Source organism: Phascolarctos cinereus, unplaced genomic scaffold (assembly GCF_003287225.1).
Source record: "Phascolarctos cinereus isolate Bilbo 61053 unplaced genomic scaffold, phaCin_HiC Scaffold_726;HRSCAF=1367, whole genome shotgun sequence".
NCBI lineage: Eukaryota > Metazoa > Chordata > Mammalia > Diprotodontia > Phascolarctidae > Phascolarctos > Phascolarctos cinereus.
In genome coordinates this window covers 161,446,579-161,590,757 of record NW_027556098.1, presented here as the reverse complement: position 1 = coordinate 161,590,757, position 144,179 = coordinate 161,446,579, and the positions used below count along the sequence as shown (strand labels likewise).

General features: G+C 37.0%; 1 long non-coding RNA gene and 1 pseudogene across 2 annotated transcripts; one reads left to right on the top strand and one right to left on the bottom strand.

Annotated features, from left to right (window-relative positions):
• Positions 1-24,158: 24,158 nt before the first annotated feature.
• On the bottom strand, positions 24,159-25,854 carry LOC110207144 (ADP-ribose pyrophosphatase, mitochondrial pseudogene; annotated as a pseudogene).
• Positions 25,855-26,175: 321 nt separating this feature from the next.
• On the top strand, positions 26,176-109,734 carry LOC144454535 (uncharacterized). Of its 2 annotated transcripts, none has more exons than XR_013483014.1 (4): positions 26,176-26,887; positions 84,723-84,828; positions 98,352-98,456; positions 108,159-109,734. It is a non-coding gene; the product is annotated as an uncharacterized LOC144454535 (long non-coding RNA). The 2 variants fall into 2 exon arrangements; XR_013483015.1 differs by having other exon boundaries at positions 26,177-26,887; positions 108,162-109,734.
• Positions 109,735-144,179: the final 34,445 nt, after the last annotated feature.

Here is a 144,179-nt window from a genome sequence, read left to right as displayed (position 1 = left end):
AATGGTTGAATCAGGTCACAACTCCACCAACGATGCATTAATGTCTCATTTTTCCCACATCCACTCCAACATTTCTCATTTTCCTTTTCTGTCCTATTAGCCAATCTCATAGGTATGAGGTAGTACATCAGAATTGTTTTAATTTGCATTTCTCCAAATAATAGTGAGAACATTTTTTTCATATGGCTATAGATAGCATTGATTATCTGAAAACTGTTCATTTTTTTTTTTATCATTTATCAATTGGGGAATGGCTCTTACTTTTATAAATTTGATTCAGTTCTCTTTATGTTAGAGAAATGAGGCCTTTAGCAAAGAAACTTGCTTCAAAACTTTTTTCATAGTTACTATTGCTAACTGTATTTCAAACCTCCATCCTATTCCCAACCCCCTGTTAATTCTATTTGCTCTCTCCTTTCAGCCTGTCCCTCCCCCAAAGTGTTTTGCTCCCGAATACCCCCTCCCCCAATCTGCCCTTCCATCACATCCCCTTCTCTTATGCCCTTCCCCTCCTGCTTTCTTGTAGGGTAAGATAGATTTCTATACCCAATTGACTGTGTATGTTATTCTTTCTTTAAGCTAATTCTGATGAAAGTAAGGTTCACTCACTCCCCTTCATCCACCCCCTCTTCCCTTCCACTGTAAAAACTTTTTCCTGACTGTTTTATGTGAGATAATTAATCTTATTCTATCTCTACCTTTCCCTTTTCCCCAGTACATTTCTCTTTCTCACTCTTTAATTTTATTTTTTTAGATATCATCCCTTCATATTCAATTCACACCTGTGCCCTCTGTCTATATAGACTCCTTCTAACTGCTCTAATAATCAGAAAGTTCTTACGAGTTACAAGTATTATGTTCCCATATAGGAATGTAAACAGTTTAACCTCATTAAGTCCCTTGAGTTCTGTCTCTTGCTTGCCTTTTCATGCATCTCTTGAGCCTTGTATTTGAAAGCCAAACTTTCTAGTCATCTCTGATCTTTTTCATCAAGAATGCTTGAAAGTCCTCTGTCTCACTGAATTTCTAGTTTTCCTCTGAAGGATTATATTCAGTTTTGCTGGGAATATGATTCTTGGTTGTAATCCTGGCTCCTTTGCCCTCTGGAATATCAGATTCCAAGCCTTCCTATTCTTTAACATAGAACCTGCTAAATCTTGTGTTATCCTGACTGTGCCTCCATGATACTTGAATTGTTTCTTTCTGGCTGCTTGCAATATTCTCTCCTAATTTTCTATGGTCAGAATTTTTTTCTGTTGTTTGCTCATTTCCCAGCCTATTTCTTGACTTTTAATTCTTTGTTAAAGTAGGGTTCCCTTTCCAGGGTAGAAGGCACACTGTCCCAAGCTTCAGGGGTTTTGTGCAGCTATTTTCAGAGATACTTCTAGGGACATGCAAATTTTCAGTTCCTCCAAGGTGGTATGATCTAAGAAGAGATGTGTTTACTACTCTCTTGGCCCATGCTCTGGTCTGTGAGTGACCACAAGCATTCTTCCTACCTTGGAACTCTGAGTAGGATCCCTGCTCTACTGTGTCCAGCTGCAAGCTGTGATGTGCTAGTCCTCCTTCTCGCCCTGAGACTGCCACCCAGGACTGAGATGCAGATCATCTGTGGGCTCAGAGCTCCAGAAGCAGTAGCTGCTGGACTGCTCCATTCTCACCCAGGTGTGACAGACCTTTCCTGCTGAACTTCTAAGTTGTCTTTGGCTGGAAAAATATTTCACCTCATTCTTTTGTGGGTTCTGCTGCTCCAGGAATTATTTCATGGCATTATTTAAAGGTGTTCAGAGAGCTTTTAGGAAGAGCTCTGGTGAGTTGCTGTCTTTTCTCCAATATCTTGGCTCTGCCCCTCAGAAATAATTTTTATAAAGTGCTTTGCAAACCTTAAAGTACTATATAAATGCAAGATTTTATTAGTGTTACAGGGAGTTCTCTATCATAATTTGAAATAATAATTATAAAAATTAATATCAGCATAAGTTTAATATTTTATTGGCTATAGAAAGCTTTATACAAGGTGTCCCAAAAGTCTTGGTGCAGTTTTAAATGACTTAAAACTGCACCAAGACTTTTGGGACACCTTGTATAAAGATCTCAATAGCCATAAAAGGCTTAAAGAAACCTTAGTGTAGATATGAGTTTTCATAATTATTATTTTAAGCTATGAAAGCTTAAAATTACACTAAGATTTTAGGATACTTTGCATAGAAGAGCTCCCTTGATCTTCGGACCTCTAAGAATAATCTACACCGAATATAACCCTTGTTATACACCTTGTTATGCACATGTCGTCCTTGCCCTCACTCAAAGAATCATAAAAACAGATTCTAAGGGGCAAAAGGGATTTCTGAGGGGATTTAGACCAACCTGTACATAAATAAACAGGAATCCCCTCCACTACAAACTCAAAAAGTGATCTTTGTGTGAGGTCATACAAAGAAGTCTTTGTGTCATGACATCTCTGCTGAGGAGAAGCCTGTGAAATCTGAGGGAGCCTATTCCACATTAGATAGTTCTGGTTTTCAGGAAAGTTTTCTTCTCATCAAGCCTAAATCTGCAACTTTGCAGCTTCCACCTCTGTATCCTAGTTCTGCTCCTGGGGCAAGTCATCTCTTCTTTACATGAGAGTCCATTGAAAACTTGAAGACAGCACACCTCCCCTCCAGGCTAACCACTCTTACCTCTCTCAACTGATCTTAGAGCATGATGTCAAGGCTCTTCCTTTTGTTAGTGGGCTCACTTTGGGATGCTCCCCCTTTATATTCCTTAAAAATGCATTAAATATCCATCCATAGACTCATTTGCTATTTTCCCCCTCATCCCTAATGCTTGATTTACACTGTACTTCTAGTCATAAAATAAAAGCTACCAATTACATTCTCCTTTCAGGCTAAAAATTTCTGTTCTCTTTGTCATTAATTTCATCTGCTTGGTCAGCGTGATTACTCTTCTCTCCTCACACATTATGTGAAGGCTCTAGGGTGTAGTGTGTGAGAAAACACCCAAAGATGGAATGATCAGGATGAAAATGGTGAATAGAAAGGGATAGAAGTGAGCTAAATTCTGATATTCTGAAATTCCCAGCTTAAACCATAGCTGGGGGCATGAGACAAAGAGGAATTTCTGTGAGAAGGGAGGAAGGGATGAAATAAGCCTTTATTATTTGCCTACTATTTGCCAGGATTATTACAGCCACTATGCTAAGTGCTTTACAAGTACTATCTCATTTGATCCTTGCAACAACCCTGGGAAACAGATGCAATTATTATTCCCATTTTAAATTTAAGGAAACTGAAGCTAAGAGAGGTAAAGTGATTTGCCCAGGATCATACAGCTAGTGTCTATGGCTGGATTTGAATTCAGGTCTTCTAACTCTAGTGCCAGCATAATACATATTGTTTTAACTTAGCTAACTTGAAAAAGCCTCGGTATTTTTTTAAACCTACTTTTTATTTTTTAATTTTTAGTTTTCAACATTCACTTTTATAAGATTGAGCTATAAATTTTTTCTCCCTCCCTCCCTTCCCCTCTCCCCAAGACAGCATGTAATCTTATACAGGCTATACATGTACAATCATATTAAACATATTTCCACATTGGTCATATTGTAAAGAAGAATCAGAACCAAAGGGAAAAACCACAGGAAAGAAAAAAAAAGAGAGAAATTAGTATGCTTCAATCCGCATTCAGACTCCATCATTCTTTCTCTGGATAGCATTTTTCATTTTCAGTCTTTTGGAATTGCCTTAGATCATCATGTTGCTAAAAAGAGCTAAGTCTATCAGAGTTGGTCATAGCACAATGTTGCTGTTACTGTGTTGAGTTCTCTGGTTCTGCTCACTTCACTCAGTATTAGTTGAAAAACCCTTGATATTGAAGCTGGTTGATATAAAGTCAAAATTTCAGTTCTGAACCAAGGGTTACCAGTGCAAATATGATTCTATGTAATTCTGGTTCAAATGAATTGAATTCAACTGACATTTATAAAGCACTCACTTTGTGCAAAGCACTGTTCTAGGCACTGGAGCACAAACAAATTTTAAATAAACTACTAATCCTGCCCTCACTAAGCTCACAATCTATTGAGAGGTACAATAAATACACAGATTATTATAACTGCAGGAATAGTTTGATTTCCACCTTGAGAAATAACTCAAAGTACATGCTCTGATGGACAACACTGCCATTTTCTTACATACAAAAAAAGGCTCATTATGCTGAAAATAAGGACTGTGGGAGAGATCTGGCTTATTTTTTTGCTGCTTAATATCTCTCTTAGTAATATCTTCTTTTTTTTTTCTTCTCATCATCCATGTCTTGCTCTGTTGCTACCCATATAATTCCTACAACTATAAAATTATATGTAGCTATAGCCCATCTTCCTCCTTCACCAAACTGTGCTCAATATATTTTATAGCTGTGTTTTTCCCCTGATACTTCCTGGATCCTCTTCAAATTTTTACTCCCATGCCCTGTTTTATTTTTCCCTTAAATTGGCTTCCTATGGTTATTACTTACTTTTCAATTCTCCCTTTAATTTAAAAAAAAAATTTGAACATTGCCAAAAGTCTCGCTCACACATCTCCCCAAAAGGGTATCAATTGAGGGATCAAGAGACCATTAGGAATTCTTCCCCATTGGGATGAGGGGTAATTGTAAAAATTTGGGTCTAAATTGTTTGACCTGTTTGACTTTTAAAATGACAAGCCCTTAGGAAGAAGAACAAAAAATTCTGCATGTTTATTGAAAGTATTTCACAGAATCTAGGACACTGTAGGTTCTGAATTGTCCCAGCAATGGTTTCTTTTTTTGTGCTCAAAAAAGGATGGGTAAGTATTTATGAAGCTAATGCTGAAAGGCAGTATAAATCCTTAAATCCTCCTCAACTTAAGACTTTTGAGAAAACAGCTTAGTGAGGACTTACAATCTCATTTCTGAAATACAGCTCCATTGTCCCAACTGTATTACCTTTACCCTATGTGAAATTTTAGTATTAAGCCCTACCCTTATTTGTAATGTTTAATGTCACAATATAAAGTTTTACTTAAAAGCTGCTGCCCTGAGGCAATTAAGGTTGTGCTTTCTGCTTTAAAATTCTAGTCATTACAACAAACACACAAAAATAAATTCTCCCTACCCAAACCATCATAAAATCTTTGAAAAGTTGTATTGAACCTATAGGTTTTGAGTTTTTTCTCAGTAATTGAAGCTGCCTATATAACTTTCTGAAGATCTTTTCTTGGCAAAGAAATGTTCCTGAAGAAGGGAATCGTCCAACTATAGCAGACCTTTAGGACAGAGCAAGGTTGTGTTAAAATGAAAATAGCCAATGGTCACCCACCTTGCACCCTAAGGAAAGATTCATAAAAGATGTACTGCACAGTGGTACACCAGGATGGAGATGGGAATATAATAAATATTATTAAAGTCACAGTGGAATGTTATGAAAAGTCATACGAAACTGAAACCTCCCTAAAGGTATATGTAGTTAGAGAATGAGATATGAGAAACTGAAGGAGTACAGACCATTCAGATGATGCTGTTATGTGATTACCTTTCTTTCTAACCTTCACTCCAACACCACCAGAATTCTGATGCTAGTCATATTTCTTCATGTTGAAATATGCCCACTCAAGGGGATCAGCATCAAACACAGCTATCATCAGATAACTTGTATTTCTTCAACCCATTATTAATTTTTAGGTAGGATGTGATTTCTCCCCCACAAGTCTAGCAAGTTTTTGATGAAACCTGTGAAGAAACCTAAAGGGTGAAGAAAAGGATTGAAAGTAGTATTATGAAATAATAACGTAACTAAAAGTTTTCCTCCTAAGGAGTGCCAATTATTGAGTTAAGAATGGATGACTAGGGCCATTTCTATATGGTGGCCATTGGACTTTATCACCAGATGTAACTGAATCAATGATTTTTACTCTCTCCATGATTCTTAGCCATTGATGAATCAACCATGTAGAAATCAATACTAATTATTAAGAAAATGGAATTGGTAAGATTAGCTGTGTTTATTAATTTTGTATCCACAGATGTTGTGTGAACCAAGGTCATTCTCTCCCTAACAAGACTGTAAACTCCTTGGGGGCAGGAACCATTTTTGTTTTGTTTTGTTTTAATCATCCAGGGAGACTTTCATAGAAAATATTAGGTGTTCATTATATTCCTGATGAATTGAATATTATCACAACATGTGGCTATCTCCCAATAATGGAGTCATTCCTAGGCTATCGAATGCAAAACATGCCATTTTAAAACAAGGCAAACTTTTGTAATATGATCAGTATGACATTTCATAATACCAGTTCTTTTTAACATTGATTTACTCAACAAACATTTGGTAAGGGCATATCACATGTAATGCACTATACCCAATGTGCTAGGCACTAGATTATACAAGATGGGTAATAGTTGGATTGGCTTTGCTTATAGCTCCATAGCTAGAATAGCTGGGTGGCACATAAGAGAGAATGACTGTCCTGGAGTCAAGAAGACTCATATTTGTGGGTTCAAATTTGGCTTCAGATATTTACTAGCTGTATGACCCTGGACAAGTCCTTTAACTCTGTTTGCCTCAGTTTCCTCATTTGTAAAATGAGCTGGAGAAGGAAATGGCAAATCACTTCAGTATCTCTGCCAAGAAACCCCCAAATGGAGTCAAAAGTCAGACATGACTAAAATAAAAAAACCCAAAACATTAGCTCCACATTTTAAACATTAATATACAATGGCGAACTATTTCATTTTAGTGCTGTCAATGAATCCACATGGCATAGACCCAGACAGAGCCTCAATTATTCCATGGAAAATTTTGTAAGTTGGTTTTAGTATAATTGATTAATTTGTTCATTCACTAATTCAATAATTACTAAGTACTTCCTATATGAAAGGCCCAAATTGAAACATGATCCATGCCCACAAGAAAATGTAGAACTTAATATGGTTGGCACTGCTACCGCTGTATATTGGTACTATCTGAACAACTTAAAAAATGGGACTCTAGCTCAAAGGTCCTTACCTTCTTCAAGAAGTCCTCAAAACAAGAGAGTGCAGCAAGATGGAAGATGGTAATGATGTAGGAATAAATTCTCAAGGTCATGCTGTCCAAACTTTATTTCTTTTTATTTGTTGACTGATTTTTAAATTTATTTTTGTGGTATAAGTGACCAATCCTTGGTAAAATTGGAGAAGACTGAGGGAACAAAGATCTGAACAGGATAAAACCTCCTTTCTTCCCCCATATAAACATCTTGCTCAGGAATTACTTTGCTTTAGAAAGGTATGCACTGTTTAATTCTGATGCTGTTGAAATTAACCACCCTAAACATGTACCAGTTTGGTTAGGTGAAAAAAAAAATCAACTCAAACTGGGTCATTTATTGCATTGATCTGTTCAGTTTGAGTCTGTACTCGTAGGAAAGAATGATTTCAGATGATTGCATTATTTAAGAAGTGGGTAGAGTTTACTGAAATTGCACACTTTTAACAGTGAGAGAGCCTATATAAGTGCATGATATGCAGAAATGCTGCCAACATCCCACACTCAGTTGGACACCTCCACTGATATTTCCAGTACACTGAATAGAAAAGCTGCAATCACAGTTGTGTTTCGCCAAGAGCAACGGAACTGTTGTTTTAAATCTCTGAAACTAAAAACAAATTAAGTAAAATGATTACCTTCTTCCCTAGCCTGTCAAGAGTTCTGAAGTGTTCCTTTCAAATGACACTCAGGGGCATCTTCTCCCACCCCTCCTCAAAAGAAAATCTACATTATAGTGAAATGCTAATGAAGGTAATCAGTTTGCTTCTCACTCCAATCTCTCTCTGTCTCTCTTTTTTTAAAATCTAAGCTCATACCCCTAGAAGCAGCTTTCATTTTCTTAGTTTTTATTATTTTATACAATCATTTATTCCTCTTTGCTTTGTGGGGACATGGAGAGAGCCTGAGGAAAGGTTTATATTTCCTTCAAAGTTTTTTTCTTTCTTTCTTTCTTTCAGACTTTGGCTCCATCTCTAAGACAAATGAGTTTGAGGGCACCTAGCCCCAAACACTACGACTACTAGTGGCATGGTCCCTAAAGGATTATAACTTCCTTTTGAAAGAAAGTGAGCCATGCAGATCCTGAGAGAATTGCAGGTGTTACAGTCCTAGAAAGTAAGTAGGGAGATATTTTGAAGGTCAAGCAGACTCAGTTATATCAGATTCAAAATCAGGTATAGTAATAAGCCCGAGTAAACTCCTCAGTTTGGCTATTCAGGCTCTCACCCTTATTTCACACTGTACTCATACATTTTGAATGTTCTACAAGAAAGATTGCCTGGATGCTTTACCACGAAAGGAGCTGACCCTGGGCACTCAAAGGCTATGCTAGTAGACCTCTTAAGCTTTTGCAGGTTCTGTCTGCTAAGAAGACTTCAAGTATGGGCCTTGGTACAGTCTATGTTAAAAATAGCTTAAAACAGTGTCTTATCACTGGAAAGTTGGCCGCTAAATGGTGAATATTTTGGCCTCAGAAACCTGTGAAATAGATAAAAATCCATAACATCTTTCATCCCTCCCCAGACCCCTTAGAATTCTAGAGAAACAATGGCGATAAAAAGAGGGAAAGAGTTCTAAGCATCACACATTTCTTAAGACTATCAGCACACACTGACTTAACTGTTAATACTCGGTGTGTGTGACCTTTACCTAATGAACAATGAGTTGATGACACAATACTGAAAGAACTAAACCATATGTATATTATCATCCTTGTTTTACCTGAAGCCAGAAGACAAAAGAGCTAAAAGTAAAGCCAGCTTACAGAATCTTAGGAAAATAAAGAAATCAGTATCTCTAATTTATTTGCTATGTATCTTATTTGTATAGAATTATTTGATGTTGTCATCCCCCCCCCTCCCTTGAGAATAGGGACTGGAGTTTTTTGCCCTTTTTTTTGTATCTGAAGGGGTTAGTACAATGCTAATTGATAAATGCTCCTTGACTTGATTGTGGCAGCCAGGTAGCTTAGTGGATAGAATGTGGGGCCTGGAGTCAGAAAGACTCATCTTCCTGAGTTCAAATGTGGCCTCAGACACTTAATAGCCGTGTGATCGATCCTGGGCAAGACACTTAACCCTGTTTGCCCCAGTTTCCTCATATGTAAAATGAGCTGGACAAAATAGCAAACCACTCCAGTATCTTTGCCAAGAAAACCCTAAATTGGGTCACAAAGAGTTGGCCATGACTAAAAACTGACTGAACAACAAAAGTAAAAAGAACATTTCAGTGGTACTTAGGCTGCCTTGAAAGAATACAAGCTGAGTATAAATGAAACACTAAGAAGAAAATTTCGAGTTTTTTTTTTAAGTCTTACAAAATTTCAGCATATTCATAACTAAATTCCCCACAGGGCACAACTGAGGGGTGGAACACGACTACCCCAAAAAAACCCCAAACAAACCATGATGTCTGATGGTACATGCAACATTACACCTTAGTAGTTTTCTATTTAAAAGAGTGCATATTTCGTGAACCAAACATTTTTAATGTGAGTTTTGTTACCACTTGAGGTCATCATTTTCATGGCTGTGGTAACTGCATGTATCGTTCTTTTGATTCTAATATATTCACTCTGTGCTTCTTCATACAAATCTTTCCCAATTTTAAAAATAATAAAAGGTTTTTCATGTTTGTCATCTCTTAAGACACAGTATCATTACCCTGTATTCATTCATATACCGAAATTTAAGACACTTCTCAACTTTAAGGCAGAGTTTATTTCCAACTTTTTTTTGAAGGGGGTGGGAGGGCAATGCTACAAATTGTGCCTATTGCAATTAATCTTTCTGGTATAGATAGGTCTTTTTGTTAGTAATAATTTGGGGGGGGGAATTAAACCCAAATATTAAATTGGCCATTAGGTCAACAAGATATGAACAATCATATAACTTTTCTTAAATAACTCCAAATTGTTGTCCAAAATAGATGGATGAGCTCACAACTCAAATAGCATTGAATTAGTGTTCCTATTTTCCTATATTCTCACCAGTGTTGTAGTTTTCCATCTTTTACCATCTTTCCTAATTCGGTGGCTGAGTTGCTTTTTTAATTATTTTAATTTGCATTCCTTTGACTATTTGCAAATTGAGCAATTTTAAAGTGGTTGCTAATAGTTATGTTACTTAATTTCAGTGCTGTTTATTCACGTAACTATTGAGGGGATGGCCTCTAATCTTTTTTTTTTTGGTTTTTTTGTTTGTTTGTTTGGTTGCTTGGTTTTTTTTTAGGCAATTGGGATTAAGTGACTTGCCCAGGGTCACACAGCTAGTAAGTGTCATGTGTTTGGTCTGAGGCCAAATCTGAACTCACGTCCTCCTGACTTCAGGGCCGGTGCTCTGTCCACTGCGCAACCTAGCTGCCCCAGATGGCCTCTAATCTTAAAAATTTATGTCAATTCTCTAGAGATTTTAGAGTTAGACTTTTAACAGAGATGTTTCATGAGATAGTTTTCCCAGTCCATACCCATTCTTATTTTGCCTGCCTTGTTTATATTCATGCAAATGCTTTGTATTATTAAATTATCAAATTAGCCTATTTTATCTTGTATTACCTATGTGACATCTGGTTACAGATACATAACTGTATCTACAGTTATGAGAGATAAAACCTTCTGCTCTTCTGTAACTTTTTAATGGTATGATTTTAGGTTTGTTAACTTAAGCATGAGGAATTTATTACAATACGTAGCATAAGATACTGGTATAATGGTATCTTGCATTAATGATTTCTCCAGAAGTTCTTGTCGAATTGGCACTTCCCTAGTACTTTGTGTTATTTATTTATCTAAGGCTCAACTGATGTATATTTCTTTCTAAATATTATTCGTCTAATCTAATCAACTATAACTTTTACTTTTGTCCAATACTCTATTGTTTGGATAATTACTGCTTTATAATTTAATATCTGGTAATACCAAATGCCCTCCATTCCTACTTTTATTCTCTTCCATAGATATTTTTGATGTCTTATTCCTCCCTATATATTTTATTATTGCTTTGCTTAATCTTTTAAATCATTCCTTTGGCTATTTTATTGGTATAGTGTTACCTTTGTAGATTAATTTGTATAGAATCATCATGTTTAGATTTTCTATTATTTCTTTGGAAACTAGTTGTATATTGGTAAATCTTCTGTTTATGTATCTTGGTAGGTTAACTCCCAAATGTTTAATGCACTGTTATTATTTTAAATGGCATTTCATTTTCTAGCTTTTGTTTTTTGTTAATAATATAGTGAAATGCTATTAATTGTGTGAGTTTATTTTGAAACCTGTTACTTTGCTGAAACAGTGGATTACCATAATTTAAAAAATTTTTTAGGGTTTTAAAAAATAAATCATATCATCTACAAATGGGGACCATTTGGTCTCCTATTTACCATTAAGTATTCCTTTAATTTCTTCTTTTCGTTTATTTTTTAGTTAGCATTTCTGGCACAATGTCACATAGGTCAGTATTCACCCTGATCTTATTGGGAAAGTTTCAAACTTTTCTTTTCTTCTCATTTTGAATAATGTTAGCTCTTAGTTTTAGATATGTTTCTGAGCACATTACAAAAAAATCATTTCCTATGATTTAACGTATTTTAAATAAATGGGAGATGTATTTTGCCAAAAACATTTTTGCACCTATTAATAAAATAATGTGTTTTTAAAAATAATTAATATGATTTAGTGTGCTAATTATTTTCCTAATGTTAGACCATTTTTGAATCCTTGGTACAAATGTAACTTGATCATAGTCAATAATTTTTTGGCTATGTCACCATAATCATTTTGTTTTAATATTATTTGATTTTTTGCATTAATATTCATCAATGATTTGAAGCTATAGTTTCTTTTCTCTACAGTAACCCTCATTGGTTTAAGTATTAGAACTTAACTTGTCCCACAAATGTAATTTGGTAGGATGTTTTCTTCTTCAATATTGAGAATAATTTTTGTAGCATAGATTAATATTGAACTTTAAATATTTAAACTTGTATGGATCAGTGTGGGTTTTTTTTTAATTTTGTAGTTTTTTTGGATATATTACATTTTTGTAGATGATCATGCATTTCCTCTAAATTCTTGGTTTTGCTGTAACATAATTGTATATAATAGGTTCTCATAATTATTTATATTTTATCTTGTGAATCTACATTATTAGTTATTATTATGGTAATTTGATTTTTCTTTCTTTTTTTTTTCCCTTCCTTTCTGGTTATCAGCTTAGGCAATGGTTTACATATTGATGTTAGCCTTTTCAAAGAACCAGATTTTAGTTTTATCATATCTAGTCTTTTTTTGTTTGTTTTCCATTTTATCTATTTCCCTTTTTTTTTTTTTTGCAATTGGGATTAAGTGACTTGCCCAGGGTCACATCGCCAGTAAGTGTCAAGAGGGAGGTGCATTTGAACTCAGGTCCTCCTGACTTCAGGGCTGGTGCTCTATCCACTGCACCACCTAGCTGTCCCTTCCCTGCTAATTTTTTAAGATTTCTTCTTTTACTTACTTGGAGTCTGTTAATATGTTGATTCACTAGATTTTTAAATTGCCATCTCAGTTTCTTAATGCTCTCTTTTCCCACTTTGTTTATGTATGTTTTCACAAATATAATAAAAAAAATTTTTCTGCTGTGTTGCCTCATTGTTTATCATTCCCTTTCCTACAGGTGCTAATTGTTTCTATGATCTTTGACCTACTCGTATTTTTAGTTGTCATTATTATATCCCCTATAGGTTTGTATCTTTTGTTTATGTCCATTGTATTATTATTGCTTTATTGAGTTACGGTATGTAAAGAATGTATTTAATAGTTCTTTCTTCTTAAAAGTATTTATTATTTCTTAGTGTTATAGTACATGGCTTAGTGTCTTTTTTAAAGGTGCGATACGATGTTGAGAAATATGTATTTCTTAACGTTCTAATTCAGAAGATGCTATGTTTTTCAAACTTCTCAGGCAGTTAGTTCAGTTCCATATTTTTATTTTAATTTCTCTTTTTGTTAGATTTATCTAACTTTGAGAAAAAGGTTTCCTGCAATTATTGTGTTATGCAATCTATTCTTACTGATAATAATAATGGGACCACTACATTTAGACTTTTCCATAGCAGTAACATATACTACATAAGGAAATGTCAATACCACTTAAAAGAGGTTAAGAAGTGGCTAGATCTGATCATTCATAGAAGAAATCTGAACTGAAGGAGCAATAATTTTCAAGACTGTCAGGGATAAATTTTCATTCTGTGTCAAGTATGGGAAGATTCTAAAATAGCAGAAAATATCATAGATCAAAATAGTGTCAATAAAACATGACCAAGACATTAGCAAGTATAACCTATATGCCTCATCTCTACAAAATAGACGGTCTTCCTGATGATGAAGCACGAGAAGGGTGATTAGTAGTCTTTTGTGATTTATATTCCATAGCATCTAATATCTTCAGAGTCACACAATTGACTGTTGATTCCAAAAAAGTATTTAACTCAGAAAACATGTGCCCTCCCATACATACATTAAGATCACACAAGACTCTATGACAGATGGAATCATACAGATAATTCTGTTCAATGATCCCCTAAAGGACAAATATCAAGCAAGGTGTCAAACATGGAGACAGGCACAACAAAAGTCAACAAGGATTTTCTGTGAAAAGTTCAAGTATAGGAAGAAATCCTTACTGATGCCATGTTCTATCTGTCCATGGACACTGCAACAAGATGTGTCAAGTGGCACAGAAAGCAGAACACTGGTTTTGGAGTCAGGAAGACCTGAGTTCAAATATGATCACATATACTTACTAGCTACGTAAGCCTAGGCAAGTCACTTAATTTCTGTTTGCCTCAGTTTCCTCAACTGAAAAATGGGAATAACAGTACCTATCTCACAGTTGTTGTGAGGATAAAATGACATTTGTGAGTGCTTAGCAGTGTCAGGCACACAATAAGCACTATATGAATTCTATACAATTTATTCCCTTTCCTTTCCCTTCCCTCTGGTCCCACAATTTCGTCAATGAGAACCAGTCATTCAAAAGATGTTGGCCTATCCATCCACATCATAAAAACAAATGTATGAAGGCATGAAGAATTAAAATTGCTCATATTATTACAGGGATTGCATTAAGTTATAATATCTGTGTGTTTATCTCTAACATAGCTAGATATTGCCAAAAAACAATGAGCTGATTAGAGAATTGGGTAGGGAAAATAAACAGAATTATCACATTTAAGAAATCATACAGTGCAGCATCTTCAAACATTCTCAAGCTTCTCTCTGATGCATATGCTTATCTTTTTAACATCAATATTCTCTGGGTATTTTTGTATATCTACAAATAATGGAACACCAAGCTTTCAAGCTTTCAAAATTTCAGGTACAGTGAAAGGCAATGGTCTATATAAGTAGAAAACAGCATTTCACAAAAGATATGTTTGAACTACACTAGGAGTCCCCTTTAAGAAATCAGATTTCTGGGGCAGCTAGGTGGTGCAGTGGATAGAGCTCCAGCCTTGGAGTCAGGAGGACCTGAGTTCAATTCTGGCTTTAGACACATGACACTTATGAGCTGTGTGACCCTGGGCAAGTCACTTAATGCCAATTGCCTCACCAAAAAGGCAAAAAGAAAAAAATCAGATTTCAGAGTCAGAAGAGACCTAAAAGGCCATGTAGACCAACTTGTATCTGAAGAATCCTTTCTGCAACATATTCAACAGATAGTGATCTGACTTTTGCTTGAAAATCTCAAGTGAGGGAGAGACTACTATCTCACAAGGTAGCCTTTTGGGAGGCTCTAATTACTAAGAATTTTTTTTTCTTTAACATAAGTCTAAACTAGTTTCTCTAACTTCTGCTAGGTCTGCCCTCTGGAGCTAAGTAGAACAAATGTGATACCACTTTCATGCCACCCATTCAAAGACATGAAGACGACAATATCTTTTCTATTTTTGTTGCAACCTCACAATATTGTCTCTCTTGTAAATGGCCTAGCGTCCTCTCCAATACCACCTATGTTTTATTGGTGTGCCAGGGTGAGACTAGCTTCTCAAAAGTCTATGCCAGTGGAGCAGACAAAAGAACACTGCCTATTATTCAACTGGAAGAAATCAGGAAAGGTTTTGGGAAGAAGTTTAATTGACCCTGTGGTCTACTGTGCTCTGTTCTGTTCTATTAGTATTATTATTTTCATCTTAGACCTTGAAGCTGTATATCAAGGATAAAAATAGCTACTTGACATTCAAGTTTGGTTTGGAATGTATTTTAATTGTCTTAGTTTAAAGCTAAAGGGTTTCTTTTTTCTTTCTCTTTTTGTTTTGTTATTTTAGAGAGTTTGATGCATTCTTTAGGATTATTTCCTTGTAAGGAAATCTGAGGTCAAATATTTTGCAAGAGTCACAGCTTTACCTTCATAAATAGGGCAATAAGAAAATGCTATGTGATCTGTAAAAATTAAATCTATAGTTATTCAAGAATATCTTTTTTTGTAAGAGGAAGTACATTTCTAAAGTGTGGTAGTATTAAGTGTGCTAGATTTGAGTCAGAGGACTTGGATTCAAATTCTAGCTCTGCTTGCTATCTAAGTAAAGTCTCAGTGTCCTCAATGTCCTCAGTGTCCTAGGTGTCAGTATAAAATGAGGGGGTTGGACTAGATGACCTCTGAAGTTTCTTCTGGCTCTAAGGTCTGATGTTTCTTAAAACACTGAATAATGAGGAAGCTATCTTCTAGTATATAAATAGCATTTTCCTGACCAGATGTTCACCATTTATACCAGGAATAGAGCTAAGCTTAAATGAGTTATCATATCAAGAATGATTTAGGTAAAAGAAAAAAAAGCCTTTCCGCATTTATTAAGTGCTTTCTATATACCAAGAAGCTATGGAAATACAAAAGCAAGCTAATCTCTTCCCTCAGGAATATATGAAATCTAATGGGGGGGGTAGAACAACACAGAGAAAAGAATGATGGACAAAGAAGGGTGTCTTGGTCTGTGAAATTATAAGAATGGTGGTGGGCAAGTCACTTAACCCTAATTGCCTCATGAAAAAAGAATAGTGAATGAAAGAGTGGGACAACTGACTGACATGTCTTTTCAGAAGCAGGTGGTCGCTGGTTGTCATTTGTTCTCAAAGAGAACCAAAATGACATTATGCTAGAGTCAGTTACAGTGTGTCCAACTGTGGCTGATCAGACCAATTTGAGCTCGGAATGCTCTACTGCAGGTCGGGCACATGTAATCCATGTGACTATCTGGGGTGGATTTGTGTATCTTGCATTTCTTTTGAGCTATTGCAGTTCTGCTTTGTCCTGCCACTTGACTGTGATGAATCTGGAGGAGACAGTGAGGTCAATAACTTCATGCAACTGTGTCTTACTTAAATCCAATTTACACATGAATTAAGACATCACCACAGATTTCAGATCTGGCATACTATCCACTGTGCCACCTAGCTGGGATGGAATACTATTATGCCACAAGAAATGACATGCAGGATGGCTTCAGAAAAACCTGGGAAGACATATGAACTCATACAATAAGTAAAATGAGCAGAACCAGGAGATTATACACAGTAACAGCAATATTGTAAGGATGATCAACTGTGAAAGACTTAGCTACTCTGATGAAGACAATGATACAAGACAATTTGAAAGGACCCATGATAAAAAAAAATGTTATCCACCTCCATAGAGAGAACTGAATGAACTCTGCAGATTGAAGCATACTTCTTAAAACTCTATTTATCTTGTTTTGTTTTTTTTAAATTTTGCCTGTGTTTTCTTTTGCAACATGGCTAATATAGAAATATGTTTTGCATGACTTCACATTTTTAATCAATATCAAATTGCTTGCCTTCTCAAGGCAGGGGTGGGGTGAGAAGGAAGGATAGAACCTAAATTAAAATGATTGTTAATTTTTTTACATGTAATTGGGAAATATTTAATGAAATAAAAATACATTAAAAAAAATTTTCCAAGTACATTTTAATCTAGTTCCAGCCCCACTCACTGTACACTTGACATCTCTGCACAGCACCACCAAGTTCTTCTATTCTTAAACTTTCACTGGCTCAATACCTCCTGAATAAAATTTAAACTCATGACTTTGGCCTTCAAGGTCTTTGACAATCCGGTTCTAACCCAGCTGTCCAGCTTTACATCATCTTCTCCTTCACATATTCTATTTTTGAGTCACTTTGGTTGATTTCCTATCATTTTCTGTTCTTGTCCTTTCCTCTTCTGCCTGAGTTTTTTTATGTCACTCTGCAGGTTTTAGGATAGATTCCCCATCCCCTCACACCCACGCCCACTTCTCATTCTTCAGCCTCCAAGCCTCTATGTAAAAATTCTCTCTCCTTCCTCAAATTTGTCACAGTATGCTGGCTCTCCTTTGCCTCTACCACATTCTACATCATATATTTGTGTACATGTTGAGTATAATATGCTGCTTGATTCATGGATTCTGTCATTTTCTCTTCTTTGTATCCTGAATGCTTAGGTACAGTACCTTGTAGGGCCTTAATAATTATTAAATTCAGTTGAATTGAATTAATGAGGCAATATGTTCCACAACTAGAAATATAAGAAGTAAGATATTTTGCCCTGTTCAAAGGCAAGACATTCTTTTCTTTTGATAAAAATATATCCCATATGAGGTCCTTTTTTACTCCATTTTAGGGCAATCTTTTATTTTCCATTGTTGTTGTTGTTTCTTCTGCTTATGTACACCCTCCTTAAGGACCTACATTCTTTTAAATATTTTCCTCAGGCCTATTTGAAAACCATGTAATTTTTCAAACATGTGATTAAATTTACCTTACACAAATGAAACATTGAATTTAGAAACAGAAATGCTGCCTGAACTTCCCAGATAATCTTCTTTAGGGGAGGTATGATCTTGGGTAGCTAATGAAGCATACTATTTGAGAGAGATCTCTGTTTCTGCTGCTACTATAAGTTATTTTCATACTGTTATCATAGAATATCACATTAGGCATATGAATTTAAGGGAAAATGCATAGGAAACCATTCCTTTTTCCCCTTATGCTCAAGTACCTAACCAAATGAAAACTAAGAGAATAATCAAGATAGAAAGAATAAGAAGTAAAAGGAAGACTGAAATAGGTTCAATATATATATTTTTATTTTTTTATATCTTGTCTAGGGCATCATTCATACCCTACAATAGAGACCTGGGTATAATCTTTTGTTTCCAGAAAATGCTGCCTTAAAGGAAAGAGGGGATAACTGTTATATATACATATACATATATATATGTGTATATATATATATGTGTGTATATATACATATATAAATAATATAGTCTAAATATCTATATCTATCTATATATACATATCTATCTATCTATCTATCTATATATCTATCTATCTATCTATCTATCTATATATATAACAGTCTAAATATCTATATCTACCTATCTATCTATCTATCTATACACACATACACACACACCTTTTTTTAAACAGTATATTCCACAATCATTGTCAGGGGAATTTATCTTTTAGAATCAAATGAGGTAGAAAAACTATTCAATTTGTCCTTTCTTACACTGGTTGGTAGGATTAAGGTGTAGCTTTACTTACTGTCTTTACCCAAACTGATTTTCATTAAACATTCCCTATTAAATTCTAGTAAAACTATCTCAGATGAAATCATTGTCAGATACTTTTCCAATCTTCTGGTTTCTACAAGTAACAGCATATGTTGCCTGGTATCTTGCTATAAGAAATTACTAAAAGAATTTTATCTGAACAGGTTATTTCCTCTCCTCCCCTGCCCCCAAACTTTTTAAATATCTAGTGGATGATGAGGGATTACCTAGGGTATGTAGTTGCATATTTCTGCTTGTAAAGCTGTTGAGGCAAAACTTGATGGGAAGTGGAATAACGTGATTTATTGTAAACCTAAGCAGACAAGGACAGGAGAAAAAGTCATTTTTGCTAATGATATGTATGACATGATAGATATCTGATGTGGAATCTCAAATTTGCTCACTAGATTTCTCAGATCACTACTCATTAAAACTGACCATTCCAAAGAAGAGAGACATAACTCATTGTGTTGCATTCTCGTTCAAATAACCAGTGATAGAGGAAAATTAAGGGGGAAATCAAAGGGAGGGGGGCAGGGAAGAACTGTGAAAATTATCTGCTTATCAAACGATCTCTCACTGAGTGAGAAAGGAAGCTTAAAGAGGAGCTTAACTGATGCCCTAGCTTAATTCCAGCCTGTGCAATGTGATAGTTCTGAAGCTTAGGGTACTAAAACATTAAGCATGTTCAGAGAGAAAAATATACACAAATAATCATATGTGCACACCGTTATTTATAATTAACTCATTGCAAGAGAGCTGTCTCAGGACAAGAGGGATTTTCCTTGAACTTTCCCTGGACTTCATTTTGATGCTCAGCATCTCCTTCAAATCTTGTATATAAGAAGCCATGCCATTACTGAATATCTTCTTTTGAATGCTTAAAAAAAGCATGTAACTGAATTGTTGTCATACAACTAACACATTTAGTGTATATGGCAAATGGAAAAAATGATTATTGACAATTATACATGAGGCTACATATTTTAGAATCCTATCACAGGTAAGCTGGAAGAAGCACTGCATGTCCTCTAGTCCAGCCCCTCTCATTTTATAGATCACTGCAGGAAGATGCATCTGTGGAGAGCAAGAGCAAAAGGGATACTAATTAAGATGGAAAGTCTGAAGTTGTTTATTTTTCATTCCTAACATTTATTGACTGTAGGACAGAGACAATCTAAGATTAGAAATCGAAAACCCCTAGAACCACAGAATTGGATCAAGAATCCTCTCTATGACATCCCTGCCAAGTGATCACCCAGCCTCAGCTTTCATTTCTAGTGAAGGGAAACCACTACCCTCCAAAGCAGCACATTCCAACTCTGAATGGCTTCAAATTTTCCCATTAATTGAGCCTAAATCTATGTCTCTCCAACTTCAATTAAGTTATTCAGTTTTGCTATATGGAACTAAGCAGAGTGAGTGTATTCTCCTCTCTGCATGATGCTTCTTGAAATATTTTGAAAACAATTGCCCTCAACTAAGGCTTCATTTTTCCTGCTAAACATTCCCAGTTTCTTCAACTGATATTCATATTCCATTTCTCCAAAATTAAAACTATTCAAAAGTACATTATACTGTTATGGAAAGTAGGAAATTACCCTTCATTAAAGGTCTTTAATGAAGATTGGTGAAATGCTTGTTGGGGAGACAGCATTCTTGATCGGGTATAATTTGGACTAGATGTTCTTTTGACTCTGATATTCTGTTGTATGTAATATTTACATCTCTTGGCACCCAATAGGTACCTTTCTCCTCTTCTTTGGTCAAAAAACAATGGATGGCAGAAACAGAAAAGCTATATCCCCAGAACTTAGTAGAGTATCTGGCATATAATAGGTGCATATAATATGTAAAGGCTTACTGATTGACTGATTTGACTATTGGCACTGCAGCATGCTACAATCCACTGCACTAAAAAAAAAAAGTCAAGAAAACAGCACAAACCTGGCACAAAGGCTATGATATACAGTAGTGAATAACATGGTTTATTATAAACCTAAGCATACAAAGGTAAGTGGGAAAATAAATAAAAAAAAGGAACTTTAGGAATAGATTTTGTTGTTCATTTGTTCCAGTTGTGTTCAAATCTTTGAGACCCCAATTTGGGGTTTTCCTGGCAAAGATACTAGAGTGGTGTGCAATCTCCTTCTCCAACTCATTTTATACATGAGACACTGAGGCAAACAGTGTTAAGTAATAGATACTCAGGTAATGGACTACTGAGGTGAATTCTCAAACATGCTCAGCACATTTCTTAGATCACAGAATCAAGTTAGAATGGACCTCAGAGGTCCATACCCAACAGAAAACCCAAAGAGAAGTTAATCAGGCCTTTGCCTGAAGGCCTCCAGTGAGAGGAGGAATCTACTACCTCTCAAAACAAGAAGTTCCATTTTGTACAACCCCGTTAGTAAGTTAGTATAGTCCTGGACTTTCCTTATAGGAAGTCAAAATATGCCTCTGTACTGAAACTCTGTTAAAAGCTCAATAACTAATAAATCATTGGCTAATTGATCATTTCATCTTCTAAAACGTAGAGGAGTCAATTAGGGAGACTGATATTCTGGACTTAATCCTCACCAACACCAAGGATGAACTTATTTCTGGGTTATAAATAATGTGAACATTTAGAAAGTAGTGACTACTCCATCTTACAATTTCTGACAGGGAAGGCAAGAAAAGCTAGGAACAGAGTGACATGGCAACCAGACTTTTGGATAGCAGGTTTCAAAGAGTTCAGAAAAAGGTTAAATAGGATTTCATGGCCTAAAATTCTATAGGGGAAATCATCCCAGTAGGAAGCTTTCAAGAATAAAATTCTGAAGACATTAAAAGGAATTACTCTGATAAAAAGTAAAGAGGGAAAGAGTCCAGTGTGGATGCACAAGTAATTCACTAATCCAACATCTATATCAAGATATATAGAAGACAGAAGCATGAGGAGATAATTGGAGGAAAAATAGCATTTGTAAGTATAGTATTTGAAATGCTGAAGCTCAGAGTAAGTAGCAGACAATGGAGAAAGCTAAGGACAAGAAAAGGCATGATTGGGAGTGGTATTTTTTTTTTGTTATTTTTTGTTTTTGTTCTACTATTACTATGGATAAGAGAATCAAGGAAGAGATTTGGGGTATAGAGAGGTGAGATTGCTTAGTTCTTTTATTGCTTCTGTTTTCTATATCAAGAAAGACTTGCAGAATGGAAAGGCTGATAGGAAGCTGAAAGCCAAGATGAATAAGAAGATAGTAAAAGAGCACCTATTTGCCTTTGATGAGTTCAAGTTAGTGGCCCAGATAAGTTATATCTCAGTACTGAAAGTGGTGGATTTAACTGCTGAGCCACTGTCAGTGATCTTTGAAAACTTACAGAAGATGGAAAAGGTGCCACAGGACCAGAAAAGAGTAACTATAACCCCAATTTTTAAAAAAGGGAAGAGAATAGAGTCTGAAAACTAGCACCCAGTGAGCGTGACTTAAATTCCTGGCAACAGTAAAAAATGTATTACTAAGGAAATCTTTAACATATTTATCTGTATCTATATCTATAGATATAGATTTATAGAAAAAGATATCTATATATATCTCTCTATATCTAAAGATACATACGAAAAAAGAAATGGTGAACATAAAGATCAAGCATGTTTTCAACAAGATAATAACAAACTAATTTCATTTCCTCTCAAGATATGGTAACTTGACTGCAAGATTAAGGAAACTGTGTAGACATAGTAGACCTAACGGCTAGATAGAATACTAGGCCTGGAGTCAGGAAGACCTGAATTCAAATTCAGCCTTGAGTCAGGCCTGGAGTCAGGAAGACCTGAAGAACAAAAATTAAATTAATTGATTTCTCCATGTTAAGTAAAAATATCACCACACAGAATTACACATTTAAGAAAAATTTCCAAATTTTAGAAACAAATAACTAAATGTTAAAATGCATTGCAACATATATAGAGTACAAAATTTGACTTTTTTGTTTGTTTGTTTAGTTTATCTCTCTCTCTTCCAATTCAATACCCAGGCTCTGGTCTCGCCTCGTTTCATATATACACTTGAAGAACTAGTTAAGCAGCTTACCTATGCCCCAAAATCAGCATTAGCCCTTTGACATTTCATCATTCGTTACCTACCAAAGTGTCCCTGATTCACCTTCACTAGGAATACTGAGCTACAGTGTATTGCTGCAACCATCCCCTTGCAGCCAGAACAGATTCATATTTTTTAATCTCAAATGGGCTTAATCTTTTTAGTCTTTCAGTGTTAGTTAACTCAATCCCTGGAGTACCTTGTTCCAACCTGCCTACCTCCCCAAACCCTACAAATCACCTTCAGTTTCCTCAGAATACCCACTCCTTTGCTTCCAATTTGGTCCACTCATTTTGAGCAACCTTATTTCCCCTACTCTACTTCTCTACCTTTTTACTTATCCTAACTTACTTCCCATGTGACCAAAAGCAAGTCACTCCAATGGTGTTTATCTATAAAATACATCTCTAAATCTATGATCCTAAAATACAAAATCAGGGTAACATAGATTTCATTGATTATAAGGAACTCCTGAGAGAAAACTGTCTTTAGCAAAGCAATCAACATATGCTCTGTAACAAGTCTGAGAGTTGCCTGAGACGGTTCAGTAAATGTTTGAATCCAGGTCCTCTTGATATGGGTAACTCTACCCACTAACCCCACACTTCCTCTATGAGGCAAATAATAATGCTTGCTTTTTTAATAATTTACATCACCACAATCTTTTATGGATTTAGCAGATGGGAGGGAGTTACCAGTGTGTAACTGCTGTTCATCCAGTACAGCTAGAACAATAGATGCAAGCAGGAGTGACAATAAAGATAATAACTAACTTTTGTAGTGCTTTAGTGTTTTGAAAGTGCTTTCACATCTATTAAACTTCATGAGATCCTGATAACAGCCTAATGAAGTAGGTAAAGGAAGTATTATCCCCTTTTATAGATGAGGGAACTAAGGACCAGAAAGTCTGTCTAGTCCAGGGCTACAAGATGGCAAAACTGGGACTCAAACCCAGGTCCTAACTGAGGCCAGGTATGTGAAAGGTATCTCAGAATTTATTTACTCTAACCCCATACCCAAATCATAAATTCCTTATATAACATAAGCCTCCCCCTTAAAACTCACTTAGCCCCCAAAATACAGTATCCTCAAGCAAGCACATCACATTTTTTTTCATTTCTAGACAAGTCTTTATTGGTGATTTTCTAAAATGGAAACACTTGAGTACTAATTCAATGACTGGATTTTTTTTTCATACAGTTGATTGCTTTAAAGTTAAAAATAAGGCTTCAGTTCTTAAAAGCAGTTTTAACACGACTATGCAAAACTAATTTTGAAACAGGTAAAACAAAAATCAGGCTTCATTAGACCATTGCTAATGTTATGGCTCCTTCTGGTGCACATGTTGTGGCATGAAATTAGCAATACTACAAAATTCAGGTGGAGAAAAATTAAGCAGAACAAATTGTCATGAGAGAATTAACTAAGAAAAAAGCAAAGAAACTTGTTGATTAGGCATTTATTTTGGCCTACAAGTAATAAAAGAGCAAGAGTTATTTACTTTGGACTAAGGCAATATAAAAATAACATGTACAAAATGCTATTTATATCTATCTTCTTATGGCTAAAAAGCTTTTCTTCTCTTTCCCATTTCACTCTTTTTTTAAAAAATACCAACCTCTGACTAAAGGGCAAATACAATTAGTTAGGATGTGACTTGTCCTTTTATTTTCCCACTACCTCATGACCCACTACTTCCCCTCCAAGACAGATATTCCCTATAACAAGGTTTTTTTTGCTGTTGTTGTTGTTGCTTGTTTTGTTTTTAAAGAGGGAGGAAAACACAGGAAAACCAACCAGTACAACAAAAAATTGTGTCACATGCAGTGATCCACTTCTGTAAGGAATCAGAGGTGTCTTCTAGTGTATCTTCTTTGGGGCCAAACTTGGGATCTTTTAAAATGAATGTTCTGAGCTCTTTCCCTGGACCCATAACTGTTTATTTGAAGACCTTAAGTATACTTGGAGTTTCCTAAGCTATCATCCAAAGGTAGCCAGGGCCTCTCAGTCCTCATTCCAGTGAGCTCCTCGATTCTGAGCCACAAGTTCAATGAACTGGGAGTGACTGGCATAAAGTTTGAGTTTATTATTGATTTCCACCCATTTAACCTTCCCAGCATCATCTCCTGCTTCCAGAGTCAGTCTATCCATTGTCTCACCTGTTTCATCATGGTAGTTCACAGCTTCTGTCTCCATCCATGCATTATCAGTGTTTCGAGGGTCATCGACATATCCCTTATAAACCACTAAATGCTCCTGGCTGAAGAGTCTGTGCAACTGTTCCTCCAGGTCTTTCTTTTCGGCCTTGGACTTCTCCAAGGAATTCATTGCTTCTTCACCAAACTCTCGTTTCAAGGTAGCGCTGATTTTCTCTCCTGGATCCACCATGCCCCCTGGGATCGCCCACTCTCCACAGTCTTTCCGTTTGATGGCTACAAACTGTAGGACGTTTTTTCCAGAAACAGGGTGGGACACCTTATTTCCATAGTTGTCCCTTTTCCATCTAGTAACGATGGGGTCTGCTGCGTGGTTTGGGCCCCAACGCCCTAAAAGTCCCCGGCCCACGAGCCCCGTCCGCCCTGCAGGATTTCTAGGCCGTCCGTTTTCAATCTCATAGGGGCCGCTCTGGCTTTTCCGGTTAACACGTCCATCCCTCTCGTTGAACTTGGGAGAAAAACCCCTTTCGCCGATCTGGGGATCTGCCCACGAAGCTCCAGCCAGGACGGCGGCCGCCGTGTACTCCACGGGCTTATACTCCGGCCACTCGACGTGCCAGGCCACTTTGTCGTCGGGAACATGACATCGCTCGACCGAGGATCCCGGGTACGGCGACGAGCGGGCCTTGCGGTGGAGGTTGCCGCCAGCACGCGTGGCGTACGACATGACGACAGCCGAAGTGAGGCAGGCTCGCAGGAAGTCTCGCGAGGCCGCCAGCGCGCTCACTTGACTTAGCAGAGAAGCCCCGAGGGCCAAGGTCACGGCCGGCGCGGGGGTTCGGGAGCCTCTACCAGCGGCTCCGCTGGTTGCCTGGAAGAGGCTTCCACAAGCTAGGCCGCTCCCAGCGCTGGCGCAGGTTCTGCGGCTCCTCCGATCCGACAGGGGGCGGTTGGACTGGTCACTCGCCCGCTCCTACACGAAGCGCTACTTCGCTTTTCGTTAATCTCGGTCACCCCCACAGCGCGGTAGCGGACAGGTTAGCCTACCTCCAGGGCAAAGGCGGCCTGACGGTCTCACGGGAAGCGGGACTAGGTCTTCAGGCTGCCTTGGCGCGAGACCCAGGAAGCGCAGGAGCCTAGGCCCCGCCTTCCGACTCGGGCCCCGCCTCTTTCGCACCCCAGCCAGGGCCACGCACCCGGACCAGTTCCCAGTTCACACAGATCCCGCCCCTTCAGCCACCAACCCCACCCCCCCGACCCCGCCTGCCCCGGGCTTGGGGGCCATAGAGCACTCTGACCCTGCCCCCTTCTCGAACAACGCGCCCTGACAGTTAACATTTACGGACCCCGCCCCTGCCTCACTCCTAGACGCGGCGAGCACCCGCTCCCTCCCTCAGCCCAGGCCTCGCGCCGTACCCGTGGCTCCCCCCCACCCCGAAACCCCTCACCTCTGATCCGTTCTGACTAGGTCACACTCACAGACCCCTCCCCGCCCCTCACCTAGCGCCTGGACCAGGGCCAACACCCCGCCCCAGCCCCCCACCCGGTCCCTCACCCTGACCGACCCCTCCCACACCCTCCCATCCCTGGCCTGGGGCCCACACCCAGTCAAACTCTCAGGCCCCGCTCCTCCTCGTCGGGCACTTCCGGGAGATCTCCACATTCCTACTGGAGCTGGACCCCAGGCCCTGTCTGCGGCCCCGCGCCCAACCCGGGCTCTTTTTCCCTCCCTACAGGGCCCTCCTGCCTCGAGCTCCTCCCCTTCCTTAGCGTGACCCCATTGCATTTTTTAAATATTTTGGTAAGGAAAGTCACCTCCGGGTCACTTCCCATACCCCCATCCCCCAGCTGGACGTAAGTGTGGCCTGGCCCCTTCCAGTTGAGGTACTGGAGCTTCCTTTGAAATGCGGAGTTCTCTAGGAGGAAGGAAACCAGGAAGTGCTGCTCTAGTGCTTTACCAGTGTTACTTCCCTTGGTCTTCCCAACAACCTTAGGAGGTAGGTGGTATTGTGACCCTCATTTCACAGCTGAAGAAACTTAATACCTGTTCAGGGTCACGCAGCTAAGGCCGCATTTGAACTCAGGTTTACCCTGACTCTAGATCCAGGACTCTGTTCACTGCCTCACCTTGCTGCCTTTCTGACTTGGAGTGGGAAGGCTTGGGTTCAGATCCTACCTTAGACACATTATTAACTGATTTTCTGGGCCCTAGCTCTTCATAGGTAAAAATGAGAACGTTGGATTATTAGATGGCCTCTGAGGGCTCTTCTAACTTGTAAATTCTATGGGGTTTAAAGGGAAAAAAAAAAGATGGCTCGATGCACTGGGCCACCACCACTACGAAGAAAATGTACCCAGGTAAAAGACAGAATGCCCCAAATGTGATCTTTGAAGAGTGTCAAGACAGTAAGGTACGTAAAAAGAGTGCAGAACTTAGAGTCAGAAGACCTCTGTTCAAATCCTGATTCTTGCACTTATGGGAATTTGGGCAAGTCATTAAACCTCTCAGGCCATCAGTTTCTTCATCAGCAAAATGAGGCAAGGTGACCTTGAAGGCCTCTATTGTTTCGTAATATGTGATCCTAAAACTACAAAGTGACAGAAACACAATCTCTGAATAAATAAGCAATTTTAGAATGTTGTTGTAAATGCGTTGTTGATACTTCAGTTCTTCCCTTCAAGCCTGAAGAACTCAACAGGCTCACAAAATCTTAAACAGAAAAGGAACTTAGTACAGAATGAGGTTATTAAGGACTTCAACCCCATGTAGGAATCTCCTTTATAATGTATTTACCAAGTGTCTGAACACTTTCAGGAAGACAAGTAGCTACTATATAAAGTAGCAAATTCCATTATTTGGACACTTTAATTTAAGACATTTCTAAGTCTGAGAAGAGCAAGTTGTCAGGAATTACCCTTCTCTCTCTCTCTCTCTCTCTCTCTCTCTCTCTCTCTCTCTCTCTCTCTCTCTCTCTTCTCTTTCTGTTCTCTCTCTCCCCTCCCTCTCTCCTCCCCCTCTCTCTCCCTCCCCCTCTCTCTCCCTCCCCCTCCCCCTCTCTCTCCCTCCCCCTCTCTCCCCCTCCTCTCCCTCCCCTATCTCCCTCCCCCTCTCTCCTCCCTCCCCCTCTCTCCCCCTCTCTCTCCCTCCCCCTCTTTCTCCCTCTCCCTCCCCCTCTCTCTCCCTCCTGTGTTTGGAACCTCCTTCATCCAGGAAACTGCTGGCACGTGGAGCTGTCTTTGTTCAGGTGCACAGCGTTCTATTACTACTTAATACCCTAGGTAGAATAGAATTGCTACTACTAACTCTAGTGCTCCCACAAGCCTCTTCTCTTTCCTTCTCCATTACTAAATTCCTAGGTAAGTGAGGAACCAATAATAATAATAGCATTTATATAGCACTTTAAGGTTCTTAAAGTTTATATGTATTATTTCATCTTCACAATCAACTTGTGAAATTGGTGCTATTATTATTCCCATTTTACAGATTAGGAAACTGAGGCAGAGAGGTTCAGTGACTTGCTTAGGGAAACAGCTAAGAAAGTATCTGAAACAGGACTCAAACTCAGGTCTTCCTGGGTCCAAGTCCACCTCCTGCTGATTAACAATATTGTCAGATACCAAGACTAATGAAACACTTCTTCTAGCTACACCATTAGACAAAGGAGAAGGAGACTACAGACTGGACTCTTCTCAAGGATTGGATTTAGAGGCTTCCTTCCCCCTGAACCTGTAGTTACTTGTGGAGGCACTAGTTAGTCCTCCCTGCTTCATTGAACCCTCTGAGATAAGCAACATTTCAGTTCCCAACAATTATCAATTGTCCAGAATTTAGTTCTCTACCCAAATGAGATAATATAAGTAAGGTGTTTTGCAAACCTTAAAGCACTAGTTATGTCAAACTCAAATAGAAGATGCTGTGGAAGGAGGGACTAATCTGTGGGTAAAAATGCCTGCATTTTGCCTATTAACTTAGTTTTAAAATGTAATTTTTTTGTTATTAAGTTGTTTCAGTCATGTCTGACCCCATTTGCAATTTTCTTGGCAGAGATAATGGAGTGGTTTGCCTTTTCCTTCTCCAGCTCATTTTACAGATGAGGAACTGAGGCAAACAGGGATGGGAGACTTGTCCAAAATCACACAGCTAAGTGTTTGAGGCCACATACTAATCTGCTTTGCCACCTAGCTGTCCAAATTTTTATTATATTTTTATTTATTTTGTTAAATATTTCCCAATTACAATTTGATCTGGTTCGGACACCTTTGGGAGTATTGCTAGGTATTATTGTTATAATCCAGGACTAGTACATAAGACAGCAGGCCTCCTACCCTCAGGAACTCATTTAGAAACCCAAAGTCAGATACCAGATCTGTCTAGCAGCCAAGTGAACACTTTTTTTTTCCTTCTATGCAGGATACTGTTTAAGTGTACATTATCTCCCTTATTTTTGTCTGAGATAAAGAAATCAAAACTGATTATTAATTAAATCAGACCCCTGGGGACCTAAGGAGCAGATGTTTAGGCATCTGAACCTATCTCCTTACTGGCTCAAACCCTACAATTTGAAAAAATATTCTTTCCTGGTATTTGAGAGAATACAATCTGCTGCTACTCACTGTCAGGAACCTGGAAGGCAGAAGCCTCACTCCATGAGTACAACCTATGGCTAGAAAAATCCTAGTGCTATCTCCCCTAATTTCTATGAATCTGAGTTATAATCTTTACCTTCTCATATTATCAGTCCCCCTCAGCAGATCCTACCCACTCCAGTCCTACTTTCTCTCCATTCCCTCCCCTTTGAGATGGCATCTGGAATCCAGTTCAAATATTAACAAATACTCTTTCATCCTAGACTTCATTTTAAAATTCCCTTTACCTCAAGCACTCGTGGGATCCTCCAGAGATACTCTACTACATTGTTTGCCAACCTGTCCAATACTGGATGTTCCTTGTCTTGTGCCCTGTTGATACATGTAGCCCTGAGAAGAAATGAGTATACTCCTTGCACCTCACAGGCATGTTTCTTTACCAGTGTAACTCAGCAAGCTTTGATGTTTTGAGATTCATTCCTCTATCACATGAGTAAGCTTTACTCTTTCGAGATTCATCACTCTTATTACCTAGTGCAAATCTCAGCCACTGTCACCTACAAATATCCAGGTCATACACAGTCAGTTTCTTAAGTAATTCATTACTTAGCATCTTGTCCTCTTATTTACTCCTACCCTTCTCTTATACTCGGGTTTCTTAGGATATACATTGATGTCCTCTTCAACACTCTGGCCTCCCAATTTATCAACTTCTTCAGTTCCCATGACCTACATTTTCACTTCCTCCAAATCACTCACCCTCATACATAATTGTTTTACCTCCATGATTTGGGGTAACTCTGATTCCTCTCTGTAATCATTACAGTCTGTCTTTTGATCTCTCCCTTTGCCTCACTCCTTTTGAACTACTTTTTGTCTCACTGTAACCTGTAGTCACTTTACTCCATGTTCTCAGTTTGCTTCTGCTGTGTTACCTCTTTACACAGTCTTGATGCTATGGTTGACCAGTTCAACTACACAGTGTCCAATGCCCCTCTGTCCTATTGCAATTTATGCCTAGCTAAACCCTAGTCATGGGTTACCAGGTCAGCTAGCTGCATTCTTCATTTTTTCTGGCTTGCTCCTGAATGCTAATGGAGAAAGTCATCATACTTTCTGTATGTCCATTACAAGTTTATCTTATCTAATCTCAACTTGACCCCCACTGCTATATGGTCATCATTTTCTGTTTCCTTGGTTTACTCTTTTAAAAAAAATAGAATTTTTTTTACAATTTTTATTTATTTACTTTTAATTTGTGAAATAAATCAAGCATTTTTATAACATAGAATTTTAAAAAGATGATTGTACATGAAACTGCAAATCTATTATGTAAAACTTGTTCCTGTTAAATATATAATAAAGTTATCGTGTTACTTTTTTCTTTTCCTTTTTTCTCCCCCCATGACTACCATTAGCCACAAATATGTGTGTGTGTGTGTGTGTATATATATATATACACACACACACACACACATATATATGTAAAATCATTCTATACATAACTTCTAGTTCTTTCTTTGGATGCAGATAATGTCTTCATAGTTCCTTTGTAGTTAATTTGGGCATTTATAATAGTCAAAATGACTTAGTTGCTCAAAGTTGTTCTTAAAACAGTATTGGTGTTATTGCATACAATGTTGTCTTGGTTCTGATCATTTGGTTCTTCATTGTTTTGTTCAAGTCCATCCATGTTTTTTCTAAAATTAACAAATTTAATGATCTTATATATTATAAGGCAGTAATTATCAAAACTATGGTAGATCAGTGGAACAGAGTAGACATACAATTTATAGCAGCAAATAAATATAGTAACCTTGTATTTGACAAGTGCAGACGTTTAAGTTTTTGGAATGAGAATTCACTATTTGGTAAAAATTGTTAAGAAAACTAGAAAGCAGCCTGGCAGAAATTGGGCATAGATCAATATCTTACCCCATTTAACAAGATAAGGTCAAAATGGATACATGACCTAGATATAAAGAGAGATACTACAAGAAAATTTGAAGAATGTGAATTGTATTACCTATCAAGTTTATGAGTAGATGAACAATTCATGAATAAAGAAGAGAGAGAAAGCAGTGTGAGATGTAAAATGGATAATTTCACTTACATTAGAAAGTTTTTGTACAAATAAAATGTTGCCAAGTTCAGAAGTTAAGCAGAAAATTGGGGACAAATTTTATAGACAGTTTTTCAGATATAGGTCTCATTCTTAAATACATAAAGAACTTTGTAAAATCTATAAGATTATGAGTTACCCCCAGGTGATAAAATGGTCAAAAGACATGAGCAGGCAATTTTCCAATGAAGAAATCAAAACAATTTATGGTCATATAAAAATGCTCTAAGTCATTATTGACTAGAGAAGTGCATATCAAAACAAGCTTGAGATATCATTTTACACCTATCAGATTGGCCGTACCACTCCTTCCAGATACTGCCCTCTGTCTCTTTACCCTTTCACAGTCAGACTCTTAGTAAAAAAAAATAATAATTGCTTTTGTCCATTCTTTTTATTATTTACTTTCTTAACTTATAGCACTTACCTCACAGCATAATTGTGAGGATAAATGAGATAATAAATGTAAAGCACTTTGCAAGTTTTAAAATGCTATTTAAATGCTAGCTATTATTTTAGAATCTGACTTCTAGAATTATATTAAGACCAATGAGTGTGGAGTTCTATCTAAGCCTAGTGTCCTTCTATCATTTCAGAATAGAAATGTGCCTTAAAGCCTGAAGGCTTAACAGTAGACAACAAAGGAATAGGGAAAGATTAATAGGAAATGTGTCACAGAAAAACTTGCAGAGAAACAAGGAAAAAAGGAAAAATGATGAAATAATCAAGAAAATAGCCTTAAATCATGAATAATGATATTCTAAAAGAGACTCCAAAACTTACAATTAAAAAGGGAGTATTATAATATATAATCTGAGATCTACCTGTATTCACTTACTATAAAACTTTAATGATTAGAACCTCTATTATGACCAAGAAGAAAATATTTAAAATTTAAAGAAGAAATAGACCTGGAAATTAGGACAGGCATTTGTATTCTTAAAGCTGAAGTAGAAAAAAGAATATATGATTAGTGAATTATTTAACGCAAATAACAGGCGAGCTTACTAAAAGAATAATACTAAAATGAGAACAATAGATTTAAGATTTGAAAATATAGTGATAGAAAAAAAATTAACAGAATCAAATCAAAAGACAAAATTATAAGGACACACAGTTTCTCTGCAATTCAAAAGAAACTGATCTTGAAGATAGAATGACCAAAGATATTGAAACATCACAGGTCTTTTGGGAAAAAACCAAATATTGTAGGAAAGCATGCAAGAAAATTGTCCAAAAATACCGGAAACAGTATAAAGGATAGCACAGCAAAACTAATAGGATGCAAATTGAAAGAACCCCAAGTTTAATTCACCAAGGAATATCATAGTCAATCTTTAGAACTTCACTATTAAACATCAAATATTATATACATCTGGGTGAAGCCCTTCATATACTAAAGGAAGCTAGTCCAAATCCCCCAAGATACCTCATTTGTGAGAAATCAAAGGTAAATAATATTCTGTGAAATACAAAGGATGTGGTTTGCACTCCAAAATGACAGGGCAAAAAAATGAGCTTAATCATGAGTAAAAAAAAAATTGAGCTTACAACAAGAGAGGGAAATTTGAGTCATTTCTTCAAAATAAGTCAGAAGCGAGCAAGGACTAGATGTACAAATTTTCCAGCATGGGAAAGAAAAATTAAAAAAGAAACAAGTATAGAAAGCAAGAAAAGATAAGGAGTTTAGTCACTACTTACATGCTTCTTGACCCAGATAGGTTATAAACTCATTTTATTTGAGGACTATTGAGAGTTTAAAGGGAAGAGTTATTTATGGAAAAACTTGAAAGGGATATCAAAGGGAAAAAAAGAACAGAAGAGAAATAAATTTTTTTTTTTTTTGGTCTAAAACCCACATTCCTACAAATGTTACGTGAAATAATATTTGGAGGTTACTGAGAGGAAAGTATTTCCAATGAAGAATTGAAGCAAGAAGGGATTGTGGGAGGCCAGCATTTAGAGTCATATCCTGTCTTTCAAGGACATTAGAGGGCAGGGCTCTATACAAAGAGAGGAACAGAAATCAGGTTCTCCTGGAGAAGGGAGCAAGCTCTATGCATATTCCTTAACAGCTAGGGTGGTGTGTGTGTGTGGAGGGGGTGGGATAGGAGGGGACATTGTACATATGTGATAGGGGGAGCGGGTATTTTGGAGAAGTCTCTTCTCCAGGAAGAAGTGCAGAAGTGCTTATTTGGACAGCATCTTACCCCAGGGTAGGAGGAATCTATTTTCCAGATTCTTTTTTTAGGAAAGAGAAGAGAGGGAGCTAGATCTAGAGGTAGAGCGTGATGCAATGAATAAGATAGTGGATTTGGACACAGAACATCTAGATTCAAATCCCACTTCAAACTTAATAGCTTTAAGACCCTGGGCGAACCACTTAAACTTGATATCTTTATGTGTAAAATGAAGGGGTTGGACTAGATGGCCTCTAAGGTTTCTTTCAGCTCTAAATTTGTTATTTTGTTATGATGTTCTGGCCCTGGAATAGACAGGTGGTGAGTAGAAGGATTCCATTTGGCCTAGGTCCCCTGACTCTAAACAGAGCTTTTTGACTTCATCACTTTGCCTCCTTCTTGTAGTGATATTTCTAGGGATGGATTCCTCAGAAGAAGCCCTTTCAAATAGCGTGATGGGGAAGGGGAGTCTTAAGGAAGCCCAGTATCTCATTCTTACTTCATTTAGCCAGATGAAAGAGTGAAACTTTTGTCTTTCAGAAGTCCCATTTTATAGGACTTTTACATGAGTCTAGAAGGACATCTAGCCAAAGCCTAATCTCTCTAAGAAGAGATTCAATTTTAGAGTGTTCTACAAAGGGAAAGGAACTAGAAAGGAGATGCATTAAATGAATATTTCTTAGGAAGAAGGCACAACAAATGAATCATCCAAACCAAGAAAGTCAATTATGGGGAAAGGAGCAGGGCAGATTCTTATCTAATATGTTAAAGAGTAAGAAAAGAAGAAAAAAAATAACAAAAGTAAATCTAAGGAATTTGATTTTTGACAAGGTAATTCTGGAGAGGGGTTCTATGCAAGTAGGTAAGTATAAGGCTAGTGAATCTTAGTAGCTATGAGACCCTGGGCCAGTCATTTAACTGCTCTCAGCCTTGGTTTCCTCTTCAACTGTAAAACTGGAATAATAATAGCACCTACCTCTCAGATTTGTCAAGAGGATAGAATGAGATAACATATATAAGGTACTTTGCAAATTTTAAATTGCTATATAAATGCTGGCAAATAATAATTATAGCCTTACATTTTAATGTACTATACTTATCAGTATCATGAAAGAGAATGGCAAAATGAACAAAAAAATCAATCTGTTGCATACAAATTTAGAACTTCTTGCTCTCCCCTTCCCCCTTGGAATATTATCAGTTGTCATTCCAGTCAGTTGAGGGTCATAGACCTTTGGGGTGGTCCTGCTTCTGGACATGCATGATGAAGCAGCCCTTCTCTCTCTCCACCCACACCCCACAGTATACACACATTTCAGAGTATGTGCAAATATTCTCTGCTTCCTGTCAGCTCTGATGATTCAAGGATTTGTATGGTTTGGTGATGAAAAGTTTTAATTGGCTAACAAGTCAAAACTCTGTGTATAATGTTAAAGGAGCTGTCCGCACACCTCAGGCCTCTCTATTTTCTGCCAGCAAGGATGCCATAATGAATTCTGAGTTGTCTTGAGGATGGGGTGGGTTGGGAGTGGTGTGCACTTCCTGTAAGTGAGCTTATGTTCTCCTAGGCAAGCTTTGCTACTCTTGCTTTTCAAATCTTGTATTTACTTATGTTCTCACATGTATAGTCCTCTAGTTGAGCAATTATCAAACTTTTTGCTCTTATGACCCATTAATACTCTTAAAATAATTGAGGACCCTTCCCCCCCCACGAGCTTTTGCTTATGTCAATATTATACTAGACAATCTGTCAATATTATACTAGAATTAAAATGTTATAGTATTATTATAAAAATAGTTTCACCTTAAGGACCACATGAAAAAGGGACCCTCTGCAAGGGGACCCCCAAGAGTCTCTAGACCACACTTTAGGAACTGATACCAATAGAATATAAGATCTTTGATAGTAAGATTTTTTTTTCTTTTTTGTCTCCACATTCTCAGTTTCAACTACAGCATCTTAATTAAAGGTTTATTGTATTTAATTGGATTGTACTTGCATAATATTAAGAAGTTTACTTCACAGATTCCTCTTCTTCATTCTTCTTTCTACTTAACCCTGTTCCCCTACTCTTGAGGGGGAGAGTATGGAGAATTGGGAATTGAAGGTAGAATTACATTAACATGAGTCCCACAAGCCAATCTGGCTTCAAAGTGATCTTTCCGGATGCTTTATGTTCATTGAGAGCTTTAGCTTTCCCCAAATGCACATAAGCCAAAGATTTTGTGTGTTAGTTCTTTGATTTGGTAGTTTTCATTCAAATTGTACATTAAAAATGAATATCCATCTTAAAACAATTGGTATGATTAATCATCTATTGAATTTTTCATCTCCTAAAAGGCAGTGTTTTATGTAATATACTTACATCGTTAAGATACTTCTAATTCAGAGAGACACATTTATTGTTAAGTCAGGAATCATTTTAAAAAGCCCTGCACTCCTACTTTCTTATTTTACACATGTATATGGGGTTTTTCACTTCATTGATTCTATCTGGATCACTTTTTGAAACATACATTTCAATTATAAATAGATTCCCAAAGATTTTAGTGTGGAAATACAATTGATACTTTATTTTTTTCCAAATGAATACATGAATAAGGGTAGAATGTGTAGCAAGATGAAAGACTGAAAACCAGTTGAGCAAAGTTAAAGGCAAGATCAGAACATATTGGGCTGCTTGGTGGCTCAATGAATAGAGTGCTAGGCCTAGAGTCAGGAAGACTCATTTTCCTGAGTTCACATCTGGCCTCAGACACTAACTGTGTGACCCTGGGCAAGTCACTTAACCCTATTTGCCTCAGTTCCTCATCTGTAAAACGAGCTGGAGAAGGAAATGGCAAACCATTCCAGTGTCTTTGCCAAGAAAACCCCAAGTGGGATCACAAAGAGCAAGGCGTACTGAAATGACTGAACAACAACAAATCAGTACATACTAATCTGGGGTGGGGAACCTGTGGCCTAGGTCCTCAAGTGTGGCACTTTGACTGAATCTAAACTTCACAGAAAAAAAATCCCCTCAATAAAAGGATTTGTTCTGTAAAATTTGGACTCAGTCAAAAGGCTGCACCCAAGGACCTAGAAGGCCACATGTGGCCTGGAGGCCACAGGTTCTCCACCCCTGTAATCTATTACTCCTACTTTTCTTTGAAAATCTGAAAGAAATGCAAAGATTTCCTAAACATAAATGTTTAAGGTGAATCTATTTCTTTATGTATCCCCAAGTCACTTTTAAAGCTACATTTTCTTCCCTTATTTCAATCTGATCAGACAAATATATCCAAGGTATGTTTTTCTTCTCCATTTCACTTGCCTACATTACTTATAATGAAATGGAATGAAAAAAATACAGTTCACCCATAAAAGCTTATAATTCAAAATAAAAATGCTATCCCATGGCTATATACATACATATACATACATACATACATACACATATATATGTATATATATGTATGTATACACACACACACACACACACACACACACACACACATATATATGAAATACTAAAAACAACTTTTACATTATTGTACAAACAAAACAAACAAACAACTCCATCAAGTCAAGGATTTTTTTTGTTATCCTGAAGTCCTGCCATACCAATTGAAGACTGCATTTTTTTACTTTTCATAATGTTGACTGTAATATAATTGTCTCTCACAGTCACAAATGTCCCAAACCCCATGTCATTAAATTGACCTGGTTTCTCATTCTGCCTTTGGTGCAAAATACTTGTGTTACTTTGAGGCAAGTAGCTTCATTTTCCTGAGCCTCAGTTTCTGTATCTGTAAAATGAAGGGATTAGAGTAGGTGGACTCTATGGTTCATTCCAGTTCTAGACCTGAGATCCCATAGTAATATCTTTGGTTTAATTTAATTTTCTGTCATAGGTATATATATCACAAAGGTATGGATAAATCTATCAGAGAATAACAAGATCCTCATATTGGGAGAGACCACAAAGGTTATCTAGTGCAACCTGTACCTACCTGACTAGGTATCCACTCTCTAACATTCCCAACTCATAGACAAACATTCTCACCTTTAGGACCTTACATAAAGATGAACACACTATCTTCAAATGTTCCCCTTTTACTTCTGGAAGGCTCTAAATTTGAGACGTTTTTCTTATACTGAGCTAAAGCCTAAGCTACCACCTTGCATCCATTGTTACTAATTCTGTTCTTACCAGGCTGTGACCTTCCTCATGCCTATTACTGCCTCTCCATCATACTATTATACCTATATTAAACATTGCATATTATTGCATATACAAATATCACAAGTTTTCCAGCCCACAAAAAGTTCAGATTTTTTATCTCATGAAAGTTCAGATATTTTTTCTCATGTTGTGTAGTGATGCCTACCTCATGTCATACTTGTACGGTTGATTCCATGACCGTGAGTGTAAAACATTTGTCTCTATTAAAATTGATGTTATCAGAGTCAGCCCATCATCCTAATCTTCTAGGAATCCTTTTGGATCCTGACTTGGTAATTCAATATGTTAGCTCTTCATCCCAACTTTGCATTGTCTGAAAACTTTATAAATGAATAAATAACCATAATTATACTTTTTCAGGGATGAAGTTCCTCTAGATAATAATGTTAGTAAGATAATATTTTAAATGGTGAGATCCCATGTTACAATTGTATTAGAAAGCTGCATAGCTCAGGTCTGAATTGAGTGTAACCATGTACATTAGCCAAAGCTGATGGCTAACAGGTTTTTGTGTTTTGTTTTTTTTTTTTAATTTCCCAATGATAAGACTTTGATCTGTAATAAGAGGGAAGTGTTTTGCTGTGAAAATCTAAATTGCCTAGTTCAGCTTCCTGGGAAAAGAGTAGGGAGGGGGTGGGGAGAAAACTTTCTGTAAAAAACTGCTTAAGGGTTCAGTTTAGGGGGGAAAAGTGATGTTGAATTTCCTCCTATATATATTAGAAAGAAAATCTGGATTTATTAACACCATTTTCTCAAACAGTAATTGACTGCTGGCACCATTTCCTAAGGCTCTCATTGGATTTAATTGGCTTCACTTATTCATTACATACAGTATTTTTTTAAATGATGGCAGTGAACACGAGTATCAAACTGCCAACTTTAATTCCCTTCTTCGGACGCATTCACCTCATCTTCTGTCTACTAGGACTAGTGGGGTATCTGTGGATGAAGAATTACAATTAATTTGGACCTCCATCTTTTAAATTCCCTGTTTTATTAAAACAATAGCCATGAAAATAGAATCGAGCCTTTTACTATTTTTTCCCCTTTGTATTTCCAATTGATTCTGACTGACCTGTAGCATCATATCTGAAATTTAAGTTGTCCCTAAAGCTTTTTTTGCATGTATGTCATGTTGTTTTCAAAACTACTTAACAGCTCCATCTGTTTGGCAATCTTCGTTTTTGAACATCATAACAGAAAAATTTCAGGAACAGCAAAAGGTCATTTGGGCCTTCGAGCTTTCTTCTCTGTGTCTTGGAGAATTCCCTCTGTTTGTTGTGTGCTTTTTAGTCTCTTAAGCATTGCATGTTAACTAGCATCTAACAGAAGAATTTAATTAGGTGCATTAGAAACTCTAGAACATAAGCAGTTCTTTCTACACAATTGAGTGAGTCTGTATAAATTCACAAGGGCTTATGTTTTCCTTAATTGCATTTTTTTTTTACTCTGGGCTATATTTTTAGCTCTAATATTAATCAGATCAGTATAATGGGAAGATTTGCTGGGCAAGGCGTCAGGAATCCTATGTGTTGTTCAGAGCTCTGCCACTAATTATCTGTGTGAATTTGAGCATGTCATTTAACCTTCTGGGCCTCAGTTTCCTCATCTGTAAGAGAAGTTGATAACTGACATTTATATAGTTTGAACTTTCAAATTTTAAAGTTTGAAAAAAAATAAACACATATTGCTTTATTTTAGTCTTATAGCAGTCCCTTTAGGGAAGTACTGCAGATATTATCTTCATTCACAGAAAAAGAAACTAAGGTCAAGAGAAAATTTTTACTAGATGACCTCTAAGGGCTTTTTCCTGCCCTTCCCATATGATTATCAGTTTTATCTGTAGAAATTCTTGGGTTTCTGTCCTATATTTTCCTGTTTGCTTGATGATGATTTATTCTGCTGGCAATCAGGCCACCCAGCATTAAAATGCTCCAACTTGTCATAGCCATTTATGCTTTTGAGCTTTCTCCTACTATTTATTTATATCAAAGCCCCTCCCCACCCATATCGGGCCTGTGAAACAAGTAGTGATCTGGAGGTTTCTGTGACTCCAATGACATTAAGGAAAATGAACAACATTTCAAGAAATCAGAGCTGCTAATGCCTCTATTTGGTTCCCCAAGGGAATTCTTCAGGGAAAGAGTAACTGGGGAATATTGTTGCATAACATCATTTTGGCTTCATTGATTAATAACCCTCATTTCACTAGAGACTTTCCCATAGATGAGATTGTCTTTCTGGATATTGCCACCTATGTGCTGCTGGGTTTTTTTTGTTTGTTTGTTTTTATCAATGCTAAGCCATGGCTAACATATATAGAAAGCCTCTCCCCTCCTTGCCTGTTTCTCAAGGGTTTCATTTGACTTTTCCAGAATTTCACATATAGCATTCTTATGCATGCTCATTAGATGACATATTGACTGCTCAGTTAAAATGTGCTTTCTAGGCGTCTGATTCATTGACAGTTGTTATTGGGTCTGAAATAAAATGACAAAGCCCCTAACATGACTACTTTTAAAAATTCTCTTTTAGGTCTGTAGTCACTACTCAGGGACACCCAAATTAGGTACTTTGTATTCTTTCTCTGCAAGCCAAGCCTTTAGGTGATTAAGCCGGAACTGCTGTGGATGGGATCTGAATGATAATCTCAGAAAGAAACTGATCATCATACAAAATTTTTTAACCTAATCTTTAGAGGAAGCATCCAATGGGCCAGGTATATAATATACATTCAAGAAATAACATTGAAATGATTTATTATCACAGAATGCTAAAGACAGACTGTGCCATGGGGTCAGATTAGTCCAATCTTCTCAGTTTAAGAATGAGGAAACTGAGTTCCAGAGGGGGGGGGATGCTTGCTCAGGGTAACAAGGCATGGTCATGAGTCACAGTGAGTGACCTCCAGACCACTGCTTGTTCCTTAGGTCTGGTATAGGGCCTAATATAAACATGTTATATAAATATAAATATGATATATAAATATATTATATAAGTAGTAGGAGAAAGCTCAAAAACACAAGGGCCCATGACAGGTAGGGGCATTTTAATGCTGGGTGGCCTGATTGCTAACAGAATAAATCATCATCAAGCAAATAGGAAAATATAGGACTGAAACTCAAGAATTTCTACACCATGAACTATATAATCATATGGGAAGGTGGGAAAGAGCCCTTAGAGGTCATCTAGTAAAAGTCTTCCTTGGCCTAGGTTTCTTTATCTGTGAATGAAGATAACATCTGCAGTACTTCTCTCAAGGGGCTGCTGTGAGACTCAGCTGGGCTTGGAAGTGTCAAATATTTGAGTAAAATTAGCACTCATAGTATTGTATTAGGTGTTTTAGTATACCTTCTATTTCATGTTTATAATGTTAGATAATTTTAGGATCACTTAGGAAGAACTGTATTAGCTCAAAATAGCAAATGATGTGTATGTAATGGGAGTTGTGTGTGTATGTGTATATATCTTTTTGAATATGTATGTGTCTCTGTGTACCAGCAAAATATTAGTGATATAACTCATTCTAATACCTACAGTCCAAACCTCAAAGTACATTTTCCCACAGAAAATGGTAGGTTCCTAGTCTACTTTGCAAAAGCCTGTTTAATCTGTGATATAACAACTGTCATAACTGAGAGGTAGTATGGACTATTGGATAGATGTTGTTCAGGCCTTGGTGTCAGGAAGACCTGTGTTCAAGTCCTTGGACACATATTGGCTATTTGACTACAACTGCTCAGTTCCCCAGGCCATACTACGAGACTCTAAATTACAGACAAGTTGATTTTTATCAGAGGAGGGAGTTTTCACATTGGTCAGACTTGTCATTAATGTGTTTGACAAACTCCAAAAGCTACTGCCATAACATTAGTGCTATCCATAGTTTTGGGTTCATGAAGTCATATGATGCAAGAACATGGTGAAGAAAGGGGAAAGGAGCTTTCTCCTCCTTCTCTGGTCACATGGCAAATCCTAGGCTAATTTGGAAATAAGTGAAGAAGGTAAGCTCCTTGAGGGCAGGAACTGTTTTATTTCTGGCTTTGTATCCCTTGTGCCTAGCATGGTACCTAGCCCTTAATAAATGCTTATTGGTTTTTGATTGATAGCATCTTTGATATGTTTTGACAAGCTTTTCTTTGCTTAGTTTCTACCTCTTAATAGTTATTTCCTTATTCCCTGGGTACTCATGCTCTAACAATGCTTAGATTCCCCACTGCAGCACCTAATTCAGATCAGCCCTCCCCTCCAAAGCTTCTGTTCTCCAAAATTATCACTCTCTTCCAATCAAAAATTCAGTTTCCTTAGGTGAGAGATTCTCAGCTAGATGTTAGGAAGAAATTAATTTAACAAAACATGAGAATGACTAAAGAATCCAGTTGAACAAACATTTATTAAATGTATTGATAAATAACAGTTCATATTTAGATGACTCCTAAAAGTTAACAAAGCACTTTTCTTATAAAAACCCTGTGAGACATGTATAGCACTAGTGTCACCCCTATTTTCAAAGTATAGAATTTATGGATAGAAGGAACCTTAGAGGCCATCTGGTCCTATTTCCTCATCTCAAAGCTTAGAAAACAGAGACCCAGATTAAATTACCCATGGTCACACAGGTAAGAAGAAACAAAGGCACCTGATTAACAGGACCAGGTCTTCTGACTCCAAATTCAATGGTTTTTTTTCATTCTGTCACAAAAAAATCACAGTCAGAGAGATTGCCTCTTGATATAGTTAAAAAGCAAGTTAGAATTTAATTTTAGACTCGAACATAAGCCACCTGGCTTCAGGTCCAGTGCTCTTCCTGCAAACTGTTTCTCTGGGACTCAGAGCCCTATGGAAGAGAGAATTTGATTTTTAAAGAGGATACTTGCTAATTCATATGAATCTCTGATTGGAAAAATTCAAGCACTGTCACAAGGCAAGGCTTGAAAAATCAGGCAATGTATATGGAAGGTGGCAGAAGAAGGTAGTAAGTATTTTGAAACAGGGCAGCTACCTTGTAGGCTCAGGAATCTACCTTCAGTGTCCGTTTCCCTAAAGTGTTCCTGTTCATTCATAGCTTCTCTCCTTCTGTATTCTTTAATAGCTCTAAAAAACACAGCATTCCCCCCTCCTTCATCCTCCCCAACCTTCAGCATATGTACACATGAATAGAATGGTTCTCCTGTCAGTCGCTGTGGAGAATTAGTAGAGGAGGGGATAAGGACAACAGTGGAGCTGTCCATTCATTTATATATGGGATTATCTGTATATAAAAATTCAGATTTGCTACCAGGAGGTAGTTATTTGCTTTGCAAAAAGATTCTTTATAAAATAATTCTCTGTAGGACTCCTTTTAAAGACAATGTTTATGAACACAATCCCATTGTGTATTTAAAATCTGATTATATGTTTGCTTTGCCATTTTTCAAGGACTTGTGTGTTGCATAAAATAAGGTCTAGTTGTATCACGATTCTGGAAAGAAGGAAGAAGCTAAGCTGATGGTTGTAGTGATGCTAAATTACAAAAATGGGAATAGAATTCTATTCCCTAAGTACAATTCTATATTACCAGTGTCTGCTCCCCTGGGTCATACTATCCACACACATGCAATGATTCTTTCTTATGGATATTATTAATTATACTTCTACCAAAAGTGACCTTTTTTGACAGGTGGCCTTGAAAAGCAGGTTCCTGCTTGTGTTCTCTGGTAACCACACATTTTAGCTGAATCTGCCTCAAGACTGTGTGTGTGAAGACTCACTTTACAGTGTGCCTCTTATGAGAGGCAGTATAGTTTGAGGAAGAAGCACAGAGCCTGTATTCTCACACCTGGAGTCAGTAGAGACCTGGACTTGAATACTGCCTCAGACATTCCTAGCAGGTTTCTAATTACCAAGTCATTTAACCTTTCTAATTCTCAATTTTCTTATCTTTAAAATTGGGATGTTAAAGTCTACAGTATAGAACTACTCCATAAGGTCCTTATGATACTCAAAAGATATAATGGATATAAAGTACTTTGCAAAACTTAAAGACCTATGTAAATGCCCATTATTGTTATTCAGAAGAATGGTCATGCACTATCCTTAATACAATATTGTACACTGGAAACCTTAAATAGCATTGTACAACACCCTCCCATGAGAGAGAATGTGGTTTAAGCTGTCATTTTTTTCCCTACACTACTCTTGGCTGTTTGATTGTGCTACCAGCCTCACACCAATGTGTCAAGGCTCAAGTCTCTCTCCTAGGTGACTTGACTAGACAAGGGGCCAGGCTATGGCATCTTAAAGTACTCAATGCATATCTTGTTATTTGATTGATGACTCCTTTAATTAATTCTATCAAGTGGCTATATTTTTTAATGTGCTAACTTGACTTCTGTAACCTGCAGTACCTATGACATCTTTCCTCATACATCTACAGTCAAGTGCCCAGAAAACTTACCCAAGGTTCAAGGTACTTTGTGGGTCTTACACCACCCAAAAGCATAGCACACAAGCCTCCTGCCTTTTACTAGTTAGTCAGAGGGCCTACAGTTCAAAGTAGAGGTATTTAATGAATTAGCATAGCAAGTTAGGTAGCAACAGAATATTTCCCTCACAACCTGGGATACATACCACAGTGTATATATCTCATGATAAGAAAAGCAGGAGAGCATAGGTATCAGGCATGGGGGCACACAGGTGGGGAACATGTGTGGTCAGAGTATACTCATGAAAGGGCATCTGCATAGGAAATGCTTTTGGTCAGGGCCCCACAGATTGGACAGGTAATTCATACCTGTTACCCTGCAGGGGCTGTTAATGTTCTTTGGGGTATGGAAGTATATAGAAAGCATCAGAGAAGATACAACCAGTGCTTTTTCTGTTCAGACTTTTCCCTGGATGTTCAAGCTTCACTGTTGGACAGTTGATGAGTAAGCCTGATCTTCTAAAGTACTTGCCACCGACAAATAGGCCCTTTTATCTCTGAGGTAGAATTAAACATTGAAGTAAAGCTCTTTAGGAGAGTGCAAGATGTAGTAATGACTGCCAGAGTCAATATGTGGTGCTTAAAATGGAATGTAACAGGAACACAAACATTGCAAGCCCTGTAATTAAAAGAATATTACCCAGCGGCCTACTAAGGAGGTGAGGTAACTTTCAAAGCACTTTTCTGCAACTAATTTGCCAGGAAGGCTTTTAAGGAATGATAATTATTAGTTTTGGTATGCCAGTTGTAAAAGATAGTAGCCTGGCTAAGCTGATAACATACCAAAGTCCAGCTACATTTTTCTTAACTTGAAATTTAAGACAGTGTAGGCCCCTCATTATTGTAAAGTCTGCAATGCAAGATCTTGCTATTTTATTTTCAAGTCAGGTTCATAATTACCATAATAACCTTATATCCCTGTAATCTGTAAATATTTGTTTAAATTGATAATTGGAAAATAAAGGTAATCAATAAGCTATTAATCTGCATATGTAATTGTCCATTTCTAAGTGGAGGGAATATAACATTGCATTTAACCTGAGATTGTAGTTGGCACATTCAAGTTGTCAGAGAGAGAGAGAGAGAGGCCACTTCAAAAGAAATTATGCTGCCTGTCAAGATGTATTTGTTATCATTTTTTCTCCAAGGTAATTATGCGATGAAATTACGTGTGAAAAGAGAAAATTTTCAGCTACTACCTTGGATAAAGGTTGGGAAAAGGTTATATTTAGCATAACTATATTTCTAGCACATTGTGCCCTACAGGCAGCATAGTCTAATTTTTCCCTCCTCCCTCATTCCAGAGAAGTTGCTAAACCTTACTTCTTTCATGCTATTAATTCTCTTTTCTACCCATATTGCCCTCCCCTTCCCTGGCCAGGTGTGAGGGAAAATCATACCTATGTGTAATACCTCCTACTTGAATACTCCTTGATGAGTCAACTTTTAAACAAATCACTTCTACACAGCCTCATATATTTATTGCTCAAAATGACCACAAAGTAGGATGCAGTAGCAAGTTTTTTGGTTTGACATAGACTAGGGAGTGGTGTCTATGTGTCATCAGAATCTTGTCCAAGGTAGGACTCTGAAGAGTGATAATCATCTATACCCTTTTAAGGAGAACATATGTATCATAGCTAGCTTCTTGGGAAGTTATGTAAGAGTATGTATGGTTATAGAAGTCATATGACCACAGAACTGAAAGCTTACCTTGAGCTCTATCCATCTTGCAGATGAGGAAATTGAAGGCTGAAAAGATAATGTGACTTATCCAAGGCCACAAAACTAATTATTGAAAAAAATGGAACTAGAAATAATATCTCTCTGGTTTCAAGTCCAGTGATTTTCCATTTACATTCTTTAAAGTCACTGTAAATTAATTTATTACATCATTAAGTTCTAAGTCAGATTTTCTGTTTAGAAAATACTGTTAGACTGTATTCTAGTAGAGTTCATGGACTCTCATGATGAATTCTTCCACATAGTTCTGAGAACCCTTTTATTCCATCTCTTAGCACTGTTATATGAAAACCTTTTCTGTAGCTCTTGGTACTTAGGTCTGTCTTCCTCTATCTCACTCTCCCATCAATGTTCCATTTACTTTCATGTCTCAATAGCAAATAGCCTCTCTTCCCCCTCCTGCCTTACTCAAATGATATCACTTACATTCATTCTCTCTCACTTTCATTTTTTATTTTAACTTCCTAGATGTATTAAGTATTTTAGGATACAGCTTTTTATGAAAAATGTCATACAAAATAAAGTTGTATTGTATTACATTCCGTAAGTTATGATTAAGCTCTGCTGGAATGAGCAAAGCGAAAGGAGTGATTAAGTAGACTAGACATACAATTTTATTTTTCTTTTTGATCCAATATACCCAGCTGCCAAATGGTCCTTTAAAAAAAAAAAGAGGCTAATTTCTTTACATGCTCCTTCTAATGCCCAGCCAGTCTTGACTAACTTAAATCAAGGTACGGGTTGCCTCGTATGTGTCAGGGCTATAGAAGAATTTTACCCATTCTAAGTGGGCTGTTGCTCATTGTTAATTACAAAATTTGAAGGTGCTTAATTTTTCCCCTCTATCTTATGTCACCTGTTCAAATGAGGAAACACTGAAACAAAACGAACCCCAAACCCCTACAGTGTTTCCTCTGAGGCAAAGCTAGGAGAATAGTGGTGAAAGCAGCTAGGAGGCACCATCAATTTAATGAAGTCAAGCTTCCTGAGAGCCCTTTTAAAAATGCAATTTAGAGTAAATGGAGTCATGAGTTAGAGTGCAGAGCCAGCTATTTTAACATAGTGACCCACTATCTACTCAGTCCTTAGAATTTTGTACCATGAAACCTTAGACATTTGAATATTAAAATATACGTTAATGAACAAAACAAGCTTCTAAAACATAAGAACCACTGGATATCTGTTTAAAATGTTTAGAAAGAAATAGGAAAAAAATAAAAAAATATGAAAGTTAAAAATAATAAGTCTTAGGAAAAGGTATGAAAGAATATTAATTCAACAAATATTTATTAAAGGTCTACTGTGTGCAAATAAGTGAACTAGGCACTTGAATCGATATAAAGTTTGAACGAGACACTATTTACTACCTACATGGAAATTATGGACTAGGAGGCAATTGGTATATACAAAGATGACTGTAAAACATTACAAAATAGAAAGGTGGGAAAGAGTACTAGGTTCAGAAACAGGGGACCTATTTTGAATCTTGACGCTGTTACATAAAACCTGTGTGACCTTGGGCAAGTCATTTAACCAGTTTTGCTTTCTGAGCTGTAAAATCATAAGGTTGGACTATATGACATCTAAGAGCCTCTAGAGATCTAAATCTAGAGTCCTATGAACTAGATTAAAGAGATATATGTGGTACTTGGGCATCTCCTGCCACTCCAGTCTGCAGGCTGGGCCACTAACGAGCTGTTAACCCAACTTCAATATATAGTACAGGTGAGTATCCCCTAAAACCATTATTTACAAGCCCACGTGTGAGTTTACTCTTAATAGTTAACCCAGGCATACAATTAGTTTAAAATAATTATTTAATAAAATGAGAAAGATAGATGGTACATTTATTAAAAACACACATATGGGAATACACGATCAGAATGCATATGTGGAAGGGCAACTCCTTTAATGCTACAGGATTTTCTAATAATATCATCATGCTAAGCCTTCTCCCTGTGGGGCTCATAGTCTACAGGGCTTAAATTGGTTGAACATTTATCCACTGGATAGATGCCCAGCTATTTCTACCTACTTCTGATTCAGTTGATGTCTTTGACAATGTCTTCTTCAAGGGAAAAGTAGGTGCTACCATATTCTTTCAAGTTCAATTTCATTTTTTTTCCAGCTATAATCCTAGTCTATGACTAGAAAAATAAAAATAAAAACTAAAACTACCCTCAGGCTTTCTTGTCTTATTCTCTCTGGATCTTGGCTCTGAAAGCTTTTATTTCCCCAGAAAGAAATTCTTAACCCCAAATGTTAACCTTTTTAGAAAATGAGGAAGGTCTTCCCAGCTAACTGATTCCCTCAGAATTAGTTTTTAATTTAGACTGCTCTTCTTCATCCAGAGGCTTGAGTCCCTCTGTCAGAGACTTCACCCTAGCTTAGAGCAAACATTCTATGTTACTGTCCAAATTTAATTTCTAAAGGCTAGACTCTTGTCAGAGATTCTGGGCTGGGCTTGACTCTGGCCATTCTCCTGGTAGTTTAGATTTTATATTGGAGCAAAAGGAAGCACTTGTAAGTCATTCAACAGTTACCAAAAGATTTACTTCAATTCAATAAAAATGAATTAATCATATACTATGTGCCAAGACAGCTAGGTGGAACAACAGATAGAGTGCCGGGCCTGGAGTCAAAAAGACTCATCTGCCTTAGTTCAAATCTGGCTTCAGACACATCACTGGTAAAGTGACCCTGAGCAAGTCACTTAATCCTGTTTGCCTCAGTTTCCTCATGTGTAAAATAAACTGGAGAAGGAAATGGCAAACCACTCCAGTGTCTTTGCCAAGACAACCCCAAAGGGGTCACAAAGAGTCAGGCACCACTGAAGAATGACTGAATAATAATATGTGCCAGATACTATGCTAGTGATACAAATAAGACAAAAAAAAAACCCAAAACAAAAAACAGTCCCTACCCTCAAGGAGCTTACGGTTTAATGGGTAATAAAATATACAAAAAGAAGTTGTAAAGGGAGAGGTGGGGCCTAGGAGAAGGTATCTGGCACAGAGATATGAAGATGGTGGCCTTGAATACAAGAGTGCCACTGGTGGGAAATGATTGGAACGTTAGCCCTTTTTCAGTGGGAGTTTTAGGAGGAGACTTTTTGCCCTGTCCTTCAGCTCTCCAATCACAAAGGCACAGGCTATTGAGGGAACTGATGAGGCATGAATACCAAAAGTTGATGAAGTAAGGTTTTCTGATAATGAGCTTTTCCTGGGAGCATAATAATGATGGAGTCAAATCCAAGGAGTTTAACATGTGGCAAATGAAGAGTACTTACCCATCATAGGAGAAGGATAGTCAACAAGGATAAGCATTGAAATTCAGCTGAGAGATGCTTCCTTGCCTGAGTTGTCTCATTTTCCACCAGCCAAGCATCATAGAATGTCTGGAGCACTCGCTGGGTGCTATCTACTCAAGTGACCCCCAGCCTGATCCTTTAGTTTCCTGAGCTCACCAAGTCTCAACTATGGTCTCAATACCATTTAAGGAGAAATTAGCCTGACCTGCATGGGGATAGGATATTTTTCCTATCATATCAGGTAATGGTTATTTGCCTATCAAATAACTCCAAGATTCAGTAATCCTTAGCCTTAGCAAGCTAAGCAGAAGAAAAGTGTTTTTTTTTTCTTCTACCTGCCTAAGTCCATTCTTGGCCTTTTGTACCTATACAGGGCAAGTAAAGTCTCAGAGGGGCTTTATAGTACTCACATATTTTTAAAAAGGGAGATTTAAAAATATTTCTCTGTGTGCATTTGTCTCTGTTCATACTTAAAAGTTACTTTGATATTTCTTCATGGCACAGAAGTGACCCTGGGTTCTGGAAGGGTATGCCACCAGATACAAACTCTTTCAGCTCCTTATAAGCTGAGTAGGCTTGAAGTCACAGGAATGGTGACAGAACATGGTATCACAATTAAGTTTAGAGTCTTATTGCTAGGTTACTCACCTGGTTATGAGTATTCAGTCATGGTAACCTGTTAAGTCACAGAAGTGTTCCAATCAATAGTGGTAGAGAGCATTTCCCCTGATATAATTATGAATCCTTAGTGGAATAGGTATATATTTATTTATTGCATAATGGATGGAAAGCCAACCTTGAAGTCAGAGAGACCTGGCATCAAGTTCTACTTCTGACTTATACCCTGGCAAGACAACTTAACCTCTCAATGTCCCAGCCAACTATAAGTTGCCTATAAGTTGCTAATCTTAAAACTTAATCGGGGAGGAGTTCCCAACATCAATAAAAATCCCACATCGGAGCTTAAAAAATATTTATAGGTGGAGTAATTGGTATTGGCATGAATAGGTATTTTTAGTTAGCCCTTGTTTCATGTCTTTTGTTGGAACATAGTGATTACTGGTTGCAGGTTGCTTTGCTTAGGATGACCATGTGAAAGATTAACTTTCAGTCTGAGCATGGGTAGTGAGTATAATCAGAAAAATAAGACCATACGTTATTAGGACCACAGATAATGAAAGCTGTGAGAAAGTAACAGAGTGTGCCAATGTCTCAGTAATGTGATAAAATTAACAAATGGAGACAGACAGTAGAATATGAAATGAACAAACCCATAAAGGCTTCTTTCCAACAGCTGTTTTTAGCTGACCTACAGAGAGTAAGTGTGGGTGGCTGGCATGTGCACAAGCTCAGAGGGGTAAAAAATTCTTTAAGACAAAGAAGTGAACAAAAAAAATTCTTCCGTATGGTTACCTTCTTTTCATTTCCCCTAGTGTAGTTCTATTACCTCTCTCTTTTCTCTTTGGATAAACACAGTTCAGCAGAAAGCATGTTAAGCTCTTTATCCCACTGGAAATCTCTGGACAGAACATTCAGATAACATATGGTCTTCCTTGCACATTACACTGACAAAATGCATGTTAAAAAATTCATAAGCTGTTGTGAAGCAAGATACCAAACAATTGGCACCCTAGTGTCCATCCTCTTTGTAAATGTTTAGGTTAGGATTTACTGTTTGAGCTTGGATAGCTGTAAGGAGTTTAAGGCTTAAACATGGCCTAATGGTCAGCCTGTAAGTAGATTTTGTTTTGTTTGTTTGTTTTATTCTCTTTTAGGGTTTGCTTCAGTTTTTGTTCCCCCTCCCTGTCAAGAAGAGGAGAAAATTAATAGGATTGTAGTTGTAATCAAAACACGCTTCCTTTTTCTTATTCTCCAATCTGGCCCAACCCTTCTGCTAAGGACTGGGCTTATGTTATAGATGATGAGTTTGCTGTTCTTAGCCTAATTCATAGTGGATGTTTGCCCACATCACAAATTGCCTGGCACAATTTAATAATGTTGGCAGCCTCAACACCTGTGAGGCTGCAGAGACCAGAACAGCAGGGATATTTGCAAGTTGAGATTTTGCTACATTGGGGAAGCCATGAGAGTGATTGTACTTGCCAGTATTTTTTTAAAAAATCCCTTTGTTTCTTAGGCATTTAAATCATCCTCAATACACAAGCAACTGAACAGATTTTTTTTTTTATCCTGAAAATCAAAGGTGTGTCCTGCAACTAAAAGAACTTCAGAGTGCTCCTCTGGTTTTGCCTCAACTGTTTCTTTCATGTAGGTCTACAACATAAGCAAGATGGCCAAATGAATTAACAGAAGAAAAATTCACACTTGGAAAAAGTGCTAGGAAAAAGTCTAGTGAGGAGGGAGTCTTCCTAATCTCTAGTCATAGGAACTAAGGTTCTAGGACAAAAGGAGCTTGGGAATAAATTTTAAATCAATGGAAAAGTCTTAAACTTAGGAATTACTTTAAATGATCTCCTTACCTCTATGAGGATATTGAAGTGCCTCAGGAGAAAAAATACAAGTCTGCTCATCCATGACCCAACTATCACATCTTGGTTTCCCTGGCTTCCTCCAAGACTCAGCTCAAATCCTACCTTCTGCAGGAAGACTTTGCTGGTTCCCTCTCTTTCACCTCCCTGCTATTGCATTCCCTTTAAGATGACCTTCCAATTACTCTGTGTATATGTATGTGTGTGACATATATGTATGTATATTTATATATGTATATATGTGTATATATACATATATATGTATATTCTACATTTATTTTGACTGCTGTCTCCCTCATTAGAATGTAAGGTCCTTGATGGCAGAGATCATGTTTTTTGCATTTCTTTGTGTCCCCTGTGCTTAGCACAGTGCCTGGCACGTGGTAAGTGCTTAATAAAATGCTCGTTGATTTACTGATTGCCACTGCCTTCTGGGGCTAATTTTTATATTTCATTTTAACTCAGCTCCTTTAGCTATCATAAGAGTCGATATTTACAAAAGGACTTAGATATTGAGGCCTTCTCTTGGCTTGTGCTGGGAAACACACACATGCATAGGAAGGCTTATAAAATTCAGCTGGTACAGCTCTTGTTCAGAAGATAGCATAGAGAGAATGAAGGCTAGAACTATACCTTTCAGGCAGTCCATAAACCAGCATGGTCATAATGACTAGAATGTTGAAAGTCTGAAAAAGCTGGGTTAAATTCCACCTCTGATAGTTACCAGTTGTGTGATCGAAACAAATCACTGCACCTTTACATGCCTCAAGCAACTCTAGGACTATTCTTCTAAGCTATACATAGACTGGTGGAGAGGAGAGTTCCCCATACTGATAAAATCATAGAGCCTTTGAGTTCCTACAAAAGAGCATCCCTTTAGCACTGGATTGGTCTTTACAGGTGTAGTCCAGCTGTATCAGAGTATACTGTATTCAGATGAGAATACTGAAGATGAGAAAAGTTAACTGACTTTTTCAAGGTCATACTGTAAAAAGCAGAGCTGGAATGGGAACCCAGGTCCCCTGATTCAAAATCCATCACTCTTTTATACATTTTTAGGTGAAATGGGGTTTTGACAGTGACCTGATTTATTTGTTGACCACAGTGGGTCATGCTGACTTGGCTATCCAGCATCAGATAAATCAGATGATTGCCAGTGCCCCAGGTCACTTTATTCTATATCTGCACAGTCTAGCTGGTTTCTATTACTGCTATTTTAATTCAAAAGCAGGAGAAAGCTGTTGAGTATTGGAAAGTGACCCTGGCACAAGCAAACACACACCACTGTACCCATTAACTTTAGCAAATGAGGACAGAAAATAGATGACTCTGAAAACCAAACTTTTCAACATACCATATGAATGATGCAGATTCCTTAGGGGTGATTTTTTTTTAAGTCAACAATCTGTTCATTTTGGTTGCCAAAAAGTGCTTGAATTTTAAATATGGATATGCCTATTGTGACTATGAAGGTTGACAATCATATTCTGAAATTCCAACTAGGAGAAGCTGGGGAGCAAGGGTGAGTTATAGAACTTTCAGAAGAACTCCAAATGTGTGCTAATCTTATCACCAAAAACATTTTTATTGGGGAGTGATGAATATTCATTCCCTTGCTATCACCTTCCCCAGTGACACTCCTCTAGGCTTTATGTAAGAGCACCTGTGATTCAAAATTTAGAAATGTCAGGAGACATGTAGTAGAAATAGAATGCATGGTGAATAATGGCCGATGTTTTCCTGCTGATTAGTCATATACTGTTGACTATGAAAAATACAATGCATTGGTTATGCAGTACAATGAAAATATATATAAACCCTTGCCGGGGGGATATGACACGAATATATGCAAGGGCAGTTAGGTGGAGCAGTGGATAGAATGCTGGGCCTGTTGTCTGGAAAGACTTATCTTCCTGAGTTCAAATCTGGCCTCAGATACTTACTAGCTTCATGACCCTGGACAAGTCACTTAACCCTATTTTTCTCATTTCCTTATCTGTAAAATGAATTGGAGAAGGAAATGGCAAACCAATATTTTTTCCAAGAAAACCAAATGGGGTCACCAATAGTCAGGTGTGACTGAAACAACTGAACAACAAAAGATGAAAGAAATGTTTAGGGGCAGCTAGGTGGCGCAGTAGATAGAGCACTGGCACTGAAGTCAGGAGTACCTGAGTTCAAATCCGGCCTCAGACCAAAACCCTTGACACTCACTAGCTGTGTGATCCTGGGCAAGTCACTTAACCCTAATTGCCTAAAAATAAAAAAAAAAAAGAAAAAAATGAAAAAGAAAGAAATGTTTACCTGGAGGAGGTGGAAAAGGAAAAATCCTCCCACTTTATGTGAGAAGGAAGTACTGTGGACTTCCTTAGAGACACACATCAAAGGCTAGAAAAGAGGCAGGTTTAAAGAGATTGGAGTGGGGCAAGAAAGGGGTGGGGAGTAGACAAACTCTTCTATTTTCTGGAAATCCTCCGGGAGAGTGTGGTGTGGAATTAGTTTCTTGGAAAAAGGACTATGACTATAGTTACCAGGTGTGAAAATAACCTAAATTTTTAAGACCTGATTGATCATTATCAACCTTGACTGTCTGTAAATTGTCAGAAATAGAAAGAATGTGGGAAAGGAAGGGAATAAGCATTTCCAAATATTATCTCATTTGATCCCCTCAACAGCCCTGGGAAGTAGGTGCTATCATTATGCCCATTTTACAGTTGAGCAAACTAAAGCAAACAGAGGTAAAGTGACTTGCCCAGGGTCACACAGCTAGTAAGTATCTGAGGCTGAACTTGAACTCAGATATTCCTGACTCCAGGCCTAGTCACTATACTACCTAGCTGCCTCTGATTCTTTTTCTCCTTCTCCTGTTCTTCTTCCTCTCTTCTTCTCTCTGTCTCTGTCTCTCTTCTCCATTTTTTTTATCTCTTAAAAATAATTTTGATGTCTTTTTTATAGCACCTAAATTCTTTCCTATCTTTTCCCCTTCCTCCTGTTTCTGCAAAGCAGAAGGAAGTGTCTTCTCATATTTTAAAGACTCTCTGCTGAGAGGCTCCACCTTCCCACTAGACCTTCAAACCTTCCTCCCAGGTAGAGAACTAGGATATCTGTGTTAAAATGTAAATTTTTAAAAAATATTTAAAGGAACCCTTCTACTTATAATCTAGTACTGTGAGTCCCTGAATGGCTATATTTTAAAGGGAAAATATCTCAGAGAGGACACTGTCACCGAGGAGTCTCAGGGTGACACCCGGGAGTGAATTTGTCCTAAAGTCCCAAAAGATATATTTTTTTAAAAAGTGAAGAGATGAGGGGTAGGGGGAGGAGCTATAGAGATGAAAGAGAAGGGGAAGAGGAAGGGTACAGGAGAATAAAATGGTCTAAAACAGGGAAAACGGAAAGAAAAGATGTGTTAGGAAAAGCTGGGGCACCAAGGAACTTGTTTAGGAAGATGATCCAAAGGTTATTATGAATCTAAGCTGGGGCATTTTATGGGGTATTCCAATAGAAACTGATGTTTGTAATTCAGATACAAGCAGAGAAGCTAAATGTAATGGTTTGGTTTGGATCCAAATGGTGGGTAGGGGAAGGAAGGAGATTAGATTACCTAAAAGAACAGGGTTCAGTAGTACCTGGAGTATAAGAAAGAACAATGAATGGAATTGAAATAAAAAACAACAAACAACAAAACCTAGGTTCAAATACTTCCATTTATTGAGTGGCCTTGGCAAGTCACTTAATTCTTCTCTTAGAGCCTTTCTTCATCTACAATCAATCAATAAACATTTATCATGTGCTTACGATGTATATGCCAGGCACTGTGCTGAGTGCTGGGGATTTAAAAAGAAGCAAAAGACAAGTTGATGCTCTCAAAGAGCTTACAATCTAATGAGAGAAACAACATGCAAACAAATATATTCAAAACAAGCTACAGGCAGGATAAATAGGAAATGAAAGGGTACTAGAATTAAGAGGGGTTGAGGAAGGCTTCCTGTAGAAGGTGGGATTTTAGTTGGGGCTTAAAGGAAGCTAGGGAAGTGAGTAATGGGAATGGAGGAGTGAGGAGCTTAAACAATATCTGACCCCCTTGAGCTCTAACATTCTGAGATTCTGTGAGCCTAGTGGACTAGTTCTCAGATTAAAGAGGGGGCAGTTGCCAGTGTTTCTAGAATGGATTATTTAGGCCTTTTTTTTTTCCAAGTTCCGTGAATATGCTTCAGTTTCCCTTAGATTGCAGTCATCTATATTAGTTGAAGAGAAGATCCTGTGCTGGACTGTAGGTCAAAAGATATGGAAAAGATGGAGCCTTGAGATGAAAGAATCACTGGGCATAGGCAGGATCCCAGCAGCCAAAACTTAGAGATGGAACCTTCAAGGTGGATCTCATGCTGATTTTTTAAACAAAAATACAGTGCCCTAAAATGAGCTTCTTTGTCTTTAAATTTGTTGTATTTATGGTTCCTTAGTTGTTAGGGATAATTTAAATGTTTTGGTTTTAAAAGCCTGTTAGTGGTTTAAAACCACACAAGGGCATAAAGCCCTCCCTTCCTACAAGGCTTAGTTTCACTGTGTTCTGCTATCGGAGGCCTTTGCTAATTCCCTGAGCCATTAGTGCTCTCAACTCTCTTACAATTGTCACATAGATTCTTATGTGTTTACATATTGTATTCTCCTATTCCAAACCAAAAAGAATGTAAGCTCCTAGAGGGCAGAATTATTTTTCATTTCATCTTTGTATCTCCACTGACTCATACAATATCTTATATATAGTAGGTATTTAATATGTGTTCATTGTTTTGGATTGTTAGTAATGCTAAATAGTAGGTAACCCCCAATAATTTGACTATCAAATGTCTTATGACATAGCAGTGACACAGATATGCATTACATTTACAACTTGAACTTGAAAAGAAGATAATCATCAAAATGAATAGTTTATATCCTTGTGACAAAGCCTGGGCATTCAGTTCAATTCAACAAAACATGTTAAGCTCTAGCTATCTGCTGGATACTAGTGGAACTACCATAAGGTATTAAAGATGGAAAGACATAAAAAGGCAACAGTTCCAAGCTTCAAATAGATTTGATCCAGTTGGGGGATGTAACATGCAAAGAGATGAATAAACATAAATTATATATGAATAAATATAAAGATATACCAAATTTCAAGAGGGAAGGAGCACTAACCACTGGGAGGGTCAGGAGAGGTCTCATTCTATGCTTTTGAAGGAAGCTAGGAATTCTACAGAGTATGGATGAGGAAGGAGATAATGAAGAAATGGGAAGGACACCTATGCAAAGCAGAGGAATGAAATGAAATATCAACAGTTTCCACTCTACAGTGCCTAAACCAGGAGTCTGCTGGAGCCAGCTCATACTGGCTCCTGAAAACTGATTGTTAAATTTTTAGTATGAGTATTTATATCTTGGAAATCAGAAAATGGGGGCCTGATTTATTGTTTTGTTTATTTTTAGATTGATGAAAGTGATGAAGAAAATGTTAATAATGCAGATTAGACTTTAAAAAATGTGTCCTCTGTACATTTTTTTTTCTTTTGGAGAGTCAGTTGTTAAACATTTATCAGAATCAATACTCTCTGGTTTATTTCTCACTGTATAGGACAGATTTCTTCCTTCAAATAACAAATCCCTTGAATCCAACTTGGGAGGATGATTTTAGCCTGCTTCCAAATGGTCATCTCAGTTGTTCTAGCTGATAAGATAGGGCATGTCCAGTTTGCCCTGCATAGACATTGCTTTTTAATCTTTGCAGGAACTCTCACCTTTTTGAACATAGATTTCTACTTTCTGTGGGAGAAAAGCACAAGTACTCATTCTTTTAAGGCATTTTAAAAGAATTGGTAGGTTATGATCAAAAGTGAAAGATATATTTTTGGAATGTTATAGGAAGAAATTCATGTAATACAAAGCAGTATTCTTGATGCTTTACAGCATCTAGGCACAGGGACCTCATAGTCAGAGCTTAATATTGTAGACTTATAATTTACTGTTTATTAATGAACACCAAATCTATATCTCTAGTGTCAATCTCTTCCCTGAACCCTGCACCTACATCTATAGCTGTCTGCTAGACATAACCAGTTGTTTGTCCTTCTGGCCCTTTAAACTCAACATTTTCAAAACTGAATTTATCACCTTCCCTCCAAAAAACATTTCTTTTCTTAACTTAGCCATTCCTGTCACTGGCACTACCATTTTCCCAGTCATCCAGGCTTGAAATATCAGCATCACTCTTGACTCTTCTCTTAACTCCATCTTTATGTATAAACAGTTGCCCAGCCTTATCTATTCTACTCCTACAGTACCTTTTATAAACACCCCCTTTTCTGCTGCTATCATTCTCTTTAACCCTGACCTGGATTCATGTAATGAATAGTCTTGTAATTGATTTTTCTGCCCCTAGTTTCTCCCCTCTCTAATCTCTTTCCTCCTTGACAAAGTAGTTTTAAAAATATTCAGAGCTGATCACATTATTCCCTTGTTCAAAAACATTAGGTAGCTCCTCCCTTGCCTACCAAATGGAACATAAACCCTTTATCCTGGCATCCAAGGCCCTTCAGGATCAGGCACTAACACCTTTTTTGATACTCCTATTTGTATACTTGACACTTGAACCAAAATGTACCATTCATTGTCGACTGAGCTGGTCCTGTTTTTTCTCACTTTCATGCCTTTGTGAATTCTGTCACCTCGTATCTGAATTAGACTCTCTGGTTGACATCCTCTCCCTCTTTTAATACTCAACTTAGATGCCACCTCTAAGGGACTTTCTCTGATAACTCCCAATAAAAATAATTTCCTCCCTCTTTAATCTCTCAAGATATTTGACTTCTCTAGTTTTCATAGCTATAATATAAAATAAATGTTTATGTGTGTATGTATCTCAACCCTTAATAGATTATAAGGTAATTAAAGGTAGGGATTGTATTGTTTTTCCATGTACAATGGGTTTGTCTATGCAAGATGTGTTATCTACATGTATAGACATGGCTTATGAGCAGCATGGCTAAACAGCTGTGAAATCTGGCCCATGCCTCTCTGAAGGAAACTGTGATTTCTCCCTTAAGGAGACCAGGAAAAGGGCTGCTCCTTACCTCACCTTTTCCCAAGAGATTTATTGGGATGGAATTCTATCTGATCACTCAAATATTGGTATTCTATGGATACAAGTCTGCTTCAGAAGGAAAGGTACTTCGCTGGGTTCTCTGGGGTGTATGGAGTGTTTAGGGAGGAATAGTACCTCTGATGTGAGGGCTTGCTGAGCCCTTTTCAGGGCTGCTCATCCACCTTTGGTATCTACCTGTCACCCAACTCTTACCTGGGCTCCAAAAAGCTGTAGCATGCCCAGCAGCCATACTCCAGTAAACCATCTCTGCAGATGGGCTAAACCAGGTTGAGGGTAACCAATAGGCCCCAAACCCAAGCATGTGAAGACTTGTCCTGGCAGAATGGATTGATGAGAACAATTTGTTCCAGTGGCCTTGAAGGTGGCTGAAGCAGGCACTGTGAAGTGCTTAGAGCTTCCTCAGATGTTTGAGACACCAAGGTCATCCACTGCATCCTGGACCATCACCAATCATCTTGATATTTTTTCTTGCCACTGGACTTTGATGACTCTGGAAGAGAGAGAGGCTGACAACTTTTTGCAACACTGCCTCACTTAAATCCATTTTACTGTATTGGTTTGCCATTTTCTTCTCCAGCTCATTTTACAGATGAAGAAACTTAGACAAGTGGGGTTAAGTGACTTGCCCAGGGTCACACAGCTAGTAGGGGTCTTAGGGCATATTTGAACTTAGGTCTTTCACTTCAGGCCCAATTCTATCCACTGTGTCACCTAGCTGCTTAAATCCATTTACAAGCAGGTCAAGACATAACCCTCATGATGTCCTTGGTTCTCTTCAAAAATGAAAGATGAACAACCACAACAAACCTTTAGCTCACTAGCTTAGCTCTTTCCCATTAAATATGGGTTACATAAAAGACCATTACAAATATTAGTGAGTAAACCCATTTATCGAAGCAGAACAGGAAACAGAAATTGTGCAAGTTCCATAGATTAGAATATATAAGAAAACTCATCTCCACTCAAACCATCTCAGCTCAATTTCATCCGAGGAGGTCCATTTTAGCAGTCTTTAGGGAGACAAACTGGAAATCAGTGACATGTTGAGGCACTTGCTTTTCCTATTACTTCTGTCTGTTACTTCTTTCTCCATTTGTCTCCCCCAAAGACAAAATAGAAAGAATAACAGAAGGCATGCCTTGACTTTATTTTTCTTCTGGACTTTGCCCTCCTACCTGGACCAATCTTATTTACTTGTTCTCTATCTTTATGAACTCTGATCTTCTGAGAGGTAGCTAGGCTAGAGCTTTGGACCTAGATTCAGGAAGATATGAGCTCATATCCAGCCTCAGATACTTAGTAACTGTGTGATGCTGAGCAGGTGACAACCTCTGCCTCAGTTTCTTCAACTACAAAATGGGAATAAGAATAGTACCTATCTCCTAGGATTGTTGCGATATAATATAGATGCTTAATAAATGCTTATTTTCTTCCTGCCTTCTTATATACTTACTATCTAAATCTATAGTCTGAACCCCTTAAACTCCTCTGGATTTAGTCAGGATTCCTCGTATTTGTTTCTCCTAGGCCACTGGGTTTTATTGTACTCCAGCTCTCAGTACAACTATATTTATTGACTATTTACAATGTGTTATAACAGAATATAATAGGCAAGATCTCATAATGTATAGATAGCTTGCCTAAGCCAAGAAGACCTTGGTTCAGATCTTTCCTTTGACACATATTGACTGTGGGATCCTAAGCACTTAACATCACAAAGCTTTAGGCAACTATACATGGCAGAGAAGGCACTGATTTGCATTAGTTAAAGGAGTTTCCTCATCAAGGAATTTCTTATACTTATGAAATCACAGGTTTCATCCCTGTATCTGCATAGAAAAATCTATATAACATTATGCTGTCAAGTGGCTCATTTTATAATTGTCCCAACATAGCTGTCTCAAAGGAGCTACAATATTCCTTGATTTGAAGATGGTAGTAATGCCTCAGTATGCCTGAGAATCCAGTGTGTGACACAAAGTCCTTCCCATGCTGATACTGAAAAAGAGTCATTTGACCTCTAGTCTTAGTAATCATTCATGGAGTCTGCTGTTGTTTGCATCTCTTGCTCTGAAGCTCAAATCTTTCCTCAAATCAGAACCATTTGTTGGACATTAGGTTGATTTGTCTGTTGCTGTGGTTTCCTAGAGAGAATCAATTTAAAATTGTGCTTCATTATGTTAGAACAGTTGTTCAGCTCTTATTTCTTATGATGGCCCCATTCCCAACTCATCATACATCGTGTTTTCTTTCTCTGCATATTTTCCAGCCCTGTGGAACTGGGTAGTGGAAAACATGATCACAGTGGCAGCTTATCTATTGGGACAGGAATAATATCTATCAAGCTAACCCCCCCCAAAAAAAAAAAGTATTGTTCAGTTGTTTCAGTCACGTTGAACTCTTTATGACTCCATTTGGGGTTTTCTTGGCAAAGATACTGGGGTGTTTGTCATTTCCTCCTACGGTTCATTTTACAGATGAGGAATTGAGGCAAACCATGTTAAATGATTTGCCTAGGGTCACACAGCTAGTATCTGAGGCCAGATTTGAACTCAAGGAGATGAGTCTTCCTGACTTCATGTCTGACACTCTATCCACTGAGCCACCTAGCTGCTAATACTAATTCTAAATACTAATTTTAGTGTTAATTAATGCTAATTAATTAGTAAATTAGTAATCAATACTAATTAATTAGTATTTACTAATACTAATATTAAAAAGTACTAATACTAATATTAAATATTAATACTAATATTAAAAAGTATTAGTGTTCCTTAAAAGACAACAAAGCTGTCCCCAGGACCTGATTGACCACGTCTTTCTTGGAACAGTTTCCTACTCACTTAAGATCATAAAAATCTCACCCATGTGGATCCAGGGCACTTCCAATTTGATGAATATCTAAAGACCATAGGAGTTACCATATCCTGCCTTGGTGATCATATGCTTTTCCATGTGGATATGAGTGGGCTGTGTCTATAGAGCTAAGTGCCACTGTATACTTACTCCATATCGTTTATAGGTTAGGGCTAGGTAAACCTCCTTTTGTTGACTATTCAATGATTTGTGTAAGTGCCTTATTTTACCCCTAAGTCAAATCTGAACTAACAGGATACCAGCATCAAACCTACTCCTAACGTCCATGTTCCAAGATTATTGCTAGTGACAGTCTTGCCATTTCACATTATTTTTACATGACACATGCTCCTTGGTATGACTTTTATAGTAGGTCATCATCTTGAAGTCATCTAGAAGGCTAGACAAAATCATGACTCTGTGGCAGATCAGTTTGTTTCTCATCTTTATTCTGAAGGACATGGCTGAATTTTTTTAGCTTTCTACTTAATTTTTTTTTTATAATTTTTACTGTGGTACTTTGGTCTACCTAAATAATAGAATTTTAGAAGCCAGGATAATGCAATCTTTATGGGGAGGGTTTGTTTTTTTCCTTTTTTTTTTTTTAAACTCAGCAATGGTATGCCTAAACCACAGAATTCAGGGATAATTTTCAGTCCTACATGGCCAAAGAAAATTTGTGACTAGAGTCATAGATGATATGTGCTATAAAGAAACAATTTTAGATGAGAAGGGAGGAATAGCATTCATACATGAAGTTTAGACTGTCTTCTGAGAGATTTTCTATACTCTATTACATTGGCATTCCAGAAAGAGATCACTCTTTGATCAATTCAACTGAGATATTTTAGGACTAAAAGAAATTTAGGTACTTAAGGGAGAAAGTAAAGTGAGGTACAAAAGTACCATCTACAATGAAGTACAAAAGTACCATGGCTAATTTTTTATAGAAGTAAAAATGTTCTTTTCTCATCCTGCCATTATACAACCTTCTTGGTTTTACAACACAATCCAAAGGAGAATCAGTTCTAAATCAGGAACACATGGGCCTGTCTGGTAGCTGGAACTATGAGTCATTGAAATGCAGTGGTCAGTGGCTAAGCACAGTCATCTCGAGAACATTTAAGTATGAGATTTGAAAGAGAACAATAAACAGATGGGAAATGGAAAGATTCCACAGAAATTTCCCCAGAGATGGCAGCAGAGCCGCTACGTATGAACTCTAACATCTCATTCCCCAATGCACTGCATGAATATGTAGAAAGTTAACTGAAGAAAACAAAGATGAAAAGAACAGCTGGACTAGGAGAAATGTATACAAAGGAGTTATTGTTGGAGGAGGCATAATTTGAGGGTGTTGAGAGTTCAATTTTCTTTTCTTTATTTTTTGGTGAGGCAGTTGGGGTTAAGTGACTTGCCCAGGGTCACACAGCTAGTGAGTATGTGTTTAAGGCCAGATTTGAACTCAGATCCTCCTGACTCCAGGGCCAGTGTTCTATCCACTGCACTACCTAGCTGCCCCAAGAGTTCAATTTTCAAGATACCATAAAAAGAGAAGGAAGAAAGGTAACCAGAATTTATTGTCGACTATGTGTTAGTCAGTGGGCTAAGCACTTCGTTAATATCTAATTTAATCTTCTTAATAACCCTGAGAAATAGGTGATGCTGTTATTATCTACATTTTATAGTTGAGGAAACTGAGTCATGCATAGGTTAAGTGCCTTACCCAGAGTCACACAGCTAGTAAGTGTCTGAGGCTGGGAGGTCTTCCTGATTCCAGGCCCAGTGCTCCACTATGACACTGCCTCTACCCATTTTACAATCCTATACAGATCTGACTCAGTAAAGCCAGACCCTATCTCAGTTTTATCACTCTCTGTTCTTCACCAAATACTAGCAATGTATTAGTCATTGCACAACAAAACACAACATAAAAGTGTTTCTTCATATGTTAAATAGGAGTAATTATATTCTGCACAGGAATTTGGTGAAGATTAATGAGGTAGTGCCCATAAAACACTCATTTGAACACCTCAGAAGAAAATTTAAATACAAATTATAATGATGATTTTTATTACAAAATTAGGGAACTTTCAGGCAAGGGAGTTATGATGTCATTTTTTTTTCTTCTCACCATTTATCATTTTGTGTGTGTGTGTGTGTGTGTGTGTGTGTGTGTGTGTGTGTGTGTGTGAAAATAATGTAGTATTATTTTTAACCTTACTCCTAGCTTTTAGGCCTTCTTTTTATTCTCCTTCCCTTGACTGTCTGCAGCCCTCTGTATTAACCATTCTCCTTGGCCCTTTCTTTCAAACACTTCTTGTCTTTGTCATTCTGTGTCTTCCTGCTCATCTTCTGTCTATTCCAACCAGTAAGACAAAACATTTTCCTTTTCCCATTATCCCACATTTTATTTATGTCTAATTTATATTCAGAGCTTTATGGAGCAAGGACCCTTACTTTGTATTTTGTGCTTTGAAATGTCCAATCTCTGTTTATGATGCATAATAAATAATAACATTTACTGAGACACATGAACTTCTACTTGCTACATTTTTTAAATTAACCAAACAAACAAACAAACAAAAACACCAAACACATTTGATGCTGAAAATCACACATTTGAAACTGTTCACTTATCAGTTCAAGACTATTTTTCTATATCATAAGGACAACAGTTTTGATATGATAATCAAGAAGCAGTCACTTGTATATTACGGTGTCACCAAACACATTAATTTTTTATTCTAGAAAAATCTATTACATCCTAAAAATTGTTCTTCAAATATATTTACAACATATTCATATGAATTTTTTGCAAACTTTATATTATCAGACAGAGGTTGATGAGATGAGAAATGTGTTTTACAAATACAATGAATTTAGAAGATAAGAAGAATTATAATTTGAATGGGGATGGGGATTGGACCTTTTATTTCATTGGTAATAGGAACTGTTAGATGAGTAAACTGCTTTATGAAAGTAGGACAGCAACTTCTGTGCAATTTTAGAGACTTGTCCAGAGCACTGACAAGTTAAATGACTTGCCCAGGATCGCACAGCCAGTATGTATTGGAGGCTAGACATACATAATTTGAATACTACTTTCAAAACAAGGGAGGGGTGAGAAAAATTGATTATTTACTATAGGAAACAAATTCCTGATGTGTTACCAGCGTAATATTAGCACCATAAAAGACTATCTATTCCTATCTCACTCTTCTTCATCTAGACAACAGAGAAGTACAAAAAAGACACAAAATATGCCTCCTCTTTTCAAATTGAAAGTTAAAAAAATTGAGCTGTAATAGAAATCATGAAGACTCCATAGAATATTTCCTAGAGCTGTCAGCTCTCCCAGATGGTTATTAATACTCAGAATATGCCACAAGACCTTCATCATTACTGCTTAGTATGATCTGCATCTTGGAAACAGGCCTATTATGCAAGTGATGATTTCCCAGTTTCACTGGGAAGTAACCATACAAAATGATTAGTTTCAACTAGTTATATTTCTATTAGTTAAAACTGAAGAAATTCCTAAAGCCAAGAGAGGTGAGGAAGGATCAGTGAGTGCCTCAAGAGAATAAATGACTTAGACTTCTAGTATTAAAGTGTTAAGGTAACTTCCTTTAGATGAAAAGAGTTAGAAACATGTAGGTCCTTCTAGTAATGCTCAGTGGGCCATTCTGATGAAAAGAGTCATTGAATATTATATTCATTACTTTCACCCTACATGTATCATTTAATACTAATGTCAGTCCCCCACTCAGTGTAATTCCGTGGCTGCCTCCCTATTACCTCCAGGAGCAAATACAGCATTTTTGTTTGGCTTTTAAAGCCTTTCATAACCTGGCCCTTTCCTGCCTCTCCATTCTTCTTCCACTTTACTCTCTTCCACATATTCTGTGACCCAGCAACACTGCCCTTCTTATTGTTCCTCACACACTACACTCCATCTTCAGGCCCCATGTCTTCTCATGGACTATCATGTCTAGAATGTCTTTCTTCTTCCTCCTCCTCTCTGTCTGCTGGCTTCTTTAACCACTCTCAAGTCTCAGCTCAAATCTTACCTTTTGTCAAAACTTTCCCCCTACACCACTCAGTGCTTGTGCATTCACTCTGAAACTGCCTCTAGTTTTTCCAGCATTTATCTTGTATATACAAAATTGTTTGCATGTTGTCTCCTACATGAGAATGTGAGCCCCTCAAAGGCAGTGGCTAGATTTTTGTTTTGTTTTGCTTTGCTTTGCTTTTGGTTTTGTGTTATTTTTGCTTTTCTTTGTATCCTCTATACTTACCACAGTCTCTGGCATATAGTAAGTGCTTAATAAATGCTTTCGTATTGACTGACTCAGCAAAAAGCAAGGTCACTTTGTTTTACAGCATAATTTCTACCATGAGCAATAATTAGAATATGAATACTCAGTTAACGGATATGTGTTGAGTATCTACAAAAGTCAGCGTGATAGATACTGTGAGGGATATAAAGAAAAGAAAAACACAGTCTCAAATATAAAAATGCTTACAACATAGTGGGAGAGGTGACTAAATACGATAAAAAAAAACCAATAAGTTTCCAGGGCTGTTTTGAAGAGAAGACCTTGCACACACCAGGTATAATACAATGTGAGTTATTATCAAAAATTAAATATCAATACAAGAATAACCCAATACTAAAGTATTTGAAGGAGGGAAAGGATATAAAGGACATAGAAAAAAAATCTGAGACCTTATCTTGGACCCAAAAAGATTACTGAAAGAACATCAGTAACTACAAACCTATATACCTACTCTTTGATTTAAGCAAAATCTTTAGGGGACTCATATGTATGCAACTTGAAGGCATTCTCAATAAAGGTATTAGTAGGGAACAATCAGGATTTCACAAGAAATAGTCAACAAAGGGCTTTATCTTTACAAATTCACAATTTAACAAAAGATGCAGAGAACATAAGATCCCATTGTGCCTATCGTTGATTAATTCCAAAAAATTACTGATGTATAGCCCTCTTTCTTTTTCTTTTTCTTTTTTTTTTTTTAAATAGGGCTTACGTGACTTGCCCAGGGTCACACAGCTAGAAAGTGTTATGTGTCTGAGGCTGGATTTGAACTCAGATCCTCTTGACCGGTTCTCTATCCACTGTGCCACCTAGTTGCACCTATAGTCTTCTTTCAATCAGATGTCTTCCATCCATGCTTCAAGATTTTTCGGAATTCCTTGCAAGATATATCAACAGAAATAAGGCTGTTCAGTGGTCCCTTAATAACAAACATTACTCAAGACATAAAATTCGGAGATATATGTTTGCTAAAGGTACTTGCTAGTACAGAGTGCAGGCCAAGGGCAGATTTCCTGAGGATATTCAGTTTCACTGGATCCTCCTCCTTGTGGATGAAACACAAATTGCGTCAAGGCCTAGGATTTTGCATAGCCTCCTGTAAGAAATCTATAATTACTCCCAAAGAACTTGGCCTATACATCCATATAGAAAAGGTCAATTGGATGAAAAATATTGTCCATATTTCAACATCCATTTCATTTAGGTGAACACACTAGAGAGTTTGTTCAACAGCATGCATATTTCGAATAGATGGTATAAATAAACTAGTAAATTCAGAGTTGAAAAGGAAGTAGAGAGTGGGCTTGATTACTTTTAGGAAATTATTAAGTTCTTTTACTGACTTTAAGCTTCCTGTGAGAGCAAAGGCCCATTCTTTCAATATTAACATTTTATCAGTACTGTTATGTGGCAGCCACAAGTGGAACAAAACTGCATCCAAAGAACTAAAGATGAATGTCATAGAGAGAACAATGAAGAGGAATGTGGTTGGTGTGAATAGATGCAACACATGACCAGTGAGGAATTCTGATGATCAGAAGTAAGGAATGTCATTAAGGAATTATGTGACAGGAAGAGGAGATAAGAGATGAACTAGTCATATGGCAATAGCTACCGATAGTAGATAGGTACAGCAAGAGTCCCACTATTACCTTCATGATGACGAGAGACATCAAGGATGTTCTCCAGCACATTGTGTGGACTCTCTGTGGCAAAAAAGGATAAGAATTGCATAGGATGGTCAGGCATAGAACTCCTGGAGAAATGAAATTACAGATCCATTTGAGTTGAGTTGATAATAACAATAAAATATAATATATGATTGGTTGACAAGTAAGTGGAATAGACTGCAACTGCATTTAGATCATTGTGAGACTTCTGTGGATTGTAGTGGGATGGAAAGTCTTAATGAAGTATGGGAGGTACGCACCACTCTATTTCTATAGTCTATGTTAACTGACTGCTTCTCACTGAATATTTAGGTAACCCTGTATTATCAGAGAAGCCTTCACAAGAAGGTAGCTGGCACATTTCTAGGCTTTTAACTGCCTCTCCCTTGTATTTGCTATTTTCCAGTCAAACTAGACTTTTCATCCATCCTAAAAATGTTTGAACTTTTTTTTGCCTCTGCATCTTTGTTCATGCTTCTCTGTACCTAGAATGTCCTCACCCTCTTTTTCCACCTGCTAACAAGCTACCAATTTTTAAAGTTCATTTTAAATGCTACTTTTCCATGAAGCACCTCCCTTGATTCCCCTAGCTAGAAGTGTTTTCTCTCTCATCTAATATCATGGTATTTTAGTGTCCTTTGATGCACTAAGATTCATAGTCTATAAAATATTTCCACATATAAGATTATCTTTCTTTAGTTTAAGCTTTTGAGGGCACCTTCATTCTTCTAGTTACCAGAGTTCCCAACCTCATAGTCATCTTTGACTCCATACCCTATATCATCCCAAATATCTAATCAGTTGTCAAATCTTATTGATTCTAACTCCATAGCATCTTTCATATCTGTCACCTACTCTCTATTTACATGGTTACTATGTTAGTTCAAGCCTCCATCAACTCTTGGTTGAACTATTACAATAGCCTCTAATAGAGTTCACTTCTTAAACTCTGTCCCCTCTTTAATCTATCCTCCGCATAGTTATGAAGCTGATACTTCTAAAGTACCAATTTCGCTCCCTGCTTAATAAACTCCAGTGGCTCCTAGGATCATATGCAATCTCCCCTGTTTGGCATTTTAAAGCCCTACACAACATGTATCCAACCAACTTTTCCAGTCTTAAAATGTTCTTCTCTTTCATGTACCATAAGATCCAGCCTATACAGGCCTTCTTGGTTTTTTTTTTTTCTTTCACAAGAGATTCTCTCATTTCTGCCTGTCTTGGGACTGTCCTGATTAGTGAAAACTCACTATATCTAGCTGGCCATCTACCTGTCATAGTGCCATTCCTCCTTTCCCTCAGCCAAATTTTCACCCCTCAATTTGGTAACAGTAATTAATTTAAGACTGCCATTGTTCAGGGGCAGCTAGTTGTCGAAGTGTATAGAGCTGTGCAGTCAGGAGGACCTGAGTTCAAATCTGGACTCAGACACAGGATACTCACTAGCTGTGTGACCCTGGGCAAGTCATTTAACCCAAATTGCCTCACAAAAAAAAAAAAGACTGCCATTGTTTCTGGAAAGAGGTGAGTGTCAATTGATTGCTGTATAGCACCACTGATCATCCCTGTGATGTCACCTTTGGAAACTACTTCCATGAATTTAAGTTCTTGTTTGTATTTGTATCATCAACATTTAGTCCAATGTCTGGCACATAATAAGTGTTAAAATAAATGGTCATTTATTCATTCATTTTGGAGTATAAAAAAACCAAAGTGAATTAAAAGGCTGAAGGTTGTGATTAGTCAGGTCTATTATTTGCAGACCACTTACCAAAGAAATGGTTGGTGAGGTATCTAAATACATGAAGATCAAATTGTACCAGGTTCTTAGAGATTGATCAATTACTCTCGCAACCTTTTAAGAAAGTAGAAAGTAGTGGAACTGATCCCCAAATAAGTGGGTCAATAGCTACCTGTATAAGTAGAATTATTGCATTTATTGTTATATTATTAATTGTAATTATTATGTTCTTACTTGTATCAGGGAAGGAACATTATTGGGAATAGGCGTATTGTACTACCAAGTGATGATTCCATTCTCTTGATAGCACAGGCAGAACAGAGGGGCTCCATAATGTTACTCTATTCCCTTTGGACACAGGTGACACAACTCTGTTCAGGAGCAAACTATTTTATTAACCCAGGTGAATGAATACAAGATTTACATAAAGGGAGTGATGCAAAACTGCTGACCAGTGGGGATCTGTCCAGTTTAGTTGTGCTGTGTTGCCATGATACGGAACTCTAAGCTCAGTGTTTGTACAACTAGATGAATTCTGAAATACCGGACATCCAGCACTATAGAATAAATAACTAACAGCAACTGTTAGTAATCAGAAACTATCTATTGCTTCTTATAATGCCTATAGCTATGTTTCTGGGAAAGTGCTATTCTCCTGTGTCCTTGTGATAGGCTCAGAGCCCCTCATGTTAGGCTGGAAGGTCTTGATTGGTCATTGGCATAGCTGCCATAGTCAGTACTAATGTTTCCACATGTGTACAATGTTACTCTGAAAGTAGGAAGCTTATTGGCACTTCCCAACACATGGGTCTATAGGTGATTCCTACATATACAGTAGTACAAATTAATGCTGATAGGTTTAATTGCAGCAAGATAGAGTAAGGGAAAATATCTTGACTACATTATTAAAAAGTGTAATTCATTACTAAAGAATCTTTTACCTTTCCTCTAATGAAATAGTACATAGCTAATTTCCCAAAATGGGTCTGTTGAGCCTCTGTCAGTTAAGCCATCAACACAGGTTAAGGTACATTCCAGCTTAAGTCTAGATAAATTGGTTGGGGTTATATCTCAACTAATAAAACATTAAAACTAGAAGCTTTCTTTACAAAGGAGTATACTGGATTATTGACTCAATTGAACTTCTTTGGTGCTTAGTACTGTATGAGACACTCTGAGGGAATATAAAAGAAATGGAAGACTCAGTCCTTGCAGACTAAGGAGTTAAAATGATGAATAGAGAAGATAAGTCTAACTTAGGAAGAATAATTAGAGAACAGTCCATGACAAGGCATAATAAAGTGCTCAGAGGTGTGGCGTAATTTTTCAATTGCTATAGATAGAATTGCCACTGGGAGCCCTTTTTCCTCTTCAAGTTTCTGAAACAGAGTCAGATTATAACTTAGAAGAAGAATTTATGTTCTTCTTAGGTTCCATAGAACTAGTGGTTACCAAATGAGAATGAGAACAGAGTGTGAAAAGACCCAGGTCATGAACAGGAAATGATATGGAAGAGGAACGGCTATTGAGGCAGCCAAAGCATGAGAGCCAAGGAACCAGATATATGTGGAAACAAAGTACAAACTGATGAAAGCAGTATACCAAGAAGTATTGTTGAGCTGGGCAGCAGAGATGAGAGAAAAGCTGAAACTGAAGCAGACCAGATAAATCCACAAAGAGACTACAGTGAAGTCAATGGATCTAGGTCACTGTTAGATAACATAAGATTTACCAGAAATTACTTTTTGACAGTAGAATGTGAGTGAAAAGGTATAGTAATAGATCATTTAACAGTTAAAAAAAGAAATTTACTTAGCCATAGCATACAAAGGATATTCAACATGGATATGTTATTCTGTTGCTTAGGTAGATTCAGTTCCCTTCACCTCCATCCTAAAACACATCCGGTCAGTAGGGTAGAATTGTTGACTCATGGTCTTGGAATATCCACCAAGTCTGAAGGGCTTCAATTCCATATAGCCTTTTTTGTGCCGTTGGAAGACCAGGAAGCCATGCCATTCTGTCCAGAGGCCACCAGGAACCTGTGTCAAGGGATGTGTGGCTTGAGCCTTAGCCACTTGGCCAATAAAGTTCCAGGGAAAACTTTGTTAAATTTAAGAGATATTAAAAAAAAAACAGAAAAAAACCTGATAGATATTGATCACAAGGTGTACTGGCATGCCCCACCAAGCATTATTAAAAAGACTGTGGAATAGAAATCCAAGATCAAATGATGGGCTATGAAAATGTCACAGAAATCAATTACTTCTCCAGTCAGTGTTTTGGTCAGATAATGATATGGCTTAGCAGCCAATTGATTGTTCAGAAACTGGTTGTTAAGATGGTTGGGAAAAAATGAATTGAAAACTGTTAATTGTGTGCATGTATATAATGATACACACAAATAGAAGGAAAGGTGTCCTAACACCTATGAAGTTCTATTCACATTCAGTTGCATGTGTAGATGTGTATGGTCAATATAGCATTTAAAAAAAAACCCAGACTGTTTGATTATTACTTATTAGCACTTTGAAATCTTTCCTCATTGTTGTCTTTCTTCAATGTCTTCAATATTTCCAACATTGAATTCAGAAAAGCAGTTAGTATGCTGAACAGGAGATATTTTTAAGCATGTCAACATTTGATAATTATACTCAAAATGTACAGCAGATTATACAGTTTTACCCAGAAAATGGTATTCCTTTATTCACTTACAGAAATGTTCAGTTCTCAGTGGCATGTTTTATTTTCTTTATGCAAAGTCAGTGGTGCTGAATGCTAATGAAACAACTCTTGGTCAAATCCCTGGCAGTTATTTTCAAGTAATTAGTTCAGCCATTTACTTCTTTAACATTCGGCAAACATGTTGCTTTATGTTCCTAGGTTTTTCTTCCCTTAAGAAATCCACCAATAGTATTGAAGAGATAGCTATTGCAAGGTCTATGAAGAACATAGTTTTAGGAATTTACCCCCACCCACGGAATGCACCATTATCATGTCCTGTTAGTTTTCTGTACTGGGAATTTTATTTGCCTAGTGTCCTACATATAGGTAGTCCTGGAAAGGATCCATTTGGCTAGAATTCTCAGATCCCAGCTGGGGATAGTGATGGCTCCTGTGTGTTCTCTGATTCTCTTCGTCTCCTCCTTCCTCCTCATTCCCCCCCCCCCACAAAAGCTGAAGGCCTGGCACATAGTAGGAATGTAATAAATACTTATTCATTGATTAATCAGCCAAGAAGTCAGATGTCTAGGACATGGCAGACGTTCCTATCCCTGTTGTCTTTGTTTTTGTCATTATACTCTGACATTAACAATCTCTCTGATCTCTCTTCAGTGTCATGGTGTCTTGGCATGTCTTCAGCTTAGATCCCTGCTGATATGACTGATCTCACCTTTGCTTCCCACAAAAATGCTCACAACAACTTTCATCCCTTATATTTATTTGGGGAGTTTTCTCTGTTTCAGCCCCTGGACCCTTCCAGTCCTCATTTCTGCTAATGAATGCCCCTGAAGTTCCTTACTATGCTTTCCAAAATAAAGTACCACCACCAAACAGTTCTTTCTGGATCATCAGTTAACTTGGAAAACCACTAGTGGCAAACGTCCTTATATTTCTGCCCAACTGACTGAATCTTCCTTCTTATCATCCTTAGACCAAAAAAAAATGGATCTCTCCATGGCCCATTATGCCTGATCACAGGATGGCCACACTGAGAAGTAGTTGTCACTACTGCCGTCTTTAATTAATAATAACTATCCCAAGATCTAATAACAGATTCAGAGATGTAAAGTTGACTGGTCAGAGGGAACTTTACTGAAAGTTTTTGACGTGCTTATGTGCTGTTACAGGAACAGTCCTAATTTATTCTGTAAGACCATCAAAGGCCTTTCTGTAGATACAAATTTTTTCGCCAATGGCAGATTGGAGCTCATCAAATAGACAATTTTATTTTAGACAGATAGGAAGGCATTTAATAAAGATTGGCAAGCGCATGGGCTTTCTTAGGAATTTCTAGCTCAGTTAAAACAAGTGAATATATAAAAAATGAGTTTTACATATTTGAAGTATATATACATATATATATATATATATATATATATATATATATATATATGTGCATTAAATATAAGTTTTACTGATGCTTTTTGTTTTTATATCACTGTTATTTCTGGAACTACCCCTTTCCCAAATTGAACTTAGTGAAGTAATTAAGCAAAAACACCTGATATAGGGATTACAGTTGACAATATACACATCATTCTTCCCTAATAGTCCCCCACCTCCCTGTGAGGAGGGAGGTATGTTTTATGATCTGTTCTCTAGCACCATTATTGGTTTTTCAATTACTCAGTTTGACTTCCTTTGAATGATCTTTAATGAGGCAATTAAGTGATATATTGATAGAACACAAGACTTGCAGTCAAGAAGAGCTGACTTTGAATTCCACTTCAGACATGGCCAGCAGAGTGACTCTGGGCAAGTCACACTTCACCTCTCTGTGCTTCAGTTTCCTCATCTGTAAAATGGGAATGATAATAATCTATCTCATAGGGTTGTTTTGAGAATCAAATGAGTTAACACGTAAAGTGCTTGGCAAACATTAAAGTGCTGTTATTATTTTTTTTTACTCATTTTTTCACACTGTTGTAATCATTGATTGAGAGCTCAAAAAGTCTGTGTCTTCAAATTCCTCTTACTACTTATGTTTCCTTTTTACTAGAGTTATGCCTGGCTCTTAGCACCCTCTGAGGATTGAAGACACTGTCATAACTTTTGTCTCTCAAGCTCTCTGCTTGACCCCCAGGCCCCACTGGATGTGTCTAACATTCCAATTCAATCCAATTAGCATTTAATAAGCACTCACTACCTTCAGGGCTTTATGCAAGATAGAAAGACAAAATGAAAAATTGTGTATAGCCTCAAGAACTTCCATCCCAGTGAAAGGATACAACATGTATACAGATAAGTAGATACATGATATTTTGAGGAGGGAGAGACCACTGAAATATAAGAAAGAATCAGGCAAAAGGGTCCTGCAGGACTTGTCATGTGATCTGAGACTTGAATAAAGCTAGGGATTTTAAGAGAGTTAGAGAAGGTGTAAGTACATTCTAGGCTTAGGCAAAGGTACTGAGGTAGGGAGGTGGAATACAGAGTTTGGGGACAAGTAAGTAGTTCAGTTTGGCTTTGGTGAAAGGAGTGATGTCTCTTTCCCTTTCAAAGGACGGGTCAGGGACAGCTAGGTGGTGGAGTGGATAGAGCTTCGGCTTTGGAGTCAGGAGGATCTGAGTTCAAATTTGCTTCAGACACTTGACACTTACTAGCTGTGTGACCCTGGGTAAATCATTTAACCCTGAATGCCTCACCAAAAAGGACAGGTCAGTTTTGAAACAAGTGAGGCTAATCTTATCATGGAGAACCATCTCTTCAATCTAGTTATCACTAGGGCTCACTTTCCTGAAAGCTTGTCTTCCTGGAACCCAGTGAAGAGTAATGAGAGAGGAGTTATACCCCTTTCCAAATAGTTAGAAGGTAATTAAGTATCAGTTGAAAATTAAGGGATTGCCAAGACAATTGGCTGTAAACAGAGTTCAGTGACTTTTGGGGGTAACTAGTAGAAGAGTTAATCTTATATATGGGAGTAGAGATAACTTCAGTATGCTATCATTAGAGGGTTGACGTTAAAAGACTTTACCAGCGTTCCAGATATAGCTCCAAATATTTCCTCTCCCCCACCCCGGCACCAGATCAGTCTAATATGATTCCTATATGATGAGTATAGTTGGGGAAAGGGAGGTAAAGGACCATCATGAGAGAGTAGTCTCGGGAGAGGTACAACAATTTAGGGGTGGAGGAGGGAGATCAACAAGGAGGAGGAAGAATTGGTTAGGAAGTCTTAGGAAACAAGGAAGGAAGGAAGAAAATAGTAACAGAAAGAGGAGAAGGGTGGGCACCAAAAGCAACTCAACCTAATTGTCAGTTTTTTCCTGGATTAGCCCTTTTTATAGCCTGTCTACCAAAACACCACTGAAAACTGTAATTTGGCTTTCCATATACTTGTTTCAGAGGAAAGCTTACAAAAATTAATTCCAGTTTGCAGAGCTGGCAGCAAAACTGTTAGGAATGGAGGTGAGTGACTGAGATGATGCATTTCCTACATCATCAGAGCCCTCCGGCGCTCAACTCCTTATATGAAACAAATAAAGTGTTATGAGACTGTAAATTGAATATGATGTAATGCTGAATGATCAGTTCAATGTGTCTTGTCAACAGAAAAATAGCAACACCCTGCAGAAAATCATCCCAGTAATGGCTACATATGACATAGAGTGCTCTCCTTGGAATAGCTTTGGATACCTTATGAGAAGGGCAGAAAGCAGGTGGCAATAACACCACTACCTCTTCTGTGGTCATTGTGCCTTCTTTCCATTACTTTTTCTCTGGTGCTGTCACTGGGGAAGGTGAAGTGAAAGGAATGTGAGGGTGTTCAAGAGAGCTAGAAATGAATGAAATATAAATTTATGGATTTATAGTGCCCTGAATCATATGCCCAACTTACATACATTGCCTTTCTATAAACAATCACTGGGAGATGGCTGGCAGCCAGAAAAACTCCCTCTTATCCTCTCCTTCACCCCATCCCAATAAATCAACAAGCATTTATTAAGCATCTACCAACTTCCACTCTTTTTTTGTCCCAGGGCTAATTCTGGGCAAGGTCTGTTATAATAAGACTGGCAGTGACTATACTGACATTGCTGAGAAGGAAAGTAAGAGATCAGTGATCTCCTTGTGTAAGCCCTTGTTATTCTTTTTTTCAACTTCCCCAACAGTACTAATGACTGTTAAACACCAACTCTGATCTCTTCATGAAATCACAGAATCAAAGAATGTTAGAGCTTTCTCTTCTTTGTAGTATAATGGTGATCTCAAAGCTCTTTTAAACTTTGCTTATCATACATGTTTGCATCATAGATGTATGTGCATATATATGTGTACACACACACACACACACACACACACACACACATAAAGAACACATGAGGACAGCCAGGTATTGCTGTGGAGAGTGCTGATCCTGGAATCAGGAGGACCTGAGTTCAAATGTGATCTCAGAAACTTACTAGCTTGTGTGGTCCTGGGCAATTAATCTAGTTTACCTCACTTTCTCATCTGTAAAATGAACTAAAGAAGGAAATAGAAACCACTCCAGTATCTTTGCAAAGAAAACCCCAAATTGTGTCATGGAGAGTCAGACACTACTGAAACGATTCAACAATAAAAATACAACACATGCATATGTATGTGTACATATGTATACAGATATATGTCAGGAATATGGGTAGCCAGGTAGAAGAGACAGTGAACTTACTCTAGATTGAGCTTTGTGTCAGTGCTTTTTTCTATACTCACTGGAGACTGGAGAGTGGAGGGGCTTTTGGAATTGAGAAAATGAAGGACTCCAGAGCCTCAGAACCATTGGCAGCTATTGGGTGAGCATCCCCTACATTGGTAATGGCTAACTGTGGTCTAACCTTCAGAGATGGAATCAGGGAGGAATAAGTAATGCTCACCATAAGCTAAGTGAGGTGTCCAACAGAGAGAACCAAGTCCTTGAAATAGGAAGTTCAGTTCAAAAAGCAGACGTGAAGGTGTTAGCTACTTAGGTTTAGCTCTTTCCTTATGAAGTGTTTGGCACTGGGCAAAAACTTCCATGTTGAAAGTGAGAGGCCTTTTAGCTGAGTTGCTAAAGGGAACAAAATGCCATTCCTTTGGGAAAAGCCAGCAAGGTTTTTTGTTTGTTTTTGTTTTGTTTTTCCTTATGGATGGGTAATACTGGGCTGGTGGTTGAGACACAGTCTCATGCTTTCATTAAAAAGCTGTAAAAATCCTCATGGCTTTGATCTGAAAGACCATAGTAAAGCCCACTTTTCTCATGAAAAAGAGATACCATTTTAACTAAGGACTTCAGCTAAAGCCTGAAGCTGGAAGCAGAGAGAATCTCTATAAATGCACAGCCAGTGGGAGACTATGTTTGGTAGAGATGAACTGTCTAGTAGAGCCCTTCTGACTCAGATAACATGACATGGAGACTAGTGGAGTGAAGGCCTAGATGGATCATTAAGATGTGTCATCAAAAGACATCAAGGGACTTGTAGCTTGTTTCAGCTGTTTCTCCAAATGTGTGCTCTTATCATATGTATTTTTTATTTATTCCTTGTATTCACTCTTCCCAGTAATGCTATATTTGTGGGAGAATGTGTCCCAATTTTATGGGAGAAATGCTTTATTGCTACTCTTCTTATTATGTTAATTCATCAAAAGTCTTTTATTATATACCTTTTCTTTGAACCATGCATGTCCCCTGACTGACCATTAGAGAAAGATAAGTAGTTCAGTGGGGGCTCTTGAGCAAGGATTTTTTTTTAAAGTTATGGACATAGAGAATACCCTGAACATTGGGTAGCCTTCTCTGTGACACCTACACTATGAGTTGTGTGTGTTGGTTGCCTGTGCTACACAAACCACAAGAATCCTTTGAAAACCTCAGAACAATGTTTTTACTTCATGGAGAGGTGTATAAGGAAAAAGCTGCGGGACTGTGATCTATTTCAAATGAAAATAGGATCTCAGACTTGGAAGGGCTCTCATAGCCTATCTATTCCAATGAAGACGTAAAAAAACCCTTCTGTGCAATGTAACCATGATTAGCTTTTGCTTGAATAACTCCAGATAGGGGAACACCCTAACACCCATGTCAAACTATTCTACTTTTCAATAGCTCTAACTGGTAGAAAATTTTTCCATAAATTAAGGCAAAATCTGGTTCTTCACACATTCTGCCTTCTAAGGCTAAGGAGAGCAAATCTAATCTCTCTTCTACCATCCTTAAAACTTGAAGAAGGTTAATGTAGAAGGACCTATTATTTCCTACCCTGTTTTCCAGGCTAAAACCACCTTCCTACCATGCCTAGTTTGACAAAGCCTTATATGACATAATCTGCAAACTCTCCACTATTGTGGTCATCTTCTTCTGGAATAATCCCTTTTTATAATATGGCATCCAGAATGAAACAAAATATTCCATGTGTGGCCTAGCCAAGGTTGAATAGAACAGGGATATATCACTTCTATAGTCTTCAATAGGATATCTTTCTTTGTTTAACCTAAAATCACATTATTGTTTTTGGCTGCCATATCACATTTCTGATTTGTATTGAATTTTGAAGTCCATTCACACAACTCGCCATCATCTCATTCTCCCATGCTAACAACTTAAATGTTATCCTTGACTCTCAACTCTTTCTTACCACTCCCCCACATTCAATACATTTGTTAAGTTTTGTCAATTCTACCTTTGTAACGTTTCTCTTTTCTATTCCCTTTTCTCTTCTGACACTGCCACCACTTTGATGCAGGTCCTCATCACTTCTTACTCAGACTATTGCAATAGTCTGCTGGTTGTGTTCCCTGAATCAAGTTTCTGCATTTCAATCCATCCTCTGCTCAGTTGTCAAATTATCTTTTTTAAAAAATTAATTTGTTTTTGGTTTTCAACATTCACTTCCACAAGATTTTGAGTTCCAAATTTTCTCCGCATCTGGTCCCTCCCCCCACCCCAAGATGGAATGCATTCTGAGTACCCCTTCTCCTAATCTGCCCTCCCTTCTGTTGCCCCCCCCCTTCTCTTATCCTCTTCCCCTTCAATTTTCCTGTAGGGCAGGATAGATTTCTATACCCCATTTCCTGTATATCTTATTTCCCAGTTGCATGTGAAAACAATTTTTTTAACTTTTGTTTTTGAAATTTTGGGTTCCAAATTTTCTCCCTTCCTCCCTCTCCACCCACTTTCATTGAGAAGGCAAGCAACTCGATACAGGTTATACATGTGTAGTCATGCAAAACACTTCCATAATAGTCATGTTGTGAAAAACTAAGTATATTTCCCTTCATCCTGTCCTGCACCCATTTATTCTATTGTCTTTTGAATCTGTCCCTCCTCAGAAGTGTTTGCTTCTGATTACTCCCTGTATCAGTCTGCCCCTCCTCTATCATCCTCTTGCTCTCTTGTCCCCTTCCTCCCTTATTTTCCTGTAGGGTAAGATAGATTTCCATACCCAATTGAATGTGTATGTTATTCTCTCCTTAAGCCATATCTGATGAGAATAAGATTCACTCATGCTCTCTCACCTCCCCCCCACTTCCCCTTCACTGTGAAAGCGTTTTCTTGTCTGTTTTCTGTGAGATAATATACCCCATTCTACCTCTCCCTTTCTCCTTCTCTCCATATAATCCTCTCTCACCCCTTAATTTTGTTTTCCAGATATTACCCCTTCATCTTCAACTCACCCTGTGCCCTCTATTTATCTATTTATCTATATACATACATATAATTTTTTCCCTCCAACTACTCTAATACTGACAAAGGACTCATGAGTTACAAATCATCTTTCCCTGCAGGAATGTAAACAGTTCAACCTTAATAAGTCTCTTATGATTTCTCTTTCCTGTTTACCTCTTCATGTTTCTCTTGAGTCTTGTATTTGAAAGTCAAGTTTTATATTCAGCTCTGTCTTTTCATCAAGAATGCTTGAAAGTCCTCTCTTTCACTGAGTGTCTAGTTTTTCCCCTGAAGGATTATTCTTAGTTTTTCTGGGTAGGTGATTCTTGGTTGTAATCCTATCTCCTTTGCCCTCCGGAATATTATATTCCATGCCCTGCGTTCCTTTAATATAGAAACTGCTAAATCTTGTGCTATCCTGATTGTGTTTCCACAATACTTGAATTGTTTCTCTCTGGCTGCTTGCAATATTTTCTCCTTGACCTGGGAACTCTGGAATTTGGCTACAGTATTCCTAGGAGTTTGCTTTTGGGGATCTCTTTCAGGAGGTGATCGGTTTCAATTTCTGTTTTGCCCTCTGGTTTCCATCAGGGCAGTTTTCCTTGACAATTTCTTTTTTTTTTTCTTTTTGGTGAGGCAATCGGGGTTAAGTGACTTGCCCAGGGTCACACAGCTAGTAAGTGTCAAGTGTCTGAGGCAGGATTTGAACTCAGATCTTCCTGACTCCAAGGCCAGAGCTCTATTCACTGCACCACCTAGCTACACTTCCTTGATAATATCTTGAAAGATGATGTCTAGGCCCTTTTTTTGATCATGACTTTCAAATAGTCCAATAATTTTTAAATTATCTCTCCTGGATCTATTTTTCAGGTCAATTGTTTTTCCAATGAGATATTTCACATTCTCTTCTATTTTTTTCATTCTTTTGGATTAGTGTTACAGTGTCTTGATTTCTCATAAAGTCACTAGCTTCCAATTGCTTCATTCTAACTTTTAAGGAAATATTTTCTTCAGTAAGCTTTTGGGCTTCCTTTCCCATTTGGCCAGTTTTGCTTTTGAAGCCATTCTTCTCCTCATTGGCCTGTTGGACCTCTGTTGCTGTTTGGATTAGGCTATTTTAAGGTGTTATTTTCTTCAGTATTTTTGAGTCTCTTTTAGCAAGCTGTTGACTTGTTTTTCATGATTTTCTTGACATCACTCTCAGTTTTTCCTCTACTTTTCTTACTTGCTTCTCAAAATCCTTTTTGAGCTCTTCCATGGCCTGGGACCAATTCATATTTTTCTCGGAGGCTTTGGATGTAGGAGCTTTGACTTTGTTGTCTTCTTCTGGTTGTATGTTTTAATCTTCTTTGTCACCAAAGTAAGATTCTATAGACTGACTCTTTTTGTGCTGCTTGCTCATAATCCCAGTCAATTACTTGAGTTATAAATTGTTTGTTAAGGTAGGGGTCTATTTCTAGTGTAGAGAATGTACTGTCCCAAGCTTCAGGGGTTTTGTGCAGCTGTTTTCAGAGATACTTCTAGGGACCTGTAAATTTTAAGTTCTTCCAAGGTGCTATGATCAAGGGCCAGGTGTTTACTCCTTTCCTTGCCTGTGCTGTGGTCTATGAGTGACCAAAAGTACTCTTTTCTGTCTCAGAACTGTGAGGAGAATTCTCTTTATACAGCCACTACAATTTCTACCACACCAGCTTTCCTCCTCAACCCAGGACCACCACCCAGAACTGTGATCCAAATCTAAGCACAGGCAAAGCAAGAGAATCCTGTACCACCAGAGAGATCCCTGCAGGCCTCCTCTGATCAGCCACTTGATTCCCAATTCCCCCTCAATCTGTGGGCCAGAGGCTCAGGAGGTAGCCACCTCCCCGGGGCCATGCTCAGGGACTGGAGCTAGGAGCCCACACTTCTCTCTCACCGCAGACACAGACTTTTCCTACTGACCTTCCAAGTTGTCTTTGGCTTGCATGGGTTGAGAAGTCAGGAAACTGCCACATCTGCCTGTGATTCAGCCCTCTGAGGCCTACTCCACGTTCACTGAGGCCTGTGCACCCACTCTAAACTATGTTCCACTCCCAGCCAGGCATGATATATCTTTCCAATCAACCATCCAGGTTGTCTTGGGCTGGAAATTTGTTTCACTTTGTCTTTTTGTGGGTTCTGCTGCTTTAGAATTTGTTTAAAGCCATTTTTTACAGGCATTTGGAGAGGTTTGAGGGAGAGGTCAAGCAAGTCACTGCTTTTATTCCACCATCTTGGCTCCGCCTCCCCCTAATTTATCTTCTTAAAGCAGATCTGCTGATATATATATTCAATAAAGCCTAATGGCTCCCTATCACTTCCAGAACCAAATATAAAATTTTCACCTTGGCTTTTAAAGCCTTTCATAAACCGCACCTTCTTACCTTTCCAGTCTACACCTTATTTCCCTCCATGAACTCTATGCTCCAGTAACACTGGTTTCCTTTCTAGTTCCCCCAACAAGACACTTCATCTCCCAACTCTGGGTATTTTCCACTGGCTGTCTTCCATGCCTGGAATACTTTTCCTCCTTGTCTTCACTTTCCTGACTTAGCTAAAATTTGACCTTCTGCAAGAAGCCTTCCCCAGTCCTCTTAACCTTAAAGAATACCCTATGAAATGATTTCCCATTTATTCTATATCTCTCTTGTTTGTACATAATTATCACCATGTTGTCTCCCCTTTCAGACTGTGTGTTACTCAAGAACAGGAGCTGTTTTTTTTGTTTGTTGTTTGTTTTTTACCTTTCTTAGTATTCCCAGCACTTAGCACAGAGCTTGGTATATATAGTAAGTGCTTAATAGATGCTAGTTAACTGACTTGACAGAATTGCTGAAAGAAGATAAGGAGTTAACATTGCTCTATTTCATTTATATGGGTTAAATCTAGAAGAGATCTGTAACCATTCAAAAGAGTTGTTGGCCCTTACCATCTATGTATGAAAAGCCAAGAAGATGAAGAATCATCCAGATTATAACATGTATTTGGAAAGACAGGCTACAGACCCTATAAACAGTGCAGGTGGATAATGAGTTGGGTCCAGAGTTGAATAGGCAGATGAGATCAGGATAGATTGCCTATGGGAAGTTGCATTTAATGACTTCAGGTGTACTCTGCTGACAGAAGCCTGTCTTTTAAATACCAGATACCCTAAGAGTGTTGCAAGACATGAAATATAGCATTCTTTGACAAACTGAAAATTAATAATATCATACAAAGGATGTGAGAGAGGTGTATAGTGGGTGTAAGCAGTTTCAAATATGGAATTCCAAATGAAAAATTTCCAAGAATAAGAGTAAAAGTTAACTTCAAGAAGATGGTCTAGTCACATATGAAGACAAAAGTGTCCTCAAGAGTATATGTTTTAATGGGATGAAATGCACATATAAATATAAGCATATTCATAATATATACTAAATTAATGTCATAAATTATTGGAAGGACAGTTTTAGCAGCTGGAGAGATTATGATAGATGCCATATAGAAAATAGAAGAAAGTTCTTGAGCTGAGTCTTGAAGAAAATTAAGGGTGGAAGATAAATAGGCATATTGTTCTACTGGTGTCCTCTCAGTGTCAGGAGGAAATGAGGAAGTCTTTCACCATATTGGCTGGATCCCATATGGTAAATTTGCAGAATGAGCATTTTCCCATGCCATAAGATTAGACATGAAATTAAGTAGTGTTGAGGTTGAGTGACTCGGCCAAAAACACATACATAGTATATGGCAGAATCAGTATGTGATCTCAGGCCTTTTGACTCCAAATCTCGCATGAAGCTTTTTCTTTTTTTGAATAGATGTCTCCAAACTTAGCTAAATTGATTCTCAGACAACAGACATATAGTTGAACTCTGTTTTAGTTTAATAAAATCTACTATATCAGTATCTATATGGCATATATATGCATATATGCACATGTATATATGCATATATATTTATGTGTGTATATATGTATACATGCATGTGTATATATGTATTTTATATATATATGTGTGTGTGTGTGTGTGTGTGTGTGTGTGTGTGTGTGTGTATATGTATATGCAAGAGACAGACAGACACACAAACAGGGAGACAGAGAAATTATATGTCTGTGTGTATACACACACATATTTTAGACCAGACTTGTGATTTGATTGGCATAGGGAATTCCTGATTATGAAACACCTTCTACCAGTGTCATGATACCCAATCTGTGATTTAGAAAATTGGTGGCCTACCTAGGATTTGAGAAGTTAAGGACTTGCCTAGGGTCACATGTCCATTATGTGTCAGAAGTAGGTCTTGAACCCAGATCTTCATGACTCTCTGCCCATTATACCATATTGTCTATATATAGGCAGTGAAAAAAAATAGCATAAACTGCTAACCTGTGTCTGTGATGGAATGTTTCTGATTGCTTATTTTTCCCTGGAATTAAAAGGAAAAGAGATTGGGATATTAATAGAATGAAATAGTATAAGGCAATATTATAAGGCAATTTTGTTTGTTTGTGTAGAACCAGGCCTCTGAGTAATATTTTTGTAAGGAAGGACTTTTCAAAAAGATACTTTTGTGCTATGATATTTGCATACCCACTAGAGGAATTCTATGTCTAGGGTGTCCAGTCACTGCCAGAAGGCATCCTGAGCTGTCCTCATCGTCATAAAGAGAGAAATTGTGACCCTTCTCTGCTGAAGAAACTGCTTTGTCTCCATAGGATGGGTAAGAACAAATGTGTTCTGAGTGCCACTAATCATTTACAGTATACTGTGATAAATTACTTTTGGAGAGAAATCACATGCCTTCTAAAAGATAATGATGCCAAAAAAACCTGATGAAACAGATGTCTTAGCATCTTTAAATGGCACTATATGAAAGCTGCTTTGTGGCCCTCTGGTCAGTGAAAGGATTTTGAAATACTTAGCACTAACAGCATGTTTACAGAGGTTCTGTCTGCTTTCCTTAAAATTAAAGAATCATATATTGCTATCTGGAAGGGAGAGATAATTTCACATACTGCCATTGATTTATTACAAATGAGGAAACTGAGACCCAGAGAGATTAAGTAATTTACCCACAGCCACACTGCTGATGTGTGACATGATTTGAATCCAAGACCTATGACTTTAAATCTACCTCAGTTTCCACTGTGTTACAGTTCCTCGGCCTCCTTTGTACAGATATAAAACCCTGAAATGCAGAGAAGCTAAATGACTCATCAAAGGTCAAACAGCTAATAAATGACAAAGCTAGGACTTAAACTAAAGACTCCTAACTCTAAGGCCAGTGTTCTTTCTCCCCTTCCTGATGCCCCTCTTTGGGAAGGACACAGAAACAAAGGCAGCTTTGGCTTGCTCAATCCAAAGCAGCTACAAATGAGTCAACCCTCCATTATCCAAGCCAGAGATTGGGAATATTGTCATCATTAATTTAAAATGATAACCCACATTTCCATAGCACTTTAAAGCTTACAGAGCACTTTCTTCATAACAATCGTGTGAAATCTGTGTTCTAAGTATTGACATCTCTGTTTTATAGATGAGGAAAATGAAGCTTAGAGAGGTAAACCTTGGATTCTATTCCCATTTCCAATCCTCTGTGGTTATACAAATAGCAAACATCAGAACCTAAGCCCTCTGACTCTAATTTCAGTACTTATTCTACTACACTCCCATTAAAGGTCATGTGTTCAGTAGACTTTAAAGGTTCCAGAGGACAGTAATGTAGTTTGGAACCAATTGATCCCCACTCTGTACTACTTACTGGATGATACCACATTTGAGTGAAGAGGAAATATGCTCTAGGCAATTATTTCTCAATGTAGATAACTTCTTAGGATGGCCTTAGAAGCTGATAACTTCCAGAAGGGATAAGGGATTCTCTTGCCAACAAAGTCAATGAAAGAGCCTTTCTGTAAATGTCAGACTTTGACTACCTAAGAACCCAACTAAGCAGAATCCTCTTTTTTGTGGCATCTTAAAGGGAGAAGCCAGGAGGTGGAGATGATGAGAGAAAGGTAAAGTGGCTTGACTGAGGTCATACAAGTAGTAAGTGGAGGAATTAGGAATTGAACCCAGCGCATCTGCTGCCCTGCCTGATTTCAGCTCCACAGAAAAAGATGCCCTTTCCAACATAAGCTTATCATGTCTGAACTCACAATTTTGTTGCTACCTCAAGCCTTGATTGACACTACCTCTCTGAATCTATTCTCCCCTCAGTTTGGAAGAGTGAGTGCCAAACTTCTCCCATTGTGTTCCTTTATAGAGGGCAGAAACTAGAATTTCTCAGCTCACTCCACTTTGCATCTTCTTCCCTCCTTGGTTTCAACTCCAGGGAGCAAGATACCACTTCACGAGGTACGCATGGTGTCCTGTTCCATTCCCTCTTTTCTGCCTCCTTTTAGCTCTCCCTTTAGATTGTAAGCTCTTTGAGAGCAGCAACCATCTTTCTTTTGAGTTAATTGTATCCCAAGCACTTAGCACAGTGCCTAGCATATAGTAGGTGCTATATATTTATTGGATTGATTTGGAACTGGGAATTGAACCCAGGTCTTTTCACTACAAATCCTGTATTCTTTCCATTGCACCATGTTACTAAGACAAGTGGGAAATCTTGAGAACCCCTTTCTTTCCCACTGCTTCTATACTGGATCACCCTCCTGATCTAACGCTGCCCCCAGAGTGCAGGGAAGAAAAAGATGAAGAGGATTCTCCAAGACATTCTCAGGGTTCTTATGTTGTCTGCACTCTGCCAATTAATCTTTCCGATGATGAGGGAGGGCTCACTGCTGGCTGAGTGTCCCTCAATCTGGGGATGGTTTCAGGAAAGCAGCCACTAAAGCTCATATCCTCCACCCAGCTAACAAAGGCAGAAGATGACAGAGGTTCTCTGATGCTGATTGAGTGAACACTGAGCTATCACAAGTAAATGGTCCTCAAATAAGACTTGGCAGGAGCATGGAGGGAATTCATTATGGCAGTTGAGATGGATCAGTGAGTTTGGGTCTAAATATTCCTCTGTGGGATGGGTGTAATAGTAGGCAAAAAGAGAAACATCTCATTTTTTGATAAAAGAAAACAAATAGGACCTTCTGGAAGCAAAAATAAAATAAACAAATATATTCCAGGTATAGAATTAAAGAAAGAGTATATGTGAGACATCGTGTAAGGGATATTGTAGAACATAATGGGCACTGTGCAATTTGACAAGCACAATATGACACTAAAGGGGAAAATCTTGGACATCAGTTATGTCTTAATTTCTTATAGCTATCATTCACAACAATGTTTACCAGTTTTCAAGAGTTTCACACCACCTGCTGAACTTGTCAGCGTCTTATGCTATTGTTTTTGATCTCAGTGAACCTCATTAACCTGGAGGAGTTCAATGTCACTGGGAAGGATTGTATTTACAATTCTTCTTTACTTGAAGGCTGCTTTGCCTGCTAGCAGCCCTTATGGGAATTGGGGTGAGTAGAGTAGGGAAGTGCCAAGATCAGTGGGTGATTATCAGGTGAGAAAGTCAGCAAACACTGCCCAAATGGAGCTTGCAGGGTTCAAGCATGATGCCTTTTCCAGGGATCCAATGAAGAAGTGAGAACACTGTACAAACATCAGTGCCAAAAATCCAGGGCATCAGGCAGGAAAACAATCTCTATTCATAGGCAAAACATAAAGGGGATTCATAGGTAGCAGGGTCTGTCGAAAAATATGGAGGGAGAGACATGGTACTCCTGATAAAATTTTGCTTTGCAGAGAAAATCTACTGGGGACTGTGTTGTTTTAGGGTAGCAATATGTTAGAGCCAGACCTCTCAAATATCACTGAACTGAAGGCAACACAGCTATGGCCTTGCATGTGTTTTCCTTCTTTTTATTTACTAGGATTTTTGCATAAGTCCTGTGGGCTTCATGGGCTGCCTGCTAACTGCATTGCCTAATTTGCCTTCCATGTCACCATGGAAAGCTGGCTGAAGGAGTAGCTGAGGGTGAAGAATCTTGAGAGTGCTCAAAGATAAAAGTGAGAGAATGTAGTGGACAGTTCTATTGGGGGTGAGGTGCTGGAGTCAGCACCATGGGATAGCAACACCAGATGATATGGAATCAGAAAACATGAGTTCAATCCTTACTCATCCACATAATCTATGTTACCATAGGGAAGTTATCTAACTTCTCTGGTGTCGATTTCTTCACATGTAAATTGAAGAGGTAGGACTTTCTGAGTACTTCCAGCTCAGAAATCATGGTTTTATGATCCTATTTCTTACCATATTCCCAAAAGAAGTAGTTGAGTCCAAGACCCTCTTCATACTCATACTGGCTATATGACCCGAGGCACATCACTTAACTTCTCAATGCTCTAGTTAATTCTCTTGGACTATAAATTGCAGAGATGAGACTGACCTGAATTGGCAGAGGGAATTTTCTCACCTGGACATCTCTTCCACCAATGAAATCTGCACGTCCAGTCCTTATCCATATCATATTCCACATAATAACTGCTTCAGGTCTATTTTTTTTCCTCCCTTTGTTCCCCATCTCCTTACCACCCCACCTCTCTTTAGTAGATAGCCTCATCATTTAGTGAAAACACCCCTTCTTTTCTGCTCCCCAATTCTATGTTCCACTTTTTCTTTCTGGTCTCATAGAAAGAGGTAGTTTTCATCCTTGTGAAGACTAATCTCTACTGTACCAGTATTTTTCACATCCCTTTTCATCTCCTTCATTCACTATCTTGCTCAATCAGGCTTTCTTTTTTTTTCTTTTGTGTCTCTCCATATGTCCCTCATGTATAATGAACAAACTGATGGAGTCTGCACACGCGACAGACTCCCATTACACATATTGATTTTTTCCTCTTCTCAGCCGCAACATTCAGTGGGGGGTCAAGTCCTTTTGCTTCATTCTCAGCAATATCTCATGCTTCTATTCCTTTTTTTTCCCCACTTCTATTGCAACTGCCCTAGTTCAGCTTCTCATCTCTTCCCACCTAGATTATTGTAATGCACCACCTAATTTGACTTCCTGTTTCTAGTTTATAGTAAGAAGAGTGATGATCACTTTTCATCATTAATATCCAGAAAGAGAGAAATAGTAGCCCAGGAACCTGCCCTGGTTAGACTACAACTGTGATGTTTTGTCAGTTCTGAGCACCATATCTTAGGAAGGACATTGATAAGGGTCAGAACAGGAACTCAGGGCTTCTGACTGCCTGGCTATTGCTTTTTCTAAGACACAACAACAATTCAATTCTGTAAGCTTGTGTAGCAATTTAGAGTTTACAAGTACTTTCCATTCAACTGTCATGTGAGATTACAATGGAAGCATTATAGAAAATCGTCATTGTTCACTTGTGTCCAACTCTTTGTGACTCCACGGACCATGCTATCCGTGAGATTTTCTTGGCAAAGCTACTGGAGTGGTTTGCCATTTCCTTTTCTAGTAACTTAAGGCAAACAGAAGTTAAAGGTCATGCCCAGGTACATAGATCTAGTAAGAGTCTGAGGTGGGATTTGAACTCAAGTCTTCCTTACTCCAGGCCCAGCATTCTATCCATTGAGAGAACTAGCTGCCTCCTATTATAGAAAATAGGGATCTGTTTTACAGATTAGGAAACTGAGAGGCAGAGACAATGCTACTTACACTGATTATAGAATCATAGATTTAGAGCTTAAATGTACATCAGAGATAATCTAATCTAAGACCTTTCACAGATGAGGAAACGGGGGCCCAGAGAAGTTAAATGATTTGCCCAGTGTCACACAAGTACTAAATGGCCAAGATATGATTTGAATCCAGGTGCCCTAAATATAAATCTAATGCACTTTTCAAAGCCTTGCTGTGCCTCCCCCATCTTAGTTAGGATTTTTGATCTTTTAACTTCACGTACCTTCTCATTTCTACTACATCATAGAGCCTCTTTTTGTAATGTTGTATCTACCCTCTCAGTATTGTCTTTCACTCACTAGGTGATTAATAAATGTTTTTAAAATGAATTGAGGAAAATAACCTCTGAACCTGACATAGATACACTAGGGAACCACATAAAGTAAACAGCATGGTCAGTCAATCAGTCAGTGAACACTTATTAATCACCTACTATGTGCCAGGCACTGTGCTAAGTGTTGATTCAATCATCCAGGAGAGTGAAAAGTGACCAATGATAGGAACATTAGCAGGAAGGGATCACTAACAAGGTTAAGATCCTCAAATAATTGTGAAAGGTGTCCAGAAGGATTTAGCTCCTGGTTAAGATTTAGGGAAAACAGAACAAAACATCAATATATAAAAAGATAAACAAGGTAAAAAAGGAAAGTATAAGTTTGTAAATGTTTTCTCATTTTTTTTTCTTCTCTACTAAGATTCAGATAAAACCACAAGTCCAGACCAACGGCTTCTTCTTTTTCCTAACATCCTGTTCCCTTATCCTGCATCCCTCCCCCACCAGAAAGGATTTGATATTGAGGAACAAGCATTACCACAGTTAGAAATATGTATTTCTTAATCATTTTTATAGCTTTTATTTTTGCCTCTTGTCAAGAACTTTGTCACCTCATGATTTTTGTTTTGTAGATTCAGCTTTTGAAGGTCTTTAGTTTTTCTTTTTTTCATCAAAAGCTGCTCTGAAAGTACAAATATGCTACCAGGTTGTGATTGTGGTGTGCCATGATTCCATGCTTTGTGGATCCTGCTTTCCCTAAGATTCAAGATGGTGGCTCTAGCTCACATCCATTAAATTTAATAGTCAGCAATGTGGTCCAATAAGAGTTTGTTAAATGACTACTAATTGTAAGGCAGAGAGGCAGGCGATATCATGTGGGGTTGTGACTCACAGTTTAAGAAGCGCTGAAGGAGTTGCAATTGGAAAAAGTTTAAGAAGCCATGGTGTAGTGGATCTATAGTGGATCTTGGAGTCCAAAAGACTCCAAGTCCGGCTTCTGAGATGTTGACTGTGACCCTGGGCAACTCATTTAGTCTCTCAGTGCTTCAAGCAGATATTTCCACATTGGGAGGTCCTCACAGAGATTAAATCACAATTGTGGGGATGTTGGAGTGAGTGGACCATTGAAAAGCACTGTGCTAAGGGTTGGAGATACAAAGAAGCAAAACAGTTTCAGGACTCAGGGAATTTGTATTCTACTGGGAAAGCAGAGAGAAGAGAGGCAAAGAATAGCTGGTCAGGAGGTGGTTAGGACAGGAAGGGGAAAGAGGAGCAGCTTTGTGTCTTGGGCCATAGTGGGTGGTGGGGTAGGGGAAGTTACTAATTACTATTACCCAGCATGGCTCAGTATATAGAACATTGGGAGTAGCATCAGGAAGACATGAGTTCAAATCCAGCCTCAGGCACTTGCTAGCTATGTGACTTTGGGCAGAGTCACTTCACTTTTGTTTGCCTCAGTTTCCTTTTCTGTAAAGTGGGGGTAATAATAACCATCCCAGGGTTGTTGTGAAGATCAAATGAGGTAATAATTATAAATCACTGGCACGATGCCTGGCGTATAATAGCCATATAAACATTAGCTATCATTATTGTGATGATGATTCTTATTGGAGGACATCTGAAGTAGCTTCAGGGCTGGTATATGGACAAGGAGGTTGATAAACTAGCTTGGGAGTGACAAAAGAAAGGTGAATATGAGAGTATTCTGGTATGACCAAGAGAGCTTGGAAAGAGAGAGTTCTACTCCACAAAATTGAGTGAGTCTATATGGAGAGCATCTTGAAGGAGATCAAGGGAGCACAGAGGTAAGGGTTCCAGAGGTCCCCAAAGGGATGGAGAGTGCTATAATAGTGAAGGACAGAGTGCCTGCAGATGAGATAGTGACCAAATTAATGAGTCAGTGCATATGATGGCAAAAGCAGAGTTTAATTCAATAAATATTTAGTAAGTACCTACTGAGTGGTAGGCATTGTACGAAACACACACACACACACACACACACACACACACACACACACACACACACACACACACACACACACAGAGCTGCAAGTAGGGGGAAGGAAATCTAGGAAATACCCAGCAACATGAAACCATGCAGAGCTACAGTTGCAAAGTGGAGTGAGCTGGAAGTCCACTTCTGCCCTCTACAAAGGAAGGCTTTGGGAGAATTTTGGTATTTTACCCTTGAACTCTCTAATCAGAGGGGAAAGGAGACTGAGGGAGGTGGTATCAGTTAAGGTCTGAGTTAGCACTATGGTGATGAAATTAAAAGTAATGACCTTATCCTGAGAGGGTTATATGGTTCCCTGGTTTTGAAATTAAGCAGGTACAAATTAGAGCCACAGATGTCAGATAGGTAGTGAGCTGAGTGTCTGTGTGTGGAGGGGATAAGGCCTCAGACTTTCAGGGTATATCTCAGGCCAGAGATAGCAGTGATAAGATGATATAAACTCATGTTTTGTCTTTCATGTGAATAGTGGATTTTCTGAGTTACTCTTACTTCTGTTTCAGGAAGAGATTGTCTAGGAAGGCACAGGGAGACCTAGGCCTGGAGCATTTCAGTGAATAACAGTTTTGTGACAGCAGCTCAAGAGAAGGAACCTCCCCCACACCCTCAAAGCAGCTTCCGAAAGAAAGAGAAATCCTGATCCCTATTTATATGTTCACTTTTCTTATTGCTCAAAAAGACTTCAAATCAGAAATTACAGTATCATCTGCCATCTTGTGATGCCTCCCTAAGAGAGCAAGGGCAACATATCCTTACTCTTCTCTGATCCTAGTTAGAGGATAAAGTTTGATTGATTTTTATTAGAGGTCAAATATTCTTTCTTCCCTATAGCACTCTTATTATTTGGGTTATAGCTGTATTTAATTTATGTTTCTATAATGAGTGGCATAATGGAAAGAGAGCCAGGCCTGTAGTCAGGAAGATTCTTCTCCCTGAGTTCAAATCCAACCTCAGGCAGTTATTAGCTATATGACCCTGGGCAAGTCACTTCACCAGTTAGTCACACTCAGTTTCTTCATCTGTAAAATGAACTGGAGAAGGAAATGGCAAACCAATCCAGTATCTTTGCCAAGAAAACCCCAAAAGGGGCATCAGACATGACTCAAATGACCAAACAACAAGAATGTTTTAAGATTTACAAAGCTCTTTTCCCAACGGTCTTTTGTAACCCCATGAGATAGGTAATGTGAGTATTATTATCTACATTCTATAGATAATCATACTGAAATTCAAAGAAAGCAAATGACTCTCCAGTGGTACTACAGCTAATAAATAAGCGCATCTGGTATTTGAATTCCGTCTCCTGAATCCAAGTCCAGTGTTCCTTTCTAATACTTCATTCCTCACCAAACTATGTAACCAAACTATATAACTAGCAAACACAGATTACTTAATTCCTTACCAAACCAGAAAACTAGGAAGCAGGTTACCATTATTTAGGAAAAATGAACATATGCATTCTCAATGTACGTGCCTTAATACCAGTGTATTCTATGTATTCTTGCTACCAATACTATATGTCTTTGTGGGAGAGGGCACCCCAGTTTCTTGTGGAGGATGCTTTGTAGCTGCTACTATTTCTAGGCTATCTTGGTAAATAAATGCCTATACTTTGAGTTAATTATATATGCTGACCCAGAGGCCATCTCCTGTCATCCTGATTTATGTCTTGCCGCTGGACCCAGATGACTCCAGAGAAAAAAAGTAAGGCTTTGCACAGCCCTCTCTCACTTAAGTCCAATTCACTTGCATGTCATGGCATCACCTTCCTGATGCCATGGTCCTCTTCCAGAACAAGGACAAACAACAGTGAGTAGTACAAGCTGCCAGTTGGGCAAAGCAGCTCCTCCCTTCCTTCCTTCCTTCTTTCTTCTTCCTTCCCTTCCCTTCCCTTCCCCTGTCATTTCCCTATCCTTTCCCTGTCCTTTCCTTGTCCTTTCTCATCCTTTTCTCCCTCCTGCAGGTGCTCTACCCAAAGGAATGTAAATTTGATGCTGAATCCTTGAAAGACATCTTGGGGTTTATGAACTAGATTTCTTTCTTTAGGACCACTCCTTAAACCCAATTCACTCTGGCTCTCATTGAGGAGGTACCACTAGGGTATGTCAAATACTCACTCTTTAATGGTATTATTAATATTCCTTGCTTTTTTGCATGAATTGGATGTTCATGATTGCAACCTTTCTGAGTTGCTTTTAAAGTTACTTTTTCAAGAAAAATATTTGGTAGCCATAAATGAGCATATTAGAAGGAATACTGGACTATGAACCATGAAAACTTAATTCTATTCCTGACTCAGTGAGATGTGTGACTTTTGGAAATCAGTTTCCTTTTGTGGGCCTTAGTCTTCTAATCTGTACAATGAGTAGGATTGATTAACATGTTGTTTGTGTCTCTACCAGATTTATGATTCCTTGTGGATAAGAAAAATGAGAAGTGCATTTAACTTCTCTTTGGCATCATACATACAACCATTCTGCCCATTCTGTTAGCATTTTGCCACACCAAAAGCATAAGAAGTTCTTAGATCCAATATCTACTGTACACAAATCCTCAGATTATGACTCTTTCTAGACCTTAGACAATAGTTTCTACAGAAAGCTCTTCTGTTTTGAAAGAAATCCATATTCAGGTAAACAGTTTTTTTTCTTTTTCTTGCCTTACTGAATTTTTTGTTTCTTAAATGGATTTTTGTATGTCAAAAAGAAATGGGCAATACAAACACTGATCTTTTGGAAATGTCAAGAAATAATTTTATTGTAAAGAACTACAGCAACATGATCCTGTAGATTTTATCTACTCCTTTCTTATGTCTCTAGGCTAGAATATGTCTCAATGCAGAGCTGTAACTAAGGTGTAGAAACTAGGGGTACTAAATTTAGAGGGGGCTGCCCCACTTGTGTTACTTCTGTTGGTAGAATCAATAGAATTTATCACTTAACTATTCATCAGTCAGTCAATAAGTATTTGTTAAATACTTACAATGTGCTAGGCACTGTACTAAGCATTGGGAATACAAAGAAAGACAAAAGATAGCCCCTGTTCTCAGTGCACCCACAGTCTATCTCTTCATTTCCCAATCAGTTTTGCTCCCGTGGATTTCATCATGTCTTCTGGCCAAGTTACACCCTCTCTTCCCATGTCAGCTTATTTTCATGTGTTGTCCCCTCCCCCACCCTCCATTAGCTGGGTAGCTAAGTGGCACGGTAGATAGAGCACCAGTCCTGGAGTCAGGAAGAATTAAATTCAAATCCAGCTTCAGATACTTACTAGCTGCATGACCCTGGGCAAGTCACTTAACCCTACTTGCTTCATTTTTCTCATCTGTAAAATGAGCTGATGAAGGAAATGGCGCATTACTCTAGTGTCTTTGCTAAGAAAATCCCAAATGAGGTCATGAAGAGTTAGACATGACTGAAACAACTCAACAACTTGCCCCTCCTCCCCCATTAAATTGTGAGCTCCTTGAAGGCAAGGAATATCTTTTGCTTATCTTATCTCCAACAATTAACACAATACCTGGCACTTAGTAGACACTTTAAAAATGTTTACTGACTGATTGATTAAGGTGAGGAGGCATAGTATTGCTGATAAAACAATTAGATAACATAGGATATTAATAGAGTTCCTTACCAGAGATCTTTCTTATCCCCTTCAGGGACTTTATCTACTCACATCCAGCCTCTGTAGTAGTAACCCTCCTAGCAGCAGTAATTCAAAATTTTTCACCAATGTATGTTTCTTGTCTCTATTCCTTAGGCACATTTTGAGATGCTTACCTTCTTCAGGTGATCAGACTGACTTAGAGTCTGTCCTAAACTGCCTTATAAGCAAAAGCTTCATCCTAAGGGATACTCCTGCAAGGATAAACCAGATGCTGTAGAAGGAAGAAAGTTGGAAGATGCTATTAGTAATCTTGTAGGTGATAAATGATAGACTGGCACAATTCAGGCACAAAGGGAATAATGTAGAACTAGACAAGGAGTCACATAGGATTCAGAAGATTACCAAGGGGCTATCAAAGCTATATTACTAAAAGACAATCAATCATACAACCACTGATTATACATATCAACTATGTATCTATCACTGTGCTAGGCACTGTAGGAGATACAGAAGTATAAGACATGACCTCTCCTACAAGGAGTTTATAATTGTTGGGGATTATGCTACTACAAATGAGGAATTTTCCCTCTTTGATGCTTGACTGTTCATACCGCTTGAATAACAACTCCATTCTTAGTAGTGACATGGAGGACCATTGGACCTCACAATCTGCCTTGCTACTTGCAACCTGAGGTCCTTCAGGACTTATCATCTGCTTTGAAATTTCTCAGAATTGTCAGTTGATCTACTTTTCTAACTTAAAGACCTTTGAACCTTGCCATCTTCCCCACCATCAAAACCTTAGGACTTCTGGACCTTTGTAAGTAACATTGCAACTGAATTTTCTTTTTTGTGTTATTTCCTCCAATTAGAGTGTGAGTCTCTTGAGAACAAGCACTGTCATTTTTTTCTCTTTGTATTCCCAATGCTTAGCACAAAACATGGTAAGCATTTAATAAATGTCCTTTCTCTTCTTTTCCTTTCCTTCCTTCCTCTCCCTTTCTCCCTTCCTTTTTGGCCTTCCTCCCTTCCTCTCTCCTCCCCTTTCTTCTTCATCCCTACTTCCCCTTCTTCTTCTCTTCCTCCTCATTTCCATCCTTTCCTTCCTCCCCTCCTACTTTCTTTTTCTCCATCCTTCCCATCATAATGGAACAATGTATCCCAGTCAAAGAACACTTTGGTCACTACAAACTTTACTCTAACTTGTCTCTTTACTTCAGATTCACCCATATGCTTGTCCCTCAAAGAAATCCCTTTACTCTCCAAGTTATCTATGCAGCTGCAGACACGTAATAAGGGTTCAGGGAAAAGAGATGGGAGTGAGAATTATCTCTGATCACTTCACTTATCTTATGATCACCTCCTTGAAAATTCACTATAGTCATTAAGAGAATCAAGAAATCTGATTTTAGGGGCAGCTAGGTGGAGCAGTGGATAGAGCTCTGGCCTTGGAGTCAGGAGGACCTGAATTCAAATCTGACCTCAGACACATGACATAGTAAATGTGTGATCCTGGGCAAGTCACTTGACCCCAATTGCCTCACCAAAAAAAAAGAAAAATAAAAAGAAAGAAATTTGATTTAAAAAAAAATCTTTTCTATTCCCACCATGTCTATAGTTTAGCATCATCCATTTGCTTATTTAAAATTGTTGCTGTTGTTGTTGTTCAATAACAATATTAAGTGCAGCTCTATTTCAAATTGTGTATGACAGGACCATCACTTATCAATCCAAGGCTAGGGAAAGTGCTATTTGTCAAATTTCTTTTGTCCTTTTTGGGGCTTCTTAGGAACTTATATTGGTGAATAGTGTTGTAGTTCAGTCCTTTTTCAGTTGTGTACAACTCTTCATGACCCTATTTGGGGTTTTCTTGGTAAAGATACTGGAGTGGTCTGCCATTTCCTTCTCCAGCTCATTTTATATATGAGGAAACTGAGGCAAATAAGATTAAGTAACTTTTCCAGGGTCACACAGCTCCTAAGTGTCTGAGGCCAGATTTGAATTCGTGAAAAGAAGTTTTTCTGACTCCAGGCCCAGAGCTCTATCAACTGAGTCAGTAGCTGCCCATTAGTAAATAGTACCTTAGTCATTTGTTAAACCACTTTCTACCCAAATCAGAGACAGAAAAAGTTTTTGTTTGTTCTTCTTTTCCTTTCCTTCCTTCCTCTCCCTTTCTCCTTCATTTTGCCCTTCCTCCCTTCCTCTCTCCTACCCTTTCTTCTTCATTTTCCTTTCCTTTCATGGTTATGCAGGTGTGGCTTTGCAACTCACTCAAATTATTTGAAATGAAGAATTAAGGAGATTCCAGAGTTTCTCCTAGGAATCTTTTTAAATGTTGCATACTCTCAATAATCTGGAAGTTTTTTTTATATTACATTTATATATTTATCTATAATTTATGTATTATATATATAATTTATATATATAATATATAAATTATATATATAATACATAAATTATAGATAAATATATAAAATATATATTTATATTTTTTGTATTTATATTTTTTTATATTCAAACATATTCAGACTATCTTTTGTTGACCTATCTGCTGTCCCCATAAGAGGAACAGAGAAAGTAAATCAATACATGATATTAACATTTTTAATTATTTATATTATATATATATATATATATATATATATGATTATATAATTTGCAATAAATTTCTGCTTTTCTTCATCAAACAGGCAAATGGCCATTTGTAAAAGTGCCAAATCTACATCCCTCATGTTGCAGTTTGAGCCGTGTGTCTCATTTTCTGTCCTCAATGGAGAGGAGCAACAGCAGGCCAGGTACATTTGCATGAGATTTCATATGCTTGAAGACTCTTAGTTAGGAGGTCAGTTTTCAACCTTCTTCATTTCATTCTAGGCATAGACTCTCCAATTTAGACTGGAGAGAAAGAAGATGGGAGAGAGAGACAAAGAGACAGAGACAGAGAGAGATAGAGACAGAGAGAGAAAGAGAGAGACAGAGAAGGAGACAAAGAGAAAAAGTTTTGTGTATTTCATACAGTAAGTGGTATAGTATTTGGAACAGAGATCTTTTATTTGGATTCCTTGATTGATTTCAAAGGTTCCCTCTAGTAGTCCTTTTAAAACCTGCTTATCAATATTCTCTTTCTCTTGGTTTAGTTTTAGAGCCCCCAGGCTAAAATGACAAATGGATGGAACTCTCTTCTTAAGTGTATTTAAACAGACTTCTGAACAATAGATTCAACAAAATAAGACACTTTATTAGTATTATTTTAAAGTGATATTGAGGGGGTGGAGCCAAGATGGCAGAGTAAAAGCAGTGATTTGCTTGAGCTCTCCCCCAAACCCCTGCAAATACCTATAAATAATGGCTCTAAACAAATTCTAAAGCAACAGAACCTACAAAAAGACAGAGTGAAACAAATCTCCAGCCCAAGATGACCTGGATGGCTGATCAGAAAGGTATATCATGCCAGGCTGGGAACAGAACACAGTTCGGCATGGGCGCGTAGGCTGCAGCGAACCTGGAGCAGGCCTCAGAGGACTGAATTGCAGGCAGCTGTGGTGGTTTCCAGACTTCTCAACCCACAAATGCCGAAGACGACTTAAAATGTCAGTGGGAAGAGTCTGTTTCTGTGATGCTGAGAGAGAAGCTCGGGATCCTGAGCTTGGCCCCGAGGTGGTGACTGCCTCCTGAGCTTCTGGCCCGCAGATTGAGGGGGAATTGAATGGTTGATGAGAGGGGGATTGCAGGGATCTCTCTGCTGGTGCAGGATTCTCTTGCTTTGCCTGTGCTTGGATCTGGGTCACAGTTCTGGGTGGCGGTCCTGAGGCGAGGAGGAGCACTGGCATGGTGTAGCTTCTAGTGGCTCTGAAGAGGAAATCCTCACAGTTCCAAGACAGAAAAGGGTCCTTGTGGTCACTTATAGACCAGAGCACAGGCCAGGAAAGGAGTAAACACCTTGACCTTGATCATAGCACCTGGGAAGAACTTAAAATTTATAGGTCCCTAGAAGTATCTCTGAAAACAGCTACACAAAACCCCTGAAGCTTGGGGCAGTACATTCTCCACACTGGAAACAGACTCCTACCTTGACAAAGAGTTGATAACTCAAGTAATTGACTGGGATCATGAGCAAGCAGTGTAAAAAGAGTCAGACTATAGAATCTTACTTTGGTGACAAAGAAGATTAAAACATACAACCAGAAGAAGACAACGAAGCCAAAGCTCCTACATCCAAAGCCTCCAAGAAAAATATGAATTGATCCCAGGCCATGGAGGAGCTCAAAAAGGATTTTGAGAAGCAAGTAAGAGAAGTAGAGAAAAAGTGAGAGTGATGCTAAAAGACACCCAAAAAAACACTGAAGAAAATAACACCTTAAAAAATAGCCTTACCCAAATGGCAAAAGAAGTCCAAAAAGCAGTGAGGAGAAGAATGCCCTAAAAAACAAAATTGGCCAAATGGAAAAGGAAGTCCAAAAGCTTACTGAAAAAAACACTTCCTTAAAAATTAGAATGGAGAAATTGGAAGCTAGTGACAATTTGAGAAATGAAGGCGCTGTAACACTAATCCAAAAGAATGAAAAAATAGAAGAGAATGTGAAATATCTCATTGGAAAAACAACTGACCCGGAAAATAGATCCAGGAGAGAGAACTTAAAAATTATTGGACTATCTGAAAGCCATAATCAAAAAAAGAGCCTAGACATCATCTTTCAAGAAACTATCAAGAAAAACTTCCCTGATATTTTAGAACCAGAGTGCAAAATAGAAATTGAAAGAATCCACTGATCACCTCCTGAAAGAGATCCCCAAAGGAAAACTCCTAGGAATATTTTAGCCAAATTCCAGAATTCCAAGGTCAAGGAATAAATATTGCAAGCAGCCAGAAAGAAACAATTCAAGTATTGTGGAAACACAATCAGGATAACACAAGATTTAGCAGCTTCTACATTAAGGATCTGGAGGGCATGTAGTATGATATTCTGGAGGGCAAAGGAGATAGGACTACATCCAAGAATCACCTACCCAGCAAAACTGAGTATAATCCTTCAGGGGGAAAAAATAGTCATTCAATGAAACAGAGGACTTTCAAGCATTCCTGAGGGAAAGACCAGAGCTGAATATAAAATTTGACTTTCAAATACAAGACTCAAGTGAAACATGACAGAGGTAAACAAGAAAGAGAAATCATAAGAGACTTATTAAGGTTGAACTGTTTACATTCCTGTGGGGAAAGATGATATTTGTAACTCATGAGTCCTTTGTCAGTATTAAGGTAGTGGGAGGGAAAAAACATTATATGTATGTATACATAAATAGATAGAGGGCACAGGGTGAGTTGAAGATGATGGGGTGATAACTGGAGAATAAAATTAAGAGGTGAGAGAGGATTATACAAAGAGAAGGAGAAAGGGAGAGTTAGAATGGGGTAAATTATTTCACATAAAACAGACAAGAAAAAGCATTTACAGAGGAGGGGAAGTGGGGGAAGGTGAGAGAGCATGAGTGAATCTTATTCTCATCAGATTTGGCTTAAGGAGAGAATAACATACATACTCAGTTGGGTAAGGGAATCTATCTTACCCTACAGGAAAATAAGGGGGGAAGGAGACAAGAGAGCAAGAGGATGATAGAGGAGGGGCAGACTGATACAGGGAGTAATCAGAAGCAAACCCTTCTGAGGAGGGACAGGCTTAAAAGAGAGAATAGAATAAATGGGGGTTTAGGATAGGATGAAGGGAAATATATTTAGTTTTTCACAGCAGGACTACTATGGAAGTGTTTTGCATGACTACACATCTATAACCTGTATCAAGATGCTTGCCTTCTCAATGCAAGTGAGTGGAGAGGGAGGAAGGGAGAAAATTTGTAACCCAGAGTTTTAAAAACATACGTTAAAAATTTAAAAAATAAAGTCATATTGATGTCTTAAAAAAAACCACAATATAGTCATTAAATAAAACCCAGATGTTGACCACATCTGACACTGTATTCAGCATTCCCCATCCATAGTCTCCCATCCTTCCAAATAAAGGAGAGAGGTGCATTTTCTTCACTAGGACCAAAACTAGTCATTACCATTACACAGCATTCATTTCTATTTTGCTGTTTGTTCTTCGTTTACATTAGTATATATAGTCATTGAGAGTATTGATTTGCTGGTTTTATTTTACTCTGTCTTTGATACCATGTTTCTTTTTATTCTTCATATTCATTTCTTACATGTCAGTAATAATCCATGACATTCATATGCATTTTTTTAGTCTTTCTTCAATTGATAGGCATATACTTTGTTTCCCATTTTTGGGACTTCTTTTGGATATTTTTATATTATTTCAGATTGTTTTACTCAATACTGTGACTGTTATAGTTTTACCAACAAAGTATTAGTGCATCTTTCTTTCCTATACCACTTCAACATAGATGGTTTCCATTGTTTTCCTCTTTGTCAATTTGCTGGGTGTAAAGTGAAATCACAATTTGTTTAAATGTTCATTTCTCTTATTATTTGTGACAGAATTTTTTCATAATGTAAACAATTTGCAGTTCTTTTGATAGTTTTTTTTGTTCATAGCCTTTAATCACTTATCTATTATCTTTTTTCTATCTATTATCTTTTCTCTCTCTATCTCTCTCTGTCTATACATATGTATAAATATATAAACTCAGAAATTTGTAAGAGAAATTTTTTTTGCCATTCAATTTTTTTTGTTCTTATCCTACTTGCATTAATTTTACTTGTGCAAACAAGATTTCTCATTTAATTTAATCAAATTATATATATATATATATATATATATTTACTTTTCCTAATCTCCTCTATGTCTCATTTTGTTAAAAATTCTTCCCCTGAGGGGAATGGTCGAACAAGTTGTGGTATATGATTGTAATGGAATCTTATCGTACTACAAGAAATGATGAGCAGGATGATTTTGGGAAAAAACCTGGAAACAGTTACATGACCTGATGCAAAGTGAAGTAACCAGGGGATCATTGTACCCAATAACAGCAATATTGTATGATGGTCAACTGTGAAATACTTGGCTTTCTTCAGCAATACAATGATCTGAGACAATCTAAAGGACTCACGATAAAAAATGAAAAAAAGAACTGATGGAGTGTGAATGCAGATTGAAGCATAATATTTTTTACTATCTTTATTTTTGTTGTCTGTTTTCTTTTAGAACATGACCAATATGGAAATATGTTTTGCATGATTGTACATGTATAACCTAAGTCAAATTGTTTACTGTCTCAGGGAGGGGAGAAGAAAGGGAAAGAGGGGGAATTTGAAACTCAAAAATTTTAAAAGTAGATGTTAAAACTAGTTTTTACATGTAATTGGGGAAAAATAAAATATCATTTAAAATAATTCTTCTCTTTATAAAATTACCTCCTATTTTTCTTAATTTCCTTTATGTTGTAACCTTTTATTTTGGGCCACCATATAGATTTAGAAGTAACTGTGGTATATGTAAGATAAATGGAAAGAATGGTGACATGGTATAGATAATAAAGAGTTGGCTCAAAGACATAAAGACCTGGATTCAAGTCCTGTATAATATATATTGGCTATATAAATCTGGGGCAAATCACTCAACCTCTCAGTCCTCCAGGTGCCTCTCTAAGAGTATAAGGTACAGAGAAGATGGCAACTTCCATTGCTAGAGGGAGTTTTCTCAACAAGAGTTCCCTATACTAATGAAATCACATGCAGGTCCTATTTCTGTCCCTACTGTGGGGTGCTATGTAGGGCTAAAGTTTTTTTTTGTCAAATTGCTTTCTAGTTTTTCCAGCAGTCCTTATCATGTAGGAAGAACTGCTCCAAATGTTTTATATTCTTGGATTTATTCAATCCTGGCCTATTGAGTTTGACTTTTTTCTCATTCCTGCTTTTCTAATCTGTTTCATTGATTATTCTTTTTAATTTTAAATGTTATCAAATAGTTTTGTGGAATTTTAGAGTATTGTTTAAGATTTGCAAATACTGTTCTCCCTTCCTATTTTTTAAAATTATTATTTACCTTAATATTTTAGGCCTTTTTTTCTAATCAGTGAGTTTTCAAAAATTATTTTGTCTCTAAAAAAGCAACTACTGAGTAATATGATGAGTACAAAACTATCTTTAAGTTAATTTAGGTGGTATGATCATTTTATTATCTTAATGTGGCTCAGCTATGAGCTCTCCATTTATTTATCTTCTTTATTTCTTTAAAGTGTGTTTTGTAATTGTTTAATATGTCTTGAGTATATTTTTGTAGATAGTGTCCATTTTCTGAATGTTTTAGTTAGTTTAAAGGCATTTATCTATCATGTCTTCATTTTTCTGTGATTGCTATATAAAATGCTGATGTCTTTGTGGATTTATTTTGGATCCTTTTATATTACTGAAGTAATAAATTTCTCAAATAGTTGGGGTTTTTCAATTGATTCTCTAGAGTTTTCTATGTAAACTATTATATTGTATGCAAAGAGGGAGCATTCTTTTCCTTCTTTTCTTTTTTTTCTTTTTGGTCTACATTTATGAGTTCACTTTTCTCTCTCGATTTATTTCTATATTGACAAGAGTTCTAGAATTGTGTCAAATAACACTGGGGAGGAGGTTTTTCTTAACCTCTTTTTTTCTTGAGAAAGATTCTAGTTTTTGTTTTGTTTTTTACTGAAAATGATGCCAACTCTTGGTTTTATATGGGTATTTTTTCAAACCCAAGAACTATATAATCAAAATTGTAAAAAAAAAACCACAACACTTTTTATCCAAATGAAATTAGATTTAAATAATTGGAAAATCATTAATTGTCCATGGGTAGTCAGGGCCAATATAACACAAAAGGCAATTTTATCTAAACTAATTTATGTGTTGAATGCCATCCCAATTAAATTACCAAAAATTATTTTACTGAATTAGCAAAAGCAGTAACAAAATTCACTCAGAAAAACAAAAAGTCAAGAATATCAAAGGATTGAAAGAAAAACATGTAAAGGAATAAGGCTTAGTAGTGCCAGATCTTAAACTATATTATAAGGCAGTACTGAATTAGAAATAGGTAGTTCAGTGGAACAGAATAGATATACAATTTACAGCAGCAAATAAATATAGTAACCTTGTATTTGAAAAGTATAAAGACTTAAGATTTTGGCATATGAATTCATTATTTGGTAAAAATTGTTGGGAAAATTGTAAAGCAGTATGGCATAAATTGGGCATAGAACAAAATCTTACGCAATTTACCAATATAAGATCAAAATGGATACATGATCTAGATATGAAGAGAGATATATTATAGGCAGTAGGAGGGGAAAAGGGAAAAAAAAGGGAGGAATAGAGGGAAGGAAGAAGTAGTAAGGGAAAAGGGAAAGAAAAGGGAGGGAGCTGATGGAAGGGAGAGGGAGGCAATGGTCAAAAGCAAAACTCTAATGGGGACAGAAAGGAGAAAGACAAGCATGAATGTGGTGGTGAATAAAGCATGAATGGGGTAGGGAATAGGATGGAGATAAAGACACAAAAAGTAACCATAACTGTGATTGTGAATGGGATGAACTCTCTTATAAAAGGAAGTGAATAGCAGAATGGATTAAAAAACATACTCCTACAATATGTTGTTTACAAGAAATACATTTGAAACAGAGGGCTACACACAGGGTAAAAGTGAAAGGCTGGAGTAGAATACATTATGCTTCAGCTGAATCAAAAAAAGCAGGGGTAGCAATCCTGATCTCAGACAAAGCAAAAGCAAAAATAAATTTAATTAAAAGAGATAAGGAAGGAAACTACATCCTGCTAAAAGGCACCATAAACAATGAAGTAATATCATTACTAAACATATATCACAAGTGCTATAGCATCCAGATTCTTAGAGGAGAAGTTAAGGGAGTTACAGGAAGAAATAGACAGCAGAATTATGCTAGTGGGGGATCTCAACCTCCCCCTCTCTGAACTAGATAAATTTAACCATAAAATAAGAAAGAAGTTAAGGGGGTGACTAGAATTTTAGAAAAGTTAAATATGGTTGACCTCTGGAGAAAAATGACTAGGGATAGAAAGGAATATACCTATTTCTTAGTGGTACATGGCACCTATACAAAAATTGACCATGTACTAGGGCATAAAAACCTCACAATCCAACACAGAAAGACAGAAATATTAAATGCATCCTTTTGAGATCATGATTCAATAAAAATATATGTAATAAAGGGTCATGGAAAGATAAACTAAAAATTAATTGGAAATTAAATAATCTGATATTTGCAAGAATATAAATTGCCCAGATTAACAGAACAGGAAATAAAATACTCAGATAACCTCATTTCAGAAAAAGAAATTGAACAAGCCTCCCTGAACTCCCTAGTAAAATATCTCCAGGGCCAGGTGGATTTACAAATGAATTCTATCAAACATGTAAAGAACAATTCCAATACTATATAGACTATTTGAGAAAATAGGCAATAGATGCAGAAAATTTTTTTGACAAAATACAACATCCATTCCTATTAAAAACACTAGAGAGCAAAGGAATAAATGGAGTTTTCCTTAAAATGATAAGTAGCATCTACCTAAAACCATCAGTAAACATTATATGTAATGGGGATAAGCTAGAAGCATTTCCAATAAGATTGGGGGTGAAACAAGGTTGTCCATTATCACCACTATTAGTCAATATGGTACTACAAACCTTAGCTTTATCAATAAGAGGATAAAAAGAAATTGAAGGAATTAGAATAGACAAAGAAGAAACAAAACTATCACTCTTTACAGATGATAAGATGATATACTTAGAGAATCCTAGAGAATCAAGTAAAAAACTACTTTAAATAATAAACAACTTTAGCAAAGTTGCAGGGTACAAAAGTAAACCCACATAAATTGTCGGTATTTCTGTATATTACTAACAAAGCCTAACAGCAAGAGATAGAAAGAGAAATTACATTTAAAATTACTGTAGACATTATAAAATATTTAGGAGTCTACCTGCCAAAACAGAACCAGGAACTATATGAACACAATTAAAAAAACACTTTTCACACAAATAAAGTCAGATCTAAATGATTAGAAAAACATCAGTTGCTCATGGCTAGGCCAAGCTAATATAATAAAAATGACAATTCTACCTAAATTAACTTACTTACAATACCAATCAAACTACCAAGAATTATTTTATAGAGCTAGAAAAAATAATAACAAGATGGAATAACAAAAAGTCTAGAATATCAAGGGAGTTAATGAAAAGAAATGCTTGGGAAGGTGGCCTAGGTATACCAGATCTTAAATTGTATTATAAAACAGCAACAATCAAAACTACTTTGTACTGGATAAGAAATAAAGTGGTGGATCAGTGGAATAGGTTAGGTAAATAAGACACAGTAGTCAATGACTATAGTAAACTATAGTCATTATATTTGGGTTTAATAAACCCAAAGACCCCAGGTTCTGGGACAAGAACTCATTATTTGACAAAAACTGCTGGGAAAACTGGAAAATAATATGGCAGAAGCTAGGCATAGATCAACATCTCACATCATATATCAAAATAAAGTCAAAATGGGTACATGATTTAAATATAAAGGGTGATACTATAAGCAAACTGGGAGAGCGAGAAGTAGTTTACCTGTCAGATTTATGGAGAACAGAAGAACTTATGACCAAACAGGGGATAGAGAGCATTATGAAATGCAAAATGGATAATTTTGATTACATTAAATTGAAAAGTTTTTGCACAAAGCCAATGCAACCAAGATTAGGAGAGCAGAAAACTGGGAAAGAATTTTTATAAGCAGAGCCTCTAATAAAGTCCTTATTTCTAAAATATATAGAGAATTCAGTCAAGTTTATGAGAATACAAGTCATTCTCCATTTGACAAATGGTCAAAGGATATAAACAGGCAGTTTTCAGATAAAGAAATTAAAGCTATCTATAGTCATATGAAAAAATGCCCTAAATCACTATTGATTAGACAAATGCAAATCAAAACAACTCTGAGGTACCTACCTATCATACCTATCAGATTGGCTAACATGACAAAACAGGAAAATGACCAATGCTGGAGAAGATGTGGGAAAATTGGAACACTAATGCATTGTTGGTGGAGTTGTGAACTGATCCAACCAACTAATCAGCCAAATTACTGGAGAGTAATTTGGGACTATGCTCAAAGAGCTATAAAAATGTGCATGCCCTTCACCCAGTAATACCACTTCTAACTCTGTATCCAAAGAGATCATACAAATGGGAAAAGGACCCCCATTGTACAAATATATTTGTAGCAGCTCTTTTTGTGATGGCCAAGAATTGGAAGTTGAGAGGATGCCCATCAATTGGGGAATGGCAAGTTGTGGTATATGAATGTAATGGAATACTATTATGCTATAAGAAATGACAAGCAGGTAGAGTTCAGAAAAACTTGCAAAGATTTGAATGAACTGATGCTGAGTCCAGTGAGCAGAAGCAGGAGCACAGTGTACATAGTAATAGCCACGTTGTGCAAAGACTAACTTTGATAGACTTATCTCTTCTTAGCAGTGCAAGGATCTAAGACATCTCCAAAGGATTCATGATGGAAAATGCTGTCCATATCCAGAAGAAGAACTATGGAGTCTGAATGCAGATTGAAGCATATTTGCTCTCTCTCTTTTTTCTTCTTTTTTTTTGTTTGTTTCTTCTTTCTCATGATTTCTCCCATTGTTTCTATTTCTTCTTTACAACATGACTAATGTGAAAATCTGTTCCATATGAATGTATATGTAGAGCCTGTATCAAATTGCATGCTATCTTTGGGTGGGGAGACATGGGGAGAAAATTTGGAACTCAAAATCTCATGGAAGTGAATGTTGAAAGCTAAAAATAAATTAATTTTAAAAAGAGATATTACAAAAAAAATTGAAGAAAATGCAACATCTTACTTATCAGACTTATGGATAGGTAGACAATTTACAAATAAACAAAAGATAGAAAAATTCAGTGTAAAACAGATAATTTCAATTATGTTAAATTTAAAAAAAGTTTTGTACAAATAAAACAAATACAGCCAAGATCAGAAGGAAGGCAGAAAATTGGAGAAAAATTTTTATAGGCAGGTTCTCATTTAAAGATCTCATATCTCAACTATGTAAATAACTTTGTAAAATGTATTAAAATATGAGTCACTTCCTAGTTGAGAACTGGTCAAAGGATATGAACAAGCAGTTTTTATATAAAGAAATCAAAGCAGTTTATAGTCATATGACAAAATGCTCTATATCATTCTTGATTAGAGAAATGTAAATAAAAACAACCTTGAGGTATCATTTTATACCTGTCAGATTGGCTAAAATGATTGAAAGGGAAAGCAAGAAATATTGGAGGGGATATGGAAAAATTGGGACACTAATTCATTGTTGGTGGAATTATGAACTCATCCAACCATTTTGGAGAGCAATCTGGAATTATGCCCAAAGAGTTATTAAACTGCCTTAACCCTTTGACCTAGCAATATCATTGCTAGGTCCATTTCACAAGATCATTAGGGAAAAAAGAAAGGAACCTATGTATTCTAAAATATTTACAGCAGCTCTGTTTGTGGTAGCAAAGAACTAGAACTTGCAAGGATGTTCATCAATTGGGGAATGGCTGAACAAGTTGAGGTATATGATTGTGATGGAATACTTCTGTGCTGTAGGAAATGATGAGCTTGATGATCTTAGAAAAACATAAAAAAGACTTGCACTAAATAATGAAGAGCAAAATGAGCAGAACCAAGAGAACATTATACACAGTAACAACAATATCATTCTAAAACAACTTTGAGTGAATAAGTCATTTTGACTATTGTAAATATCCAAATGTATCACAAAAGACTGTTGAAGGAAGATGTTCTCTGCGCACACACACACACACACACATTTGTGTCTAATGGTAGCCATCTCTAGGGCAGAGTTTGGGGGGAGGAGAAAAAAAAGAAATTTATGTGATAATTTTATTATACATTTAAAAGGAATATCAAGTTGACATAATAGATTTGTAGTTTTGTGTGCAATCTTTTTTTTATTACGCTATTTTATGGAAATATTTGTTTTATTCCATAAATTAAAAATAAAATAAAAAATTTGATCCTCTATATCTTTGTTTCTTCAAGGTTTTAGTATATATAATCGCTTGCTAATATTCATTACCAGGATTCATTTATACTCCTGGAGCAGGGATTTTTTTTTCTTTTGTTAACTCTTTAATGGCTTATTTAATTATTCTTTCTGATATATTCTTGAAGATGTCTATATCTACTTTAATTAACTGGGATGTTTAATTTTTTATGTATTCAATGATTTTTAAAAATATTCTTTGTCTTAACAGTATAAAATTGAATATGGAAAGTAATGAAAATACTTTTTATTTATACTTTAATATGAATTTATCTTTTTCATTTTTTATTTTGGTACTGTGATTTTGCTTTATTTTTTCTTTAACAGGTTAACCAAAGATAGTTGAATTTATTACTCTTTTCAAAGAGTCAGTTTTTAGTATTATTATTTCTATAATCTTTTTTTTAACTTGATCTGTTTTTCCTCTATTTTTTTTGCAACTATGGCATATACTTCAACTTCTCATTCTTACCCTTTATAATCAATTTATTTCCAAATCTACAGTGTCCATGGGCTCCAGGTTAAGAATTTTTGATATAGTATTTTTAGTTTCAGAAGGCACTTTCTTTATAACAGTCTTGTCAGGTGAATTTTATTCCCATGTAAAGATTAGGAAACTGAGACTCGGAGAGATTAACTGACTTGTCCATGATCACGCAGCTAGTTAATGCAGACACAGAATTTTGAACCCCTGTCACTTAGCTCCAATTCAATCTTTTCACAATAACACTTGGCTGCCATGTGTCATGTAATGATATAGTATGTCTCATTCCTGTTTTCACTCGTAATGAAGTCACCTTAAAGTGAAGAGGATGTTATTTACTGCAGTAGTGTAAAATTAGTCTCCATTCTATTAAAGACCACACAGTGTTTAGAAGTATTGAAAAAAAAGAGAAAGTATATAGATTTCATTGTGTCCCACAAACTATATAAATAAATAGCAAGGAAACACTGAAAGAACAGTGTCTTTCTTCTGGTCCCTTTGCAATACTTCCTTGTATATTTGAATAAGTCTGATAGGAAAAGAGTTGGACTAAGTCATCTCTTAAGTTTCCTTTTTAATTGTAAAATTCTTTGAGTTTAAGCATATGTGTGCTTAGTTAGCTGGCCAGCCATTTTGATCCTGTTATTCAAATAACTCTTTCCCTGCATCAAGTTCAGTTTCTTGGTTATCAAATACTCTCCACTGATGCAGATCTGAATTTCTGCTCTTTGCAAGGACTTTGGCAGAAACCCTAAGAGAGTCTTTCTGCTCAGATTCCGTACTTAATACAACCGGGATCATATGTTGCATGCAGAAGCTAGTTTTTCTGTACTATAAAGGGATTTTTCTGGCCATAAGACAATAAATAGATTTCTCTGGCCATAAGGCATTTCCAGGGGGATAAGTTTTCTTTGACACCTGGAAACCTTATTGAAAGTAAAAAATACCCCTGTGTCAAGCAACACATGGCTTGTCTGTGCATATCTTCACTCAATAGTAGAATAGGAACGCAGTGTAAGTAATAGAATCGGATATATCATTAAACTGTCTTGAGTTTTATTGTGGCAGATGGAATCTCCCTGAGCCTTTAAAAGAGAATTTGGAGACAAATTCAGTTATCCAAATGGACAATAAAAAAATACAAGACTCACGTGGAAAGGAAATCTATAGGTATTAAATGACGACAACAACAACAACAGCAACCAGACAAACAAAAAATAACTGAAGGTGTTGAGAGAAGTAGAATTTACAATGGTTATTCATAAAGGATAAACTCAGAGATGTACATTTCCCTCTATGCATTGTAATTATTAGATTGAGTCCAGAAACCTACATCCAGTCAGTGTAGTATAGTAATAAAAGGACACTGCAGTGATAATAATGATGCATTTGAGTCTAAAAAAAAAAAAGAATAAAACCCTTGATAGTCCCAAAGTTTCCACTAAGATCTTAGAACTGGAAAGGACTTTCCCTTCCTTCCCCTTCCCTTCTCTCTCTTTTCTCCTCTCCATTTCTAGTCTCTTCCTTTTCATTTCCTCCCCTTCCTCTCTATTGCTTGCTTTTCCTGCTTTTCCTGATATTCTTTCTAATCCAAATCCAATGAGAACTCTTTTGAAACAAAGAAAAATATAAAAAAACAACTGCCAAAATTACTTCCCCAGAAAGTGTAGACAATGTTGTTGATCAGTAGTGTCCCCTTTCCCTCCCAGAGAAGTGAAATGTAATTTTATGTTGTCCTGCACATTGGATTTGGAATATAATGTTAAAGCTGTATTCCACAAAAGCTAGATTCTAATCAGTTCTATCTCAAATATACTAGTTTCATGTTTTGTGGTTTATATGTAAATAATGTATTCCCTTTATATTTTGTATACACAACTTAAAAACAACCAAAATGATTGCCTGCCCTGGAGGTAAAGCTATACATAGTTTCTTTGGAGAGGTAAAGAATTTTGGTGTTTCAAGGATATATGATGGGTAAAGAAGAATTGTTTATGCTGTATATCTAAATTTGTGTGTAGAAATGTGCACCTGGATCCCAGTTTCAACTGAGGGTTTTTCTTTAGGGTTTTGCCTCACACCCCTAGCTTTATGGATTCAGCAAAGTTTGTAATCAAAAGTAAACACTTCCACCATAAATAGATTGAATTTAAATTAGGCTGTAAAACTCCGATGCTAATTATTGTAGGCCAAATGTCCTGCAATCAGCGGGAAACCTTGCTTAAAAATTTGAAAATCATAACCAAATGGAATAGCCTTCTGGAGATAACAGGCAATTTCATAGAGCTTAAATTTCTTTAAAACAAAAGTAAGTATACACACCTCTTAAAATATGGGATATTTATCATTTCACCTGTATTTGTCATTTAATTAAGTTCTATTTCTCACCAAAAGGTATTATGGTATGTGAATGGATACAAAAGCAGCCTTAAAGTGAGGAAGACCCAGGTTCAAGTTCTGTCTTTGATAAATATTAACTGTGATATTCTATCTGAAACTCAAGCAACTCTTAAAGGCTATGTATATGTTAGGAGGAGTTGTTGATGTGCATCATTGAAGGGAGTTTCATACTGGGAGTTTCCTACTAAAATTAAATCTTAGGTCTTTATAATATTTAACTATTAAAGTTGTTAGTTTGGAATTCCTTTTTTGGACAATGAGATGTTAATATATATAATCTGTTTGATTTGAAGAGAAAGAGAGAATTTTCAATTTTAGGATACTTCCCCTCTTCTCACGCTTTCCATATATGTAATCTACATGTAGATATTTAAGGAAGACCTAAATCAGATTTAATTGAGTAATTATCCATGTCTACCTGGATGTAAGACTACATATATTAAACTTTTAGTATCTTAGTAAAATAGTCATGAAGATTTGAGGGGTTTTCCTGTCATATTCAAATGTAAATTGTTTGGATAATTCCATAGTGTTGGTACTGTAATTAGTAACTCCGAGAAAGATTTTATTCATATTCATGAAGAATATTAAGTAAGAACTTAATGCAAGCTACTAAAACAGTAAAGTACACACAAACTTTCTTGTAGCAATTTAGAGGAGAAATGTTTTCAAAAAATGTTTTCGGATTTAGTTCTAAATCTTGAGCATCAAATGAATATGTGAAAAATTGCTAAATATATACTTTCTATGTATGATAGAAGCAGATCTTAGCTTTTGATTATACCCCCCCTTTTGTCTCAAAAAGTGAGAATGTGAGTGGGTATATATGTATATATGCATAAGAAACACAGAAATAACCGGAGAATCCTAGTTATAAGACCAAGATAAAAACCTTTCTGCGTAACAATACAAAGTTTCCAAAAAGCTTTGCCTGGCATCTTAAGGAAATTGAATACTCTGAAAATTCAAATATATTTCCTTATCTCTCAGAACCAGCAAATCATAGCATCCTTATATAAAACATTTCCCTGGATACCTGGTGTGAAGGAGATCATGTTTGTGATAGAATAAAAGTATGAAGAAATAAACAGCTTAGATGGGATTGTAAAGTATTTGATACCCAAAGAAGGCATGCATGCATTGTTACCACCTGCCATGCTAAGGGCTTTATTTTTACCATAGGAAGGAATCAAGATTCCAGCTACAGTGGGGAGGGATGTAGGATCAACAAAGGAGAGGCAATAATGGTTCTGATTGATCCTATGTGTATCTGACAATTTGGAATTGTGAGCTTTATTTATGGATAATTCCCAGGAACTGACTGGATCATAGAAACAGAATGGAGTTTAGAAATCCTTTAGTTTATAAAGATGAAAAATTTGAGGCACAGGGAAGTTGACTGCCTTGCTCTAGGGCACAAAGGTTACAGACAGGATCTGAACCTAAGTCCTCTGAATTCAAATCTATCAATTTTCAGTGATGAATGTTAGACTGACTTTTCCTTGGACATTTTTATTGTTGTTATCTTCTTGATTTTCTTGTTTGAGATCTGGTGGTGATAGGGGACATTTAATGAATGAATCAATCAAAGTTAAGTTTATCTTCTAGATTGCATGACACATCTTCAGAAGGTACATACCATGTCTATTATGTGTGTGAAATCTCAAGGAAAACAGATTAGACTGAAGGGCGGCAGTGATATTCTAGGATATGGATAGTAATAAAAATAGTTAATAATAACTAGGATGTATATAGTGCTTTAAGGTTTGTAGGACATGTGTCATTACATTTTATCCTAGTAACTCAACAGGTTTTGAGTATTTGTCTCTTTCGTGTAATAGTCAAAATGACTTTTTTTAGCGTAGTCACTTATTGGAAGTCACACAATCAATGACAGTAAAATACTGAGAGACACAATGACATCTAACTTTGTGTGGGACTCAGTGTACCTATTGGGCATATGATTCTTAACAAAGACTTTGGGCACATGTGTTAGCTATATAGGTAATATAGACATAGACATAGATTAGATATAGATAAATATATACATATAGTATACAAATATATACATATATATGAATCCATATAGTAATAATAATAACTAGCATTCATAGAGCATCTGCTATGTGCCAGCCACTGTACTAAGCACTTTACAAATATCTCATTTAATCATGTATTGTATGTAAATACTTATGCATATATGTGGATACACACATATATATCTATAGATTTATATAACACATACATATCTGTGCATACATAGATATTTACATTATATATCACGCTATATTGCATATATTCATTACAAATATATTACATATTATACATATTGTGCTGTACAAATATATTACATATATGTCACATATTACATATATATTCAAACTAATCCTATTTTATGCACAGTTGGCATGACTGAACAGGGGCTAGAATTGTCAAAAACCATGCCTGATTGAGACTTTTGGTGAGCACAAGAGTGATTTATTATTTCCAAGCGTAAAGATGTTACTAGCCCACAGTATATTCCATATCATGTAAAGATGGCCACAATCATTTAAACATCTCACTGATCATCTCTTAGTAGAAAAAAGTTATGTTACCTTCCTTCTGCATTTGTCACCATTGCCCGCTTTAATTGCTATAGCAGCCTGCCTACATGTTTCTATGAGTTCTATTCTTGGATGGTTGTGTGAATATTCATTCCTGTTATTCTCACACTTTTCACTTCTTGTCAGTAGGTCAATAGCTCTGAACATACTTTAAAAAAATGCCATCATAAGTATGTGTCATAAGTGTAATGATTACAACAAGAGAAACAAGAGACTTGTACCTTCCATGAAGATGTTTACAGGATAGTTTGGAATATGGGATGTAATTTACAGAAAATGTCATGAAAGCATATCATAAAGCAAAAGTGACTTGGATTTTTACATTGTAATAACTCAAGTTCTCATTTTCTTTCTCCCCTCTGCCAACCTTTTTGTAGAATAAGCATAAGTTTTTTGGAGGAAGAGGTGTTTTTTTTGGTCGTTTTACCTATTGTTAGTGATTATACAAATGCACATATACATATATGCATATATAAACATGTTTGTTTATGCACATATATTATGTATTTTATATACACATCTATATAAATATTCACATGCGTATCATGAATGTGTATAGACATCTACATACATGTGTTTTGAATACACATCTTATATGCATTTGTGTATATATATATGTATATAGACACACATGTATATATGTAAGGCTGGATGGTCCAAAACTCTGATGTCATTGGTGTAAGGACCATTTGGTGAAGAAATTCCTCCCAATGCAGATTAGCAATTGCATGTCAATTTATTATTTTTTCTGTTTTAGAATGTTTTCATTTTCTCAATTACATTATAAAATTGTAAAAACAATTTTAAACATTTGTACTTTATAATTTTTTAATTCCAATTTTCTTTCCTCACTTCCCTCCACTCACCTTAAGAAGGCAAGAACTTTGATATGGATTATTCATGTACGATTATGTAAAACGTATTTCCATATTAACCATGTTGCAAAAAAGAACATAGACCAAAAAAAAAAAACCCAACTCCAATCAAAACAAGAAAAATGAGGAAAGTTAAAAAAAGTATGCTTTAATCTTCATACAGACATCATCAATTCTTTAGATAGCATTTTTCATCATTTGTCATAAATCTTTTGGAATTCTCTTGGATCATTTTATTGTTGAGGATAACTAAGCCATTCACAGTTGCTGTTACTGTTGCAATTATCTCCTGGCTCTGCTCATTTCACTTTACATCAGTTTATGTATGTCTTCCCAGGTTTTTCTGAAAGCAAATCTGATCTTCATTTCTTGTAACACAATAGTATTCCATGACAATCATGTCATAACTTGTTCAGCTATTCCTCGATTGATGGACATCCCTTCAATTTCTAATTCTTTGCCACCATAAAGAGTGGCTATAAATCTTTTTGTACATAAAAGACTTCGCCCCCGGGATACAGATCTAGTAGTGGTATTGCTGGGTCAGAGAATATGAACAGTTAAGACCTTTTGGCTATAAAAGCCCATAGTTTCATATTGCTCTCCAAAATGGGCAGATTATTTCACAACTCCACCAAGAATGCATTAGTGTCCCAGTGTTTTCACATCTCCTCCAGGAGTTTCCATTCTAATGAGGGAGACAGAACATATGGGAGGTTTCAGCTACAAGTCATATGGAAAGATTTCATGATCAATCATTAGGATGTAGCAGCAAAGCAGATGGTAATGAATCTTTTAAAAGTAATTTCCTAATATGGTAAAATTATATCAATTTCTTGCTAAGGACTTTAGTTGAAAGAGATTTCTTGGGGTAGAGTCAAGAAGATGGAGTAAAAGCAGTGACTTGCTTGAGCTCTCCCCTAAACTCCTCCAAAAACCTATAAAAATGGCTCTAAACAAATTCTAGAGCAGCAGAACCCACAAAAAGACAGAGTGAAACAAATTTCTAGTACAGGACAACCTGGATGATTGATTGGAAAGGTCTGTTGTGACAGACTGGGAGAGGAACCCAAAGCTTTAAAAACAAATGTTAAAACTTGTTTTTATATGCAACTGTGAAATAAGGCAATGGGGTATAGAACTCTATCCTGTCCTACAGGAAAATAGAAGGGGAAGGGGATAAGAGAAGGGGAATGATAGAAGAGAGGGCAAATTAGGAGCAGGGATATTCAGAATGCATGTTGTCTTGAGGTGGGGGGAGGGGTGAGATGGCGAGAAAATTTGAACTCAAAAACTTGTGAAAATGAATGTTGAAAACTAAAAATAAATAAATTAATTTTTTAAAAAACAAAGATTTATTTTCTGCTTCTCTAGGAGCTGTGGCTGTGTTGCACCTGCAAGAGCAATTTCTAAGTTGCATCTCCATAGGAATTGCTTTCCCAGATGATGGTTGTGGGCACTGTACTGAAAGCACTGTTATTTCAAAGCCTTTTTGGGTTCAGGGTCCTGGCCTGTTTCTACTAAGGAAGATGGTCAAGGTACTGATGCTGGTTTGACTTACTTGGCACATGCTGTCTTCTGTCCCTTATTGGGCTTTGGTACTCCATCTAGGCTAGGTTGTCTGCCCTGTGTGTGGCAGTTGATTGGCAATTGGGGGATGTGTGTGGGGCTGGCCCCTTCTATATAGGAATTACTTCACCAGATGGTGGCTTTCAGAGCTAGGCTAGAAGCAGGACCAGTGGTTTAGGGTTTGCAGTGATTATAATAAAAAGATGGTGGGGCATAAATGGGATGAGAAGCAGCCTGGCATAATGAATACAGTTGATCCAGTAGTATGGAAGACCTGAGTTCAGTCCCCATCTCTAGCATATACTGAACTGTGTCACTCTGGGTAAGTCACTTCTCAGTGCTCTAGGCCAGTGATATCAAACTCAAACAGAAGCAGGGGGACACTAATCCATTGTCTGCATATGCATTGTATGCATATTGTCTCCATAAAACTTAGTTTTAAAATGGAATGTTACCTGTTATATTGAATTATTGTTTATTTTGTTAAATATTTCCCAATTACATTTTAATTTGGTTCAGGCAGTACTTAAGAGTATTGAGGGCCACATGGGGCAGTTTTGGAGACCTCTGCTCCAGGCAGCTCTCGAAGACAGTTGCAGATCAGTTGCAAACTTTCATGGACAGAGGGAATTTCTTCTCTAGGAGCTCTTTGTACTAAAGAAATCAGATATCTGGTCAAAATGGATGGTAAGAATAGAAGACACATAAAATGCATCTTTCTGTAAAAATAATTAGAAGTAAAGATTATTTTGGGAACAAAAACTGCATCACGATTGTGAAATGAGACAAAGATAGATAGGTTAGCATTTAGTTCTTATAAGGAGATGATTCATTTGTGGTCTTTCAGTTGATGCTAGGTCTCTAGTCAGATGTTCAGGAAACCTTACCTGATAGATATCTACACTGCTTGCCAGTATTTAGCTGCCTTTCTGCCATACTCCTTTCCATAGTTGGGTACGATAAGAGACCATTGCAACATTATCTTCCCTATATCATAGCCCCATAGTATTGTCATCTAAATAAATGCTGGTTGAATTGTACTGTTATTTAGATTTGGGGCTGTATTCGTGGATATTTATCAGCCACTCTAGGTGCCTTTCTCTACATGCCCAGATACTTCTAGGTTAAGGTGCTTGATTTATCAAAGCTATATCAGGCCTGATAGAAAAAAAAATATCAAGAGTATAAAACTCCTTTTAGTATTAACCAATGCCTCCACATGGCTTTACATTATCCTAGACATTCAAAGATTTTTTTTTAATCCCACAGAGTCCCAGTGATATACTTATTCATGGAACTTAGAGCCCATCTAATTAATCACTTTAAAAAAAATTTTCACCTTTCAAGTCTATCAATATAGACTTTTTTTTTGCTTATGTCTTATCAATGTTTGTCTTCTAGGGTTTCCTAATTAAGCGACTTTTTTCTTTAGCTTTATGTTCCTTTGTTATTGACAAAGAGAGAGTTTCCTAAGTTTGAAAGCTATAAGAACTATGAATATGGTAACAGACGACCAGTGAAATATACTCTTCTACCTCTTTATAGAGATGAAGGATTTGGGGTGCAGAATGACACATGTATTCATATATATATATATATATATATATATATATATATATATACACACATATATATATATACATATATATAAATATACATATATATGTATGTATGTGTATATGTGTGGATATCTGCATACATGTATTATGTATATGTATTTATACACACATAGCATTTTTATATACAGTATGCATTTAAATACATATATATACAATTTGTATACAGTTAGTAAGGGAATTTCTTTTGCTTAAATGTATATATGTCATAAGAATTTGTTTTCTTTTCTCTTTGTGGTAGGAAGTGGGACGGAGAGAAAATAGACTTCTGATAGCTAAAAAAACAAAATAGGGAGGTTGAGGAGGTTGCTACAGATATGGAATGTTGCATGCACTTTCAGATGAGGTCACTGTATCATTAGTTTTGCTTAATTGTTCCTTTATTACAAGAGAGCTTCTCTAGGTTAGGCCATGATATGAAAATGAAAACGTTTGTAAATCAAAATCAAAATAGGTCAATATGACTTTTTTTAAAAAGGAAAAGCATTGACTATCAGGACTTTCAGTCTTCCCTCTGTCCTGTGTCTATGTCTCTATGACACAAGGAAGACCCAAGACTCAACATTCATAGTTCCTCAGTCTTCGATCTAGTGATTGACTCTGCTGGATGATATGAGTGTGATATTTTCTACACTATTTCCCCCTGGAAGAACAAGTAACTATAAGATGCTTACAACAATAATAATAACAACCAACCAACCAAACAAACAAACATAAAACAACCTTGAACTATGCCTTCCCTAGAACTTTTGGATTTACAGCAACCTTTGTAATATCTTAATCTGCTTGGAAGTTGTGGAATATATGGGCTGGGCAAAAGGATTTAGATGTTCTACCATGTATTGCTTTATTGCTTTAATATTTCTATACAAAGAGTAAAACCATATACAGCATTTAAGTATGGTCTATCTTTTCCTATGGGGACTGGATTCCATTATACCAAGTTCATGTGGACTCAGTGAATAGGACAAGGCCAGTAAGTGAAACTAACCTAGCTAACCTAATTGGATAAATCCATACTAACCACACCAACTAGATTGGTGACACAGGGTAGCTATACAAAAATAGGCAAAATTGGGGAATAGAGGGTTGTTTATTCAAACCGTAGAGACCTTGATGCTTTCCTACTGTGATTCCACGAAGTAGAACACATGACTATGGGGATGAATAGGGGACTGACCCATCTCCTGATCCTTTCTGTTGAGTCTGATCAAGTTAATGGTTAATATCCCCATCTGACATTTAAATATAAGAATTCAGAGAATCAGAATCTCAGTTAGAAATTACCTCAGAAGCCATTTGATCCAACTTTGGGTCATCTGAAGTGTTCTTCTCAAGTTACCTTTGCTTAAAAACCTCCCACAACGGAGAGTTAATGGAGTCAATCTATTTCTTCTTCTCATTGGGTCTCCCTATCTTGGGGCCACTTACTGGCCAGTCCCGCTTCAATTTGTTCTGTGTTCCAACCTGAGTAGATTCACCCCTCCTTAGCAAACTCATTGTATTAATGCCAAATAGTCTAAATCCTTGATTGGCTTAAAACTAGCCCATTGCCTCACAGTACTCCCAGTCTTAAGAGGTCTAGAAACCTTAGTCTACCTGGTAGGAAGGAATGAATGCATCATCCTAGCCTGCACCATCATATCTAGATAGAGTCAATTACTTTTTGAGGCAGCCCATTCAACTTTTGGAAAGCTCTGAATCCTGAGAAGGTATTGCTTACCTTTATACAAAATCTGCCTCCCTACAGCATTCACTTGTTTCTCCTATTTCTGCTCCCTAGAGCAATGCAGGCCAGATTTAAGCTTTCTTCTATTTGACAGCCATTCACATTCTTAAAGACAGCTATCATATGTTTAGGATCGACACTTAAAAATCCCCAAAGCTGGCTTATTTTCTTCTAGAGGGAAACTCTGGGTGGTTTACAGAGGTACAGAGAGCTCAGAGATAGTGAGGGATAGGAAGGTTTAGGGGCTCAGAACGTGGGTTCCTAGGTGGATTGGCATCATAATGAACAGAGCAACCATTTTAAATATTTATCCAGATCTATATTCAGAAAAGGAAGAGAGTGGTTATGAATGATGCTCTGGGAAGAACCAGAAAAAAACATGAAGTTGAATTTTAGGTTTGGAATAGTAATTAGAAAAACAATCTTAACCTGAAACAGAGATGGTGGCCCAATGAAATACATTGAAATAATATGAACAATTTCTTTGTGTTTATATCCCCAGAGTTTATCATAGTACATAACACATAGCAGGCACTTAATAAATGTGAAATAAAGAAATAAATGAGCCAGAGAGTCGGAGTCAATAAACATCTATTAAATGTCTGCTACATGTCACTAAGCACAGCCCTTGCCCTCAAGAAGTTCACAGAGAGGAGAGGAAGTTATTTCACACAGAGGCAGGATGAAATCACAAAGCAGGGAAATGATGAGGGAGAGGGAAACAGAAAGGGAGAGATGTATTCTCCTTTCCTCCTCCTTTTTCTCCTAATCCCAGGTCCCTAGCAACTCAAGATGGTGATAATAGAGGAGGAGAAAAGTTGTTTCCAGCTGTGTCATGTGACTAACTAAATATTTTGTTTTTTCCCCCATAAAAAAGGAATATCACATTAGTAGGACATAGCCTAAGCATACCAGGTGATATCAGCATCATGCTTTTTCAAACACCTAAGCTTATAGATTAAACTGATAATTAATTTCATTTGGCAAAAAAGCTTATTTTGTCCAGGATCCAACTTTTGAAGAGCTGCAAAAGCTAGCAAAGTGATTCAGTCTATTTAAAAAAATGCTTGCAGTCATATTGATCTATCATAACAGTAACAAGCATGAAAAACAAAACATTGATGGGATCATGCCATGTTGGAGACCAGCAACACCAGCAACCTGAAAGCCACAAAAGTCAGTAACTTAGAAAGAATGCCATTTCAGAAGCAAAATAGAAGTTGTTTTTTTAATAATTTATGAAATCATAAAAGTGGGACAGGGTGAGGTATGGGGGTGGCAATGACAGAAAGTAGCAACTTGTAAGACTGACATAAATGGGTCCCAAGGTAATGATACTTGGACCCTAGTTGGGACCTGCGATTTAAGTTGACAATTTGATCTAGAGAAATAATGCTTATACATTTCAAGGTTAAAATGACTATTTGCAATAATGTTTCAAATTCAAGATTAAATTACCATTGACATGTTTCAGAACATGAAACCCTGAAGAACCATATTAAAATCATCTTCCTTCTGTGATCAGTCCTCCTCCTATGTCTTGGATTTGCTTTGTGTAGCCTGGAAAGATCATTTCTAATTTTGAGGAGAGAGGCAAAATCAGAGGTTAATACATTCATAAACTTTCAATAGTAAGCCCTATATTAGTAGTGCACTGCCCCTGTTCTCCCTGAAGCTAGCAGCATGATGCATAATGCATAATACACTCAATCCCTTACATAAATACACATAAAACTTTAGCAGTTAAGGCAATGGAGCTATTAAAGAAAACAATGTGGGTGTAAAACAGTTTTGCAGAGATTAAAAATTTTAAGCCAGGAGCTTTTTCTCAAAGAACAGATTGGATTTCTGATTAGAGATTGGAGGAAAGGATAATTGAAATACCCATTTCAATACCAATATTCTAATGTGTGTGAATCTGTCAAACTCATATTCAGTTCAGCTTGGAAAAGAAACAAATCATCATCCCATATTGTCTTTATGTGGAAAGCTACTATTTTCCTTTGTTTTGCAGCCACCTTCTTAAAAGGAGAGTTGGCTGGTTTACTCACTTACAGTTTTAAATATACAGTTCCCTTTTTGCACCAGTGTGCTTTGGTGTTAAAGGTTGCATGACTCAAGTGATGAAATTAAGAAAGTGAGGAGCCAAGGGCAGGTTTTGTCTATTAATTTGCTAATTTCCTGAGCCATTGGAACACCCAGTTCATTAACCTCATTGGTTCTCCTATAGATATCATTATTGAACATTTTAAAAAAAGACAGAGAAAAAAAGACTTTTGATTAATCAGTTGACTCCATCTGTTATCAGAAACTTCAGATGGCTATTTGAGCTTCAGAACAGTCCATTTAGACTATTTGACTTTTTGTACTCTGTCTATGACATGTGAAACCAAACACTATTTAACTTCTACTCCTTGGTGTGCTTGCATTGATTCACACTTTTCTCTCTCTAATATAAATATAAGAGTTTAGCGTAACTGAAATTTCACAGTTGAACGGTATTTTAGTCTAGTGATTCATCCTTTGAGTTGTTGAAAGCTTCGCAGCGCACTGTCCCCCAAATATGACTTGAAACCAAGTTTAGGAGATCCATTCTAAGATCTTAAGATAAAAATGGCATATGAAGAGCCAGCAGGACTTAGCATTCTGACATTTACCTTGCAGCATGACATAATAGAAAAACGACGAAATTCAGACAGAAGACTTAGGATTGAGTCTTGGCTCTGACATTTTCTGCTTATGTGATAATAGGCAAATTACTTTTCCTTTTTGAGTTTCCTCATCTGAAAAATGGGTATAACAATGTACGTAAACACAAGATATTGTTACCTAGTAATATGTTGAATATTGGTGCTATAATGTTAGAAATAGTATCATAACAATTTCTTTCCATCAACTATCTCTGATTTCCCAGGGAGTGTCACTTGGAACTGATTCTGAGTAAGAAAGCAGGTTTGGCCACCAACACCCCAACCTCTCTACTCATATATTTGCATATAGTAAGCGCTTAGTATTTTTTCATCCATTCTCTCTTTCATTCATATGCTCTTTTTGACCACCCACAGTAGCACCTCCTAGGTATAATATAGTGAAAAAAGTGTTTAGAATCAGAAGGCCTGGGTTTTACTTCTAATTCTGATGCTTACTCACCTGTATGACCTGAAAATCACTTCACCTGGCTAGCCCTCAGTTTCCTTATCCAAAAAAAAACAACCCAAGTTTTACTTAAAGGACCTCTAACGTTCCTTCCAACTCTAAATCTGAGACCTCATGTTCTCTAACATTTCTTCCATCTTTAAATCTCATGAACACTACGAGACTATGCACTTCAAGTCGCTGTCTCAGAATTGGCATGTATATACACTTTACGGAGAATTTCCTCGGTCTATTCTCAGTGCCTCTACTTCTATTCTCCTCTTTCAGTTTTTTTGCAGTCTGGCTTATGACTCATTTAAAACTGTTCTCTCCAAAATTGTTGTTGTTGTTGTTGTTGTTTGTCCTTTATTTTCAAAGAGGACCAGTGCCATCACAGGGTGATGTCTTGACTTGCACATAACTTGGATTTAAGTGAAGAAGAGTTACACAAAATTATCAGCCTCACTCTCTTTTCCAGAGTCATGGAAGTGTAGAGGCAAGAAAAAAGTCAAGATGATTGGTGATAGCATGGGATGCAGTGGATGACCTTGACATCTTTGATGTCTGACTAAGCTCTACAGTACCTGCTTCCTTCCAACACCTTCATGGCCAGTAGAACAAACTGTTCTTATCTGCCCATTCTGCCAGGAGAAGTCTTCACGTGCTTGGGGCAGACACTTCCCTAACTCACTGACGGTTTTATTTATGGTCTGTCAGTTATCTTCAACCTTCAAAACTACTGAGTGTCTCCAATGGTAGATTAGGTGGCCTTTTTCTTTTAGTCCATCTCTTTCTTGACCTGCTAGCAGCATTTGCCGGTGTTGATCATCCTTTCTTCCTACATAATCTGTCCTCTCTGAATTTTCATGTCAGCATTCAGTTATCCTCCTACCATTCTCACTTGTCTTTGATTAATCATTATCATCCATGCCCTATTCCCTAACTGTAGGTCTATGCTAAAGCTCTGTTCTGGGTCCTTTTCTAGTCTTTTCTCACACTGTCTCTCTTGGTGACTTCATCAATTTCCATGAGTTCACTTAAAATCTCTATAATCTCTATGTGGATGATTCCCAGATCAATATATCCAATCTTAATCTCTCACTTGAGCTGCAGTCTCACATTACCAACTACCTACTGGATATTTCAGACTGGGTTGTCAAGTAGACATCTCAAACTCAATATGTTCAAAGTAGATCTCATTATCTTTCTCTTTCAATCCACTCATCTTCCAGCTATACTTATTTTTGTGAAGGGTTACCAACATCCTTTCAAGGCACTCAGGTTTACAACTTCCAAACTGTCAATTTCCCATTGTATTTCACTGCACAATCAGGTGCCAAGTCTTGTCAATTCTAACTACATAAGATTTTTTTTGCATCCAACTTCTTCTCTTTACTAATATTGACATTCACCTTGTTCCAGGTCCTCATCAATTCTCACTAATACTGTTGCAATAACCTCTTGACTGATCTTGCTGTCTTAAGCCTCTTCCCTCTCTACTCCATCATCACATAGCTGCCAAAATGATATTTCTAAAGTGTAAGTCTTACCATGTAACTTCCATGTAGTTCAGTAAACACTGATGACTCCATTATTACCTTTGGGATCAAATCCAGAATCCTCTGCTTGGCATTCAAGCCCTCCACAATCTGGCTCATTCCTACCTTTTAAGCCTTATTATAAATTGTCTCCCTTCCTACACACTATGATCCAGCCAAACTTGCCTTTTCACTGTTCTTCACACACAAGACTCTATCTCCTGACTCCATATCTTTGTAGTGGCAGTGCAGATGCATGCCTGGAACACACAACTTCCTCTTCTCTGCCTCTCTGAAATTCTAATTTCTTTCACTTCTAAGCTGAAATGCCACCTCCTGTAGGACGCCTTTCCTGATGTTGTCAGTTGTCAGCACTTCCCAAACCCTGACAAAAAAATAACAATCTTCTGTTTATTTTGTATATAGTTGTGTGCTGTTTCTCCTGATAGAACTTAAGCTCCCTGAGAGGATAGACTCATTTTTTGTTTTTGTATCTATATTTAGCACTTAACACAGTTTTGATACATAAAAATCACTTTTTAAATACTTGTTGGTTGATACAAATCCTGTTCAATAATCATTTCTTAAGTTTATGCTTTTAGAAATTAATATTGGAATGTTTTCAGAGCAGAAACCCTTCTCAATTTGCACTTTGGACGGAGCCACTGCACTTAACTCCAGGAAAGTAGAAAGCATCACAGTTTCATTGTAAGTTATACTGTAGATAGTCCTACCAATAGACTAATACTCCAGACATAAACACCTTATCTATCTTTGATTCTCTTCAGAATTGGCCCAGAAAAGTTATAATTTCACCACTAAATGGAAGTATAAAGTTGGAAAACTCATGACAAAATGTCTCATCTCTTAGTGAGCAGGAAGATACACATTGGAGAGAATTTTGGATGCCAGTGACTAGATGAACATCACATTACAAGACACTGAGTGATGCTGATAATGATCACAATACAGCATGCTTTTAGGTGATGTGAGAGAATGTCTCTAAAAACTATGAGTCCTGTGAATCTCAGTCTACATTTAAGTGCTAAATGAGCATCTGTAGAAATGATCTATTAGCTGGAAAGCTTTAAGCACTAGAATATGAAATTAAAACAATCTAAAATTAAAGGAAGTACAAAGTAGCCCGTTATGAAAATGGAGAGACGTTTGTCTAGCATCATCAGTGATTACAAAGAAATGATTGAAATTGCAGAAGAGGAATGGTTATTATAATAGGGAATCTTTGAAAAAAGCAATTGCAAATGGAGAAGTCACACAGAAGTTTCTGAGATCAGAACCTTAAATGACAAACAGCTGTTGGTTGCCAGCAGCACCATCATTAGCATAACTTCTACCTCCCAATTCTCACCACACTATTCCCTATGCTCTCTCTTATTACTTACTTTTTCATGATCATATTGTTGATCCTTCCTAGCAAACCCTTCCCTTTCTGGAGCCAGATAAAAGAAATAAATCGTTATTGCCAAAAAAAATCAAAACCCTATCTCATTTTTTTTTTTTGAGAAATGGATGGAGCCATGGGGAACCAGAGAATGGAAGAATTCGAGTAACATTTTCTCTACCTCAAGAAACATGGAATTCTCTTAGAAACATGTTTCTCTGGGATCACATAAAGTATTGCCAATTTTGTTCTTTATTCATCACATATACTATCCCACATTTCTCTAGTATCATAAATGGTTCCTCATTTTTGGAATTTCGACTGAATAGACAGTATTAGACATCTGCAATGGTGGGTGAATTTGAAACAAAATAAAATAGTTGAATATATTGACTCATGCAATAAATCCTACAACTTTTTACATCTTTAAAAAACTATTGATATGTGATAATGCTTTTTTAGAGCAATCTCATGTTTTACTCAGTTTAGCATTGAGATGACAAAATTTTGATGTGTTTTTAAAAATTCTTCATTGTGGAACCACACTTAACACATATTAAATCCCATTTTTCAAAATCTAGCCTGGATTATAGCCTGTAAGTTTAATGATGTCTAACTCAGATGAATTCTAAGGCCACAGAAAAATATTTATCTCTATCTCAGATAAATATTACAACTCTTTATTATATGTGTCATAATACAAAGCTATTTCATGATGTTACACTTTCATTTGGGATTTATCTAATTCCAGAGCAATTCTGTTTCTCTGTATATCAATATACTTATCAGAGTTCATTATTTTTTCAAAGGGAAGGAAGCTTCTAGGCCCACTAGAAATACACACACATATGTGTGTATATATATATGTACATATGTATGTGTATGTGTATATACATATACATATACACATGCATATATATTGCCAAAACATTTTTGGGTGGATATTAAAAAAAAAACCTGATTAATATGCTTGGATCTTACAGGTTCATCTTGGATCTTGCAACATCAGTTTTGATATAGCCTTGATTGAAAGAGTGAATTCCATCAGTAGATATTATGGTTTTTCAAACTTCAGTACTCTAGTCTTCATGTTTTCTTTCCTTATGACAAGTGTTTTTCTTCATAGCAAAAGATAACAACTTAAAAAATATTTCTCATTGTTCCCCTCCTCAATTCTAAGAAGCCTACACCTCATTGTAGAGGAATTAATTAACCAAACATCCAGTTTACATATCCTTCTAAAGGTATTTGCTTGTTTTCTGCTGGTTTAGGACATTTTGTAGAAATATGTTGTCAGAACATGACATTTTGTTTGACTTTCTTTGCAAGCACACTTTCCTTTGTGCTTTGGTGCAATTGATCCTCTTTCATAGTGGATTTCACACATTTCATTTCCTCACTCCAATAGCCATTGCACTACCTCTAATAGGTATTGAAGTATGCTTTTTAAGAGTTATAAGATGTGTACTTTTTTTTGGAGTTAATATTTATTTCTAAAAAATAAAACACACACAGACACACAGAATTTGAACACAACAAAAGATAACAATTAAATATGCATATATAGCATGAAATCCAGCACTCAACTGACAGAGAACTCAAAGTGGGGAACAGTTCAATATAGTATGTCAGGCATTCTAACAGTAAGGGTGTGCATGCATAGCCATTGCTGACACATAATGAAGCCGGATAAAAATTATTGCTTGTCCCAAGTAATTCACTGAGCCTTGTGCCAAAATAAATCACATTGTTCAAGAAAAAAAAAATCAAGAAGTGAATATTTTGAGTAAAATCTTGCAAAGGATTTTACCTGCATAATATGGGAATATTAATGGGGGTTTGAAAGGCAGCTAGGTGGTGTAGTGAATAGAGCACTAGGACTGGAATCAGGAAGGTCTGAGTTCAAATCCAGCCTCAGATACTTACTAGCTGTGTGACCCCGGGCAACATTTAACCCTTACTTTCCTAATCTGTAAAATGAGCTGAAGAAGGAAACTGCAATTGATTCTAGTATCTTTGTGACCCCATTTGAGATTTTATTGCCAAAGAGTCAGGCACAACTGAAATGACTGAACAGCAAAAATGGGGGTTGTGGTTTTCTTTTATTTGGCTCAGTGATGGCCACCAAAATTCAATTTCTATATAGTGTCCCTATGGTAATCATCACAAATAAATGACCCTACTAGTTATTCATGTAGTTCACCATCTGTTGTTCTGACCATCAGACTAAACCTAATATACCATGGACTCATTTTATGTTTGCATAATAGCAACTCACTTTCAAAGAAATTAGAGTATATTATTCCATTTCATCTCAGCAGTAGTGTTTTAAGGCAGTTGCATGGTATATATAAATACAATCAAATCTTGATAATCTGTACTAATGGGGGAAGCACTGGTGTGGAAAATCCAAAACAGTTGCTAATCAAAAAGTCATTTAGTTTAGGCTTTGGAATGTGGTCTTGAATTTCAGTTTGAAGTGGGTGTGTCTAATTTCTTGGGAATCCTCCACATTGGAAACAAAGTAATGAAGATACACTATGAATACTAAGTTGGATTTTTGTTGTTGTTGCTTCCGCATCCTTTCTCCTTGTGTAGAGTTGTGACCTGGTCCATGTTCCATGCTGGGGTATCCCAGTTGGGGTATCCCAACTCCAGTTGTATAATCATTCAGAATGAATCAAAAGAGATGGTGGTGATGATGATGATGATGGATTAGAGATGTTCCTCTTTCTAAGTTTCTTGGTCTTACCTCAAACATCTTTCCTGGGTTCAGGGAGGGGACTAAATCTTTTGACTGAGTAAGTCTCCTTTTGGGTTTAAGGTTTCATGGAACAGGAAACAGGAAAAATAACAACAATTAATATGCATTTCTTAAACATTTAATACATGGCAAGACTCCTGGATAGAAAGGCAAAAAGAGTCCCTGCTCTCAAGGAGTTTACATTCCAACATAGGAGACTACAGGTAAATGAATAGGTGCATAAAAGACACACAAAGGACAAATGTAAAGTAATAAACAAGAGAAAAAGTAAATAATAGATTGTAAATAGTGTCATGAAGGGATAGTATTCCTTATTGTGTTTATATCAGAAAAGAGCTTGAAAACAAGATTTACTGTGGATAATCAGAGGTGGCTATTATATAGTCTATTTTCCAGGAGCAAACATTTTTATGACAGGTTAATATGTATGCCCATGTAGCCTGTACACATTTCATTTCAGTTGCTTCCAGAAGACAGAAGCAAAGCATGGCAATGTGAATCTTCAAAAAACTACTTGTATCCTTTTCTTCTTATGCCAATAAAAAGAAAGATCTTTGCAATCCTCAAAACAACAACTTTCCAACCCCCAGTGTGGAAATAATCATTCTCAGCTGCAAGGTGTCTCTTCTCACCAAGTAATAGTTTTCCTATTTATCTGAAGCAAAGAGAAGAAGGAAATATTTTTATCACGTATGTGCTTTTCTACCAACTGATTCTGGGAGGATATAAGAAGAGAAAATCAGCTCACAAGGAGAGGTAATAACAGCAACTTATCAAGCATGCCTTGAACTGTTTCTATTGTAGCAATTTAGTAATCTGTCTAAAGGAAAACAAAATCAAAATGAACTGTGTATACACCATCCTTTGCCCTTGCCTGTCTCAGTCCCTTATTGGGAGCTTAATTAGATAAGGATTTGCCTTTTTAATACCCTCTGTCTTTAAGCAGAGGTGAGAAAACAGCTCCATCACCACTGATTTCGTTATGATTTTCTGTGACCGCAGAGAGATGATGTTCATGTTCATTAAACTATATCTAATATGTCTGAAGATTAAAATGGTGTGCATATAAGTGTCCTGATGTGCAAGTCAAACTCCTACAAAATTTCTTTCATAGCTGTCCTGGTTGGGACACACATGTTCAAATGTTACTGAATGAGAAAAGTTTGGAGGTTGTATACTATTCGGAAGGAGAGACGGTAAGCATTTATATAGCACCTATTATGTGTTGGACACTGTAGTAGAGTGTTTTTTTAAAATAACAAATATCTCATTTGAAAGAATTTATATTATAGGAAATAAAGTTAGAAGAGCTTTATAATTTCAAATTCTGTTTACAGATATTTAGAAGAGTTGAAATGTAAGTACAGACGTGTTAGAACCTTTATGTGGTTAAAAAAATTCTAATTGTAAATGCTTCCTTGTGAAAAAATACCCTAAAATTGATATTGTAATGCTTGAATAAAGTGATCTCATAAACCTCTTTAGCAGTAGAGAGGTCCTGGAGGAACAAATAGAACATTTTCATTGGACATGAGGGGCCTGTAATCCATGCTGGAGGCTGACAGATTCTGCTTTATTTAAATCTAATTGTAGGTTTAAAGGTGTAGAACCTTGGTTCTTGTTTATATGCTATAAGAGAAACAGTAAGCAGAGGACTGGATTTGGGGGTGAGAAGACCTGGGATGGAATTCTGACTTTGCTACCTACATCTTGCATCATCTTAGGCTGGTCATACAACATTTCTACTTCCTCTTCTGCAAAATGAAGGCATTGTACTAAATGGGCTCAGCATCTTTTCAGCTCTAAGTCCTTTTGAGATTTCACTATAAGAGGATAAGGGTTTTTGATATGATGGCAGGGATACTGAGTCAAAACACAAGGGTTGCTCTTTCTCCCCTGTTGATAAGAGCTTCCTTGAACTTTATTCAACTTGAAAGGCAATTTACATGGGCCAATGCACTGATGGGAATTGAAGGGACAAATAATAAGTTGTCTGTATGTTTATTCACAGATGCAGAGAGGCTCAACAGTAATTTAGACTGTGTGGGGGGCACAGAGCCTACAACCAAGGGTAAGGAAGAAGTGAAAGAAATTCACTTGCCCAAACCCAGTTATAAGTGAGGGTTGGGTTCAAATATGAAAGGTTTTGGCAAAGTCTATATCTTTTGGTTAGCTCCCAGGTCTTGTATAGTAATCACTAACAAGAGAGCTGGAAATATGTTATCATACCAAAAACATGTTGACTTAGTTTCTTTCTTAAAGAGCCATAGCTCTACCCTGAGAAAGAAACAGCAGATGGCAATTTCAGCAGATGGCAGCAGTAGGCGAGCAGAGTATGGTGGTAGAGGGTGGATCTTCAGTGGGTGATGGTGGTGAAGGTGAAATGGAACAGCATTATAAAGAAAACTGACACATTAGAGAGGAAAGTCATATGAGAGGCAGCCTCTTTGAAAACTGAAAAGAAGAGACAATTCACAGTCAATTTTTTGGAGATTAATATAGGAGCTTAGACCAGAAAGGAGTTCAAGCCACAATTCAATCCTTTGTTACCTGAGGAAATGAGTTTCCCCAGAATTTTTTCCCTTGCCAGCTTGAGAATCTTTGGGGTTTTATACCCACTCCTAATTGATAGTGAAGGGTTGAGAATTATTCTATTACTTAATTTCTTATATTTAAAAATTGTTATGGAACAATAGAGGAGTCATATGATGGAAACTATTAGTCTCTAAATACTGTAGAATCTAGGTAGTAGGATGGTTCCAGTGTTGAAGGTAATGCCCATTATGTCTGCCTCTCTCAATATCTCATAGCCCTTTGACCCTCTCCTTTGTTATTATCACATTCTATCTTACACTTATTTTCACACGTGCTTCATGCCCTCTGTGGTGGAAATAGTGTCCCACCCCAGGAAGGTTTGGGTAGTTTTTCTTTAAAGAGTATTGAATCTGTCTTCAGAATTTAATTGACTGAGTAGACCAAGTTTCAGACCATTGTGATATTTTTCTACTTCACCTGAGTACAAAGGTGTCCAGGACTAGGGTTCTTCCTTTAGACTCTGATCAGCAGCATTCCCAACAGTGGCACCAGAAGGCTGTGTTTAATTGAATCAATGTCATCCTTAACGTACATCCCTTCCTTGCCCTGAATGTCTTTCCTGTACTATGGCTAAGAAAGCTTACTCTGTTAACCATCGAACTTCTATGAGTAATTCATTTCATTATTTTGCCAAACCTGAGGTATCAGATTAGTTTGATCAAACAGAGGCTACAATATCCTAGGACAATGAGACTGTAAGTCATGTGTACAGAGACTTACTTCATCTTTGCATCCTTGCCACCGAACAGAGGGGCACTTAGTGGTTGTTAATAAATACTTGTTGAATTGAATTGAATATAAGAAATATCCTTTTTAAAGACAGTGTAAGGTGTAGCAGTTGGATAGTAGAAAAGTCAAGAGAGTTTGATATGTGTGTGTGTGTGTGTGTGTGTATTTATATGCAATATTCACTCTCTGGGCCTTAGCTTGCTCATCTATGAAATGCGAGGCTACTACTAGGCCATCTTTAAGATACCTTCTAGGGGTCTCTTCCAGATACAAAATTATACTATTTCAAACTTGAAAAAATATAACACAGACCATATAATGAAAGGAGAGTGTTCCTGATGGAAATAATAGTAAAAACCAAACCAAACAAACAAACAAAAAATTCCCAAACCCCAAAACCAGAGACCTAATTTCTTTTTCAGTGAACTATAGCTATAATTTTACTCTTATCTACCAGGCCCATCAAAGTAATTAAAAAGCTTTTATTTATATAGGTTGCCTGTTGTTACAACATTGTTATTAGGCTGCTTTTGAAGTTAGAAGAGACAAGGTTTACTTATGTAATTACCTGAGGGTAAAGGAAGTATTGTTGTCTTTTTCACTTGGTTCTCAGGAAGAAAGAAAATAATGATGTGTGTGTCTGTCTGTGTGTAGGGGTGTGTGTGTGTGTGTGTGTGTGTGTGTTGTGTGTATACCAGAATATTTTCTATTTTTTGAAAGGAGAAAAAAGCCTGGGAGCAATTTGCTCACAGAGGAAAGTGTCAATCTGCTGCCAAGCAAAAACACAGTTGGTGTGGTGCTCTGATGAAGTTAGGATCCAAATAGAGTGAGGATACTTCAAAGTAGGACTGGAATTTAGTAGAATAAATAAGGGTAAGCTCTTTAAAAATAAGCTCTCTTCTTTGTTTAGCAAGTCAAGAAGTACATGTACACAATTCACTAGCAATGATGCTAGGAAATGGAAAGGAAGAAAAATATATCCATAATTTAGAGGATGGTGATTTTACATACTGTAGTTTTGAGCATAACAGAAATATAATCAGGCTCTTTTCCAAAAGCTGGTGACATCTTCTGGGTAATATTGCTAAAACTTCAGAAGAAAACACTTGAAGGACACTACAGAATGTTACTACCATGTCCTGATATTGTGATTTTGTTGTGGATATGATTCTTTGTGCTTCATATTTTTTTCCCTCCTCATTTATCACAGGATTTTTGGTGTCCCTCTTAGTTTCCCATTTTTCTCTTGATTATCAGAGCAAGTAGGGAATTAGGTGGGAAAGTACTTGATTACTCACCAAGGACTCCTAGAATCCTTAGAACTGGATGGTTGGGGCTCTCACAAAATCATAATACTAGGATAGGCCTTAGAGGCAGATGGGAAGGACATACAGGCTAGCATTAGCATCTAATTCAATTTGAGTCAATTCAACAATGATTATAAACCTACTGTGGTGGAGGGTAGGGCAGCATGATATATTGCTGTTGTTTGTCCTTTGCTCTCAAAGAGGACCATGACATCAGGAAGGTGATGCCATGACTTGGAAGTAAATTGGATTTAAGTGAAGAAGGGCTGTGTAAAATCACTAGCCTCACTCTCTCCTCCTGAGCCATCTAGGTCCACTGGCAAGATATAGATCAGGATGACTGGAGATAGCCCTGGATACAGTGGGAGACCTTGGCAATGTGGATAAAAAGATGAAAAAGGTCACAATCCCTTTTGGGGAGATAGAAGGTTACATTGGAAATGTCAATGAATTTTGAATAAGAGGATGTGGATTCAAATTCTGACACTTCTACTCACTCATGATGTTGGGCAAGTTATTTCACCTCTCTGGGCCTCAATTTCTTCATTTGTAAAATGAAGGGATTGAACTCTGTGACATCTAATATTCTTTCCAATTCTAAATTATGATCCTATGACTGATCCCTTCTTTCAAAGGCAATTCATGGGAATATATGTTGTATATATAAATAAGCATGATAAAAGGTAGGAACAGAGAAACTGAGAACCAAAGAGGTTGCAACAAGCTTATCCTCTCTGCCAAAGGGGGAATGTGATAGAGCAAAAGAGGATTCCAAAAAAAAAAAGATAAATAAATGCTTTAAGAAAATTTCAAAAGGGAGAGATTACTTTTAGCTAGAGGATAAGGGAAAGCTTCATGGAGGATGTGGCACTAAAATTGGGCCTTAGAGGAATAGAAGAATTTCAACAGATGTTGAAGTATATTCCAGGTATGTTGGGAACTGCCAGAGGATCAGACCAGGGTAATAATAGTATATACTTTCAGGATTGTTGAAAGGATTAAAGGAGATGATATGTCTAAAACATCTGTAAAATTAAAGTGCTATATCTAGGTCTGCTATTATTATTATTATCATTAATCATGTAGAGACCAGGTCAGTCAACGTAAGACTTTATCTTTCTTTAAGGTTTTTTTTTTTTGGTGGCAATTGGGGTTAAGTGACTTGCCCAAGGTCACACGGCTAGTAAGTGTCAAGTGTTTAGGTCTGAGGCCAGATTTGAATTCAGGTCTCCTGACTTCAGGGCTGGTACTCTATCCACTGCATCATCTAGCTGCCCTTCTTTCTTTCTTTCTATCCCTGGCATTTAATGCCATGTCTGGCACATAGAATACAGTTAATAGATGTTTTTTAGTTGACTTACTGACTGGAGAAAATGTGAGTGATAACAAAAGAATTTCCTTCTAGATTGTCCCGAGCCTGAATCATCCTTATTGAGGCATTCTCTTTTCTCAAGGAAGGTAAAAATATGACTGAAGAATTCTGTCTTCTGACACTCCAGGTTTCATTGTTCTCATTTATGTAATGACGGTGGACAAGAGATGATCCTGAAGGTCTCAGTTCAACTCAGTTCATTCTATTGCCACCAAAATGGAAAATTCGTGGGTCAAATAATAGTAGGTAGGTATAAACATAACTTGCTGGGCAATAGTATCTAAGGAGTACTGATTTATGGTCAATGGTAGCCTGAAAGAAGTCTTCCAGGTAGTATCTTGTGAGAGGTTGCATGATGTAATGGAAAGGACATTGAACTTGGCATTTGAAGACCTGGATTCAAATTTCACCTTCAAAACATTAATTATGTGACTATAGGCAAGGATAAGGCTCAATTAATTTATAAAATATAGATGATAACATTTGTAATACTGTCATATAACTTTTGTGAGGAAAATACAAATCATAAAGTGTTATATATGTAACATAGTAGCTTTGATAAAGGAATATTTACTTCAGAAGTTATAATCATAAATATGTAACACCTCATAAACATGCTCCTCTTCTCCTCTTATACTAATTTAGTCTCTGGGGAAATGAAGGGTCTTAAGTTCATAACTTAGCTCAGTTCCTATTCCAAGTCCAAACCCCCTTGAGCTCAATTTCCAGACATGCTTGATTCTCATGGCTTCTGTGCTGGGCTGGGTTGCTGCACCCCCATCTGAAATTCTGGCTCCCAGCCCACCATGGCTTGAACTCTCTGGTCCTATGGGGATGATCCTGGCATCTGAAACCAAGGAGGACAAGTAACACAGAATGAAACAAACACCATTAGACCCATCCCTTGGAACTAGGATAAAAGAGAAGGACCAAAGAAAGAACTTGTGATTCCTCTGACCGGTTCAGTTTGTGCTGTATCATGCTGTGTGTAGCAGATAAGAGTCACTGAAAGGAGCAAAGCTCAAAGATGTTAGAAAAGAGAGTGAACAGTTCAGTCTCACCAATTTTAAAGATTCAGGTATCCAATCAAGGGAGGTGACCCACACCCATGTATTGGGGACATAGTCGGCTTCCCAATGTTAGTCGAAGTGAATGTGCTCGATAGATTCCTCAATGGCATCTCCATTTTATGAGAACCAGGCATGCCCAGAGAAGCCCAGGTAATATGTAAATGTGACATTATTGTCCTCTATTCAATTAGCCTTGATTGAAAAAGTGAGTTTGCTTAGTTAAAAAAATGCCTTTTTTCAATCATCAATGCTTCATTTTTCCAATGATGAGGTTTTAAAAAATATATAAATAGTAACCTCAAAAAAAAAAACAAACCCAAAAAGTCTACATCACCATGTTTAATTTTTTTTTTAAATCAGTAACAATCTCTCTAGGTTCTAGGCCCTCTGATCTTTTTTTTGAGGATTAATTTTTTTTTTCTTTTCTTAGCAATAGTTTTTCAATTTATGGCAATATTTTACATATTTGGTCATTCATTTTTTTGTGCTTTACTACAACTGATGCAGATTTGTTTTGTAATTGAATGATCAAACACTTGACTTTCCTGTTTCAACAGTTGTTTCAATACCAGTAGCAGTCATTGAACTGTGATTTTTAAAAGCTAAAGCTTTTGCGCGTACTTTGGGGAGAATAACATTCATTCTTAAAAACTGCTAAATTAAAAAAAAGAACAATGAAATATGTATTAAATTCAGTACCCAACTGACAGAGAATTAACTAAAAGTGAGGAAACTGGCTTAATACAATTTCATCTAGACAAGACCAGGCATCCCAAATCATCCTACTGTCAGTAGGAAAGACGTATAAGCATTGTTATAAAAGATAAAACTATCAAAATTAATATTATCCCATATAATTTACATGCCACTATAAATCATCAAGTTCTGGTAATCTACATGGTGAAGAGAGCTCAGAAATCACATATTCTGAATTAGTGATGTCAGAATTTTTACTGATGTCATGCATAAAACATCATCACTTTATCATATTTGCCAATCAAATGAATCCAAAAAATACAGCAACATGGTGGGTGATAGAAAGCATATTCTGGAACAATGAACTCAAACTAACAGGTATTAATTTATTAGGGATAAATGTAACATTTTATGCTTAGGTTAAAAAAAATCTGGTGAGTGTAGGATTGGAGACATATGGCTAGAAAACAACTTTCGTTAAAAGGAGGTGGAAATTTTTGTTTACTGCAATCTAAATAAGATCTAACAGTATGACTATCAAAAATTCTAATGCAATATTAGGCCATAATAATACAAATGTGATAACCAAGGCTAGGTATATAATAAACATGCAGACTTCTGTGCAGGTGACAGTATATTAGAAGTATCATATTTAATTCTGCATAATGCATTTTAAGAGTGACATTGATAGACTAGAATTCAGAAAAGTATGAAAAAAGTTCTTAATTTTTGAAAGATTTGGGGATATTAAAATTGGAGAAGAGGGGATTTAGTTGATTGTCACTAAGGAGGCTTAATCTTTAGATGTTTGGAGGATTGTCATGGGGAAGATGAAATAGAATTATTATATATTCTACAATTCTGGACCTTTAGAGCTTAAGACTTGAATGCCACTCCTCTGAATCTGAATATATATGTGTATATCTATGTATGTGCATATAAATTTTATATATATATATATATATATATATATATATATATATATGTATATATATATTTCTGTTTCAGTCTGATACCTAGTACTGAGATGTACAGACAGTGTGGGGATAAGAGTGGAGAATGGATGCAGTCACTGTTGATAAGGTTTTGATATGATAACAAGGTATTTAGATTAGGGGATTCCTTTACAATATATGGACAACTCTTTCTGACTGAGTCAGAAGGGGAAATATGAGCTGATTGGATAAAAATTGGCTAAGTCCCTGGGGGCTTTAAATAGATAAAGTCTGAAAACTACCAGCAATTCAAGAGTGGGAAAATTCAGGTGAATCAAAGGAAAAAGAATCAATATTAAAAGAAGACAGCTCTTTCCCTCTTTGAGAAGGAGAAAGAAGGCATTTTTCTTTTTTATTGACCACAGCATATATAGCAGAAGAGCTACTTACTCAGAAAAGTCTACATCTAGCAGTTGAAAAGTCAGTTTGGGATTCTAGCTCAACACCAGGTAAGCTGCCAGAACCCTACAGCCTCTAACTGCTGGCATTGGAGGCCTCAGCACACAAAGCCAGTGACCAGGCCTAGGCTCCCAAAGCAAGAAGTTTGGGTCAGTGCCCTCTGCTCCTCAGAAGGAGAGCTCAATCTCTTTAAAGGCTAGGAAATAAGCGAACACCATGAGCAAAAAGAAACAAACGATAGATTCTTATTATGGGAAGAGTGAAGATCAAGGCAGGATTTCTGAAGAGGAAAACATTGGGAATATGAACTGGTCTGAAGCCCAAAAAGTCTTCTTAGAAGAACTCAAAAGGGATTTTAAGTCAAATGATAGAAGTAGAAGGAAAAAATGGGAAAAAGAAATGAGAGGTATGCAAGAGAGAGTCAATAGCTTGGAAAAGGAAGGACAAAAATTAACTGTAGAAAACAAGTCCTTAAAAAATATAATTGCCAACTGGAAAAAATGTACACTGAAGAAAACAAGTCCCTAAAAAAATACAATTGGCCAAATGGGGAAGGAGGTACAAAATCTAATAGAAGAAAACAATTTGTTAAAAATTAGAATTGGGCAAATTGAAGCTAATGACTCTATGAGAAAGCAAGAATCAGTCAAAGAAAAACAAAAGATGAAAAAATAGATGAAAATGTAAAATACCTCATTGGTAAAACAATTGACCTGGAAAATCAATCCAGGAGAGACAATTTAAAAATTATTGGTCTACCTGAAAATCATGATGAAAAAAGAGGCTGGACAGTATCTTTCAGGAAATCATCAAAGAAAACTGCCCTGACTCCTAGAGCCAGAGGGTAAAATAGCCATAGAAAGAATCCACTGATCACCTCCTGAAAGAGATTCCAAATTGAAAACACCAAGGAATATAGTAGCCAAATTTCAACATTACCAAGTCAAAGAGAAAATACTGCAAGCAGCCAGAAAGAAACAATTTAAATGTCATGGAACCACAGTCAAGATTACACAGGACCTTGCAGCTTCTACATTAAAAGACCATAGGGTGTGGAATATGATATTCTGTAAGGCAAAGGAGCTTGGATTACAACCAAAGATCAACTACCCAGAGAGAGGAGACGGATATTCAATGAAATAGACTTCCAAACCTTCCTGATAAAAAGACCAGAGCTCAGCAGAAAATTTGATCTTCAAATACAAGACTCAAGAGAGATATAAAAAGATAAATGGGACAGAAACAATATGTTATTAATAAGGACAAATTGTTTACCTCCCTACAAGGAAAGAAGACACTTGTAACTCTTGAGAACTGTATTGTCATTACACCATGTTGAAGGAGTATACATAAAGGGGGTGCATATAAGTTGAATTTGATGTAATGATAAAAAAAATCTAATCAAGTGCGTTGAATGGATCCAAGTAGGTGGATTAATCTGATCTAAGAAAATGTACTGAGAAAGGAGGAGGCAGAAAAGGGTAAACTACATTACAGGAAAAGACACAAAAACCTATTACAGCAGAGAGAAAGAAGGGAGGGAGATGAGCATTGTTTGAACCTTACCCTCATCAGATTTGGCTCAAGAAGGGAATAACATAATCAGTTAGGTATAGAAATCTAACTTGCCCTATAGGCAAAAGGAGGGAAAAGGGGAAAGAAAAGGGAGGAAGGATAGAAGGGAGGGAAGAAGTAGTAAAGGTAAAAGGGGAAGAAAAGGGAGGAGCCTAATAGAAGGGAGGCAGGACTGAGGGAAGCACTGGTCAAAAGCAAAACACTAGTGAGAAGGGAAAAGGAGAAAGTAGAAAGAAAGGCATAAACTGAGGGGGAAAAGGGTGGAGAGAAAGACACAGATAGCAATCATAACTGTGAATGTAACATATGAATATAACGGAATACTATTGTGCTATAAGAAATGATGAACAGGCAGACTTCAGAAAAACCTGGAAAGATTTGTATGGTCTGATGCCGAGTGAAGTGATCAGAACCAGGAGAATGTTATGCACAGTAACAGCCACATTGTGTTACTTCTCAGCAATACAAGGATCTAAGACATCTCCAAAAGTCTCATGATGAAAATGCTATCCACATCCAAAGAAAGAACTATGGAGTTTGAATGCAGATTGAAGCGTATTATTTGCTATTTGTTTTTCTTCTGTTGTGTTTTGTTTCCTCTTTCTGATGGTTCTTCGTATTGGTTCTAATTCTTACAACATTGCTAATGTAAAAATATGTTTAATTGGAATGTATAAGTGTAGCCTATATCAGATTGCACACTGTCTTGTGGAGGGAGGTGGGGAGGAAGGGGGAGAAAAATTTAAAACTCAAAAGCTTATGGAAGTGATTGTTGATAGATCAAAATAAATTTAAAAATAAAAAAATCTAGACTGTCAAAAGAAGTCATCAAATATGTGGCTGGAAAAAAAAAGGAAAAGACAGTTTGAGGAACCTGCAAATATTCTTTTCTTACTATGTCATCTTAGTAAATTCTTTGACTAATAGGTAATAACCAAATTCTGTAATACTTCTATTTTGCCCATAACCTATGATTTTGAATTATTTGGGGGTAGTAATTTCCTATTACTCCTAATTCTTGCTGATCTTGCCTGATGAGAAAGTTGTAGCTTATTCAGCAACTTTAGTTGGGCATCTTTTAGTCCTCCTTAACTAGTTTCACTATTTTCACTCTTGAAATTAACTATTGCTCATTTATGGTATACTTAGGGAATATCAGATGAAAGATTATCAATAAATAAAATACTTTAAAATACGTATTAATGTTCTTATGATTATCATAGAATTAATGAATATATTAAAATGTTTATACCAGGCCCTTTAGCTATTTGACTATTTATGGGATGCACACCCATGGGAGCTCATGTATTTAGTTTTAGAAGGGTGGTCCACAATGTACACTCTTGAAACATGAGCATAGTCATACTCTGGGGATGTGAACTACAAACCTGTGAGTGTTGAGTTGAGAAGATATCCAAGAAGGGGTGTAATACAGATAACATGCTCCAAAAAACTATCCCTATCAGCTTGACAGTGGCATGTAGACAAGCTTTATCTCAGTTACTATTTGGTCCTAGACTTTCACCTTCCCAAACTTGACTTGTCTTATTTTTAGGGAAATGGTCCTTTTTTGTGTCATAGACCCCACTAACAGTCTGATGAAACCTATGGACCCCTTCTTAGAATGATGTTTTTAGATGCATAAAATAAAACATGTAGGATTACAAAGGAAAACATAAAAATAAAAATGTTCATATTTGTATATATGTATATACATACACATATAATACATATACATATACATAATATTTGTATATATGTATATACATACACATATAATACATATACATATACATATATGTACATATGTATGTATGTCTATGCAACTGCCTTTCCTTCAGGCTCTTTCTTTAGCTCTTCTTCCTGCAAATGGCATGACAATTTTCTTTAACCAAAAAAAAAAAAACCAACCCCAAAAAACAAAACCTTACTACTTAGCACTGCAAGACAAGAAGTAGAAGGTAAATAACAACAACTAATAGAGAAAAGCTCCAGGTTTTCAAGTTCATTTTAGGTAGTTAGAGCCAACTCTTTTTGTTGTTGTTGTTGAGTCGTTTCGATTATGTTCAACTCTTTGTGACCTCGTTTGGGATTTTCATGGGAGAGATATTAGAGTGGTTTGCCATTTTCTTCTCCTGTTCATTTTACAGATGAGGAAACTGAGGCAAACAGGATTAAGTAACTTGCCCAGGGTCACACAATTACCAAGTGTCTGAGGCCCAATTTGAACTTAGATCTTCCTAACACCAGGCCAGTTGTTCTATCTACTGCATCACCTGGCTGCACAGCTCTCTTTACCATTGACCTTATTGTTGATCCCCTGCTTTTCATAGCTCCTATTCCAGAATGAGTCCATAGATTTTACAAATTCAATTTGGCAAAGCTTAGATATCTTAGTGCTCATAGAATTCATTGCTCCCAACCTGGGCATCAATTCATCAATCCAAACAGATGCATTGCACTGATAGAACCTCCCCTAGGGAGAGTCATCATACCTCTCCTAGTCTCTTGCTGTGAATTTCTACAAAAGCACACAAACAACTTTCTATATCTACCTCCAAAATTCCCCCCTTTGGGGAAATCATACTATCGGCCACAATTGGCACATATATAACTCATCCCTCTCACGGAGATTTTGGAGATCCATGGACAGTTATGAGAAGGCTACATTTCTCTTTTCCTGATCTGTATTTGGTCATATTGGTATAAAGTGATTTTACTACATATTTGCATATCTTCAGTCTACCTTCTTTAAAGTTTGCTATTCTGCAAGTGGTAGTCAATTAACGTGTGACTTTCCTCTATCAAAGGGGCAGTGACCATCCTGGATGCTGTGACCTAATCTTGTATGATCTCCTTTAGCCTTGTTTCTCCAATAATTCTATTAGTCCAGTATACTCCCTCCAACTTAAATTCTCTGGGCTAGACTTTCTGTGCCTTTCAGGAGAAAAAAAATTAATTTTGCAGATGGTCTAATGTAAGAACTTCAGATTTTTTCCTTCACTACAAAGGAGAATATCTGGATTTTCACCATGGCCTTCTATAGACCATGTACTAATTTTGACATCTACCAATGAGGGTTGCCTCTTTGGAATTTCAGGCAGAAAGAAAGATAGCCTTCATGGCAGGTGAGTGAAGAAATGTTTTGAGGGTCCTTTGGGACCTTTCAGAGCCCCTTAAGTAAAACTTCAGGTGACAATTGAAGTCTCCTAAGATTCAGTTCCTTCATCTATAAAATGACAGTGTTAAACTGAATGATATTAATCTCCCTTCCAGTTTTAATGTGTATTTATATGTAAGCGGGTGCATATGGGTGTATAGGGTGTATATATATATATATATATATATATATATATATATATATACATATATATATATATACATATATATATACATATACATATACATATACATATACATATACATATACATATACATCATGCTCTGTTTTTTGGTAAACCATCCCTTATCAACAAATTCTGTAGTATTTATTTTGCCCATTATCTCTGATTCTAGTTTATCAGGAGGCAGCCATTTGTTTTTGCTCCCAATTCTTGCTGAGTCTTA